The sequence below is a fragment of the Oryctolagus cuniculus genome, chromosome 6, assembly GCF_964237555.1.
Source record: "Oryctolagus cuniculus chromosome 6, mOryCun1.1, whole genome shotgun sequence".
In the NCBI taxonomy this organism is placed as follows: domain Eukaryota; kingdom Metazoa; phylum Chordata; class Mammalia; order Lagomorpha; family Leporidae; genus Oryctolagus; species Oryctolagus cuniculus.
This window is the reverse complement of record NC_091437.1, coordinates 22260950-22382845: the sequence shown is the minus strand read 5'-3', so window position 1 is coordinate 22382845 and position 121896 is coordinate 22260950. Positions and strand designations below refer to the sequence as shown.

General features: G+C 53.7%; 2 protein-coding genes and 1 pseudogene across 9 annotated transcripts; 2 read left to right on the top strand and 1 right to left on the bottom strand.

The window, feature by feature from the left end:
- Nucleotides 1–308: 308 nt before the first annotated feature.
- On the top strand, nt 309–55403 carry VDAC1 (voltage dependent anion channel 1). Of its 8 annotated transcripts, XM_070074968.1 has the most exons (11): nt 312–400; nt 542–639; nt 26244–26289; nt 38482–38554; nt 39333–39382; nt 40222–40374; nt 40469–40521; nt 46934–47161; nt 52341–52491; nt 53658–53715; nt 54516–55403. In XM_070074968.1, the coding sequence occupies exons 4-11, from the start codon at nt 38488–38490 to the stop codon at nt 54605–54607; spliced, it is 852 nt and encodes a 283-aa protein (XP_069931069.1). In that variant the 5' UTR covers nt 312–400; nt 542–639; nt 26244–26289; nt 38482–38487; the 3' UTR covers nt 54608–55403.
- Nucleotides 55404–58433: 3030 nt separating this feature from the next.
- On the top strand, nt 58434–75263 carry C6H5orf15 (chromosome 6 C5orf15 homolog). Its single transcript, XM_008255005.4, has 3 exons — nt 58434–58617; nt 70259–70770; nt 73814–75263. Exons 1-3 carry the CDS (start codon nt 58482–58484, stop codon nt 73943–73945), a joined length of 780 nt encoding a protein of 259 aa, XP_008253227.3. The 5' UTR covers nt 58434–58481; the 3' UTR covers nt 73946–75263.
- A 29799-nt stretch (nt 75264–105062) lies between these two features.
- Nucleotides 105063–105963, bottom strand: LOC100338556 (C->U-editing enzyme APOBEC-1 pseudogene; annotated as a pseudogene).
- Nucleotides 105964–121896: the final 15933 nt, after the last annotated feature.

The following is a 121896-nucleotide window of genomic DNA, read 5'->3' as shown; positions in this document are numbered from 1 at the left end:
TGAGAATTCTTCACATCCCAAGGTTACACAAGGACACAAGAATGTTTGCAGGGCCAGGTGTTCCTGTGGGTGTAACAGTACAAAACGTGGTGACCAGGTTTGTTCACTGTGGCTTGGTGCAAGGCACCAGCCTGAATCTCCAGCCGTTAGGGTTGAGGGCACATAGGCTGGGCTGGGCCGCTGACTCCCACGGTGCAGGCCTGTGTGCTCCAACTGTTGGTGAAGCGGCTCATGGTCAAGTGGGAATGAATGACAGCACCAGGTGTTCGCTCCCACGTCCACACGAGAGCCCTGGGGGTGTGCATGTCCTTGGCCAAGGTCATCAAAGGCTGAGGGTTGAGATAATGGAGGCTTTAACCTTGTGATCTACGTCTTCCTGCCTGGCGTGACCTTTTTGCAGGTTCGTATTGACTTTCTTTCTTTCTTTCTTTGAGACAGAGAGAGCACTCTTGGCTGGCTCAATTCCCACGTGGCTGGAACAGCTGGGATGGGGCCAGACCAATGGCTGGGAGCAGGGAATTCAACCCAGTCTCCCTCCTAGGTGACAGGGACCAGATATCCAAACTACGCCATCACCTGCTGCCTCCCAGCACACACGCTGTCAGGAAGCTGGAGTCAGAAGAGGAGCCGGGCCCTCTGGTATGGGGCACAGACATAGACACCCCAAGTGGCACTGCCGAACACCAGCCTCTGTATTTATTTATTTTGGGGGGAGTTTTTTTTTTTATTTGAAAGGCAGAGTTACAGAAGGGCAGAGGCGGAGAGAGGGAGAGGGAGGGAGAGAGAGAGAGAGAGAGGGAGAGAGAGAGAGAGGGAGGGAGAGAGAGAGAGAGGGAGGGAGAGAGGTCCTCCATCTGCTGGTTCACTCCCCAAGTGGCAGCATCCACTGGAGCTTTGCTTATTTGAAGCCAGGAGGTTCTTCCAGGTCTCCCATAGAGGTGCAGGGGCCCAAGGACTTGGGCCATTTTTCTACCACTTTCCCAGGCAGAGAGCTGGATTGGAAATAGAGGTGCAGGGACTAGAACCGGCCTCCATACTGGATGTTGGCACTGCAGGCAGCGGCTTTACCCACTGTGACGTAGCACTGGCCCCTTATTTTTAGATTTTAATTCCATTTTCAAAGGCCGAGGGACAGAGATCTTCTGCCCACTGGTTTACTCCCCAGAAGCTTACAACAGACAGGACTGGGCCAGGCCAAAGCCCGGAGCTCTGAATTCAGTCTCCCACGCGGGTGGCAGGGTCCCAAGAACTTGAGCCATCACTTACTGCCTCCCAGGGTGTGAGAATCAGGAGCGGACACTGGGGGAAGAGGCCCGGGGTCACCCCCTGGCGCCCAGTGCTCCCTTGCTCCTGACTTCCTGTGGGAAGCGGCCAGCTGCTCTGGGTGTCGGGCAAGCAGCAGAGTCTGGGAGCGGGAGAGTGCGACGTGGGAGCCGGATCCTGGCATCTCTGCCGCCTGAGGGCCCCGCCGCCTGCAGCTCGCTCGTCCCACCTGCCAGCCAGCTCCAGCAGGCCAGCCCCACCCTAACCATTCCTGTTGGTGGAGTAAATTAAGCATTAAAAACAGACTAATTAGTACTTCAGGGAGCTTCATTGAGAAAATCGCTGCACCGAGGCTGTGTCTCATTCAAAACCGACTTAATTAAAAGACACCTGGTGAGTTCCTGCAAGCGATGAGGACAGCACTTTCCAGTAATTGAAGTGTGCTACCGTGTACACGAAATGCTTATTAAAGCCTTAATATCCTAATTCCCTGAGAATGCCATTGTCCGTGGCAAACAGCAGCCCGCACAACAAAGGAGCTAATTGTTCCCTCTGCGGGGCTCCCTAACCCACAGGAAGTCCCGACCAAGCCTGCTCTGTGGCCCAGCTTCGTTCTTGGCATTTTTGTTGCTGTGAGTACAAGCTGGCTCTGGGCGGAGGCCCCAGGGAGACACGGATGGGAAAGATGCCGTGTTAGGGTTTGGCCACAACCATGCGGTCCCAGGTGCTGCCCATCTGCCCTGTGGGCTGTGCTGTGTATCATCCAGTAGCCCTGAGAGGCTGGGAAGCTGCCCAGGCTGGGTGAGAGGGAGGGGTGTGCACACCAGCCACACACACACACACACACACACTCACACACACACGCACCCCAGCTTCCTCCCAAGCCAAGTCCAGCTCCCTTGGGACACTTCCAAGCTTGATTTCGTGTGGCTGTCCCCATGCGCTTCCGCCCACAGGATTTTGTTCCTGGCGGCAGCTGGCAGGCCCCGGCACTGCTCAGGGCGGTCCCCTTGGTAATGGTGCAGGCTGGGCTAAGGGGCCGCCGCCCACCGACCTACAGCAAACTGGCAAGAGGCAGAGTCTGCCCAGGCTTCGGAACAGTGAACCGTGCGCAAGTGTCTTCTTTCGGGCAAGGGGTGTGGCCACTCTGTGCCTTGGTTTCCCCATTTACACAAGAGGTGGAACTGGTAGTGGGGCCTGGCTTTGGAGCCGCAGTGACAGGTGTTGGAGTCCCACTCAGGGGTGGGTTATGGACTGGGCCTCTCTGCTCCTTCACCTTGCCGAGTGGGGAGTGTGGCCACAGCTCCCGGCGGTGTGTGGTCAGGGTTGAGTCAGCGCTGGGAACACTCAGCACAGCGCAGGGAAGTGACTGGGGTGGGGAGAGGATAGCATACCCCCCCCTTTTTCTTTTTTTAGGAGACTTATTTATTTGAAAGGCAGGGTGGCACACACACACACACACACAGATTATCCATCTACTGATTCACTCCCTAAATGGCCACAGCAGCCAAGGCTCAGCCAGAGAGAGGGCAGGAGCCTGGAAATTCTACCCGGGGCTCCCACGTGAGTGGCAGGGACTCAAGTACTAGGGCCATTATCTGCTGCCTCCCAGGGGCATTAGCAGGGAGCTGGGTCTCCATCACAGGTGCTCTGATATGGGCTACAAGTGTCTCAAGTGGCAGCTTAATGCATTGTGCCCCAAGACCTGCCCTGTCTTTTGCCCCCCCCCCTTCTTCTTCTTCTTCTTCTTTTTGACAGGCAGTTAGACAGTGAGAGAGACAGAGAGAAAGGTCTTCCTTCCGTTGGTTCACCCCCCAAATGGCCGCTACGGCCAGCGTGCTGCGCCAATCCGAAGCCAGGAGCCAGCTGCTTCCTCCTGGTCTCCCATGCGGGTTGCATGTACTTGGGCCATCCTCCACTGCACTCCCGGGCCACAGCAGAGAGCTGGACTGGAAGAGGAGCAATCGGGACAGAATCCGGCGCCCCAGCAGGGACTAGAACCTGGGGTGCTGGCACTGCAGGCAGAGGATTAGCCTAGTGAGCCGCAGCACTGGCTATTTTAACTTTTTGAACAGATATTTTAAAATGTCTGTTTATTTTCATCTACTAGAAAGGCATAGGGAGAGAGAAAGAGAGAGGTCTTCCATCTGCCGCTTCACTCCCCAAATGCTCGCAATGGTTGGGGCTAGGCCAGGCTGAAGCCAGGAGCCCAGAGCTCAATGCGGGACTCTGGGTCTCCTACACAGATGGCAGTGACCCACCTACATGAACCACCCAGGGTGTGCAATAGCAGGAAGCTGGAGTTCGAAGTGGAGGCGGGACTCAGGCTCAGGCACTCTGAGATGCGATGGGGGTGTCCTAGGCTACGTTCTCACCACACTGGCCGTGTGGAATGCCAGCCCCAGGTGGTTAATACTGTTCAACCTGGGCTTGCAGGAAGAGGGCCGTGAAGCAGATGGCATCGCATGCAGGCAGCAATGGGGGGGGGGTGCTGATGGACTGAGCATGCGCCTATAAAGAATCAAGCCCCCACAGAGGAGCTGTCGGGGGAGGGCACGTAGCAAGCTCTGACCTGCCCTGAGACCAGCTACTCTGCAAGCATCTTTCTGTGCGCGTTGGGCTGGCTGCCTCCCCTGCCTACCCTAGGCACCTTCTCTGAGCGGACCCCGCCTCAGAGCTGCCATCCCCCACGATGCCACTCCCTCGTCGTGCAGACGGAGAGAGGGAGGTGCACAGGGTGATTCCGGCCTTCACCCTGGCTCTGGGTCCACAGCTACAGTGAGGCAGCTCCTGGCCCCTGGGGTACTATCCTCATGGCCTTGGCTGGACCCCCTGGCATGGGGCCCACCTCCTGCCTCTGTGTGGGTGCTGCTCTCCAATTCCCTCAGTGGCTGGGGCATACACAACTTCAGGGAACACCCAGCACTTCTCCTGGGAACCCTCACCTTGACCTAGTGGCCATGGAGGGTCTTGATCCACCTGGGTGGTGGTCCCCAGCCCCAGCTGACTGTACCACCACACTCGCTCAAAGCCACTTGTAGAAACTGATATGCCCAGGGAACCCTCATCCCCAGTTTGCCGTATTTTGAATTCTCCATTTTAAGCATTGTTTTTAAAAATATTTATTTGAAAGCCAGAGATACAGAGAGGTGGGAGAAAGACAGAGACGGAGGGAAGAGCTTCCGTCCATTGGTTCACTCCCCCCAACAACAGCTGGCCTGAGCCAGGCCAAAGCCAGAAACCGAGAACTCCATCCGGGTCTCCCACATGGGTGCGTGGACCCAGGCACTTGGGCCTCTGCTGCTGCTTTCCCAGTTGCATGACTGGCAGGGAGCTGGATCAGAGGCAGAGCAGCCTGGCCATGAGAAGGCGGCCGCTACATCACAGCACCAGCCCCAGGACGGTCCTTTCTATTCCTGAGGGCATGCCCAGCTAGGCACCTGCGTTAGTGTGCACACACAGTCAAGTGTGAGCACAGTTGTGCCCTGACCCTGTTTTCAAGGAAGAGGCTGTCTCTGTCCATCGAGGGAGTCAACACCAGCTGTTGCAGGGCCTCAGGAGTCTCCTCGAAGCCGTGGCACCTGGGGCTTCCCTGTGGCCCCAGGCAGGAAGCACGGGGCAGATCCCCCCGCTGGGGCGAGGCCCAGACGTTGGCTGTCGTTGGTGTCTGTGTGTACACCTGCTGCAGTGGGAGGGTGAGCTGGGCAGGAGGGGCTGGGGCACTGCACAGATGTGGGAGTGGCCCCCGGCGAGGGGAGAGGAGCCTCTGAAGCTTAGGCCAGGAGTCAGAACCGACCCTGGATCCTGCAGGAGGCCCTGCTTGAGGGCAGCGGTGGAGAAATGTGGCGTGCAAGCCCGACGCTGCCTGGCTGGAGAGCGGGGCGGGAGGCTGCACTCTGGGCACAGCAGAGCCGCTGCCCGGCCCAGGGACAGGCTTGCTGTGAACCCACCTGGCGCTCGACAGCTCTGTGACCTTGGGCTGCCAGATACCAGTTGCTGTGTCAGCTTTGTCATCTGGGAAATGAGCACATAAAGGCACCTAGCTGTCAGGGCTGGAGCGAGGAGTCCGTGAGAGAATGGAAGTGCTCGGCTCATTGCCCAAGAACTCAAGGGAAGGGAGGCGCCCAAAGAATGCCCAGCCCGGCCTGGGCTGGAGACCCAAGGAGGGGCAAGACCTCTGTAGCTGCTTCCCACAGGGCCAGCTCACGATGCTGCTGCAGCCATAGCTCAGCCTCTGGTGTTGGCGTGCTCTGTGACCAAGAGGACATTGCTTGGCTGTTCTGAACCCAGCAGCTTCATTGTCTCCAGCCAGTGCCCAGCTCAGATGCCACTGTGTGCCTATGGCAGAGCCGACAGGCAGGGAGGACCTCACACAGCGGGAGCATCTCTGGCCACCTTTGGTCAGTAGGTGGCGCCGTTGCTCCCCCAGGCCAGTGGGCCCACTGTGCCCCCTTGAGTCTGACTGCTGCTCCTCTGGTACCCTTGGCCTGGCTCCCAGGCGCTCTCTGAGGCTGCTGATGGGATCTGACGGTGCTGGGTGGGGGTAGGGGCTTGGCTCTGCCTCTGTCTGTTCCCACGCCATGATCTGAACTCAGGAAAAGACCAACTAGGGTCTCCCTGGTCAGGGACAGGGGAGCCCCAGACGTCTGGAACACCCTGGCATTTGCCCTACTGTGTGCTCCCTCCTGAAGGGGGGCCCCTCGGGCAGGTGGGCAGTGCCTGGCCACACCACCGTTACAGCACCCAGAGTCGAGGGCGCCCTCGAGGTCTCTGCCACTGGCCAGGAGTCCCACGGACACCAGCATAGGCCTGTGGCTGCGGGACGGAAGCAGGTCAGGGTGTGAGAGCCTCCCCCTTGGTTAGAAAGGAGACCCAGAGAAGAGAAAGCTTGTGCCCCACCAGGGCCCGGGCCCCCCTCCAAGTCCGCGTGGCCCAGGGTGAGCGTGGGGCGGCTGTGGCCTTGTGCTCACCATGGCACAAGGATGGTGGGTGGTGGCCTCGCTGCCGGGCCCCCACGCCCTCCGTCGCCGCATTCCGAGACAGCAGAGCTGTGAGGGCTTCTGCCCTCTGAGTTCACCTTTGGTTTGGTTTCTGCTCGGGTGCTCAGAGCAGTTTTGTTTTAAGTGCAAAGCCACAGGGCTGCTTTCTCCTTTCTCTGATCCCCCAAACAAACAAAGGATGTGGGTCTGCGTTCTGGTTTGTTTTCAAGCTGCAAGTGAGGGAAATGGGTCGCCTCGAGCTTTGAGGGTGGCCTGACCGGGCAGGGGGTAGGAGGGGTGGGTGGTGGCCTGGGTGGCTCCTCACTCTGGAGGGGGTGCTCCCAGCCCACCCTGGGTGGGCCCTGCGGGCTCCTTGTGGGGCCAGGAGTGAGGAAGGTGGGGGGCTGTGTCCCAGGCAGGCAGAGCTGTGAGGCCCTTGCTGTGCAAGACAAGGCCTGCTTGTGTCAGTTTCCTTTGCTGCCCCAATAAAATGCGGCAGCTCCACTTGGCTGTCTCCCCCATCCCTTCTGAACCCCGCGCCACTCACAGCGCTGAGCCCAGGCCCGACCCTGAGCAGTCAGTGCCGGAAGCTTTGGGAGAGCATTCACATCCTTGCCCAGACCCTGGCCGTCAGGGCTGGGTTTCCCTGCCCCCAGGCTGCTCCTCTCTTCCGCCTCGTCCAGGGTGGGGGAGCCAGGAGGGTGCCCCCCCCCCCAAGGCCTGTGCCACCTGCCGTAAGGTGTGCAGGTAGGCACCTGGGGAGGTAAAGACGAGCTCAGGGATTTTCGGTAGCCGTGTCTTTTCTGGCATCTCACGAGAAACGTGTCCAGTGTCTGCGGGAGGCCAGCGGCCTGCAGGAGGCTGGGCCAGCTGAGCCCTTGAACCCCCAACAGCTGGGCCTGGCAGTGTCACTGCTTGATAGGAGAGCAGTGGCAAGGAGTGAGCGTAGTGAATCCCTTTGTTCTAGAAGGATCCAGAACCCGGTATCTGACATTTCCTCATGAGAAGCCAAGGGTGTTGGAGTTCTTACTCTTGTATCGTTGAATCTTCTCGTGGAAGCTGCAGACCCGCTCCTCAGGAACAAACTGCGCACAGGGCTCTGCCGCCCGTACAGGGGTCTTGGCCTCCACGTCTCAGCACAGGGAAGCTAAGGGCCTGCAGGGGCACTGACGTCCTGGGCGAGTCCTCTCCGGTAAGCTGGGCTCAGCCTCAGAGGGCGTTCAGGGGAGATGTGGGCTCCACAGTTGCTACTGCTGCCTTTTTTTCCTTTCTTTTCTTTTAAATATTTATTTATTAAAAACATTTTTTTTGACAGGCAGAGTTAGTGTGAGAGAGAGAGACAAAGGTCTTCCTTTTTCCGTTGGTTCACCCCCCAAGTGGCTGCTACGGTGGGTGCGTTGCGGCTGGCGCGCTGCGCCGATCCGAGGCCAGGAGCCAGGTCTTCCATGCGGGTGCAGGGCCCAAGCACTTGGGCCATCCTCCACTGCCTTCCCGGGTCACAGCAGAAAGCTGGACTGGAAGAGGAGCAACCGGGACAGAATCTGGTGCCCCAACTGGGACTAGAACCCGGTGTGCCAGTGCCACAGGCGGAGGATTAGCCTAGTGAGCCGTGGCGCCGGCCTTAAAGATTTATTTATTTATTTGAAAGGCAGAGTTGGGCGGGGGGAAGAGAGGCAGAGAGAGAGAGAGAGAGGTCCTCCATCCTCTGGTTCACTCCCCAGATGGCTGCAATGGCCAGAGCTGGGCTGGTCTGAAGCCAGGAGCCAGGAGCTTCTTCAGGGTCTTGCCCGTGAGTGCAGGGGCCCAGGCACTTGGGCCGTCTTTGGCATGTTCTGTTGCTTTTCCAGTATGTTAGCAGGCAGCTGGAGATAGAGTAGCTGGGTGCCCACATGGATGCCGGGTTGCAGGTGGCGGCCTTACCTGCCGTGCTGGGACGCTGGCCCCAGTCCATTGCTTCTTTGAAGGTGGAGTGCTTCCCTTATACCTTGGGGGTACCTGCAGATGCCGTGTGCCTGCGCAGTGCTGCTTCTGGAGCGTTGTACAGCCTGCTAAGCCCAACCGGAATTTTGGAAATTTGGAACCGTCTCTTGGCTGTCATTCCACACTCCTCAGGTGGCCAGAGACGGGTGATTGCTCCCCTAACTGCAGGGCCCTGGGCTGTGTGTACCTCCTGGTTTGGAAGCTAGGTCCCCGCTCACTGGGCTTCTTTGGTCAGCTTCCAGCGCCACCTGGAGGCGAATCTTGTAATTGCAACTGTGTCTGCACCAGAAGGTCCTTGGTTCAATCACCTTAAAAAAACGTAGACGTCAGGGCCCATCCCAGAGCAGCTAAAGAATCACCTGTGGCTTTCTTATTATGTTATTAAAATGTAATAGAAAAAAAGGACTCACCTCTTGTGGTGAGAGCGGCGTTGGTTTTTGCTGGAGCTCTCCTGACCGTACGGCGTGAAGCACCAGCAGGTCGGCTGCCGGTCCTCTGGGAGGGTGGCCAGGGTAGGGAGAGTGCCCACGCGCTTCCACTGGCATCACCCGGACCTGCTCGTGTGGAGCAGCGCATCCTGGTGGCCGCACTGCAGAGTGTTGGAAAGCGGGCGCCGGGCGTGTGACCAGCTGGTGCGTCATTGTCGGTGCACGTTCCCCGGGGGGCCAGGGGTCCTCCGATGTTCCCGTGAGGACCTCGGAGTCACTGCTTCCCTCCCCAGCTGTTGCTGTCCCAGGTACCTTGGGAATTGACTACCCTGTTGGTACCAAGCAGCATGCTTTGTCACGGGCTAATTAGCCATGGAGAAAGAATGTAATTGGTGAAGGATGTGCTTGGGCTGGGCAGAGGTTCAGAGAACATTCTACAAGCATTACGGCTGTTTGAACCAAGAAGAGACTTGGGAGAACCAAGTCACGTTTCCAGAATCCTTGCACATTTTCAAAGCAATGCTGAGCTCTCTGCAGAGGTGCGGCTGGGCAGGGGAAGGGGTGCTGGCATCAGGACAGGAAATGAACTCTCACCTCCTGACTGTGGCAGGCAAAATCCTATAGGCTGTGCCCGCCTTCCTGCCACCCTGCCTCTGACAGTCCCACCACGCTGGGCGGTTTGCGCTTAGCCCCCGAACTTGATGCCCCTCAGGGCCTCAGAGCTGCGCTGATTTTAATTAATTGATTATTTCTCGGTGTGTGAAATATTGCTGTGGTCGGAACTGTACAACATGGCACCTCCAAGAGGCAGTGCTTCTCTGTCCTGGCTTCTGCCTACCCCCATTGCATCACCTGTTTCTACCTGGGCTCCACAGGTAATCACCGATTGCCATCACATTTCTTTCTCACCTGTCACTGTAAAAGATTTATTTGGTTATTGATTTGAAAGGCAGTGGCAGGGAGGGAGAAAAGACCGAAAAGCAAGGACAGCTGTGGTTCTGCTGGGCCCTCTGTTGGTTTCCTGGTGCGTCTCTGACACTGGCTGTGGGTTTGGTAGCTGCAAGCAACCCACGGTTACTGTCCTATAGTTGTGTCCTGCAGAACCAGCGGATGGAAGATCGCTCCTTCTCTCGCTTTTCAAAAAAGATTTATTTATTTGAAATGCAGAATTACAGGGAGGCAGAGAGAGAGAGAGAGAGGAGAGGAGAGAGATCTTCCATCCACTGATTCCTTCCCAAATGGCTGCAAGGCCAGAGCTGTGCCGATCCGAAGCCAGGAGCCAGGAGCTTCTTCCAGGTCTCCCATGTGGATGCAGGAGCCCAAGCACTTGGGCCATCTTCTACCACTTTCCCAGGCCACAGCAGAGAGCTGGATTGGAAGTGGAGCAGCTGGGACTTGAACTGGCGCCCAGATGGGATACCGGCACTGCTATGCCACAGCACCGGCCTGTGTGTGTGTGTGTGTGTGTGTGTGTGTGTGTGTCTCCTTCTCTCTCTGTGGAACTATGACTGTCAAACATAAATAAATCTTAAAGTGGAGCTGGGGCCCAAGCCTTGGCCCCTCATTATGAGGTGCAGGCATCGCAGGCAGCATCCTACCTGCTGTGCCAGCTGCCCACACCCCTTGGCCATGTTCCTGATGCCCGATGGCCGCCTTAGCCTAGTGACGATTATACTGGGCAGCACAGATGGACGGCTATGCCCTTGTTGCACAAAATTCTGCAAAGTGCTGCTTTGGGCACTGAGACCCATTCCATGGCTCATGGGCCCGGTTACCAGGAATGTGGCTGCTATAATTTGGGTGGCCCCGGGTGCCGCTGGGGGCTGCTGTCTTTCCTCGGGGGGTGTGAGGCAGTTCTCCGTGACCCTTTGGTTCTCACGAGAGGGCTGTTATACAGGGAGCAAGCCTGGCCCACCTGGGCCCTCTTCCTCCAGGCTCGAGTTACAACACACTTGCTCCCATGCGTGCTCCCGCCGCCATTGCTGCTGTCCCCGTGATACAGGCGGAGGGCCGGCCCTAGAGAGCTCGTGCTGTGCCATGTGGACTTGGGACCCCCAAGGCAGTGAGCTCACCAAGCTTCTTTGCTTCGTAAGTAGCTTGTCTCAGGCATTGCCTTCTGGGGACCACAAGCTGACATGACGCAGATTCCTGTGAACACGACACATCTGTTGCTGCATAATTAATTACCTCAAAATGCAGCGGCTGCAAACCACAACCAAGCTTGATGACCTCCTGCGCTTTCTGAGTCAGGAGTTCACACATGGCCCAGAGCCGGCCGTGAAGCTGCCGTGGGGAGGCTGGTGGGGCGGTCGTCCACAGGTGTGGCTGGAGCGAGAGGGCCACTCCCTGCCGGGGCTGCCCAGTGGTGCTGTCTGTGTGTGTGTGGCAGCTGGCTCTGTCTGCCCAGGACACAGATGTTCCCTGAACCATGGGACTTGTACGTAAATCAAGACTGTCCTGGACAACCTGGCTGTCACCTCCCTGTTGGCAGTGGGCTCAGTTCCTGTCTGCACAGGCCTCTTGCAGGATTTCAGATTGCCCTGGGGACTCGATCAGGAGGCCAGCCGGGTGGGTGCACTGTGGCACGGGGGATTGAGCCACTGCTTGGGTCACCAGCAGGGGTTCGAGTCTCAGCTGTTCCACTTCCTGTGCAGCTCCCTCTCATGTACCTGGGAACGCAGCTGAAGACGGCCCATGTGCCTGGGCCACTGCCACCCACAGACGAGACTGCATGGAGTCCCTGGTCCCTGGTTTTGACCTGGCTCACCTTTGGCTCTTGTGGTCATTTAGGGAGTGAACCAACGGGTGTAAGATGTGTGTCTCCCTCTGTGTGTCAGGTGTATGAATGGATTAATCAGTCAAAAAATAAACAAAGAAAAGCAGCATAGCACCCTCAGGGGTCTGAAATCAGCGCCTGAGGATGAACGCTCCCTCACAGTCCCCCCTCCCCTGCCTCAGCTTCCTCCTCTGTGGGTGCGGGAGACTGACACCTGGGTCACCCCGGGAAAGCTGCCTTGCGGCTCCTGCCTGGCGCTAGCTTCTCCCCAGGGAGCAGCCGGCAGAGGGCCAGGCAGAAGCTCCGGGGTCGTCCCTCACCTGCCTGGGGAGTCCCGTGCCCTTGTTCCTGCTGCACTGTCCCCACGAGGGCCAAGCTGCTCACTGCTGCCTGCGGCCGAGGGAGGGGGATGGGGGGCCACCTTTGGCAGGGAGGGGAGGAGCATCCACGAGGGCGTGGCAGGTTTTACAGACTCCTTGCTGCTCTGCACCGGGACCCAGGGGGCAGGGCACAACAGCCCACACTTGACTAAGGCTCCCCCGCGACCCCTGGGGTGCCCAGGCTGGAAGTCCTCTCCCACTGTGAGCCCCTCAGGAGGAAGAGGGAGAAGGGCAAGTCCAGCCCAGAGACAGCCCTGAGCTAAGCCTGGTCCCGGAGCTCAGCTGGGGCCATGATGCCCTTCCTCAGTCTGTGAGCGGGAATCCGAGTGCCTTCTAGAAGGCCCCATCACAATGAAGCATGTTGAGAAGTTTAGGGATTTCCCTTTGTATTTCCATTTTAGGTATTTTCATTTTTGTCAAGAGATAGACAATGAGACATCTTCTGTCTTCTGCTTCATTCTGCAAAGCCCTGGAATAGCCAGGTGGAAGCCAGGAGCCCGGAACCCAGCCTAGGTCTCCTGTGTGGGTGCCAGGGACCCAGGTACCTGGGCTGGCACTGTGCCTCCCAGGGGCAAGTTAGCTGGGAGCAGATTCAGGACCTGAAACTTGGTGGCGTTCTGACATGGGTTGTGGTGTCCCAAGTGGCAACCTAATCTTTATGCAAAAAGAGAACAGGGTTTCAGTCACGGTTGGTGCAGGGATCTCTGGTGGTTTAGAAGTGCAGGCCAGCGCTGGCTCTCTTGTCTTGGCAGCTGCAGGGGCCCTCAGCCCAGCCACCACCTCACCGCAGGCTTTTCAGACCCTCTTTGCTCCGGCTGCCCCCCTACCCCTGTGTCATCCTATGTCTCAGTCCTTTTTTTGTCCCCGCTGTGACTCCTATCGCGTTTGCAGACACAATGTCTCTCTGCAGCCTGAGCTTTGCGTCTCTTCGATGCCTGCTGTCTCTCCAGGGCCCCGCATGCAGCTGGGACCTGTGGCGGGGGTGTGACTTTGGTGGGTCTGCTGGAAGGAGACGCTGCAGGTGACGGGAAGGTGACGGGGTGGGAGAGGGGCTGTCTGGGGATTGTCTAGTCTGAGCATTGCGCGGGCTGTTGACACTGAGCTGAATCAGTGCTTCCCAGCCTGGCCGCTGTTGGGGTTCCTGGCTGGACATCCTTGTGCAGCGGTGCTGTCCTGGTGGGGTGTTGAGCAGAGCCCCTGGTCTCTCATGGAGATGTCGGCAGTACCACCCCTCTACTGCACCACCACATTGACCTTAGAGCTGGGTCAAAGAGCCAGACCAGGGGCTGGCACTGTGGTACAGCAGCCCCAGTATCCCATTTGGGCACCAGTTCGAGTCCTGGCTGCTCCATTTCTGATCCAGCTCCCTGCTGATGCACCTGGGAGAGTGGCAGAAGATGGCCCAGATGTTTGGGCCCCAGCACCCATATGAGAGACCTGGAGGAGGCTCCCGTCTCCTGGCTTCGGCCTGACCAGCCTCACCCAGTACGGCTGCTTGGGGAGGGAACCAGCAGATGGAAGATATCTCTCTCTCTCTCTCTCTCTCTCTCTCTCTCTCTCTCTCTGTGTGTGTGACTCTGCCTTTCAAGTATATAAAATAAATCTTAAAACAAGCAAACAGGCTAACACCTTATGAGTCTGAAATCTCATAAAGATGAGCTCGTCTTAGTAATGTTTCCTTGTCAGTCTGTTCTCTTTTCTGTAACTGAAGGAGACTCAGGTCCATTTTGCACTGCAGAAATGCTGTCTGGAAAATTTAAGCGTTCAGAGGCCCTGCAGGTTTAGAGTGGCAGACTTGGAGCGTGCTGCCACCTGTTGGTGAATTGGTGGCAGTGCACCCATGGCTCATCCAGGTTGAGCAACACAGGGAAGCAACCTACCCACCAGGTGGACGCCACTGAGCTGTCTGGTGAGGGCCTTTCCCTAGGACTGGGCCCCAGAGGCCCCAGCGAGTTAGCCAGGAGTACAGCAGCCCGGGGAGTCCGCAGACGTGGGATGTTTTCCTACTGTGTGTGTCAAGTTTGAGTTGCCTAGACTTAGTTACTTCCCTCTCCCTTCTGTAGACACTGTGGTTTCTGCTCTGTAGACTCTGATTCAGGGTGCAGCAGGATGGGGACACTGTGGGCAGAATCTGACTTCTTGCCTTGCGACAACTGCCTCTGGGCAGACTGGTGACGATTCCAGAGGTGACCCTCACCCTCGCGCTCAGCTTAGTGGAAAAGGCAGCAGGCTGGCGGTACCAGTGGTCAGACCCACAATCACCATCCCTCCCAAGCCCACCCCTGCCCCAGATCCACACTCACCCTCTCTCCTGAATCCACCCCCGTCCCCGTGCTTTCAAATCAGGAGCTCCTGGGTTACACAGCAGGATGTGTCACCCCACTGTGGAGCCCTGCAAGTCCTACTTCCCAGGTAAGTCTCACTCATCCATGTCTCCCTACACCTGCTGTTGCCCTTGTCCTAAGCCTGGGCTACTGCAGTAGCCCACCTGGACTGCTCTTCTGTTCTGTGTGGTGCTGCCTGGGGCCATGTCTGTTGGCATTCAGCTGCGGCTTGGCCAGGGCTTCTACCACATGTCTGCTGGTTTAGCTGTCTGGGGTAGGGATGGGGATGGGTGGCAGCTGGGGCTTTCTCTGCCGCATGTGGTCGGACCCAGGTGGTGGGCTCAAGACTGCAAGAGCAGAGAGGGGAAGCTGCCTGGCCTCTGTGGTCAGGACCCAGAGCTGGCACAGGGTCCCTTTCACCGTGTTCAAGGACAGCCCCATTTCAATAGGAGAGCAAGTAGACTCCTCTTTCCTTTTTTTTCTTTATAATACCTATTTATCTGAAAGAGTGACAGGGAGGGAGAGACAGAGAAAGAGTTCTTCTATTTACACTTCATTCCCCAAATACCTGCAACATTCATGGTTGGGCCAAGTTGAAGCCAAGAACCTGGAACTCCATCCGGGTCTCCCACATGGGTGGCAAGGACGCTAGTACTTGGACCATCATCTGCTACCTCCCGGGATGCATCAGCAGGAAGCTGGATCAGAAGCAGAGCAGCCGGGACTCACAGTGCACTGGTCTGGGATGCGGGCGTGCCAAGGAGCGGCTTAAGCTGCTGCACCACAGCCCCAGCCCACGCTCCACCTCTTCACAAGGGGGAGGGTGGGAGGAACCGGCCGCCATCTTTCAGAAAACACACCACACTCACTGCCTTTGGGCTGCCTCGGGGCTCCCCATTGGATGCTTGCCCATTTCATTTGTTTGTGCTCAAAAGCAACCTAACAGAGGCCATTCCTGACCATCCTGAGTTGCTGCCCCCCCACCAGTCTCAACCTCCCGTGTGCTGTCACAGCCCTCTATGTCATGTTCCATGTTCATTCACCAGCTGTCAGTCTGGCCCACCAGCCTTTTTAAGAAGATGTATGATTCTTAAAAGACTTATTTGTTTATTTCAAAGGCAGAGCAGCAGAAGGAGAGAGCCAGATTGAATGAGATCTTCCATCTGCTGGTTCACTGCCCAAATGGCCTCAAGGACAGGGGCTGGGCCAGGCTGAAGCCAAGAGCCAGGAGCTCCATCTGGGTATCCTACATGGGTGCAGGGACCCAAGCACTTGGGTCATCTTCTGCTGTGTTCCTAGGTACATTAGCAGGGAGCTAGTTCAGAAGAGGAGCAGACAGGACTTTAACCCTGTTCCAGTATGGGATACCAGTGTGCCAGGTGGCACGGTAACCCACTGTGCCTCAGCACTGGCCCCATAAAATAGGCTTGACTTATTTACTTTTATTTATTTGGAAGGCACAGAGACAGACAGAGATCTTCCAGCTTCTGTTCATTCCTCAAATGCGTGCTAGGGCTGGGCCAGGCTGAAAGCAGGAGCCCGGCACTCAGTATTGGTTGCTGCAGGGGTGGCGTATCCTAAATCTTTTTTTTTTTTTGACAGGCAGAGTGGACAGTGAGAGAGAGAGACAGAGAGAAAGGTCTTCCTTTGCCGTTGGTTCACCCTCCAATGGCCGCCGCTGCAGCCGGCGCACCGCGCTGATCCGATGGCAGGAGCCAGGAGCCAGGTGCTTTTCCTGGTCTCCCATGGGGTGCAGGGCCCAAGCACCTGGGCCATCCTCCACTGCACTCCCTGGCCATAGCAGAGAGCTGGCCTGGAAGAGGGGCAACCGGGACAGAATCTGGCGCCCCGACCGGGACTAGAACCCGGTGTGCCGGCGCCGCAAGGTGGAGGATTAGCCTATTGAGCCACGGCGCCGGCTCCTTTTTTTAATTTTTTAATTTTTTTGACAGGCAGAGTGGACAGTGAGAGAGAGAGAGAGAATGGTCTTCCTTTGCCGTTGGTTCACCCTCCAATGGCCGCCGCTGCCAGTGCTCTGCAGCCGGCGCACCGTGCTGATCTGATGGCAGGAGCCAGGTGCTTCTCCTGGTCTCCCATGGGGTGCAGGGCCCAAGTACTTGGGCCATCCTCCACTGCACTCCCTGGCCACAGCAGAGAGCTGGCCTGGAAGAGGGGCAACCGGGACAGAATCCGGCGCTCCAACCGGGACTAGAACCCGGTGTGCCTGCTCCGCAAAGCAGAGGATTAGCCTATTGAGCCACGGCGCCAGCCCATGAATGTTCTTAAGAACCTTTCTTCCATAGCAGGTATCGGTGTCCACAGTGTACATGAGTGCAGTTTAGGCAAAGTCTATCTTCCTCTGTGACTGTAAGCTCCACATGGACAGGGCTCGGGTCTGTCTGTCCCCACTACTCTGGTTTTTTTTTTTGTTTTTTTTTTTTAAGATTTTATTTATTTATTTGAGAGGTAGAATTACAGACAGTGAGAGGGAGAGACAGAGAGAAAGGTCTTCCTTCTGTTGATTCATTCCCCAGGTGGCCGCAACTGCTGGAGCTGTGCCGATCTGAAGCCAGGAGCCAGGTGCTTCTTCCCGACCTCCCACATGCATGCAGGGGCCCAAGGACTTGGGCCATCTTCTACTGCTTTCCCAGGCCACAGCAGAGAGCTGGATTGGAAGAGGAGTAGCCAGGACAAGAACCGGCGTCCATATGGGATGCTGGTGCCGCAGGCAGAGGATTAACCTACTGCGCCATGGTGCCGCCCCCCCCCCGTTTTGCCCCCATGCTTAGTGCAGGGTTTGGAAAACTCAGCCTGTGGCATATACTGGCAGAATGAATGGCCTTTGAGTGGCAGGGGCAGGATGAGGTCAGAAGTGAAGCCCCGCCCCCTGCAGAGGCACATACAGGTGTTAGATGCTGAAGATGGGTTGCTAAGGCTTCAGTACTCATTCCCCAAAACCCAAGTTGAACTGTGACTGCTGTTTAAGCATAGGGAAGCGGGTCTTCAAAGAGCAGCTTCAGGGCCTGGCATGTGGCAGCGGGGGTCAGGCCACCTCTCGGGAAGCCCATATCCCCTCTGCCTGTTGGAGTGCTGGCTGCTCTGTTTGGATCCAGCTCCCAAGTACTGTCTCTGGGAAGGCAGTGGAATTTGGCATGTGTTCTTGGGTCTCTTCCACCCATGGGGGAGTCCCACATGGGGTTCCTGGCTCCTGGTTTCAGCCTGGCCCAGCCCTGCTGCTGCAGGCATTTGAGGGGAGTGAACCAGTGCCTGGAAAATCTTTTTCTGTGTCTCTCCCTCTCTGTCACTCTGCCTTTCAAATAAATATGTACCATAAGAAGCTGCATGACTCACGAGGGCCCCGCCTTCAGGAATGGACCCATGCCCAGATCTCAGGAGTGGATTCACCCCCTCCTCTCGTCTCCTCCTCTTCTTCCTCTCACCTTCCCTTCATTTCTGTCCGCTGTGGGTGACACAGCAAAGTGGTCCTTGCCAGATGCTGGCACAGGGGTATTGGACTTCTCTCCTCTGAACTGTGAGCCAGTGTTTCTGTTCCTCATATATTGCCCCGTCTGCGGTATTGTGTTTTTAGAAAGTGGCCTAAGAGGCGTCAAGCCCCATTTTCTGAGCTGATTCTTTCAGACCTCCAGGGGGCGGGTGGTTATGGCAGCCCCACCCTGGACTACTGTCCAGGATATTAGACAAGATGGCAGCCTCCGCCCGAGCCTGCTGCTCCAGGCTTACTCATCACATGTGCAAGTGCCAGCCCCAGCCCAGGCTCTGGGTGCTCACCACCACCTGCACATCCTCCATGCACCAGGTGACGCCCACATGCACCCCACTTTCAGAAGCATCCCCTTGCCAGTCCTGTGTCCTCAATTCACGTTTTGGGTGTTGGTGTCCCTGGAGGACACCTTGTGTCTCTTAAGGCCTTCCTAGCTTTGTTGATTTTCCCAGAATGTTTTGTAACCAAGCAGCCTGTCCCATGACCTCCGGTAGGAGGTGCGCTCACCTGGCTGACAGCAAGGCCATAGAGCACAGTCCCCTGTGGCTGGGTGGGTGGGGTCGGATGAGAAAGTCACAGCAGGTGGGGAGGAAGCCACGCCAGCCTCTCTTCTCCTGCAGATGCACTGTGGGGTTCGTGTTGGGGGGCCCCTGGTTTGCAGGGGAGGATGAGGAGGAAGCCAGAGTCTCCCAGGGGTGAGGAGAGGCCTAATCACCTTACATAAGAGTCTGGAAGAACTTGTTTTGTACCCTCAGGGAGCAGAGATGCTAAGTTTGGATTTGAACCTGAAACTCTGGACCTTGCAGAGGCGTCTGAGGCTGCCCCTGCCTCAGCCGTGCTGACTCCGCCGTCTCTGGGTGGGCAGCTGGGGACACAGTGGTGTTTGAGCAAGGAGGGACCTGGCACATTTTGGGAAGGCTTGGGCATCTCCAGAGAAAATCTTGATGGTCCACTCATGCCCTACAGTCTCCAGAGGAGGTCATGGGGGCAGGAGAGGACAGGGGACAAGGTAGGGACACTCAGGGCTCCCATTGCCATGTCTGAAACAAAGCCCTCCTCTGAAGCTGGACAGAAGAGGCGAGCACTCCCCAGCTCCTGGAGGCCACCTTGGTGGGATAAGAACTTGAACTTCTGGGCAAAGTGGCCTCAGCCAGGGCAGGCGCCTGACCTGATGGCAGATTTCAGTCAGCTGGAGAAACTCCACATATCTGTGCACACACATGCATGTGTGTGTTTCTGTGTGTGTGCATGCTTGCACATGGGCCTGCATATGTGTGCATGTATCTATGTGTCCACATGTGTGCAGTGCACGTGTATGCCTGCATGTGCATGGCTGGGTGTGTCCCTGTGTTTGCATATGTGTGTCAGTGAATGTGCAATGTGTATGTGCATTCATGTGTATTTGTGTGCTTGTGCATGTGTGCACAAAAGTATGTGTGTGTGTGAGCCATGGGTGGTGAGCATTACAAACAATGCAGTTTACAAGACCACAGTCAGATGTCAGTACCTGGGGAGGGAGCAGTCAGTAAGGTCCCTTCACTGCCGACACTAACAGCAAGTATGAGAGTCCCCAAGGCCACCCTTACATTTGAGTCTTCACTAGAAAGACACACAGCCTTCCCCCAGGTCTGTGTCATAGCCATGGCTATAGTTTTTCATTTTTTAAAGATTTATTTGAGGAGCCAGCGCTGTGACGTAGTGGATAAAGCTGCCACCTGCAGTGCCGGCATCCCACATGGGCACCAGTTCGAGTCCAGGCTGCTACAGTTCTGATCCAGCTCTCTGCTATGGCCTGGGAAAGCAATAGAAGATGGCCCAAGTAATTAGGCCCATGCACCCACATAGGAGACCCAGAGGAAGTTCCTGGCTCCTGGCTTCAGAATGTGCAGCTCCAGCCATTGCAGCCATCTGGGGAATGAACCAGGGGATGGAAGACCTCTCTCTGTCTCTGTCTCTGTCTCTGTCTCTGTCTCTCCTCTCTGTGTAACTCTGACTTTAAAATAAAGAAATAAATCTTTAAAAAAGAGGTTTATTTGATAGGCAGAGCTATAGAGAGAAATGGAGAGGGACAAACAGAGAGAAGTCTTTTATCTGGGTTCATTCCCCAGATGGCCGTAACCTGGAGCCAGGAGCTTCTTCCAGGACTCCCATGTGGGTGCAGGGGCCCAAACACCTGAGCTTTGGTCTGCTGCTTTCCCCGGTGCAGTAGCAAGGAGCTGGATTGGAAATGGGGCAGCCAGGACTCAAACTGGCAGCCATATGGGTGCCAGTGTCACAGGCGGAGGCCTAACCAGCAGCGCCACATGCCAGCTCCACAGTTATGGATTTTTTTTTAAAGGGGAAAGGAGAGGATTCAGATCAGCCAAGGGATGGTGCCTGCTTGGGCAGAGGCTACGGGGGCCCCTGACACCGAGTGTCTGGTTGTCGCCTTCTGGTGGCACCACGGAAGGTGCATTGCCTCCCGGCCCCCGTGTGTGGCAGCACACATGGAACTTTGCCAACCGGCATTCTTCACTGGGGTGTTGGTGGCCAGAGCGCTCCTTGTTGCTCCCAGGCTGACTGCCAAGGTAGCTGAGCTCCCTCATCCAGGGCCCTCCCAGTCCTGCTTGGCTCAAAGCTCGTGCCTAAGTCACACTGGTGGCTTATCTGGTGCAGCCAGTCCCTACCCTAAATCACACTGTTGGTTTATGTGGCGTGGCTGGCTCCCACCCTGAGTAATGACACTCCCATCCAGCGTGACATTGCAGGGTGAGAGATTGCCTTCCACAGGCTGGGGACAAAGACCAGAATCTATGATACCGCAGAGAGAGCAGTGCCCAGCCCACACAGGCCGTGAGTGTGTCCATCCTGGAGGACTGGTGACCCCCGGGGCACTTGCTTGGGGACCCCAGGCAAGCCTCCTGCGCAGAGGGCTGGTAAGCTGCTCCAAGCCCGTCAGCTGCCTTACAGGTCGTGTCATTCATCCACTAGTCTGTCATTCATTTATTCACCTCGATTGCACACTGAGGATGAGTGGGCACCCTGGAAGGACACAGAACGGGGAAGGCAGGCTGGTTCCAGGGGCAGTCAGACAACACAGAGCAAGAGATACCCCCATACTGACTGTGAGAGCAGAAACATGCCCCCTTCCTTGTGGCTGACACAGTCTTGTTGGGACCCCAACTTCATGAGCTGTGCATGGATGGGATGTCCCCTTAGCTTGTGCTTGTGCAGTGTGTAAGTCACACAACCCTCCATGGAAGGCTTGGACAGTAATTGCCTGAAAGCCAGTCCTGATGAGCAGGTATACCAGGCTGCCACCAAGACTCAGGGTTATTTAAACTCCCTCTGACCGTGTCCACATTTTATATAATAAAAGCAAGGCAGTGCAGACACCACGGCACCAGAGACTGGGACAGTGGTTAAAGGTCAGGGGGGAAGAGGTGGCTTCACCTTGCGCTCAGGGCAAACTGCATGTGTCCACTCACTGCTGGGGCTGTGAGAATGGTCCTGGGCCTTGCAACAAGGTGAGATTCCAGCCAGATTTTCCCCTCTTCACTTCATCCTTTCTGAAGGAGTCTCTAGCAGGAGGCTGTTGGATCTGCTGAGCACACCACGCCCGTCTCTGACCCGCCCGCAGCAACCTTTGCCAGGCTCGAGGGAGGCCTGCGGGTGCAGTACAGTGGCAGGGACACCTGTGCTCACTCCAAGTTGCACTCGGCAAGAGCCTCTGCCTCTTTGCATGATTGGTGGGATTTAATACATTCACCACATTACTTGAAAGTTGGAATGCAGTGGGGTGGCAGTGTGATGCACTTGCTATTTGAAAGTCAGAGTTACACAGAGAGAGGAGAGGCAGAGAGAGAGAGAGGTCCTCCATCTGCTGGTTCACTCCCCAATTGGCTGCAATGGCCGGAGCTGTGCTGATCTGAAGCCAGGAGCCAGGAACTTCCTGTGGGTCTCCCACATGGGTGCAGGAGCCCAAGGACTTGGGTTATCTTCTACTGCTTTCCCACTTTCCCAGGCTATAGCAGAGAGCTGGATCAGAAGAGGAGCAGTCAGGTTTCGAACCGGTGCGCATATGGGATGCCGGCGCTTCAGGCCAGGGTGTTAACCCGCTGTGCCACAGCGCTGGCCCCTGCTCTACTTCTGATCTAGCTTCAGGCTAATGCCACTCATGTTGGAAACCCAGATGGAACTCTTGAGAGAGAGAGAGATAGAGAGAGATAGAGAGAGAGAGAGAGAAATCGAGATCTTCCATGTGCTGGCTCACTCTCAAATGGCCACATTGGTCAGGGAAGCCAGGAGCCAGGAGCTTCTTTCATGTCTCCCACATGGGTGCAGGAGCCCAAGCATGCAGGCCATCTTCTGCTACATTCCCAGGAGCTGGATCAGAAGTGGAGCAGCTGAGACTTGAACTGACACCCATATGAGATGCTACTGTGCCACAACACTGGCCCCAGATTTTTTGTTTAAAAAAAAAAAAAAAAAAAGATCATAGGGGCTGGCGCTGTGGCGTGGTGGGTTAATGCCCTAGCCTGAAGAGTCAGCATCCCATATGGGTGCCAGTTCGAGACCTGGCTGCTCCTCTTTCGATCCAGCTCTCTGCTATGGCCTGGGAAAGCAGTGGAAGATGGCCCAAGTCCTTAGGCCCCTGCACCCACGTGGGAGACCTGGAAGAAGCTCCTGCCTCCTGGCTTCGGATCGGTGCAGCTCCGATCATTGCTGCCAATTGGGGAGTGAACCATCAGATGGAAGACCTCTCTCTCTCTCTCTCTCTCTCTCTCTCTCCTCGCTCTGTGTAACTCTTTCAAATAAATAAATAAACATTTTAAAAAATATAGAAAAGATCACTGGGGTGGGCGTTTGGTGCAGCAGTTACATTGCTGCTTGGAATGTGCACATCCCCTGAGTGCTTGGCTCGAGTCCCAGCTCCTCTGCTTGCAGTCCAGCTTCCTACTAATGCAGACCCTGGAAGGCAGCAGCAGGTGGTTCACATATCTGGGTTCCTGACACCCGTGGGAGACCTGGATTGAATCCTTGGCTCTTGGCTTAGCGCTGGCCTAGCTTTGGCTTTTGCAGGCACTTGGGGAGTGAGTAGATTTCTGTTTCAAATAAAATGGAAAAAAAAAAATCCTTAACATGATCATACCCATTAAGTTCCTCTGACATTTAAAGAAATAAACCCACAGGTTCTGATCAGTTGTTGTGGACTTTTTTTAATGATTTATTTATTTATTTGAAGAACACAGTTACAGAAAAGCAGAGAGAGAGAGAGAGAGAGAGAGAGAGAGAGAGAGAGAGAGGTCTTCCATGTGCTAGTTCAGTCTCCAAATAGTCCCGATGGCCAGATCTGGGAAGACCTGAAGCCAGGAGCCAGGAGCATCTTCTGGGTCTCTCACGCGGGTGCAGGGGCCCAAGGATTTCCCCAGGCCATGGTGGGGAGCTGGATCAGAAGTGGAGCAGCTGGGACTAGAACCGGCGCCCATATGGGATGCTGGCACTGCAGGCAGTGGCTTTACCCACTACACCACAGTGCTGGCCGCGGTGTGGGCTTCTTTATTGGATGGATTATTCTGCCTGCCAAGTTTTTTCTCTCGTGTTGGTTACAGTAACACGGAGTCTATGAACATTGTAACAGAACTCCCTTCCCCAGGGCAAGTGTTTGTAATTATCTTCCCTCAAGGCTGGACCTACTTCCTGGTGCTCCAGCTGGAGGTCAGGCTGGGCTCCACCCCGGGCTGCTCCCGTGTTCCCTGCTTCCAGTTCCCGTCCTGAGGACTGTGTCTTAGCAGAACTTGGCAGCAGTAGGTCAGAGAAAAGTGGAGGTCTGCAGTTCTTACACATTGCCCAATGGCTTTCCAAAGTGTTTCATGTCTACCCAGCCTCCCTCCCTTGATTAACTACATTTGGCTTTCATGAAAAAGTTTTTTTTTTTTTTTTAATAATAAAGGCAGTATATTCTCATTAAAGAATATATGAGAAATGGAAAAAGAGCTGAAGGAGAATAATCACTTGTAGTATCAGAAATTGAAACCATTATTTTTTTAAAAAAGATTTATTTATTTATTTGAAAGGCACAGTTACAGAAAGAAGCAGACAGAGAGGTTGGTCTTCCATCCGCTGGTTCATCCCCCAGCTGACCACAATGGCCGGAGCTGTGCTGACCTGAAACCAAAAGCCAGGATCTTCTAGCTTTCCCACACAGGTGTAGGGGCCCAAGGAGTTGGGCCATCTTCTACTGCTTTCCCAGGCCATAGCAGAAAGTTGGATGGGAAGTGGAGCACCCAGGATTCAAACTGGTGCCCATATGGGATGCTGGCACTGCAGGTGGCAGCTTTACCTGCTATGCTACAACACCGGCCCCGAAACCATTAATTTTCAAAAATAGTTCATTAGTTCATTAGTATGTTTCTTTCCAGTCTTTCTCTGTGTCTGTCTGCATAGAATTCTTGTAAAACCTGGATACTTTGAAAACTTTTGGAACCATTTAAAACATGCTTTGCATGTGCAGGAGAAAATTTTGCTGGGCTTATCTTGGGATTATGTACATCCTGTCTTCCCAAGTGATCACCACTGTCCCTGTCACCCAGAGCCACATCCTTCCCTGGATGACAAGTGTTGGGGCACAAGGTGGGGAGTGTAGCCTGAGACCCTTGGCCATACATCCTCAATTCTCACTCCTACCCAGGCTCCAGTCTGAGGAATTCATTGGGAAATGGTTAGAAAGGCTAGTGCAGTAGGTTAAGCCACTGCTTGTGATACCTGCATTCCATCTGAGTGCTGGTTCACATCCCAGCTGCTCGGCTTCTGATCCAGCTCCCTGCTAAAGAGTCGGGGAATGTGGTGAAGGATAAGCCCAGGCACTTAGGTTCCTGCCACTCAAGTGGGAGACCCAGATTGAGTACTAGGTTCCCAAGTTTGGCTTGGATCATCTGTGGCTGTTGGAGCCATTTGGGGTGTGAACTTTTTTTTTTTTTAATTTTATTTATTTATTTGAGAGGTAGAGTTACAGACAGAGGGAGAGACAGAGAGAAAGGTGTTCCTTCTGTTGGTTCACTCCCCAAATGGCTGCAATGGCCAGAGCTGCACTGATCCAAATCTAGGAGCCAGGTGTTTCTTCCTGGTCTCCCACATGCATGCAGGGGCCCAAGGACTTGGGTCATCTTCTACCACTTTCCCAGGCCACAGCAGAGAGCTGGATTGGAAGTGAAGCAGCCGGGACTAGAACCGGCACCCATATGTAATGCCGGCACTGCAGGTAGAGGATTAACCTGTGCCACGGTGCTGGCCCTGGGGTGTGAACTTTTGAATGGAAGAGCTCTTTCACTTTCCCCTCTTTGCCTGTCACTCTGCCTTTCAAAAAAAAAAAAAAAAAAAGTAAATAAATCTTTAAAAAATTCATTTGAGGGGCTGGTGCCGTGGCGCAATAGGTTAATCCTCTGGCTGCGGCATTGGCATCCCATATGGGCACCGGTTCTAGTCTTCTTCCCATCCAGCTCTCTGCTGTGGCCTGGGAAAGCAGTAGAAGGTGGCCCAAGTGCTTGGGCCCCTGCTCCTGCATGGGAGACTGGAAGAAGCACCTGGCTCCTGGCTTTGGATCGGCACAGCTCCGGCCGTCGCGGCTATTTGGGGAGTGAACCAATGGAAGAAGACCTTTCTCTCTGTCTCTCCCTCTCACTATCTGTAACTCTCTCTCTCAAATAAATAAAATCTTTAAAAAATTAATTTGAGTAAATTGTATTTTGTTTCTGCCATCACAAACCTCATATTCACTTCTGCTAATGACAAGAATCCTGCTGAGGTCAGGGACATCTGGCCCTGGAAACAGAAGGGTGGGAAGTGTCCCAACCTGTGTTCCTAGCAATGGCATTGGGTGCATTCCACCTTGTTAATTATCAACACAGCTTCTCTGAAATGAAACTTTCTCACACTGGTAGCCAATGCCACTATTAAAATTCTCATCTCCTCTTGGAAGAAAGTCTGATGCAAACCAGATTAGATGAGAAGAGAATCTGTTGGCTCAGAGAGCTGTAAATATGGGGTGTTGGCTCCAATCTCCCAGAGGAGGGATTGGGTAGCTCCAGCTTTCTCCCCCTGCCCCACCCAGGCTTGGTCTTAGTTTAGATTTGTGAGAGAGGACATGATTGGCCCAGCTTGGTCAGGTGCTAACCCCACCCCATCAGCTCCCAGTGGAGGTGGACAGGGCAGGTGGAGGTGGTAGAGCTGGTGTGAGCTTGCCTTGGGGCAGAAGTTTATCCTGGGGGTTAGCTGGCCGCAGCTCCTGTCTCCAGCTTCCTAGGAATGCCCACCTTGGGAGGTAGTATGTGCTGGTTCAAGAAGTTGAATCCCTGGAACCCACAGGGGAGAGACCCAGCTTGAGTCTCTGGCTCACTTGTCTGCTGTGGGCAGTTGGGGAGTGAACCAGCGCCCAGGAACTCTGTCCCTCATAAAAACAACCCAACAGGCTGCTTTGCTCACGCTCGCTCAGGGATGTAGCAGGGAGGGGTCTGTGAGTCACCTTTCTAGTGCTTCCAGATTCTAGCCCAAGGCTTGCAGGTCCTCTGTTGATCCCAGCTAATTCTCTGCACCGCTCACTGAGCGCTTATTCTTTGTCTCTTGTTAAACTCAGCACTCTGAACTTGAGGCTCTAGGAGGCCAGACTTCCTGCGCAGCTGGTAAGTGCCTCACAGGGCTGGGGCCGATTCATTCCGAAACAGCCCATGGGGTCCAGCATGAGGTGCGGGGGGAAATCCTCCCTAGGCTGAGGGTCCTGAAAGGGGGCAGGGAGGGAGGACCTGGGACCCTGGCTCCCACCTCACAGCTGGGCTGCACCACCAGGCAGGACACTTGCCATCAGCGCCACCTTCCTAAGGTCCTGTCCTCCCAAACTGCCCCAGGCATGTGGCGGGGTGACTTAGCAGCTCTCCCTGCTGGCCAGTCTCTGGGCCTTTGTGCCTAGGGTGGGGACAGGCAGGTTGGGAGCAACGAGTCCCCTTCGGAAAAGGGCAATTCATGGGCCTGGGCTGGGGGGTGTCTGCCCCTTCTTCACTTGCTCAGAGCCCCTCCCCGTACAGCCTGTCCCCAGGGCCTCCTGACATCCCAACACCCGCCCATTGGAGCACCCCTGAGTCACGTGCCTCAGCCTCCATACTCCACGTGTCCCTCGATTTAGCCTCTGCCACACCGGCTGGATGTGGGTGTCTGGACTTGTCTGGCGCCTTCTCCACGACCCCAGAGCCTTCGAGGACTTGTGTAGGTAGAAGGCAAAAGGTGTGCGCCATCTTCATCCACCCCCCCAGGCCATTAACTCTGGAGGCCTGGATCAGGCGGCCTCGCGCAGGACGCTGGGGACACTCGGTGGTGAGCAAGGTCACTTGCTTAGCCCAGGAAAAAGGCGATCGTTTACCCAACGCAGACCAGGGCTCCGCGTCTTCCCCAGGTCGCCCTCGGCTGGCGGGCAGAACCCCTGGGATATACTCGCGCCCTGAGGTCCAACAGGAGTCTGGAAAACCTCACTTGCTAAAAACGTGGTACCTTCGCCACTGGTGAATCTGGCTGCTGATTCGCAGGGTACGCTCAGGGCACAGGGGCCGAAACCCATAGTCACCGTAGCGCTGCTGCACCAACTCAGGGAGGGTCTCGCCGCTCCAAGGCCGATCCCGGGAGGGGGCCCAAGAGCTGAGCGCGGTGACTCCCAGGCCGCCGCCCAACCAGCCGGAAGAGCCCCTCCCCCTTCCCATTGCTTCCTCCGGGCCGGAGGTGCCCGCAGTGACCCGCGTGTCCCCGCGCACGCACACACCGTGCACACGCCCGCCCGCCCGCGCCCCCGGCCGCCCCGTGCCCGGGCGCACGCAGTCGTCGCGCGCCGTACAGGGTTGCAAGCTCCCGCGTCGGCGCGGGCGTTGGGGACCCCGGGGAGCGCGCCGGCGGGACAGGGGCACCCAGACCAGGGCCCGGCCGCGCGCAGGCCCGGGCGGGGCCCAGGGGCGGAGCTCGCCTGGTCGGGCGCGCAGGGCCTGGGCGGGTCCGCGCCGCCGCCGTCGGCGCCGCCCCGCCCTCGGCCCGCCGCTCGCTGCGCCCCGCTCCTCGGCGCCGCAGCCTCCGCCGCAGCCGCCACCGCTCCCGCCGCCACCGCCGCTGAGGTAGGAGCTGCGGCCTCGGGCCCGGTCTCTGCATGCGTCCTGGGCCGCGCGGGCCGGGCTCCCGGGGGGTGGAAAGCGGGAGAACCGGGCGAGGGCGACCGGCTTAGAGCCGGGCCCGGGAGGGAACGGAGCGGCTGGCGTGGGCCTCGAGGATCAGCGGCGCGCAGAGGAGGCCGCACGGGCGGACTTGGACGGGCCCGGGCTTGGGGCGCGACGCAGGGTGTGCGGAGGCGCCTGCTGCCGGGGACGAGAGGCCGTCGGGGCGGAGGGGCCGCGTGGAGGTCCGGCCTCGCGCGTCTGGGTGACCTTCTCCGGCGCGCCCTCTCTTGCTCGGCCCTAACGCCCCGGCCCAGCAGAGACCCTCGCCACCCACGCTCACCGAGTCGGGACTACGGGCCTGTGCGGGCCGCGCTGCCGCCGCTGGGCGAGCGCCTGGGGCTTCGTGCCCGCGAGCGCCCGGCCCCGCGCAGGCCTGGGGACGCTGGCGGCCGGCACCTCCCGTGCGTGCCAGCGCCGGCCGGGGCGGAACGGGCGGCCAGAGTCGGCTTAGGCCAGGGCAGGCGTTTGGCCCCAGCGAAGGAGACCCCCGCGGGGAGCGCTGTGGCCCCCGGGGCCTTTGGTCGCTCATTCATTCGCCCCCTGCGGCTGTGCGGCCCGGAAGCTGGCTCCTGACCTGGGATGTGAGGCCTGCAGTCCTAGGCGCGTGCCCAAGGTCACACAGCTGGGAGGGCGCCGAGCCTCGGCCTGCTCGCTCGTGGAGTGGGGGCGACGGCGTATCTCACCCCCGTTTGGTTTTGGGGAAGAGTAAGCCGGGGCGGTGAACACGAAGCCTTCGGAGCCGTGCCCTGCCGGGAGAAGGCCTCGCCGGAACCGACTCTCACCCTTGAGGTCAGGAGAGGGCGGGGCCGGCCCCCGCAGGCCGTTTTGCTCCACGTGGGATTCAGCGAACTTAGCTCCTGTTGCTTTGAGTGTTCTGATGGCCGGATTGTTAGCTGGCATCCGTCCAGCGGGTATTGAGGGATTTTCGGGGTAATGGGTGAGGATCCAGCTTGCTCACGCAGGCCTTGAATGCAGGGCGGCTCCACCTTAGCCTGAACCTGTTCAGCCCCAGGCCCCTCTCTCCGGAGGCCCCAGGGGAGGGGGCTCCCGTTGTGGTCCTGGCAGGGCCTGTGTGGACTTCCCCTGGGGCCTGCCTGCTGTAGCCCTGGCCAGTGAGCTGCTCTGTGGTCTGCATGTTCTCCGCGCCTGCGGTGGGGCCTCTGGCACGCAGTAGGTGCTTGAGAAGGATGTGTGGGGCAAGCACTCTTGTATCCACCCCTGGGGACAGAGGGTTGGCTTCCTGTTCCAGCAGCTGGCACGGAGCAGGTGCACATTGGGTGTTGGTGGCATTCTTGAATGGGCGCGTGTGGGAGCTGTAGGCCCTGGACCTGAGCATCCCCCGGAGGGACCCAGATCTCCCAGTCCCTGCCAGAACACAGCCCTGCCTAGCAGAGTCATAAATATTTAGACTGGAATGGGAGGTGCAACCCTGGAGCAGTGAGAAACTGACTGTTTCCTGATGTGAGCTAGCTGCTTTGTGTCCTTCCTTTTCCGTCCCCATAGGAAGCTCTGGGCTTGCAGGCAGGGGGCTGTGGGTGAATCCGGTTCTCCCAAAGGCTCTTTCTTCCACTGGTGGTGAGGGGAAGCGTGTGATGGGCTCTGTCGGAGTGTCCTGAACCAGGCACCTGGCCCCTGCGAGTGGGGACCGCTCCCAGCCATTGCTTGGTTTCACTTGTGCGCTTCCAGGAAGGGGCTGCAGGGGCAAAGCTGGGGCTCAGGGGGCCACACAGCAAGGAGACGCCTGCTGGACTCCAAGCACATGTGGACAAAGGACTTCCAGTGGGTGGTGAGGAGAGACGCTCACCTCTACTTCTAGCCATCAGTGTCCTTGAGGCACTGAAGCCCACTTTGCCCTCGGCAAGACCTCCCACGTGTGCTGTCTTTGGTGCTGGTGACTGGACGAAGCACCAGTGTGGCTGAGAGCCAGCCTAAACCTGCAGGTAGCCCGCAGGGGACTCACTGCTGTGGTAGCAGCTGAGGAAGGTGGACCAGCTGGATCGTCCTCCCTTTAGCTGCTTCTCAGGGGGGACCGGGGTGAGTGGACGGCCGAGCTCTGTTAGCGGCACTGCTGGGAAGAGGCCTGCAGAGCAGGGTTCCCCGGGGCGATTTGGTATGAGCCACCAGTTCTGGTACAGGCCAGGTCACTTTCCTGTGTCTTAGTTTCTCTGCTGTAAAAGCATGGTGGTCATTGTCACAGTCCTTGTGGGCACCCTCCTGGGGGCTGGCGGTATGTTCTGTGACCCCGAGTCCACCGCCCGTGAGCCCTCAGGGAGAGGTTCGGTTGCCATTGTACAGGTCAGGGGGAACAGAGAGGTGAGGGAACTACTCCAAGGTCACACCGGTCAGCTGAATGGAGTTGGATTCCAGGCCTGGTTTGGCCGGGGCCAGCGCCTGTGCTGTCAGCACTGCGTTTGTCACTCCAGTGGGCCATTTCGAGGAGCTGATGGATGTGAACGTGGTTTAATAAGTGGAAGTGGCTGTTCAGATGAGAGCCGTTACCCTTGTACACCGGGCAGATTGGTATAGGCCCATGGGCAGTGGACGGGGGTCTCTGGAGTCCCCGCTGTGGATCTTAAGGATAGCAGTGCTGTGTGTTCTTTAAAAGGGTCAGTTTTCCCTGGGATGAGGTGGGAGTCGCTCAGTTAAACAACACCTTGTTGTGGACAGGGAGGACTCTGGACCCTGGGGTTGATGGTGACCTTTTGGCAACCTGCTCAGGTCTTCATTAGAATAAGAGATGAGCTTGCTGGATGCTGGCTGAACACTCTGTGCTTTGTCTTAACCAACTCCTCAGTCCTCACCATGGTGCCAGGCCAGGTGCGTGTTCTCCGTGTTGGAGTTGTAGAAAAATGACAGGTGGAGAGGCTCTGACTTGCCCAAGGTCACACACCTAGAAAGTGGTCTAGGGTCCATTCCAGCCCTGAGGCTGCCTGCTCAAGTGCTGTCTGTGTTAGCCCCTCTGGGTCAAGTCAGGCAGTGGGGCTGTAGGAACGTGAGGTGCCAGAGGTCAGGCAGGACCCAGACCACGGGGCGTTGGCCACAGCCTGGGCTTTCTCCCCTCCATGGGCAGGTGGGCAGATGGGCACATGGGCTGCCCCCAGTCAGCTGCATTCTCCTGAGTCTCGCCGAAGGCCGTGCCGGTGCTGGCCCAGCTGCCAGGGCAGTTTAAAATAGAAGCAACGCTGGAAAGCTGGGCTGCCCCTGTGAGACTGTTGCGGGAGGGAGGAGGGGAGGAGAGCTGTTTTGCAAGCGCAAACCTGCTGCCAGAGCACAGGGCCGTGGTCTTTACCAGCATCCTGGAGATGGACCAGAGACTGTTCCCCTGGAGGGCCCCTTCCCTGCAAGAAGGTGTGGCTGTGTGTCTGTGAGGGTGAGCTGGCCGCGCCTCCTGCTGGGGAAGTTGCTTTTCCTTTGGCTCTAATCCCTGGCTGGTCTGATGTCCCTCCTGCAGACTGGCCAACCCACTAGCATGATGTTGGAGAAACAGCAGTGCCAAAGGCTTTTCCGTAACTCTGTCTCCCCCAGGGGAATCCTGGGATAGTGTGATGATGGAGACCGTGAGGACTGATAGCTGTGGTTTGGGCGCTTAGTGCTCAGAGCCCTTGAAGGAATCAGGATTATACTTCCATGGGGTCATCCAACAGAGTTCAAGCATTTTTGTAAAGATGTAGGTGGGGTGTGTGGTACCCAGCTAGGAGTGTGGCCTTGGGAGAGGGGGCACAGCAGTTATAGAAGCTGGGAGGAGATGGAACAGGGGCAGGGGGCTCTCTGACAGGAGCTGTGGCCATAGGTAGAGGGAAATAGTCACTGTCCACCTGAGGCCCTGCTGGAAGGGAGCCTGGCAGTGGATCCTCAGACCTTATTCTCCAAACTTCCGTCTTCTGCAAGTGCCTCCTGTTGGTTGCACCCAAGCATAAGCCCATTGCCCGCAGCCTGTAAGGCTTAGCTCCAGGGCGTGGAAGAGGCTGTTGATCTGGAGGTGCAAGCAAAGAGCTTCCAATGTAATGGGTTGTGGTCCCCACTACCCATGTTCGAGCACTTGCCCTGTGCCAGGCCTCCTAAGTGTTCCAGCAGTTGCCCTAACTGCTTGTATCACCTCCCTCGGGAAAGCACTGTTAGCCACATTTTGTAGATGAGAAGATGAGCATACAAGTACCTTGTGCAAGGCCACACAGGCGGGAAAGGACAGAAGCGCTGCCTGGAGTCGCTGCCCTGCTGCCTGGTCCCTGGATGGACTGGGAAGTGCCGTGGCAGGGAGGCTCCCGGTCTTGGGTTCCCAGTCCTGCCACACCCTTGCCCTTGGAGGGGTTTTCTTGTTAGGAGCCCTCCTAGCTGTTAGTGGCTGAGCGTGGAGGACCCACACCACTGTATTCTCCATGTCAGCCATTGCAGTGATGGCTTGCCCTTGTGGGGGGGTGCCAAGACTGGTGCCTGCCTGGGTCCTTCTGAGGGGGTCTCTGCAGGGAAAAGGGTGTATATCAGGGTGGGTCTCTGTGGGTGCTCAGTGCCTGCTTTCCCTGGGGGCTGCCCTAGCTGTTGGGCAGCTTCAGAGTGAGATGGGACAGCAGGCTTGCTGTGTCCTCCTGACCCAGGCCCTGGGCTGTTTCATGTGTGCTGGAGTCTGGGAGCTCTGCCTGGTCCTGCCTCCTGGGCAGGGTTTGCCACCTGCTAGGGGGTCACCTGTAGGTGAACCTGCTTCCGTAGGCCTTGCCAGATAACCTTGCCATCCCAGTGTGGTTGGAATCTGTTCTTGGAACCAGTGTAGACTCTGGGTAACTTTTCCTTGTGGTGTCTCTGCTGTGACTGCCTGTTGGAACCAACATGGCACAGCATGGCTGAATTTCAGAACCTGACTGACTTTTCCAGTTTTCTGTCTGAAACTTAAAAATATAAATAGATGTGGCTTAAATAGTGAAGTAAAATAAGTGGGCATCATATTTGCTTTATTTTTATTTGAGGGATACTGAGGGCTGTCTTCAGTGTGCTGCTTCAGTCTCCAAATGCCTGCAGTAGCTGGGCTGGGTCAGATTGAAGCCAGGAGCCTGGAGCCTGGAGCCTCATCTGCTGTCTTCTAAGGTCTGCAAGAGCAGGAAACTGGAGTTAGGAGTTGGAATGAGGCATCAGACCCAGGCACCCTGGTGCTGGTATCTCAGCTGGTGTCCTAACCTCTGTGCCAAATGCTTAACCCCACATTTTTTTTTTTCTGATTTATTTATTTATTTGACAAAATTACAGACAGTGTGAGAGAGAAACAGAGAGAAAGCTTCTGTTGGTTCACTCCCCAAATGGCCACTACGGCCAGTGCTGTGCCAATCCGAAGCCAGGAACTAGGTGCTTCTTCCTGGTCTCCCATGCGGGTGCAGGGGCCAAAGCACTTGGGTCATCCTCCACTGCCTTCCCGGGCCACAGCAGAGAGCTGGACTGGAAGAGGAGCAACCGGGACTAGACCCCGGTGCCCAATATGGGATGCCGGTGCCACAGGCAGAGGATTAACCAAGTGAGCCACGGCGCGGCCCCCCCCCCCCCCCCCCCCACTTTTTGATTATCGTGTGGTTTCTTTACTTTGCAGGTACTTCAAATTGTGGTCACCCACCACCCTGCTGATGGCATTTAGGTTACTCCTGAGCATTGTGTTACAAGTGCTGGGGCTGGAAGTGTGCACATCACACCTCCTTGGGTGCCTTGTTTACTACTGTGGGGTGGATTCCTGGGAGTGGAATTGCCACTAGGGTTACTGCTGGGCGATTGTCCTTTGAGAAGTGCACCTGTTGTGTTCTCACTTGGCATGAAGGAGAGTCACTGGTTTCTATAGGCTCACTGACACTGGATATTGACCTTTGTATTTTTGCCAATCTGCTCATTAAGTGAGCTTCCCAAACAGATGTGGCAGGCACCCCGCAGTGGCTCCCAGGGGCTCTGGGAGTAAAGTCCAGCCTTGGTTTTGAGGTCAGACATAGAGCCCTCTTCCAGAGTTGGTCAGACTCCAGCCTGAGCTCAGCTCCCTACCCCAAGGTGGGGACTGGAGTGGGCAGTGGGAGTCTCCCTCCTCTCCCTTTCTATAGCAGTGCTGGTACTGCAGGTACCTCCTTCCTGGTTACATTGTAATGTGTTTAGACGCTGTTATCAGATACAAAGTTTCTACCCACCCCTTACAGTGATACTTTGATGCTCATTAACTCATCAAATAGCAGTTTGTATCAAATGCCTGTTATTTCTGGGGCCTTGGCATCCTTTATTTGTTATGGAGAGGCAGAGGTGGTCTGCTGGTTCACTCCCGAAATGGCCGCAATAGTGGGTCTGAGCCAATCCGAAGCCAGGAGCCAGGAGCTTCCTCTGGGTCTCCCATGTGGGTTCAGGGACCCAAGCATTGGACCATCTTCTGCTTTCCTAGGCCATAGAGAGATCTGGATCGGAAGTGGAGTAGCCAGGACTTGAACCAGCCCATATAAGATGCCAGCAGTGCAGGCTGTGGATTTACTGGCTACGCCACAGTACCAACCACTATTTATTTATTTGAAAGGCAGAGTTACAGAGAGAGGTGAGACAGGGATACAGAGACAGGGAGAGATCTTCCATCTGCTGGTTCACTCTCCAAATGGCTCCAACAACCAGGCCTGGGACAGGCTGAAGCCAGGAGCTTTAGAACTCCATCCAGGCCTCACCTATGGGTGGCAGGGACCCAAGTACTTAAGCTATCATCTGCTGTCTTCCCACCTGCATTAGCAGGGAACTGGATCAGAAGTGTAGCAGCTGGGACTTGAACTGGCGCTCATGCTTGCTTGTACAGGATACCTGCACTGCAGGCGGCAGCATAACCTGTGCCACAATGCTTACTCATGCTTTGGCATCTTAACACATGTAGCTTTTGAGTTTTTGAAAATTATGTATTATGTGAGAGGCAGAGGAGTAGTTGGAGATCTTCCATCTGCTGGTTCACTCCCCAAATACATATCACAGCTGGAGCTGAGCCAAACTGAAGCCAGTAGCCCAGCACTCCACCCAGGTCCCCTGTGGAGACCTTCCTAGTGACAGGGCTTGAGCTGCCCTCTGCTGCCTCCTAGGTGTCCGTTTGTAGGAAGCTGGATTGGAAGTAGAGTAGCTGGGATTCAAACCAAACATCCCGCTATGGGGTACAGCTGAAGCCACTGTGCCAAACACCCACTGTGTTTGCCATATTTGGGATAAATTTATGCATGACAGGTTCTGGAGTGCTTTGAGTTCAAGGATGTGACTTGGGGGTAGGTGTGTGCGAGGGGTGGGGACACTAAGCAGGGCAGCTGTGACTGTCAAGCAGCTGGTGCGTCAGGGAGGGTGTGTGCCCCCAGATGGAGGTTACGTAAGTGTGTTATGCAGACCGTGCTGGCTGATACACTATCCCTGGCCTCCGAGTGTACACTGTGGGCTGGATTTTCATTCCTTAGCTGGAGTGGAGGTTGAATAACTTCTCAAGGTCAGCCAGAGGAAGGTTTGGTAGGTGAGCAGGCAGCCTGTAGAGGATCCTGGGACTCGTGTCTCTTGGTGTAGCTGGCTTGTCCTTCTCAAAGCCATCAGTGATTGCCTGCAGGCTGGCTCATCCTGGTCCTGCTCCTCCCTTTTCCCCCACTCATCCTTGGGAACTGAGTCCTTGGGCTCTGCTTGGAGCCTTCAGCAGGCAGAGAGACCTGGTCCTGTCTTCCCCAGGCCGCCTTCTGGTTTGTGTCTGCATGTCAGACTGCCCCACTTCATGGTTGGTCTCCAGAGGCTGGATTTGGAAGACCTGTGGGCAGAGACAGATAGGCTCTGGGACCTGCACAGACCTGAGTGATTGGAGCAGATCAGATGGAAGGAGGGACTGGGAGGGGCCAGGGCTAGGGTTCCACTTCCGAGTCAGCACCGGCAGGGTTCAGTGAGGAAGCGCGGTGCCTAGTTTTCTTTCCCGCAGTCCTGGATGATCATTATTCCTGCCTGAAGATTACTTCTGCAGTGGGTTCTGAGAACCATGAAAATGGGTGTTTTCTGGGTGCTGTTGAGTTGTCAGGAAACTGAGGCTTTTAGGGAGAGGCTGTGCTGTGTCAGGCTTTTCCTGAGTCTGGTCAGATAAATGCAGCAAGGGTCTGGCCTGTGTGGGGTAGGGGAGAGGGAAGGGGGTGGTGCATGCAGTTGGGCCCCTTGTGAAGAGGTCGGGCATCTTTCTGTGCTCCAAGGGCAATTGACTCCATGCCCCGTGCTTGCTCCTGTGCGAGATTCCTCTGCAAGGTGCTGTACTGGGGCGGGGGTGGGGTGGGGTGGGGTGGGGTGGGGATGCTACTTGGGCATGCACACGCCTCCCTGAGGGTCTCTGGCTAAGCAGGTGAAGAAGCGATGTGACACAGATGTGAGAAAACAGCATCTGGAATTGCTAACATGAAGGGCACATAAGAAAGTGTTCTGGCTCATGAGCAGTTCACCTGCCAGCAGCTCATACCAGTGAATGGGCAGTTGTGGCACCTGAAGGAGGGAAGTCCCCAGCCCCAGGAGAGCCTGGCTGTATCTGAGCTCTGCCCTCCCTACTCCCTTGACCTTGGCAGTAATCTCCTTAGTGGCTGATGTTTGCTGCAGCTGGAGTGTATTTTGACAGGTGGCTTTGCTTGCTGGGTTTTGAGGATTAGTGATAAGAGAGGGCATTTGGGGTATATTAAATGATGGGTGTGCTGCCTTTTCCCTGGGCAGTGAACCAGTGCATGTGTGAAGGCTACTGTATGGGTGCAGTTTCTGGGGTGGATCTTCTATGGGGCCAGGGCCAGGAGCAAGTCTTTGGTGACCCAGCCCATGGCCCAGGATTGCTCCTCCTCTGCCCCCAGGGCATAGCACCAAAGAGGGCTTCCTGGTGGTTTTGTGCTGGTTTCTTCCCAAAGAGGGCCAGGTGTGGTGGCTGAGGCATTGCCACCATGAGGCAGGGGGTATCTGTCAAGGACTTGGAGCCCGCAGGTTTGGGAGGAAGGAGCAAGCTGGGATAGTTCAGACTTCAGAAAGACCAGCGAGGCAGCCCATCTTCCCTGCTCTGATCCTAATGTGGGCTGAGCCGCCTATGGTTCCAGCCTGGTCATGTGCAAGAAATAACAACAACAGCAGCAACAAAAATAGGACGGAGTAAACAGCTCACTGCACTTCTCTGCTCTCACACTAAAATGAGCTGGGAACAAATGAGCAAAGCTCTGAAAGAACGAGATGGGACCCAGAGTGTGGTTTTGTGATCTGAAATTGTGGTGCTCTGTGGTTTGTTGTACAGCAGACCCGGTGCCCTGTGGGCTCCCTGCAATGTCTCTGAAGTGAAGGCCTGGGTCACAGCTTCCGGTTGTGATAGTGACGCCTGGGTCATCTGAGCTCTTTACAGTGGGATCCTGGTCACCAGTGACTGCAGTGTGTTTATGCATGCATACTTGGGCGTATGACATCCACTGTGGTCATTTCAGCATACTGTATTTTAAAAATGAATGGAACTGTCCTTTGGGTTCATTGAGAGGAATGATTCTGGAGATGGAAAAGGGTGACAAGTGGCACTGTTCTCATGAATAACTCTCTCCCTCTGGACAGAGCACACAGGTCGTTCTTCAGGATTGGGATTTTAATTCTGTGTGCACAGTCTCAGAATATTGCCTTCTAGGGGTTCTGTGTGGACAAGGACTATTTGAATCATTGCTTTTTATTTTTTTTTTTTTTAAACTTATTTATTTGAAAGGCAGAGTGACGGGGGAGGGAAAGACAGGGACAGAAACAGAGAGAGAAAGATCTTCCATCTGCTGTTTGAATTCCCAGTCACAGCTGGGCTATGCTAGAGCCAGGAGCTTGGAACTCCATCCAGGTCTCCCATGTGAGTGACAGGAACCTGAGTACTTGAGCCATCATCTGCTGCCTCCCAGGCTCATTAACGGGAATTAGATTAGAAGTGGAGGTGGGACTGGCTCTCGGACACTCCTTCATGGGATGTGGGCATCCACAGGGGCACGTAGCCACTGCCGCACAGTGGGTCAAGTGCCCATCTTGCTATCCCTCAGCACCAATTGAAGTTACATTTCCTGGAGGGTGCGGCTGGATTTCTGTCCACGAGGCATGGCCTGCTTGGTGAGGAATGCGGCTCCCTTCCTGTGGGCTCCCCTCAAGGGCAGAAGCTGTGTGAGAAGTTGGGTTTGTCTGGCACCTGTGTCTGTTGAGCTGTAGAATCAGAACCATGCAGAAGACTTGCAGCCATGAAAGGCTCTATTTCTCCTCCACACCTTTAATGTCCTAGCGGCCCCCATCCTTAATGATCGGTTTTATTGGCAAGAGCTCTGCAGTTCAGCCGAGAAGCTGACTCATGGGAGTGCGTCTGTGGCAGGTAATTCATTCAGCAAATATTTACGGGCTCCTACTGTGCCCTGGGCCTGCCTCAGTCCTGGAGAAGCCCAGCAGAGGTGGCCGAACCTCCGTCAGCAGGGGCTTACTGGGGCCTCAAGCCCTAGCTGCAAACAGAGGTACAAGACAGTGCATACTGCTGCTTGTACCTGGGAGCGTGAGGCACCCGGAATGTCTTTTTTAATTGGCTGTTAATTGTAGCTAATAATTTTTATTGATTGTAAACTAATTTCCATAATTACCAGCATATTTATTCTGGCGGTTCTTTTATTGCAGTAGAAGATGGCTGTACCTCCCACGTATGCCGATCTTGGCAAATCTGCCAGGGATGTCTTCACCAAGGGCTACGGTGAGTGGAGCTGGGAGAGGGCCGTCTTCAGCTCACAGGCTGGGTAGGCATGTTTGCAGTTTTACCCATAACAGTTTGGGAGACCCCTGTCGGTCAGCTGTTGGGCGCTTTTTTTTTTTTTTTTTAAGAAGATTTATTTATTTGAAAGTCAGAGTTACACAGAGAAGGAGAGGCAGAGAGAGAGAGAGAGAGAGAGAGAGACAGAAGTCTTCCAACCACTGGTTCACTCCCTAGTTGGCTACAACAGCTGGAGCTGCACCAGCGGAAGCCATGAGCTTCCTCCATGTCTCCCATGGAGGTGCAGGACCCCAAGGATTTGGGTCACCTTCTGCTGTTTTCCCAGGCCATAGCAGAGAGCTGGATTGGAAGTGGAGCAGCCAGGACTTGAACCAGTGCCCATATGGGATGCTGGCATTGCAGGTGCCGGCCTCTTGGGCACTTCTGTGCCAGGGAGGGAGATGAGCTCTGCTGGTTGTGCCCCTGTCGGGGCAGGCCTATGGTTTGCTGCTGATGAGTGGACCCTAGTGTCTTCCCTTCCACAGGTGCAGCAGCTCTGTGGGTACAGATTCTAAATTTAGCCCACTGTGTGCGTGAAGCCGATGGGTGTGTCTCTGCTGGCTGTGGGACACCTTCCTCTCAGCCCCACGGGGAGTGCAGGTGACGCCCACGTGGGGCCCAGGTGGGGTCAGCACCCAGAGTGTTTCGAAAGGGCAGAAGGGCGGAGATGCTGTTTTTGGTTTCATTGTTTCACCTGTTAACTGCAGTCTTCTTTCTGTAGGATTTGGCTTAATAAAGCTTGATTTGAAAACAAAGTCCGAGAATGGATTGGTAAGTTGTCTCACTCCCACAGAACATGTGTGCTTATTGTTAACCACTTAACTGCCCAGGTGTGCCTGGCAAGGCCAGAACAATGTGCTGTCTGAGATTGGGGAGGTTTGTGGTCATCACAGTCATGGGGTCCACACTGGGGGTCCCCAACTCAGCAGCTGGTAGCACTCAGAACATCACAGCAGACCTCATGTAGTTCCAGTTTTCCTTGGATTTCTTGTTATAAAATTGACTTGTGCCTAACTACATAATTATTAAGAAAACTCACTGGTCCCCTTTATTTATTTGATTATTTATTGTTTAAAGATTTATTTGAAAGGCAGAGTGACAGTGAGAGATCTTCCATCTGCTGGTTCACTCCCCAGATGGCTACAGCAGCTAGGCTGAAGCCAGGAGCCAGGACTCCATCTGGATCTCACTTGAGTGACTGGGGCACGAACACTTGGGCCATCTTCTGCTGCTTTCTCAGACACGTTAACAGGGAGCTGAATCAGAAGCAGAGCATTGTATAGGTGTCCGTATTGGCTGCTGGCTTTGCAGGGGACAGTCAACCTGCTGTGCCACAGCGCCAGCCCATGGTTCCCCTTAGGTTGTGCATGGAGTCACTGTTGGAAGGAAGGAGTTTTGGGCTTGAATTACTGCTCTGTCAGCCTTAGCCCGGTGCTGCTTCTCTGTCCTCGGCTGGAGGCGGGATGGAATGGGAGTGCCGAGTTACAGGGGAGGGAGGCAGCTGTTGCCCCCCACTGCCGGTATCTCGTTGTCGCGTGAAGGCAGTTCCAGTGGTTAGGGATGGAGTGGGTCCTGGGGTGCAGGCTGTGACTCATATCTCTTGTTTGTAGGAATTTACAAGCTCAGGCTCAGCCAACACTGAGACCACCAAAGTGACGGGCAGTCTGGAAACCAAGTACAGGTGGACTGAGTACGGGCTGACGTTTACGGAGAAATGGAACACCGACAACACGCTGGGCACCGAGATCACCGTGGAAGACCAGGTACTGCAGCCTGTGCCGAGATGTGGGTTCGTGAACGCACACCTGCTGGCCTGCCTTGTCACTAAACTCGCTGCTGGTTTTCTTTTCTGTTCAGCTTGCACGTGGACTGAAGCTGACCTTCGATTCCTCCTTCTCGCCTAACACTGGGTAAGAGTCTCTTATCTCCACAAGGACCTTCTGTGATGTTGCAGGCACTGGAAGCTGTTTGTGACAAAGGGTTTTGGGGATGGGCCTAACATCCTCTGTGACCTGTGAGTTTGAGTTCTGTGGTTTCGATATAGTCCCGGGACATACTCATGGCCATTCATGAATGGACTGTGCTCTGATGAGCACTGCTTGGTTCGGGAATGATGTTTCCTGGACAGACATGTTTTCCAGTTCCTCCTGCACTTGTTCCAGGCCCCTCTAGGGATCTGAGGGTATCCAGGCCTTGGGTGTTAAGCCACACCCCACCTTCCTGACCCACAGGGTCTTCCTTTCTTTGGCTCATCAGCCAGCAATATTTCGTAATCAAGATTCTGCCCTGTTTGTGTTTTCCTGGCCTCGGCCGTGGGGGCTGTAGGATTTCTGCTTGAGTAATGCTGTATTTTATGTGCTGAGGCTGCTGCTAATGTGAGTGGTTGAAGCTGAGGGATAACAGGTGATGTTTGGAAGCCAGGCTAACTGGTTCCTGTTCCCAGCCCCCTCTGTCAGGCTGGCTTCTTGCTCAGGGACCCTGAGACGGGGAAGGTCTGACCTGCACTTTTCTGCCCCAGGCCCTTGGCCACCAGCAGAGCAGGCTTGTTTGTTGTTACTGGGGCCTCAGTTCCTAGGTGCTTGTCTACGTGGCAGAAGGAGCCGTTCTTGTCCCCTGTACAAGCTTGCTTTTTCCTGCTCCAAGTGGTCGTCTACTGACCCTGGGGAAAATTATCCACTGATGAGGGATCAGGGCATGGACTGAATTTTAATCTTTAATTTTTTTAGTTAGTAAAAATTAAAATGAACATATAAAATCTACCATCTCAGCCATCTCTGAGTGTGCAGTTCAGTGGCATGATGAGGTTCATTGCTTGCCATCCTGTGTTGTTTTCTTCCCTTCCTCTTGCCTTTTTTTTTCACCTTCCAAAAGTTTGCTCGCAGGAGGATCTACCAAGTCCAGGCTCTTCTGTGTTCTCTCTGCTGCAGCTGCTCCTGCCAGGACTATGCCTTCTTGCTTGTCCCTTTGCCCCCAGCACTGTGTGGTGATCATGGTCATGGTCGTTACCCATGGGGTTTCCAGTAGGCTCAGGGGCTGCAGGACACACCCAGAGGCTGTGCCAGCTGATCTGAGTTGGTGCACTTTGGGATTTGTAAAGGATTTCCCATTAGTTTTGAGAGGTTTGTGGAGAAGGCTCCAGACCCTGCAGTAAGAAACACAGCAAAGTTTTTTTTTATTTTGAGATAATTTCATACTTATAAAATGCAGTAAAAATAATATGTCAAATTCTGTTACATCCTTCTCTCAGCCTTACATTAACATAGAACAAATTAATGCGGCTATGCTACGGTGGCCAAACCTGCTGTCTCCTGATGCCTTGCTGATCGCGATCCGGCTCTGGATCCCGCATGGCACTTAGGGGTCTGGTCTCCTCATCTCCTCTAATCTGGGGCATATTTGTGATTTTTCTTTGGTTTTCATGACCTTGACGCTTTTGAAGAAGAGTGGCCAGTTTTGCAGAATGTCCTTCAGTTTGGATTTGTGTGACATTTCCTCGTGTGTAGGTTTAGGTTGTGCGTCTTCGGGAGCTGCAGACGCAATGCATCCCTGGGTCCTCGGTGCACGTCTCAGGAAGAGTGTGGTGACATGCCCCAGTGCTGGCCCTGCCCGCCTCAGTTTTGCTCTTTTTCTTTATTTTTTAAAGTTTTATTTATTGAAAAGGCATAGTAGCAGAGAGAGGCAGAGACAGAGATCTTTCATCTGCTGGTTTATTTTCCAAATAAAAATGCAGCCAGGATCCAGGACCAACATCCAGGTCTCCCAGTGGGTAGCAGGGGCCCTGGTACTTGGGGCATCATCTGCTGCTGTCCAGAGGTGTTAGCGGAAATCTGGATTGGAAGTGGAATAGCCAGGGCTTGAATCGGCACTTTGATATAGGCTGTTGGTGGTGCGAGGGCTGGCTTAACCCACTGTGTCACAGCACTGGCCCCTGGTAATACAACTTCTATCACTTCGGTGTAGTGATGCCTGCCCGCTCTTTCCACTGTAAAGCTGCTGTTTCTTCTTTGTGATGAACAAGTGTCTTGTGTGTTCTATTTGTCTGTTTTGTCTCACAAGATAGTAGCATCCACTGGTGAAGTCTTGCAAGCAACGATTAGGTTTGGCATTTGATGAATTTATATTCCTGTCGCGTTTCACTTACTAATTAATTGGAATTCTGATTTAGGGAAGCACTGTCCCTTCTGCCCCTGTGAATGTCTGTATTCGCGTGGATTCATGGATGTGGATTTTATCCTCAGGGCTAAATCCTGTTATTATTTATGTTGTTGCTCAAGTTGCCCTGCCTGTGCCATTGGGTGCTCCTTCAGGTTGACATCCTGCGTACTTGTGCTTGTTCTTTTTTTTTTTTTTTTTTTTGACAGGCAGAGTGGACAGTGAGAGAGAGAGACAGAAAGAAAGGTCTCTCTTTGCCGTTGGTTCACCCTCCAGTGGCCGCTGCGGCCGGTGCACCGCACTGATCCAATGGCAGGAGCCAGGTGCTTCTCCTGGTCTCCCATGGGGTGCAGGGCCCAAGCACTTGGGCCATCCTCCACTGCACTCCCGGGCCACAGCAGAGGGCTGGCCTGGAAGAGGAGCAACCGGGACAGAATCCGGTGCCCCGACTGGGACTAGAACCTGGTGTGCTGGCGCCGCAAGGCGGAGGATTAGCCTAGTGAGCCGCGGTGCTGGCCGCCTCCTTGTTCTTCTGGTTAGTTCTGTATTTCTGGGTTCAGAAGATGTCCTGGTCTTATGTTAGATGTGTTCCTCCTGCTGTTGCTGTCAGCTCTTTCTCCAAGAAGCCCTGGAGAATGATCCGTTGGAGAATGATGTGGGGATGCTCAGCCTGAGGGTGCCTGCTGTGTGTCTTGCTGGCCCTGGGTGTTCAGGGCTGATTTTGCTGACTGCTGTTGGAGCTTGGAAAGGAATGGTGGCTTGCACAGTGACTGAGGGTGCAGCTCAAGAAACATCTGGTGCTTGGAAGTTGCGGAGTGTGGACCACTCCTGGGTGACGCTGCGACCTCATTAGCAACTGGCACCTACCCTGCATGTCTGCCCAGCTGAAGCCGGCTTGGTAGTCACAGAGCAGATTCATACATCTCAGGTGCTTGTCAGATTAGCACCACTGTTTAAATAGCTTAAACAAAATCCCCTTAATGTGGACAGAGGAAAGACTCCACAGCCATGATACGCAGCGATAGAAAGAGTAGAGCCCTGTGGATAGGCCTGAGCCCTGGCCCCAGCACTGCCCCTTTCTTTGAGGATCTTGAGCTGCTGGCTGGAATCCAGTGAGACAGTGGGTGGTGCAGTTGGTGAGCAGAGACCTTGCCATAGGCCTCACAGCTTGTGAGTGCAGCGACTTTTTATCTGGCGCTTGGAGGATGCCTGATGGGTATGTTTCTTGCCCCCCCTCCAAAAAAAAAATTCAATTTCTTTTCCTTTTTTAAAGATTTTTTTTTTTTTTTGAAAGGCAGAGTTGAGGGGTGGGAAAGAGAGAGAGAGAGAGATTGAGATTGAGATTGTATTTGCAGGTTCACTCTGCAGCGGTCGGTGCTGGTCCAGGCTGAAGTCGGGAGTCTGGAGCTCCTTTCAGGTCTCCCACGTGGGTGCCAGGGGCCAAGGCACCTGGGCCATCTTCATGGTGGTGGTCCAACCTAACGCACCACAAGGCCAGCCCTTTCCCTCTCTTTTTAAATGTCAGCACCTCAACAGCTGTCTCACCAGTCACACTGCCCAGCTGGGTGCCAAGTGGACACTTAACCAAAACCCAAGCTCTTTCCCCCCAAGAACAGGGAGACCAAGGTAGGTTTATTTACAATGTTTCTTACCGAGAGAAACTCTGGTTGGCTGTTCCTTCTTCCCTTTGAAGCTTTCCAAACTTGAAACTGAGGTCCTGAGGCACAAATTTCACTGTTGCTTGGGAAGTGTGTTAGCTTCTTTTTCAATTGTGACTACTAAAAGTCTTGTCTGATTGAGAACTTAGAATATTTAACCTTTAATATTATTTTACTATGGAAAGTCTCAAACATACAGAGTATACAGAGTATGAAACATACAGAGTATACAGAGTATGCTAAGTCCTTGTCTTGTTCCTGTCTGCTGGTTTTGTGATTGCCAGCCCCAGGCTGATCATATTGTATTTAGACGGCCAGAAAGACGAATCCCCTCCACCCTTACGTTATTTTAAGTGAAAACAGCTCATAATTTCATCTGGAATTACTTCAGTGTGCATTTCTAAATGCTAAGGATCCTTTATAAAGAAGCGTAACCATCACCCCAGTATTGCGTGGGAAAACACTAGTCTTAGTTCCTCGATGCTGTCAGATCTGTAGTCTGCTCGGATTTTCGTGACTTCCACAGATCAGAGTCATCGTGGGAAGCTGCAGGTGCCCCCGCTTCCGGCTCTCCTCTTCTACCTTGTCCTTGACTTGTTGACACGAGGTCCTGGTTCCTGTGGAGTTGCAGATCCACTGGGTTTCCTGTGTGTGACTGTGTGGTGTCATTTAACTTGTTTCGCTGCCCCCTGTGTTTTCTGGTAATCTGCAGGTCCAGGGGCCTCATCTCATTGAGACTCCTGTAGGGACGGGCTAAAACCTGGGGGCGTCGTGTGCTTCCCGTGGGGTGCTGGTGCCGATCGACATTCAGTAACTCTTTGGAGAGTGTGTGAGGGGGACACTTCCACTTTCAGAATTCCCTCTTCACTTTCAGCTTGAGTCTTTAAATAAGGAGAACCTACTGCTTAACTGGTTACTTTGAAGTATAGTTATTACTGTAAGAAAGGTATAATGAATGTTTAATCCTTTTTTTTAAAGATTTATTTATTTATTTGAAAGTTACAGAGAGGCAGAGGCAGAGAGAGAGAGAGAGAGAGAGAGAGAGAGAGAGAGAGGTCTTCCATCCGCTGGTTTACTCCCCAGTTGGCCGCAATGGGGGATTCTACCAAGATGAGCTAGGAGCTTCTTCCGGGTCTCCCATGTGGGTGCAGGGGCCCAAGGACTTAGGCCATCTTCTGCTGCTTTTCTAGGCCATAGCAGAGAGTTGGATTGGAAGTGGAGCAGCCAGGTCTCGAACCAGCACCCATATGGGATGCCAGCACTGCAGGCGGCGGCTTTACCCGCTATGCCACAGCACTGGCACCTAATCCTTTTTTTTTTTTTTTTTTTTTTTTGACAGGGTTAGGCAGTGAGGGAGAGAGACAGAGAGAAAGCTCTTCCTTCCATTGGTTCACCCCCAAAATGGCCGCAACGGCCGGAGCTACTCCAATCCGAAGCCAGGAGCCAGGCATTTCTTCCTGGTCTCCCATGTGGGTGCAGGTGTCCAAATACTTAGGCCGTCCTCCACTGCCTTCCTGGGCCACAGCAGAGAGCTGGACTGGAAGAGGAACAACCAGAACTAGAACCCAGTGCCCATATGGGATGCTGGTGCCGCAGGTGGAGGATTAACCAAGTGAGCCACTGTGCTGGCCCCACCTAATCCTTTTTTAATTTACATTTTTGGGAGTAACCAATTGGTTCTCTAAAGGTGATGAGTATATGTGTTGTGAATTCCCAGATAAGCCTAATTGACATGTTCCAGTCCACTGCTAATATTGTTCTTATTTAAATAATCTTTTTTTTAAAGGTTTATTTATTTATTTGAAAGGCAGAGTCACAGAGGCTGAGTCAGAAAGAGAGAGAGAGAGACATCTTCCCTCTCCTGGTTCATTTCCCAAATGGCTGCAACAGCCAGAACGGGGCCAATCCAAAGCCAGGAGCCTAAGGCTTCTTCCTGGTCTTCCACATGGGTGCAGGGCGCAAGGACTTTACTGCTTTCCCAGGCCATCCATAGCAGAGAGCTGGATCAGAAGTGGAGCAGCCAGGACTCAAACCAGCACCCATATGGGATGCTGACACTGCAGGCTGATGCTTGACATACTACACCACAGTGCCAGCCCCACGATCTTTTTCTTTGAAGATTTATTTATTTATTTGAAAGTCAGAGTTAGTGAGAGGAGAGACAGAGAGACAGAGGCCTTCCATCTGTGGTTCACTCACCAAATGGCTGCAACGACTGAAGCTGGGACAGTCTGGAGCTTCTTCTGGGTCTCCCACGTGGGTGCGGTGGCCCAAGGATTTGGGCCATCTTCTACTGTTTTCCCAGGCTGTTAATAGGGAGTTGGATCAGAAGTGGAGCAGCTGGGGCTCAAACTAGTGCCCATATGGGATGCCGGCACTGCAGATGGAGGTTTTACCCAGTCTGTCACAGTACTGGCCCCCTAAACTGGGATTAAAAAAAACTTTGGATTTCTTGGAATGATTCCCCCAAGATGAGTTTGTTTTGATTTTAATACAGTTTCTTTTCTTTCAGGAAAAAAAATGCTAAAATCAAGACAGGCTACAAGCGGGAGCACATCAACCTGGGCTGCGACGTGGATTTCGACATCGCTGGGCCCTCCATCCGGGGTGCTCTGGTGCTGGGTTATGAGGGCTGGCTGGCTGGCTACCAGATGAACTTTGAGACTGCCAAGTCCCGAGTCACCCAGAGCAACTTTGCCGTCGGCTACAAGACCGATGAATTCCAGCTCCACACTAATGTGTAAGTGTATATGTGTGGGGTTCGAGTGAGTGTGGTGGGGAAGTGCTTTGTATTGTTAGCTTTTTAAAGATTTATTTATTGGAAAGGCGGAGTGACACAGAGAGGGATAGACAGAGGGAGAGATCTTCCTTCCACTGGGTCACTCCCCAAACACCTGTAACAAGGCAGGGCTGGGCCAGGCCAACACCAGGGGCCAGGAACTCCATCCTGGTCTCCCATGCGGGTGGCAGGGACTCAGTGTTTGAGCCGTCATCTGCTGCCTCCCAGGCTTGTTAGCTGGAAGCAGGGTGGCTGTGAGTTGATCCTGGGCACTCTGGTATGAAAATCGGGTGTCCCAAGCAGTGGCTTACCCTGCTGTGCCACAGTGCCAGTTTCCATTGTTTTTAAGTCTGTTTTTAAAATGAATTCTTTTTTTTAGAAGATAGAAATATTTTCCAGACGCTGGTTCACTCCTCAAATGGCTGCATTGATCTGGCTGGACCAGGAGATTCTTCTGGGTCTCCCACTTGGGTGCAGGGGCCCTGGCACTTGAGTCATTTTCCTTTGCTTTCCCAGACACATTAGCAGGGAACTGGATTGGAAGTGGAGCAGCTGGGTGTCAAACCAGTGCCCTTGTGGGATGCCAGCACTGTAGGCCATGGCTTTAACCTGCTGTGCCAAAGTACTGCCCCCCCCCCCTTTTTTTTTTGCAGATTTATTTGTTTATTTGAAAGGCAGAGTGACACAGAGGAAGAGAGAACTCTTTGATCTGCTGCTTCACTCCCCAAATGTCCACAGCTACCAGGGCTGGGCCAGGCCGAAGTTAGGACCCAGGAGCTCCACCAGGGTCTCCCCTGTTAGTGTCAGGGCCCAAGCCCTGCTTTCCTAGGTGCATTAGCAGAGAGCTGGATCATAGCACAACAGTTGGGACTCAAGCCAGCACTCTGATATGGGACCTCGTGTCACAAGCAGTAGCTTAAACTTCTGTGCAACAGTGCCAGCCCTCTGAGTCCACCTTTTAATCACTGCAAAATTAGTTTGTTGGCATTCCATGAGCCAGATGGCTTGCTAGTATTTGTGTGTTTCCCACCTATCCATTTCCTGAAGTGTCTTGGGTTTTCGTCCTTAAAAAAGTTTGTTATTTATTTGGAAGGCATGATAATAGAGACAAAGAGATCTTCCATCTGCTGGTTCATTCCCCAAATGCCTGCAGTCGCTAGGGCTGGACCAGGCTGAGGCCAGGAGCCAGGAACTCTATCCTGGTCTCCCGGGAGGGTGGCAAGAAACCAAGCACTTGGGCTGTCATCTGCTGACTCCCAGGTGCATTAGCAGGAAGCTGGATTGGAAGCAGAGTAGCTGTGACTTGAAATTATGCAATCTGATATGGGAAGCGGGTGCCTCAGATGGCGTCTTGTCTTGGTGCACCAAACCTGTACCTGCTTAGGTGCTTCCTATTCTGCGAACACTAGTGTCGCTGCTGATACGCACAGCATGACTGACTATCACAGCACGAGCACAGTGTCCATCAGGAGGGTCCCTTCCCTGGTGTTTGCGGGGCCCTGGGGTCCTTTCCGTTTCAGTTTCCTGTGGAGTGTAGACGTGGCTTCTGTCTCCATCATAACGCAGCATCTTCTCTGCAGGCTGCAGCGTTTGGAAGTCGAACTTCTGGCAGCACGGTGAAGGGAAGGGAAGATTGCGGATGAGTGCGACGTTTGTAGTTGAGCTTGAGAGTTGGATTGGCTTTTGGTTAAGGGAAGCAGCGTTTTCACCCATAAAAGTCCTGTTTTAGTTCTAGAGGAGAAACCTACAGCACCAGTTACCAAGTTTCTTTCTTTCCACTAGAGGTCACTGGTGGTGCAGCCGGAACTTAAATTGGCATCAGAATGGGATGCTGACACCTGGCACTGCAGGTGGCGGCCTTACCTTCTGTGCCACATCACAGGCCCCAGAATTCTTTTTTTTAATTTTGTTTATTTATTTGAAAGGGGGAAGAAAGAGAGTCAGACAGAGAGAATGAACTGCCTGTAGTGGCCAGGGCTGGGTCAGGTGAAAGCTGGAAGTCAGGAACTTAATGCAAGTCTCCGGTGTGTGTGGCAGGGACCCAACTACCTCCGAGGGTACACAGCAGCAGGAGGCTAGAATAGGGTGCAGAGTCAGGACTTGACCCTAGGCACTTCCACATGGGATGCAGGCGTCTTAGCCACAAGGCCAGGTGCCCGCCCCAGAAGCATTTTTTAAACTTAGATTTTGGTCTGGAATGGGAAGCACTAGCTTGGGTTGGAATTAGGAACTGGCATTGATTCTAGGAGGAACGGGGGCTATTAGCCGTCTCCCGCAGATGCCTGAGCGCCACCGTTTAACAGAAACAGGTGGGCGTGGTTTGTTTCTGGAGCTGGTTTGGGGGCGGCTGACAGCTCACTAGGGCTGCTCTGCAGTAGTTCAGAGTTGTGCACCTGGTCTTTCTGCCATAGAGATGAACTTGAATGAGAGATTCATTGTGTTTGCAGTTTTTAAAAAGATTTATTTATATATTTGAAAGGTGAAAGAGAGAGAGATTGATCGATCGATCTGTCTTCCATCTGCTGGTTCATTCTCCAAATGGCTGCAATGGTGAGGCTGGGCCAGGCTGAAGCCAGGAGCCCAGAACTCCAACCAGGCTTTTTATGGGGGTGGCAGGGGCCTGAGTACTTGCCACCAGTACTCAGGTGTATTGAAAGGGAGCTGGATCAGAAGTGGAGCAGCCAGGACTTGAACTGGAGCTCTGATATGGGTTGCTTTTGTCACCAGCACTGGCTTAACTGACAGACAGCACCACAGTGCTGGCCCCTGTTTATGGTTGCGCATACCCAGCATGGGGAGGCAGCATTGCGTTCTTGGTTTTATAATATTCTGTAAAAGCTGACCTTTTAAAAAAGGTACATATATAAGCTCAAGAAAATTTCCCCTCTCAAATGTTACACTAAAGTCACTCAAAAATCATTTTCAAAAGCTGCCATTTGGCAGTGTGCTTGCTGTCTGAGGAAGACGGCGTTCCCTGAGAAGCAGGTGATGCCCCGTGGACGCACGGTGGCTGTCTGGCAGAATGTCAGGTGGAAACCGAGGATTCAGAATGTATTCATGCGTCTACTTCAGGGAGAATATGTGTGAAGAGCAGCGAGTTTGTACTGAAACAGCAATAATTTGTTCTGGTATCCTTAAGCCCTGTGTTGTATTCCAAAGCACATACATTCTGACTTCATGGTTACCAGTGCCATTCCCACTGGAAATACTCCACAAACGATGAGGCAGAACTGTACGCTGGTTTTGTGGTAAAGGTGTTGGAGAGGGGCTGGCACTGTGGTGCAGCGGGTTAAGCCACTGCTGCATCGACAGCCTTCCATGACAGAGCATGAGTTTGAGTCTGGCTGCTCCACTTCCTATCCAGCTCTCCGCTAATGTGCCTGAGAAAGCAGTGGATGGAGGCGCAAGTCCTTGGGCTCCTGCCACCGATGTGGGAGACACAGATGGAGTTCCAGCCCTGGCCATTGCAGCTTAAGATTTATTTATTTATTTGAAAAGCAGAGTAACAGAGAGAGGGGGAGAGACAGAGAGATCTTCCGTTCTCTGAGTCACTCCTCAAATGGCCGTAGTGGCCGGTACTGGGTCAGATCTGCCAAGAACTGGGAACTTTTGGGTCTCCCAGGTGGGATGGATGCACGGGTCCAAATACTTGGTTCATCTTCCACAGCTTTTCCTGGGTTGTTAGCAGAGAGCTGAATCAGAAGGGGAGCAGTTAGGACATGAACCAGCACCAATACGGGATGCCGGTGTCGCAGGTGGTAGCCTTATCCACAGTGCCACAAAGGCAGCCCTTGGTAAATAAATCTTAAAAAAAAAAATGTTGGAGAGAATCCAGGCAAGCTTGAAGGCCAGCTGGTGCCAGGAGCATGGTTATTCCTTTTTTGAAATTAAATCTTGAAATTTTGAAATTAAAATCTTCCTTGTATTTTTATCAAAGGAGCCCGAGCCTGTGGTTAGAAACTCGGTACTAAAGGAGCAGTCAGTCTGACCCGCCTCAGCCTGCTCATCCCAGCTCCCCGGTGGCAGGCATGTTGTCTGTATTGGTGTCCCTGGTTCCCTGTGGAGATAGGTGCTTCTGGCCAGCATCCGTGTGCACTGTGCCTGTGAACAGCACAAGCAGTAGTAATAGGTGATGTGTGTGCAGCCCCCGACCCACAGGCAAGGACAGACCTCTTGGAGCTTGTCATGTACTCCTCTGGGGTGGAGGTGGCGATGGCACACCAGTGTGTACCAAGGCTGTTCTGCAGCTCCGCTGATCCGGGCAGGCTTCTCAGTTCTGAGAGCTTGGTCAGGGTCTCCAAAGAGGAGGAGTGGAGCAGGGATGGGAAGGGGATAATCCCAGTAGTGGAGGCAGTGTCCTGTGTGTGGGAGAGGGGAGAGGGTGTGGCCCATGGGGTCTCCTTCCCCATAGCAAGAGGCTCCTTCTGAAGTGTCCTGGGATGTAGGATGCAGCGGGGGTCAGCGGAGTGCCCGGGTGTGTGGTGGGTGGTCTGAACTGTAGGGTACGCTCTTGCTCCACGGGGCTGTGCTTCCAGCTGTGTCCCCGGCCGTGGCTGTGCCATTTCCAGCTGTGTCTCCAGCTGTGGCTGTGCCGTTTCCAGCTGTGTCCCCGGCCATGGCTGCAGCAGATGGCACTGAGCGCTTTTGCCTGCCTTGTGAGGGACTCGAGTGGCCCGGCCTTTCCTGCCTTCCCTGGTGGGGGTCTCTTCCCGTTCCTGCTTCTCCCCTAGCATTTTTATGATGGAGTCATTGATAAAAGTAATAGCCTATAGCAGTAGAAAAGAGAAACCATCCCAAACCCTGGTGCCCCAGCTGCTGCTTCTATTTTAGCGAGTGTTTGGAAGCAGATTTGAAGTTCGCTGCAGCTTGGATAGTTGGCTGGGTACCTTTGGGTGCTCCCAGCAGAGGGCTGAAATAGCTTTTCCATCCTTCTGAACCTTCCAGACGCCATTCTTCCTCAGTAGGCCTTATGTAACGTGCTACCTGTTCTGTGAAACTCGGTGAACTTCTGCCTCGCTCAGGACCAGCGATTGGTTCCGTCCGTCTCCAGCGTCCCTGTGTCCTGGGTGACTCAGGCGTCTCTGCCAGGGCCAGCCCACCGGCCTGGGCAGATGGGCATCGGTGCTGTGTGTGTTTGCAGGAACGACGGAACGGAGTTTGGCGGCTCCATTTACCAGAAGGTGAACAAGAAGCTGGAGACGGCCGTCAATCTTGCCTGGACAGCAGGAAACAGTAACACTCGCTTCGGAATAGCAGCCAAGTATCAGATCGACCCTGACGCCTGCTTCTCGGTGGGTACCTGTGTGATCATGCCTCTCAGGCCTGCCTGTTCTGGAGGCTGGAACCCTCAGGATTGCCGGAGTTCTGTGCTTTGGCTTGGAGATTTTCCTGCTGTGCAGTGGGGATAATGATTCCCGTGGGTGCCAGGCACCATGGGCAGCCTTTACACCTAATCCCATCTGGATAGATGCGTAAGAATCATCCTTGTTTTTATAACTGAAAGCCAGACGCTTTGGGAGATGAGTGGCTTCCCCTGGGCGTGCAGCAGCAAGGGCGGGCCCGAGGTTTGAGGCAGATGGGCAGGCCGTTGGGCCCTTTCCTGTCACCTGGCCCATTCCGCCTGACCCGCCGGGTTTTAAGCTGTCTTGCATTGCATATTGAGACATCAGCGGTCAGTTGCTGTCTTACCTTGTAAGCCCCCTGGAGTTGCTCACAGGCCTTTGGCACGGTTCTGCCGTAAGTCGTGTTGGCTCACGGCACTGCAGGCCACATCTGTCCAGGGGAGAATGAGGAAGTCTCGTGTTGCAGAGAGGTTTCTCTTCTTGGTGGCATCATTTATGGACAGCCCTGTTGAGCTGGGAGCTGGATTTGGCTCCCTTCATGCTCGGTGCATGGACACAAGGGAAAGGGGGCCTCACTGCTAATGAGCACAGAGGGTCGGCCAAGAGGCTTTGTTCTGGGGAGGCGTGTCAGGCTGCAGAGCACCATTTGAGCAGGAGAGCGCACACCTTGGTTTGATGTATCTTTTATTGAATTTAATGAATATTTGATTGAAGGGGTCATTGGAAAGATGATTTGATTCTGAAATCCACAGGTTTTTTTTTTTTCTTTTCTTTTTTTTTAAGATTTGTTTATTTATTTTAAAGGGAGAGGAAGAGACAGTGAGAGATCTTCTGTCTGCTGGTTCACTCCCCAAATGGCCAGTGTCTAAGGCTGTGCCAGGCTGAAGCCAGAAGCCAGGAGCTTCTTCCTGGTCTCCCATGTGGGTGGCAGGGGCCCAAGCACTTGGGCAGCATTCTGCTGTTTTTCTCAGGTTATTAGCAGGGTGCTCATACAGGATGCCTGTGTCTCAGGCAGCGGCTTTACCTACTGTGCCGTAGGGCCAGCCCCTGGGGTTGCTTTTGGAGATGGAAATGTGAAGAACTTACTGTTTTAACTGTCTGATCTTTCTGTCTAGGCAAAAGTGAACAACTCCAGCCTGATAGGATTAGGATACACTCAGACCCTAAAGCCAGGTATGTCTTGGTTGTGTGAAAGCACTTACTGTGGTGCTAGCTTGCTGCTTGATCTTTTCGCTTCTCCAGTGCCTGTGTAGTATATTGTAAATGAGTATATGTGAGGTTTTATAATTGAACGTTTGCAAAACGGTGCAGGGCCACCATAAAGCATTGAGAGAATATGAGAAATAGGAACCTGGAGAAAAAGATGGCCCGGCAAACATCTGTTACATTTTTGGATATTTTCTTCCATCCCTTTTCCATTGTGTATCCAGTGCGAGTTGTCAGGACCGGCCTGGAAAGCATCCCCATTTAAGACAAAGGAATAGGGAAAGGGGTTTGCAGGTTTCCTCTGTATGGCTGGGTACACCAGTTTATGTTGTATTGGAGCTTCAGGAGATAATACCACCTTTGAACCCCAGTATCTGAAATTCAGAATCAAGCTGCAAAAAGCAGTTTGTTGAATCTTAAGACTCCAGGGGGCTCCCTGGATTCAGGCTACTGCAGGGAGAGGCAGTTGATTGCCTGTGCATGTGTGCGCTGTGAGTGTGATGCATGCCCGCAGGTCTGACGGTGTGGTACCAGCAGTGGAAAAGACTCACTGTAGTGGGGGAGGATGGGAGGGGAAAGGAGAGTGTGATTCCAGAACTGAATTCAGGCAGGTGTTCTGTGGAATAATTGGGGTTGTTTCATGAGGACCCAAGGCCCACGTAGTTTGGCCTGGTGGTGACAGCTGGAACGAGTTCTGAGTCTGGGGTTCACCGCCTCTCTTCTTTCCTCCACTCTTCCCCTCTCCCGTTCCCTGGGCCCCTCTGCAGGTATCAAACTGACGCTCTCAGCTCTGCTGGATGGCAAGAACGTCAACGCTGGCGGCCACAAGCTTGGTCTAGGACTGGAGTTTCAGGCATAAATGAATCCTGTGCAAGCGTTTAATTTTAAACTATTTTGCAGCATAGCTACCTTCAGAATTTAGTGTACCTTTTGATGTTGTCTGTCTGGGACGCAAGTGTTGCTCAGTATCACGGTAGAGCTTCAGGTTACAGGTGTTACCCTGCGGAGGTACAGAAGAAACCCCAGTCCAAGGAGAGGTCCTTGCAGCTGCAGACTTGGGGGACTTAGTGACTCCCAGAGATGCCAGGTTTCTTTTTTATCTACAAATGGATGCAATGGAAGCTGATACTGTGTAGACACTTTGTAAATCCACATTGAGTGAATGGAACCGTGGCCTCCTAACCTGCGGATGAGAGGCTTGTAGCTTGATAGGGTGTACAGACTCATCCGAAAGGGACTTTTTAGACAGATCTTCATGACCTTGCCCCACCCCAGTCCATCATCTCCTCTTTTACACCAAAAGTAGTTTGCTGGGTGTGGTAGCTGTGTCCTTCGTGCCATTCAGGGGTGGAGAGGGTGGATGTGACGAAGCCAACGATTCAGACTCAGTTCCTTCTTGTGTTGCTCAGAGCATGAAATCACTTCTGCAGCTCAGGCGAAGCGTGGGGCAGAGCCGGTGTGATTGTGATCCTGGGGTGACAACACCCGGAATCTAAATTGGACTTCTGTTGTATTCTCACCACTCAGTTTATTTTTTAGCAGTTTAATGGGTACATTTTAGAGTCTTTCATTTTGTGTGGAATTAGATTCCTCCCCTTCAAATGCTGTAATTAACATCACTTAAAATAAAACTTGAATAAAATATTGAAACCTCATCTTCCTTCTGTTGTCTTTATTAAGAAAACAAGAACAGGGCATTTGTTTAGATGGGTTCTTTGTCCCTTTACACTGTGTGTGTGTGTGTGTGTGTGTGTGCACACGCGCGCGCTCTTGCTGCCTAACAAGTTGCCATAAACTTGCTTCTTCAACCAGTGCCCTATACAAGCATGTCTGGGCTCTCCGTTCTCACTGCGCCGACATCAGGGTGTCAGGCTTGTCTGGGGTCTCATCGAGAGGAATGGGGTCCTCTTCAAGGTTCACGTGATTGTGGCAGAATTCATTTGTTTCAGTTGCGGGATGGAGGTCCCTGCTTCCCTGCTGGTTGTCAGCTAGGAGCCGCCCCTGGCACCTCGAAGCCACTGGCACTCCTTGCCGTGTGGCCCCCTCCACCTCCAAAGCCAGCGACAGAAAGGTTTCCTGGTGTTGGTGCCTTACAGTTTGAAGCTCCTCCAAGGAGAGCCCCGCCCCCTTCAGGTCTTCCCACTGAATGAAATCTCCCTTTCTCAGAGTTAACTGGAAAAAAAACCCCTAGTTGCAGGCATGCGATTCCATTGTCTTCACAGGTCCCTCACTGGGTCATTGAAGGGGTCATTTTGGAATTCTGCCATTTATCCACATATATATATGTGTATATATATATATATATATATATATTTAAAGATTTATTTATTTATTTGAAAGGTGGTGTTACAGAGAGGGAGAGGCAGAGAGAAGTCTTAGTCTGATGGTTCACTCCCTAAACAGCCATAAAGTGGCCAGGAGCCAGGAGCTCCATCCAGGTCTCCCACGTGGGTGCTGGGGTCCGAGCACTTGGGCCATCTTTTGCTGCTCTCCCAAGCACATTAGCAGCGAGCTGGATCAGAAGTGGATCAGTCAGGACTTGAACAGGTACCCATATGGTATCATGTCACTGCAGGCAGTTTATTAACCTGCTACACCTTAGTGCCAGCACCTCCATATAGTTTTAATGATTGTTGAAATTTCTAATACAGGGACTAGTAATGAACTCCATACTTTATCCAGCTTCAGCAAATAGGAATTTTTTTCTACTCATAATTTATGTTGGATGTGACATTCAAAACAGATATCAGATTTGTTTTTGCATTTGGTATAACTAATCTCCCCACACTGTGGACCTCAGGATCCCTCCTACTGTTTCAGTTTTATGGGACTTGCAGCTATTTCTGAGTGGATGTTAGAGTTTGTGCAGAGGTTTTGGCATGTAGTGGTGGCTGAGCATATAGTCAGTCAGGTGCCAGGCCCAGCATTGTATGAGTCCATCTTTTTGTTATATTGGGGGAGAAAAGGTTTAGCTCAGGCTACAGTTGGAGTTCACAGTTCGGGATGGGGCAGCCCCAGGAGTCTGGCCTCTGTTGGAGGCTGGCCGTGGTTGAGTGTGTGCACAGGAGTGATCACATGGTGAGATGGTGAGCTAGGAAGCAGAGACGTTAGGCCAAACTGAGCTTCCACACTGAGCCCTCTGTGGGGAGCTCCCTTCTGAAGGCCAGCCCCCAGCAACCTGAAGCCCTCCTGCCAGGCCCAGCCCTTCAATGCTGTAATTACATCGAGTTTCCACTCTTACTCCCAGAGCTGTTAACATAGGACTTCAGTTTGACATCTGCGTGAGTGTGGGGAGCCCAGTCCTGGTCAATGTATTCTATATCAAGGGCCCTCTGAACACGGAGTGTTTCCCTCGCCAGCCACTGTTGGGCAGCATGTTGGAATCCTATCTTGCCAAATGCCTTGGGTTCCTAACATCTCATCAGTTAAGAGAATGAGGCAATCTGGCAGGAGTTCAAGTGGCTGAAGTTCAAGTGCACAAAGACTCAGGAAAGAGGACTGAAGTGTGTTATTGGGGGGGAAAAAAAGCCCTGTGGAATTCTGAAGCAAAGTCCAGTGTCCAGTCGACCAGAAGCCTTATTCGTGAAGCCGGCTGGTGGTTTCTGTGCTCACAGAAGGGAAAACTGCCCGGGGGCACTCAGACTTTGTACCTTGGCTAACCTGGAAGGTTTGCAATAAGGGCACCATTCAGTCTGGGCTTGGGGTGGACCGTGAGAAGTGAGCAGATGAATGAATGCTTAGTTTTTTAAAACACAGAGTCTGTGTTTCTGAGCTGTCACTGGGGCCAGATCCATGCTTCAGGAACCCAGAATGAGGAGTGAACACAGAGCCTTGGCTGTGAACGGAAAGAGGCCACCCTGGCAAAGGTGTGGACCCAACAGAGGTCTTGCTTTGTGCCACACTGGTTCTCCTGCACACTGCCAGAATGCGCACACAGACCGAAGCATTGTGCCTGGCCCCTGAGGGACTTCTGCAAGGTTCTAAGTTTGCATTTACAACATGAAAAAGTCACAGAAGCTTGTTTTTGAAATGTGGGACTATTTATCAGGGCAACCCCGTGCCCCACCTCAACACCGCTTTGCCGTCACGTAGGAGTGTCGCCCGACAGAACTTCAAAAAAACTGGTGGCAAACGGAGTTACAAGCTAGGTTTCTGTTGGTGCCAGTTTTGAGATCTATAAATAGTCCCCCCCCCCCCCCCCCCCCGTAATACACATTTCCCCGAGCTTCTGACGACGCCCTCGTGTATCTTAGGCTAGAGTTCCCTCACGGACACGCAGCGCTGGGGAGGGGGCTCTGCTCACTGCTGCATCCTGCACTATGCAAGGAACTAAGGCTTTGTTGGAAATAACACGTGATGGTGGCCGAGGACCCGCAAAGGCGTTCTGACCCCGCCACCCTGGCAGGCTCACTGTTAGCCTCTGGGGACCGGGCAGTTCGCTGAGTCCACATGCAGTCGGAGCTTCTTTTTAAAAAAGCTCAACTCAGTTTCTATTGGCTGTACAATACCCCAAGATGCGGGGGCTCTGAAAGGGGGTCGCTCCCCACCCCGGACCCGCGCCAGCGGCGAGTGGCTCCCTCTTATTCCCCTTCCTTGTTCCCCTTTCCAGCGCCCCGCCCCCGGCTGCGACGTCATCGCTCCGGGACGTCTATTTCTAGGGTCGCGGCGCATGACGCATTTTGACGTCATGACGCAGCGCCTAGCAACAGCGCAGGCTCCCAGCCGGATCCGTTATGGCAGCTGCCGCCGTGGGAAGGATGAGGGGGACCGCGCTAACGAAGCTGCTCCCCAGACCCTGCATCCAGGCCCCCGGGGGGCTGGTGCCGCCGCTCGTCCTGGCGCTCCTGCTTGCATCCGCCGAGTCCAGTGGTAAAGGGGGCGCGGCGGTACGGCGGGCCCGGGGAGGCGGGGAGGGCCCAGGCGCGGGCCGGGCCGCGGGAAAGGGCGTTTCCGAGCGCTCCGAGCCGGAGCGTGGTCGTCGTGGGTCCGAGGAGGGAGCGTGGGGTCTGAAGGAGGCCAAGGTGGCGGGGTGTCCCCGAGCCCGGGCAGCGCGGCTTGGAGACGCGGGGCGCACAGCGTGTGGATGGGCGGGGTGGGAGGAGTGCCTGTCCTGGGGGTCCAGGGGGGCTGCACGAGGGGCTGCCCCGCGGAATAGCGGCGTGGGGCCCCGAGGGTCTTTGAAGTGGCAGGTTAGGACGGTCCAGGGGAAGGGGCGCAGGAGACAGGGCTGAGGGGATGGCCCGGGGTAGGGGGTGTGGCGCCTCCTGAGCGCGAGGCAGGGTGAAGGTGTCCGGAGCGAGCTGGGCGGGGGCCGGCCCCCGTGGCTGGTCTCAGCGGCTCTGAGGTCCGCGAGGTTCTCGTGGTTGGCGCTGGGCTTCTGGGCCCCGGGAGGGCTTAGGAGAAGGGAGGCGTTTGGCAGCCCTTTCGCCGTGCCTTGCGTTAACCAGGACGCCCCTGCCTCGTTTGACCTGACCTGCAGGATTTAACTCAGGAGATTTCTTTTCGTGCCGGTGTTACGGTGTAGATCACGGTAACTGCAAGATTTATGGAGACATTTGGAGATATAGAAACGAAGGCCTGAGGCTTCGTGGGAGACAGTCACTCAGAAGAACTTAGAATGATTAAGCAGTATCGTGTTTCGTAGTTCTGTTTTTCCTTCCAGCCAAGACACAACCCTGCTTTTCTTCCTCAGCATTTTTTTTTTTTTTTTTTTTTTTTTTTTATATTTAGATGAAAAACAGTGCGAGCCGAGGTAGTGTTTTCCTGCTCGCCGGCCGTGGGAGCCTGCCCGGTGTGTGGTCAGGGACGCCCAGGGCAGGGCAGGGCAGGGCAGTCGGATTGCCCTCCCCAAGGTGCCTGCGCGTCTCAGGGAATTAACTAGTTCCCCTCCCCAGAGGGAAACCCCAGCTCTTCTGGCTGCTGAAGTTGCTCAGTAGCATCAGACGCGTGTCCTGGTCGTTCAGACTTCTAGGAAAGAAATGGCAAGCACATCGCCTGCTGGAATGCTGAAAAGCCCATTCAGCGGGATGTATGTCTGCTAGCTAACTTCAGAGACAACTTTTCCCCCTAAGAGATGATTGAACATTTTGTGATACTAAGGTGCCCTTTGTCTCCTTTTTTTAGAGCCCCTAAATAATACCTGTCTATTTTGGGGAATCTTTATCTTTTTAATCAAGTCTCTCTGTATTCCAATTTTAAATGTGTTGCATTCACGTTGTTCTCTACAGCAAGTAAATGAAAGTGAACATACAAGCTTTTCCTTCTTTTTTGTTTTAAAGATTTTATGTATATATTTGAGAGAGAGAGAGAGAGAGAGAGAGAGAGAGGTTTTCCATCCTTTGGTTCACTCCCCACGTGGCTGCAATAGCTGAAACTGAGCTGATCCGAAGCCAGGAGCCAGGAGCTTCTTCCGGGTCTCCTGTGCAGGTGCAGGGGCCTAAGGTCTTGGGTCATCTTCTGCTGCTTTCTCAGGCCACAGCAAAGAGCTGGGTCAGAAGAGGAGCAGCCATATGAATCAGCACCCATATGGGATGCTGGCACTGCAGGCAGATGCGTAACCTACAACACCACTTTTAAAATGTTTTATACAGTGAATGCTCTTTCCAGGAAAGGGAAGTGGCATTAACAGTGCATCCTACTGCTATGCCACAGCGCCGCCCCGTACATGCTTTTCACAGGGGCAGCTTGGTGGCAGTGTAGGGTTTGCAAAGCTGGGGGTAATACAAGTATATTCTGTAAGCCTGCCTGCTGGTGGACTGATTCCTGGATTATCAGCCTTGTAAATTTGAAACAAGTGTAGAAAGTGACCACACTAGGTTTATTTGAGTTTGTTCCATAACAGGTTTCTTAAGATTTCAGTACTGGACTGTGTGTTCTTGTTTGTAAGAATGTTTAAGTTTTATGTTTTTATTTTGATGGAGTCTAAAAAGATGAGCTTAAATGTTTTGGAGCACTAGGTGGCTACCTCCTAACCAGGTTTTGCCGTACCGTTTAAGAAGTGCCTGCTTCTCAGCACTGGCCGTCGTAGGGTTCCCATGTGATGGCCTGCATTTAATGTGCAACACGTTTAACCTGAAGGCACGCTTTCTCATACCCGTGTCTGAGTGAATGCTCAGGCTCCTCTGCATTCTCAGGTTTGAGAAGTGCCAATGTAATTTTATGTTAAGGCAATTTTGAAAATGAGACCAGTAGGAGTGGAGACTTACATTCAGTTTTGGATTGCTAACTTTTAATTAGGGAGATAGTATCGATTAGTGAGGTGTACAACCCAAAGCTTTAGAGTCGAATGTAGCCTATGTGGTTTTTGAAAAAGATTTATCTCTTTATTTACTTGGAAGGCAGAATTACAAGGGAGAGACAGAGACAGGGAGAACTTCTGTCCTCAGGCTTACGCCTCAGATGGCTGCAGTAAGCCGGCGCTTAGCCAGGCTGGGGCCAGGAGTTGTGAGCTTCGTCTGGGTCTCCCATGTGGGTGGCAGGGGCCCAAACACATGGGGCATCTTCTGCTGCTTTTCACAGGCCATTAGCAGAGAGCTGGATCATCAGTGATGCAGCTGGGACATGAACCGATGCCCATATGGGAAGCTTAATGGGAAGCTGGCATTGCAGGCAGTGGGTTTACCCAGCTATGCTGGAATGCCCGTCCCTGAAGTAGTGTGTGTGTGTGTGTGTGTGTGTGTATACATACAACATATATATACACACACACACACATATATATTTTATAGAAGCCCAGCAGTCAATTTTTATAGTGTTTTTTTTTTAAGTGTTGCTTTCAGATTTCTCTTATTTATTTGAAAGTCAGAGTTACAGGGAGAAGTAGACAGAGAGAGAGGTCTTCCATCCGCTGGTTCACTCCCCAAATGGCTGCAACAGCCGGAGCTGAGCTGATCCGAAGCCAGGAACCTGGAACTTCTGGGTCTCCCATGTGGGTGCAGGGGCCCAAGGACTTGAGCCATCCTCTGCTGCTTTCCTAGGCACATTAGCAGGGAGTTGGATCGGAAGTGGAGCAGCCGGGACTTGAACCGGCACCAATAAGGGATGCCGGCACTGCAGGTCAGGGCCTTAACCAACCATGCTACAGCACCGGCCCCAACAGTCAGTTTCATAAAGGCGGACTTGTCACTTCAGTTGTTGGAAATACTCTTCATATTTGGGTCAGTTTCTTTGATTTGAAGGAGAGGAAATCTGGGAGGTTGACCTGCTTTGTGCCAAATGTTTCAGATGAATTTTATTTTCTTGTGTTGTATTTGTGGATTACTTTCAAGTTTGTGCTCCTTGAATGATACTTATTTTGCTCCTACTTGATACTAGATAGAGCAGTTGAAGAATGAATGTGGTGGAGGGATTCCCTAGAAGAATGAGTTGGGGGCTGGTGCTGTGGCACAGTGGATTAAGCCGCTGTCTGCAGCACCAGTGTCCCCTAAAGGTGTCAGTTCGAGTGCCAGCTGCTCCACTTCCTCTCCAGTTCTCTGCTGATGCCCTGGGAAAGCAGCAGAAGGTGGCCCAGTTTCCTGGGCCCTTGATGGAGTCAGCCTGGCTCAGCCCCAGTTGTGGTGGCCGTTTAGGGACTGAACCAACAGAAGATCTCTCTGTCTCTCCCTTTCTCTCTAAATCTGACTTTCAAATAAGTAAACAAATAAATATTTTCTTTTTAATTAATTATTTGAGGGTCATAGTTACAGAGAGAGGAGAAAGAGAGGGAGGGAGAGAGAGAGAGAGATCTTCCATCTGCTGGTTCACTCCCCAGATGGCCATTATGACTGGGCTAGGTCTCCACGGCTTCCTCCAGGTCTCCCATGTGGGTGCAGGGGCCAAAGGACTTGGGCCATCCTCCTCTGCTTTCCCAGGAGCACTAGCAGGGAGCTGGATTGGAAGTGGAGCATCCAGGACTTGAACTGGTGCCTGTATGGGATGCGGACACTGCAGACAGGAGATTAACCCACTGTGCCGCAGCACCAGCCCCCAATAAATAAATCGTAAAAAAAAAAAAAAAAAAGTGGGGTCTTGCCTGTCTGCGATCGCAGGGAAGGGCTTTTCAGGGGCTGCATTTTGGGCAAAGACGCTGCTTGGGGTGGACTGTGAGAATTTGTGGAGAGAGCTGGGTAGAGAGCACACCGAGTGACTACTTACTGCATAGCTGCTTCCTCTGAAGTAGGCAGTGGGTAGAGCAGGTAGGGAGATGAGTAAGAGATCACGGGAGTGAGGTAATGGGGGCCAGAGCACGTAGGATCCTGTAGACTCTTACAAAGGCTTTGAATTCTGAGAGAAGTGGAGAGCCCCTGGAGGGCTTTGAGTGGAATGACATCGTGTGGTTTCAGTTTTTACAGGCCGGCCTGGCTGCTGTGTGGAGTGCAGACAGTAGGGGTTAAGGTGAAGCAGGCAGGTCAGGCGATGGTGGCCTGGACGGGACGGCAGCAGCAGAGGAGTGACAAGCCTTCAAATTCTGCATCGGTTTTGAAGGTAGAGTAACAACAGATGGATGCAGAGTGTTCAGGAAAGAACAAAGCTTTTTTTTTTTTTTTTTTAAAGTGGGATGTAGAAATTAATTATTTTTATTATTATTTTTTTGACAGGCAGAGTGGACAGTGAGAGAGAGAGAGAGACAGAGAGAAAGGTCTTCCTTTGCCGTTGGTTCACCCTCCAATGGCCGCCACGGCTGGCGCGCTGCGGCCGGCGCACCGCGCTGATCCGAAGGCAGGAGCCAGGTGCTTCTCCTGGTCTGCCATGGCGTGCAGGGCCCAAGCACTTGGGCCATCCTCCACTGCACTCCCTGGCCACAGCAGAGAGCTGGCCTGGAAGAGGGGCAACCAGGACAGAATTCGGCACCCCGACCGGGACTAGAACCTGGGGTGCTGGCGCCGCAGGTGGAGGATTAGCCTATTGAGCCGCAGCGCTGGCCTAGAAATCAATTTTTAAGCTTTTTGTTTTGGGATAATTATAGATTTGTTTGCAGTGTTAGGAAATAATGTGGAGCTCCTCTGTGTCCTTTTCCCAGTTTCCCTCAGTCAGAACCAGCAGTAGCATCTTGTAAAACTCTAATGTGAGGGAACTTCAGAACCTTTGGGGAAAATGCGTGTGATGAAGAAACTATGCGTAGATTTCAAAATTTGTTTTTGTACCAAAATAAACTTTTAATTCAGGTTTTCCAGGATTTTTTTGAAGCCCCTGCATACAGTATCACAGCCAGCACATTGCCGTTGATACAGTCACATTCCAGGTGTTTCCGTCACCACAGGGATGTCTGTGTTCCCTTCTGAGGACACCCCCACTTCCTGCCCAACTTCCTCCTGCACTCCTGGCGAGCACTGATTGGTTTTCCAATTAGAATCTCCTGTGGGCCGGCGCCGCGGCTCAATAGGCTAATCCTCCACCTAGCGGTGCTGGCACACCGGGTTCTAGTCCCGGTCGGGGCGCCGGATTCTGTCCTGGTTGCCCCTCTTCCAGGCCAGCTCTCTGCTGTGGCCAGGGAGTGCAGTGGAGGATGGCCCAAGTGCTTGGGCCCTGCACGCCATGGCAGACCAGGAGAAGTACCTGGCTCCTGCCATCGGATCAGTGCGGTGTGCCGGCTGCAGCGCGGCGGCCATTGGAGGGTGAACCAACGGCAAAGGAAGACCTTTCTCTCTGTCTCTCTCTCTCACTGTCCACTCTGCCTGTCAAAAAAAAAAAAATCTCCTGTACATGGAATCATGCAATGTGTGACTTTTGGGGTTGACTTTTCCGCTCAGCACAGTTCTCGGAGATTTGTCCAGGGTATTGTGTGCCAGGGCTTGGTTCCATTCTGTTGCTGAGTAGGATTCTGTGGTGTGGGTGCACCACACCTTATTCATCTGGGAAGGCAGTCTGGTTGTTTCCACCTTTTGGCTATTGTAAATAAAGCTGCTGTAGACATTTGTATGCAGATTTCTGTGTGAGCATAGGTGTCCGTTTTCTCTGGGATAGATGCCCAGGAGTGCAGTTTTGGGTTCTACGGTAGTTGCATATTTAGTTTTTTAAAGGCATTGCCAGCCTGTTTTCTGGAGTGGCTGTCTTGTTTTACATTCTTATCAGCAATATGCATGTGATCCAGTTTTTCTGCATCTTTGCCAACATTTAATGCCTTTTTTATATTTTATTTTAGTCATTCTGATTGGTGTGTAGAAGTCTGAATTGTGGTTTTAAGTTGCATTCCACTCTGGCCAATGACCTTACCACGTGCTCGTTTGCCATCTGTTTGTCATCTTGGGTGGAATGTCACTTCATGTCTTTTGCCCATTTTCTCATTAGATTATTTGTTTTTTTACTTTTGAGTTTTGAGAATTCTTTATATTTCTAGAACTAGTCTTTGTTGGGAGTGATATTTTCCACCATAGAGCAAAAAGTTTCATTTTGAAGATGTCCAGTTTTTTTTCTGTTATATATATTGCTTTTTTTTTCTAAGATTTTATTCAATTATTTGAGAGGCAGAGTTATAGACAGGGAGGGAGAGACAGAGAGAAAGGTCTTCCATCTGCTTGCTCACCCCCCAATGGCTGCAACGGCTGGTGCGGAGCCAATCTGAAGTTAGGAGCCAGGAGCTTCTTCTGCGTCTTCCACATGGGTGCAGGGGCCCAAGCACTTGGGCCATCTTCTACCGTGTTCCCAGGCCATAACATAGAGCTGGATCAAAAGAGGAGCAGCTGGGACTAGAACTGGTGCCTCCATGGGATGCCGGTGCTGCAAGCAGAGGCTTAGCCCACCCCACTGCAGCACCGGCCCCATGCAGATTGCTTTTACTGTCAAGTATAAGAACTTTTTTTGCCTAGCCTTAGGTCAAAGATTTTTTCAGTCTTTTTTTTTTCTGATAGCTTTGTTTTACATTTATATATGCAATCCAGTTTTGGTTAACTTTTGTATAGAATGTAAGACTTCAGTTGGTGTTCATTTGGTTTGTTAATAGGAGGAGTCTTCAGAAATCTCATGGAATGTATACTATGAAAAAATGTGCATAGATATCCAAAATTTTTTGCACCCAAATAAACTTGCCTTTTAATCCCTTTTCCATGAACTTTTGGAAGTACCTGTATATGGTATTTTTTTTTTTTTTAACAAATTGAGATCAAAGTGCACGTAATTTTAAGACAAGATTCATTTATTTAAAATACACACACACACACACAAACAGAAAGTGAGAGAGAGAACAATCTTCTCTCTGCTGGTTCATTCCCCAAATAGCTGCAACAGCTAGGGCTGGGTTAGGCCAAATCCAGGAGCCAGGAACTTGTCTGGGAGTCTCACGTGGGTGGCAGAAACTTGAGCCATCATCCGGCGCTTCCCATGTGCATCAGCAGGGGCCAGGTCAGAACCAGGCTGGGACTCTGCTGTGCTCTCCTCTGGGGTGTGCACATTCCAAACAGTGGCTTAGCCTGTTGTTCCCAGCACCTGCCCCGAATACACCTCACTGTTCATGGTATGTAACTTTTTATGTATTGCTGATTCCTGTTTGCTCGTTTATTAAGAATTTTAGCATCTATATGCATGGGAAATACTGATAGATAGTTTTTCTGTGTGGTCTTTGGTTTGGGTACATGGGTCATACTAGCTTCATAAAATGAATTGGGAAGTGTCTCCTTTTTTATTCTCTTGGACAGACTGTATAATTGGTATTCTTGTTTAAGCATTTGGTAAAATTCTCCCGTGAAACCGTATGAGCTTGGAGATTTATTTCTTCGGAATTTTAAAACCTAAGAGTTCAATTCCCTCAATAGTTAGGTGGCTATTCAGATGATTTATTTCATATCGTGTGAGTTGTGGTAGTTTGTGTTTTCCGAGAAATTTGTGCATTTCATCTGAGTTGTCACATTGAATTTGTAGACTCATTTATGGTATTCCATCATTCTGCAAGGAGGCAGTTGGATTCATGAGTCTAGAGTTTTGATAGTTTGTGGACATTCTAATTCCTTCCTTTTTCTGAGACAAGTTAGGAAGTGATGTCTTCAGTTGAAATTGAGGATATTAGAGACTGTAATGGAATTTTGAGGTCAGGAGAATGTGAATTGAGAAGGGTAAGTGGACTAGGAAAATACATTATCAATGCTAGCATTAAACGTATGATTGAATCTTTGTCATTAATTAAAAAAACATTTATTTGAAAGGCAGAGTTTTAGAGAGAAAGGGAGAGACAGAGAATGATCTTTGATCTGCTGGTTCACTCCCCAAATGGCTGCAGTGGCCAAGGCTGGGCCAGGCTGAAACCAGTAGCCAGGAGTTTTAGCCATATCTCTCACACTTGCTGGCAGGGGCCTATACACTTGACCCATCTTCTGTTTTACCCAGGCCATTAGCAGGGGGCTGGGTTGGAAGTGGGGTAGCCAGAACTCTAACTGGCACCCATATGTGATACAAGTATCTCGGCATCACAGGCAACTGCTTAACCTGCTACCCAACAGTGGTGGCCCCAGAATTAAATTTAAAATGGAATGGAAGCAGTGACATGGTTGTATATTTCTTTCCAGCTGTGTTCAGCTGCTTGGTGCAGAGGAGGAGTATTGAGTTTGATTAAACCAGCATTGACTGTAGCTGAACCAATTGAATGGGCAGAATGAGGGGAAGAGAATTGATGGTGAATGTGAGGGATTATATTGGTGGGCCACAGAACTGAGTCTAGGTAAAGACAGTGTATTAGTCAGGATTTGGTTTTGGTGGTGAGGGTGAAAAGGTGGTAGGCCCAAAAGGTTGAGGGTCTTGATGGATTGAGAATACCAGGGAATGAAGTGGAAGACTAGGTCACATTGGCCAGCAGGATGCATGAAGTGGGATTATGGAAGTGTGATGATAGTCAGTGACTGTGGGAGTCAGTGACTGTGGAAGGAGCGGGCTAATTCATCAGAAGACATGGGTAAGGATTTTCAAGTCAGGGTGGGGGTCCTTGTCTTGGACTCAGGGAGCTCTAAAAAGGGGAGCTGTAACTGTTAAGAACTAGGGACATGACGTTGGAGTTGGTGGATGAAAGTGGATGATGGCTAAAGATAAGAGAATGGAAGTGGGCGGCATCTGGGCAGAGGCATGGGAGCACAGTGTGAAGGCAGCGAGGACGATGGCTCTCTCCCAGACTCGTGTGGCAAATGAGAGGAGAAATGCTCTTCATTCTAGGGACTGCGGGGAAAGTGTGTCCTGCAGGGAGAGCCAGCCTCCATCAGAACAGGGAAGTGAAAGGAGACAGAGAGACACTAGTTGACTGTCCATTCTAGGTTTCATTTCCACCTCTGTTTTACATTCACATGACATTTTATCCCAACACTCAGATGCAGAGAAACAATTCTTTTTATTTCTTTTTAAAGATTTATTTATTTGAAAGGCAGAGCTACAGAGAGGCAGAGGCAAAGAGAGAGAGAGAGGTCTTCCATTCGCTAGTTCACTCCCCAGAAGGCTGCAGCGTTCAGAGCTGAATGTATCCAGAGCCAGGAGCCAGGAGCTTCTTCCGGGTCTTCCACACAGGTGCAGGGGCCCAAGCACTTGGGTCATCTTTTACTGCTTTCCCAGGCCATAGCAGAGAGCTGGATCAGAAGTGCAGCATATGTGGGCACATATGGGATGCTGCCAGCACTGCAGGCAGTGGCTTTACCCACTATGCCAACAGTTCTTTTAAAAGTCAAGATTGGTTAATTGATTCCCAGTTATTTTAACTTTTATTTTAAATGTGTTTTCCTCCACCTTGGCAGAAAATTAAATTTATCAGAGAAATAGTAATTTTTAAATTCCTGAATCATAATGAAGTTGAAGTGATAAATATAAATTTTTTAAAAGATTTATTTTATTTATATGAAAGAGAGTTACAGAGTGAAGGAGGGAGGGAGGGAGGGAGGGAGCAATCGAGCGAGCGAGAGATCTTCCATCCACTGGTTTACTCCCCAAATGGCCACACCCATTGGAGCTGAGCCCATCTGATGCCAGGAGCCAGGAGCTTCTTCCAGGTCTCCCATGTGGGTGCAGGGACCCAAGCACTTGGGCCATCCTCCACCACTTTCCCAGGCACATTAGCAGGGAGCTGGATAGGAAGTGGAACAGCCAGGATACTGGCGCTGCAGGCTGAGGCTTTAATCTGCTGTGCCACAGCACTGGCCTTGTAAAAATTCTTTTCAGAAGTTCCTGTTAAGAGTTTTCTGAAGGATGTACTTTTCTCTGAAGGGAGGAGAGGACTTCCTCTTTGCTTACGGCCCTGACTAAATACAGACAGAGCTTGTGGACTCAAAAGGCTTCCATAGCCTTGGCAGCTCATGACAAGAGCCTCAGGTGATCACTGACTTCATAAATAAGAGTGTCAGTTGTTAAATCAACAACAGGAATCACTGTGCTCTCCATGTAGGACCTCTGTCCTTAATGAGTCCTACTATGAGAATTAACGGTAAAACTTGTCTTCAAACAGTACTTTGTACTTTGTGTGAGTGCAAACTGTTAAAATCTTTACTTAGTATAGAGTTGAATAAATCTTAAAAAAAAGTTTTCTGAGTAATATACTCCATGAAAGTTGTATTTATTTCTCTTCTAGTTTAAAATTTCAGTGAATGCAACTATTGAACCTGTTTCAGGAGTTTTACTAATTTATTAAATTACTCAGTTGAAGTCAGCTATTTGTTTTTTATATATAGGTAGTCAGCTGTGATCCACAAACTAGAGTATTAACATCAACAGAGAGCTGTCTGTTAGGCTGGCACCTTGTGTGCCAGCACCATGCTGTGAGAGCCCTGCAGGGAGTTGATGCAATCTCATACTTAGAAAATCCTTTCGTGTAATTTGATAGATTCAGAAGATCTCAGTGGAGGTGTTTGGACCTCCCAGGACAGTGTTTTCTTGGCTTTAAGGCATGATAGATGTCCTTGAGGTTCTTCAACAGCTCCTCTTTTAGTTTATAGCTGAGAAGGATCATTAAATTCAACAGGTGTTCCCCTGTGGGATCTTCCTCTGTTCATTCTTCTTGGTTTATAGAGTTTCTTATGGAAAAAAGAAACTTTTACTTAAGTAAGTGTTACAGGGTAGGTGATAGCATAGGGAAATAAGAACTTCTCTTTGTGTTACCTACTTTCCAATACCTAGATTGGCTTCCTTGATCCTTAAAATAGTCTAGTTGGCATTGAGCTTCCAAGTTCCAGTTCTGATTCCTATTCTTTGGGATGTTCCCTTTCTTCTTCCTAAGGGTTTGGGGTGGAGTCTGAATGACGATGCCTGCTGTGAAAGTGCAGCCGCAGGGATGGGGCAGGGCTGTGCGTGGAATTGGCCACTGTGACCTACAGTCAGCTACCTCCCTGTGTTCTGGGTTTCAGGCTGTGTAGCACAGTCGGTCCTTTATGCTGCTGAAGTTGTCACTGTCTGGCAAACATTGCTATTTGATGAATAATTGGCTGAGAACTGGAACTGATGGCTAGCTGTGGAGACTTAGTAACTAGTTCTCAAGAGAGAGTTACAGAAATTTAGCAGAGAGAAAAGTACATGGTGAAAATGTAGGTAAGAAGGCATTTAGCTAGGTCTGGAGTGTATTGTTATTCATTTATTTCAGCTGCGTCACAGAACCAACCTGGATCCCTCTCAGATGCTTCTGTTCCGGACCTCCGTGACTCAGCGCCTGGAAACCAAAGCAAGCCTGTTGCCCATGTCAGTACCACGCTGCCCCCCACAACCAGTGCCGAGCAGAGCAGAGGAGCCTCTGCAGCCCCCCGTGCCTCCCCTACCACTTCTCTGTCCCGAGAGGATCCTGAGAGCAATGAGGACCCTCGCATAGAGGACGAGGATCTTCTCACGCTCGACAGTTCACCGCCCACTGCCAGAGGCTCTCCGGACAATGGAGACTACGGGGAGCCAGACTACGACTGGACCACTGGCCCCAGGGACGACGAGGCTGACGAGAGCTTGGAAGAAAACAGGGGTTACATGGAAATTGAACAGTCAGTGAAGTCTTTTAAGACCCCGTCCTCAAATATGGAAGAGGAAGATAGCCATTTCTTTTTCCATCTTATTATCTTCGCTTTTTGTGTCGCTGTTGTTTACGTTACATATCACAATAAGAGGAAGGTAAGTTTGGGGTCTTTCAGTGCCTCCACCTGCTCTTTATTATCTTATAAAAAATATTTATTTGAGAGGCAGGGGGACTTGTACACCTACAGAGAAAGAGGGAGAGAGGGAGAAGGGGAGAGGGGAGGAGAGAGAGAGAGACAGAGAGAGAGAGAGTGAGTGAGTGCCTATTCCCATTTGCTGGTTTATTCTCAAATGCCCGCAGTGGCCAGGGCTGATCCAGGCTGAGACCAAGAGCAGGAACTTAATCCAGGTCTCTCAAGTGGGAGGCAGAGACACAAGCACTTGAACCATCACCTCTGCCTCCTAGGTGTGCATTAGCAGGAAGTTGGAATGGAGAGTGGACCCAGGAATCCCAACAGAGATGCAGGCATCTTAACTGCCAGGCCAAATGCTTGCCCCTCAGTCATGTTTCTTTTTAAAAAGATTTTATTTATTTCTTTGAGAGGCAAAGTTACAGACAGAGAGAAAGGTCTTCCACCTACTGCTTCATTCCCCAAATGGCCCCATTAGCTGGAGCTGGGCCAATCTGAAGCCAGGAACCAGGAGCTTCTTCCTAGTCTCTCATGCGGGCACAGGGGCCCAGCACTTGCGCCATCTTCCACTACTTTCTCAGGCCATAGCAGAGAGCTGGTTTAGAAGAGGAGCAGCCAGGACACAAACTGGCACCATATGGGATGCCAGTGCTACAGTGCCAGCCCCAGTCAGTCATGTTTCTTATCAATGCTTTTGATTCAGGATTTTTCCATTTTTAGCTAGGTTTAAATTAATGGTAAAATATTGAGATGTTTAATAACTTTATAAACCTGTGGTATATTTTAACAACTTTTACAGACAGAAAGTTTGACTATATATACTTCTAAAATATAGTTAATTCAGTGATTTCTTAGTGGGCAAAACCAAAGTCCATTGTTTTTTTTTTTTTTTTGAAAAGCTTATTTTAATTTATTGGAAAGGCAGAATGACAGAAGAAGAGAGAAGAGAGAGATTCAGAGAAAGAGATTGACATCTTCCATCCTCTGGTTTGGACCCCAGATGTCTGCAATAGCTGTTGCTGGGCCAGACTGAAGTCAGGAGCTAGGAATTCCAGCCAGGTCTCCTCTAGGGAAGGCAGGAACTCAAGTACTTGAGCCGTCATCTGCTACCTGCCAGGGCGTTCATTAGCAGGAAGCTGGGACAGAAGCCGAGTAGCTGGGACTTGAACTTGCAGTTGGATACGAGATGTGGGCAGCCAGTCCCAAACCTTAACCCACTGAGCCACAATGCTGACCCCCAAAGCCCGGTGATGTTTTTTTTTCATTAAGGTTTTATTTTTTTTTTTTTTCTTTCTCTTTTTAAAAGATTTATTTATTTATTTGAAAGAGTTACACAGAGAGAGGAGAGGCAGAGAGAAAGAGAGGTCTTTCATCTGCTGGTTCACTCCCCAACTGGCTGCAGTGGCCAGAACTGTGCCGATCCAAAGCCAGGAGCCAGGAGCTTCTTCTGGGTCTTCCACGTGGGTGCAGGGTTCTAAGGACTTGGGCCATCTTCTACTGCTTTCCCAGGCCATAGCAGAGAGCTGGATTGGAAGTGGAGCAGCCGGGACACCAACCGGCTCCCATATGGGATGCCGGTGCTTCAGGCCAGGGCATTAACCCACTGTGCCACAGCGCCGGCCCCGAGGTTTTGTGTTTTAATTTAGTGTTGCTGCTTCAGTGGGAGCACTCATGGAGAAAATGTTCATTTAATCAGTTTGGATTTTAATTAAGCATGAACTTAGAAGATTTTCTAGTAAGTTTTTCTCTGGTTATAAAAGTATTACACTTTTATTTTAGGAAATTCAGAAAACAGGAGAGTTTAGAAGATTGAAAACTACTCCTCAGAACATTATGAACACTTTGGTGTAGCTTTGATCTATAAATAAGAATATATTCATCCAGGGGCCAATGCTGGAGCCCAGTGGGGACCCACGTGGGAGACCCAGAAGAAGCTCCTGGCTCCTGGGTTTGGACCGGCGCAGCTCTGACTGTTGTGGCTGTCTGGGGAGTGAACCAGAGGGTGAAGACCCATCTCTCTTTTTGCCTCTGCTTCTGCCTCTGTAACTCTGCCTTTCAAATAAATATGTAAATCTTTAAAAAAAAATCTTTAAGTGGATTCTATTTCATAGAATTTTGAATCATGCTTTTCTACCTAACAAATCACGAGCGATTTCCATATCATTAATTTTAAAAATTAATATTATTAATATTCTTTAAAACGTGATTGGATAGCTGCATAGTTGATTCAGTTATTTTCCTATTGGATATTGAAATGGTTTCTAATTTTTGGTTCAGAAATGGTATTGTGATGACCATTTCTATGCTGGAATTAGTTTGCTGGATTCTGTGAGGCCAAGGAGTTGTGAATGGGTTATGTAGTGTGCCTGGAGTGTGTAGTCCCAGACTGAGTAGGTTCGTCTTTCACAGTGCGGAAAGGTAGACAGCACAGTCTGTTTTTTAATACTTAGTGGTTGGGAAATCTCAATTCTTGATTTTATTGTAACTTCCTTTGGGATTCCCTGCAAGGTACTCTTATTTGGGGCCTTGCTTTTCTTACCTGAGAAGTGGCAAAACTGGACCCCATCATTTCAAAATGTCTTCCTTCTTTGAGAATCAGTGAATCTAATAATAGAGAATGGTAAACAAACTCTTCTGGTTATTTGTAGTGACTGATCTGGCACTGGCTTTGTGCGTATTTGTAGGTGAGAGGGTTTGGGATGTGTGTGATTTCTCTCCCAGTTCGGCCTTGTCATGAACAACTGACAGATGAGAGCACGCAGGGTCCTGGGCTCTGCCTCACGCTGCTGAGTAACTTAGTCTCTGCAGAGGGAGCTCCGGAACCTCAGTCTTTAATAATTAAAGCACTGCCTAACCTGTGTGCAAGAGGGGAAGCAAAATAGCCTTTTTGTTTTTGATAATCACTTTTTGTTTTTGGGAGCCTGAAAGAGATTTCATTTGTCATAAAAACTTCTGCCATGTCTTCTGTTTTCTTTTTTGTATGTCTCATTAATTTTGCTTTATTCCAGATTTTCCTTCTAGTTCAAAGCAGGAAATGGCGTGACGGCCTTTGTTCCAAAACAGTGGAATACCATCGTCTAGACCAGAATGTTAACGAGGCAATGCCCTCTCTGAAGATTACCAATGATTATATTTTTTAAAGCACTGTGACTTGAGTTTGCTTATTATGTAATTTTATTTGCTCGACTTTTTTATATGATATTGTGTAGATGTTTGCCATAGGAATTGGTACTGAAATGAGAAATGGATCTCTCTTTTCCCTTGGTGCTTTGGAAATTAAATGTCACAAGCGAGGGGTGTATAATTTTTTCCTCACCTGTAGAGCTGAGTTCAGTCAGGTGTTCACAATGTGAGTTAAGCATTCCCTTATATTTATGCTGTTTTTGTTGTTTTAGATTTATTATACTTTTTCTAGAAGTAATGCTACTTGTAAAAGATCCCAGACTTGTAATGGAATTCTAGCGTATCCGGTACTGCTGACTCAGTCACTCTCTGCCATCCAAGTACTAAGTTTTAAGTGCACATATCTTTGTGGCCCCAAACTATAATGGATTAGGACATATGTGATAATGCTTTGCATTTAAGTAACCTTTTTTTCTTTCAAGAAAACTGCTTTGGATATTTTTAGGTAGTTTAACATGATTTAAGATAATGTTGTTCAATCTGACCACATTTTGAGAGAGACCATTAAGTGTGTCTAGAAATTCTGGCATTAGTGACTCTGCAGTTTGCAGTGGATGTAGATGAAGTGTTCCATAGATACCAGCTTTTGGTTTGAATTACTGAATTAAATTCAGAGACAGAAGCTGAGGTAAAAAAGGCAGAACGTGGACTTTGCTTGGCAACTGGTGATAGCATGGGTTCCTTCAAGGTTTCAAGCAGTGGGCAGATACTGAAATTCTATCACATGTGTTCCTGTGTTACTATATGGAAATTGGAATAAACCGTAGGGCTGCTAGCACTTAATATTGTCTCTAACTCTTTGAAATTAAAATTATACTTGAATGAAGTGTTTGTGTACATCAAGGATAAACATGTACCATGACTTTACCCCAATGCTTGTTTTATTTTCTTTCTCCTTTTTTTGGTAACAGCAACTGGGAAATAGTTACTATATTGTAGCCTATCTTTTCATTTAAAAATGATCAATATGTAAATATGTGATTTGAACCACGGTTGACTGACAGGTGTCACCACAACTTTTCAGAAAACGCATCCCCCAGTGTCCATTAAACAAAGCCCAGGTGAGCCGGTGGGCGTGTGTGCTCGGTGTAGCAGTGGTGGCAGCAGGGCCGACGTCCTCCTCCGGGGTGGACGACCTGCTGTCCCGACGAGGAGGAAAGCACAATGGAAACACCGCAACTGTTCTGTTGCAGGAGGGTTTTTCATATCGGAAATTGTATTATTTAATATTTTGAATAAGATTTTAAAAAAATAAATGGCAAAGATATAAATCCATGATTTTCTAAGTGTGCTTCATTCCAGTGGGGACATCTGGATGGTGCCAGGGGCGGGGTGCTGGGTCTGTGAGGGAGCCCACCTGGCCGGCCACGGCTGTCCCCCTCAGCGGTGGGGCTCGCCTCCAGGGTCTCCTAGTCCCAGTCCTCCTCTAGGTCCAGTCTTTAGGTCCAGTTGACTGCTGGGTGTTGAAGGTCCCTGAAAGCTGGGCGGAGGGAGGGGCTCCCTGTGCTCTGGGACGGGGGCTTCTCCAACCTGGAGGAGGGTCCTCCGAAGTGAGCCCAGGTGGCCTGGTTTTCCCAGTGGTGCGTTGTTTGCCCTCCTACTTCCAGGGCTGTAGCGAAGCAGCTTCCGACGTCTGGGGCTTCCGCTCTTAAGTTGGTTAAAAACACTGCCAGGGGCCTGGCAAGGTGCCGGCCCTGCTTCACGCGGTCTCATGGAGTGTCCTGGCCTCTTGTGGTGTCTGCCCTTTGCCACGCTTCCCTTCCGCGTGACTGGGCACCACACGCCGCGTCGGCACTGCAGGCATGGTAGCCTGCCCTTCTCCCACTTCACTGTCTCAGCTGCAGAGGAGCCTGGGTAGAATCTTAGGAGGGGGCCGAAGCAGCCCGGCAGGCGTGTCCTGACAGGGGTTTCTTCATGTGAGGTGTGAACTGATGAGGGTGGGCTCGAGCCCTGTGTAGAAGGTGTGGAGTGTGCTGGCTGCACAGACTGAGCGCTGCTCTTCCGCCTTGGCCGCCCACTCAGCACTCGGCCGGCCGCCCGGACCCTTTAAGTTGTTATTGAATGATGAATTTGCGAGGTGAGGCGAGGAGAAACAGTGACAGCCCAAGGTCTGCACAACGGCAGCGCCCTGGACACAAGCGCACACGGGGGGCTGGGCCAGCGTGTCGTGTCCTCACCAGCACATCCACACTGATGTGGAGCTCACACTGGCTACAGGTGTCACCCTTTCCTCCAAACACCGGCTTCTCAGAGCAGTGGCTGCTTGTGTCGAGGTGCAGAAGGTCACAGCGGGCACCTGCCTGTCTTCCAGTTCCGTCCCGCTGTGTGTGTGTGTGTGTGTGTGTGTGTGTGGCGGGGGCGAGGGGGAGCGGCTTTGCCCTTTTGCCCTCAGCCTGGCTTGGTGTACAAGTTCACCTCCCTCTGGGTTCAGCACTACACAGGCTGCACAGGCTGAAGAGGTTCGAGGTCTTCCGAGCGCCACAGGTCTTTGAAAGCAACAGAGCAGAGGGCTGTTCTGCAGGTCAGGGCGGTCTGACCCGACCCAGCTGTGTCTCAGCCAGAATATATGTTTCTCTCCAATCAGCTGGATTCTGTCCAGCGGCTTTTTCCCTGGACTTTGGGCGGGAAGTAGCTGGGACAGACAGTTCCAGCAGTGGTGCTGACCTGCTGACAGGCACTTCAGTGACTCGCCCAAGCCTGATTTTGGCTGAGTCAGCAGCAGTTCCTGCTGGGTGCGCTGAGTCACCTCTCCCAGCTCCTCCACGGAGTCCCAGACCCAGCTGTTGCTGTTAACGAGGCCCTGGATTGCACAGCCCCTGCTTCCTACTTTGGAAGCCTCTGCTACTTTCTCTTCCAGCCCGCAGACCTCATTTCTGTGCTGGGAGACCAGGAGATGCCGTGTTCTGGGTGCCCTCGCCGGGCTCTTGAGCTTGTCTCCCAGGCCTCCGCCTGGTGCGCTGGCCTCACCCGAAGCCTCTCCGAGGAGGCTGAACCTTGCAGGCGGGAGAGCTGTGGTGGGCCCTGGAGTCACACGCATCTCCTCTGGATTCCTGCTCTGGGCCTGAGCTCAGGGTCCTCCCTGGGCTGTTGTGCAGCCCCGAGGAGCCAAACGCATTTCCCGACTGTTCCTTGGGCACGAGGACGGGTCCCAGGCCTTGCTGGGGCCGAGGTCCTTCTGGTCTGTGCTGCCCTTTTCTGTCGCCGGGGAGGACAGATGAGGGCGTGGGACGGGGGGAGATGGAGGCACTGGAGGAGGGTGAGACGGGGGGCGGGTCTGAGCTCTTGGTGTTTGTCTTCCCCTCCTACAAGTTACAAAGAGGAAGTGGATCGGTGCTTGTGAAAGCCGTGTGCCGGGTGTCGCTCCCAGCGTGTCACCAGGAGGGCGGGCTGCGAAGCTGCTTGGGGTGCCTTCCCCGCTTCCCCTGGGGCTCCCTTGTATGCAGCAGGTCAGAGCTGGGGCCACCCTGAGCCATCCAGGTGTACACGGCCCCGCCAGGTGACAGAGGGGCTTCTTTGGAGCTTCCCAACTCCATTCTGTTCTCCATCCTCATCCTTTTCCTGAAACAAGGCCAAGAAGGTCCTTCCCATCATGCCCTGGGCTGTGCCCAAGAACCGAGAAGGCAAGAGGCACTGGGACCGGGACTGAGAAAGAGACAGGGCCCCTCTGAGGCTGTGGGGCAGGCCTGGGGCTCCCCTTGGAGGGAGGGAGGATGGAGGCGGGGCTGAGCCATGGGCCTCACTCCCAGGTGCACACATTCTGCTATTGTGGAACAGCGTTAAAGCCCAACGCCTGGAGGTCTCGCACCCAGCCACCGCACAGCCTGCTCATCAGAGCTGGGCGAGGCGGACGCTGGCTTTGCACTGAGGTGCCTGCTGCCTTTGCCACAGTCACCAAAGTTCACTGAGAGAGACAGAGCTGAAAACAGCACTTCATCTTTGTTTTTTTAAAGGGTTGTTTCATTTGCAAGGCGGGGTGGGGGGGGGCGGGGAGAGAGAGAGAGGGAGGGAGAGGGAGAGAGAGGGATATAATGACATCTGCATCTGCTGGTTAACTCCCCCAGATGGCTGCAACATGCAGGTTCAGGCCAGGCTGCAGCAGGAGCCAGGAACCCCATTCTGGTCTCCCACATGGATGGCAGCGGCCCAAGGGTTTGAGCCTCCTCTGCTGGCTTCCGAGGCCCATTGGCAGGGAGCTGGATCAGAGGCAGAGTTGCTGGGACTTGGAGCAGCACTGCAGTTTGGCATGCTGGTGTGGCAGCCGAACCTGTGGCGCTACAGCGCCGGCCCTGTCCCGCCGTTGTCTGCCTGCATGGGAAAGGCGATTTGGATTCACCCCAGTAGGGCTTCCTTCAGATCCAGCATGGACAGCAACCACTATGGCAACGCTCACGTCACAGAGCAGGACAGAGAGTGGAGAGAGCTGAAGCAGCTGCCCAAGGTCATGTGGCTGGTGAGAGAATGGGATTTGAATGAAGACCCCATGTGACGCCAGGCTTCCTGCTGCGGTAGCAACCAGACCGCTACAAAAAGGTGAGAAGAAAAATAATTACCCAGCATTCCTCTGCCCCATTGGTCCTCAGCATTTGAAAGCAATCTGTTTCTTCCCTTTAAAATTTTCTTTATTATGAATATAACATAGCGCTCTCGAGAAAATACAGGAAACCAATGTACAGCCTAACACATGAGTACAAAACCAGTCCTTGTGTAGCTGCTGCCCTGGGAGAGAAATAGAACCTTGTCAGTACTCCAGCCCTCTCCCCAGTTCTCCCCTCCCCCTCCCCCACAGGGGTGGCACTTTGACCTTTATGGCAATCACTCTCTTGTTTTATTTTCTTTAAAGTGTATTTTATATTTTTAAGATTTATTTATGAGGCCGGTGCTGTGGCATAGTGGGTAAAGCTGCCATCTGCTGTGCCGGCATCCCATATGGGTGCTGGTTTGAGTCCCGGATACTCCACTTCTGATCCAGCTCTCTGCTGTGCCCTGGAAGCAGTGGAGGATGGCCCAAGCTCTTGGGCCCCTGCCCCCACATGGGAGACCTGGATGAAGCTCCTGGCTTCAGATTGGCCCAGCTCCTGCTGTTGTGGCTATTTGGGGAGTGAACCAGTGGATGGAAGACTTCCCTCCCTCCTTCTCTTTCTCGCTCTCTTTCAGTCTCTCTCTGCCTCTGCCCCTCTGTAGCTCCACCTTTCAAATAAATAAATAGATTTTAAAAATATTAACTTATTTGAAAGTATGAGAGAGAGAGAGAGAGAGATATCTGTCAATGTCTTCCTTGTGGGTGGCAGGGGCCCAAATATTTGAGCCAGCACCTGTTGTCTCCCAGGTGCAGTAGGAGGAGGCTGGATTGGAAGCAGAGCTGGGGCTGAATCTTGGGCACTCGGAAGTGGGGTCCGGACATCCAAGGGGGCAGTTTAACCTGCTCTTGTTTTTCTCGTAATGTTTTATCGTATTTCCCTCACACTGGATCATTTCCTGAGTTCTGGAACTGTAGATGAAGTTGGCTCCTGTAGTATGCATTGTACAGTTTCGTGGCTGGCTTCTTTGCATGCAGTGTCTTGGCTGGTGAGACTCAGCACGTGAGGTCAGGGTGTGGCTGGGTTCTGTTACAGCGCTGCTGTAGACTCAGGTAGGTTGCTGGTGGTGGGCGTTTGAGTTGTGTCAAGTTCCCAGTATATTCTCACAGGTGTCTTTTCTTGCTTGCATTTCTGGCTCGTGTCTACTTAGCGTGTATCCCACTTGAGTAGCTAACGGCGGTTTTCTAGAGTGAGTGAGCCAGCTTCTCGCTGTGAGCTTCCTGCTGCTGCTCGTCCCTGCTGAAGCTCGCGTGGTCCGTGTTCTCCGGGTGGCTGTGGCTGTGGCTGTGGAGTGGCCTCTCACTGTGGCTGGACTTCCTGCCGCGCGATTAACCGTGCTCATGGTTCTTCATTTGTCTCTTGGACTTCTCTTTGTGAATGCTGGCTCTGATCTTTGGTTTTGTTTTCTGTCTGTCTGCCTTCTTGCTGGTTTGTGGGAGTTCTCTGCTTGGATATGGGCCCTTGGTTGGTGATAATATTATCGTTGTTAGGTTTGGAATATCTTGAGGTTCTGGCCTTCCGTAGCCCCCAGAAAGGAGACGGAAGGAGATGGAGACCGACCTCAGTGGATGCAGGTTGCTTTACCGAAGCAGGGAGTTCGCAGTCTGAACAGGGTGCACAGGGCGTGCGTGGGGCTGGGCTTGCTGTGGGGGGAGTGGGGGCTTTTCAGAAGCTGCTGGGAACTTGGCTCTTCTCTGTTTCACAAGCTGCCCCCATGCCGCTTATCTGTTTTGCAAGGAGCCTGGGGGAGGTCAAACTTCCTGAACCAGGGATCTCAACAAAGAGGCAGGAAGCCGGGAACAGTGACGCTTTGTGAGCTTTATTGCCCTTTAATCATTAAATTTTATTTTGATAGGCAGAGGGTAACTTTATATATTTATGGGGAACAGTGTGCTGTTTCAACACTTGCATACATTATGGAATGATGAAAGGAAGGTAATTAGCATATCTGTCGCCTCAAATATTTATCATTCTTTGTGGTGAGAACAACTGAAGTCCGATGAGGGATGTAAAGTAGACAACAACTATCGTCCCACGCGGCGAGTGGGACATGGGGAGTGGGACATGGGGATGTGTTCTTCCAGCCTGGGGGAGCTTTGCACCCTCCGATCGGGGTCTCTCTTTCCCTGCACACCCTCCGGGGCCTCTGGTAAGGTTGCGCGTAGCCCTGCTGTTACATAGTGTTCATCTCCCAGTGCCTGGCTTATTTGACTTTGCACCATGGCCTCCAGCTTCATTCTCCTCTCCTCAAGTGACAGCATTTCTTTTGCCTTTTTTTTTTTTTTTTAAGGCCGTGTATAAAACTGCACCACGTGTTACAAATCCATTCATCCGCTGGTGGCCGCGGAGGATCTTTGTGAACCTCGGCCTTTGTGCATACCGTGCGACGTGTCGGCCCGCGGTTCCGCTGCCTCTGGGCACACAGCCAGGAGTGGGGCTGCCGGGCCGTGTGCTGACAGCCTTTGTAGTTTTTGGTGGAAACTTCGTGCTGTTTTCCGAAACAGCAGGTCTGACTTACAACACCACCAGCCGCGTGGAGGGGTTCCCCTTTCTCCACAGCAGCACTAACTCTTGTTAGCTTTTCTCTTTTTGGAATTAGCCTAACAGGTGTGAGGCGATGGCCCGCTGTGCTGAGTCTGCCTTCTGCTTGTCCGCTCTGGGCTCCTTTGTGGAAGATGAACTGACTGCAGACGGGAGGCTTCGCTTCTGAGCTCTGCGTCCCAGTGCATTCGTTGGTTGATGTGTTTTCACACCAGGACTATGCCGGTTTTTTTTTGTTGTTGTTGTTGCTAAGATTTATTTATTTATTTGAAAGTCAGAGTTACACAGAGAGAGAAGGAGAGGCACAGAGAGAGAGAGAGAGAGAGAAGGAGGGAGGGAGGGAGGTCTTCAATCAGCTAGTTCACTCCCCAATTAGCTGCAATGGCTGGAGCCGCACTGATCAGGAGCTTCTTCCGGGTTTCCCACGTGGGTGCAGGGGTCCAAGGACTTGGGCCATCTTCCACTGCTTTCCCAGGCCGTAGCAGGGAGCTGGATCGGAAGTGGAGCAGCTGGGACTTAAACTGGTGCCCATATGGGATGCTGGCGGCTTAACCTGCTTCACCACAGCACCGGCCCCATATTTTTTTTTTTAATTCACTTTTATTTATTTGAAATGCAGAGCGAGAGAGAGAGAGAAAGAGAGCGAGTGAGTGCGCACTTCCATCCACTAGTTTACTCCACAGACGGTCACAATAGCTTTGGCTCGGCCAGGCTGAAGGCATGAGCCCAGAAATCCATCTGGGACTCTGATTGAGTGACAGGGACTCAGTCCTTGAACCATCATCTGATGCCTCTCAGGTGCATTAGCAGGCAGCTGGGTCAGGAGCAGAGGCCAGTCAGTTCCAGACACTCCCCTATGGGATGGGGGTAACCCAAGAGGTGACTTAAACTGCTGTGCCACAGTGCACACCCCGTGTGTCTTTTTTTCTTTTTTAAAGATTGCATTTATTTATTTGAGAGGTAGAGTTACAGACAGATAGAAGGAGAGATGGAGAGAAAGGTCTTCTATCCACTGGTTCACTCCCCAAATGGCTGCAATGGCTGGAGCTGAGCTGATTCGAAGCCAGGAGCTTCTTCTGGGTTTCCCACATGGGTGCAGGGACCCAAGCACTTGGGCCATCTTCCACTGCTTTCCCAGGCCATAAGCATAGAACTGGATCAGAAGAGGAGCAGCCAGGACATGGACTGGTGCCCATATGAGATGCTAGTGCCTCAGGTGGAGGCTTAGGCTGCACCACAGTGTGGGGCCCCTGTGGCTTGGCTTGGCTTTTCTTTTCTTTTTTCTTTCCCTCTTTCCTTCCCTCCTTCCTTCCCTCTTTCCTTCCTTCTTGCCTTCCTTCTTTCCTTCCTTCTTTCTTTCTTTTCTTTCTATTTGTGTTTCACTTACTTGAAAGGCAGAAAGAAAGCGGCAGCGATAACTCTCTCCTCGACTGGTTCACTCCCCAGGTGCCCCACAGTACCCTGGGTTGAAGCCTGGAATCTGGAACTCATTCTGGGTCTCCCATTGGGTGGCAGGGACCTACTGCATGGCCCGGTATCTGCTGCCTCCCAGAGTGTGGGTGCACAGGACTGGAATGGACGGTGGCACCGTAACTGAGACCCAGGTCCTCCACTATGGGGTGTGGGCGTTCCAGGTGCCATGTGAAGCACGGTGCCAAACACCCACCCATGCTGCTCTGATTGCTCTAACTTTGCATCATAGTTTGAAGTCAGCTTTGTTCTTTTTGTTCAAAATTATTTTCATCATTTAGCATTATTTTGTGGTTCCATATAAATTTAATTTTTGTTTGTTTAAAAATGCTATTGGAGTTTTGATAGGTATTACATTGAATCTGCAGACCACTTTGGGTCATATGGACATCTAAACAATATTCATTTTTTCAGCCTATGAACATGAAGTATCTTTCCATTTATTTGTGTATTCTTCAATTTATTTTATCAGTGTTTTATTGTTTTCAATGCATAGGTCTTTTTTTATTTTTTATTTTTTGGCAGGCAGAGTGGACAGTGAGAGAGAGAGACAGAGAGAAAGGTCTTCCTTTGCCGTTGGTTCACCCTCTAATGGCCGCCGTGGCCGGCGCGCTGCGGCTGGCGTACCACGCTGATCCGACGGCAGGAGCTAGGTACTTCTCCTGGTCTCCCATGGGGTGCAGGGCCCAAGCACCTGGGCCATCCTCCACTGCACTCCCGGGCCACAGCAGAGGGCTGGCCTGGAAGAGGGGCAACCGGGACAGAATCCGGCGCCCCGACCAGGACTAGACCCTGGTAGACCCTGGTGTGCCAGCGCTGCAAGGCGGAGGATTAGCCTAGTGAGCCGCGGCGCTGGCCAATGCATAGGTCTTTACTCTCCTTGGTTGAATGTATTCCTAAGTATTGTTTTTTTTTTTTTTTTTTTGTAGTTATTGTAATGGAATTGTTTTCCTGGTTTCGTTTTTGGACAGTTCACTGCTAGTTTATAAAAATGCTATTGGTGGGGCTGGCGCCATGGCTCACTTGGTTAATCCTCCGCCTGCGGCTCCAGCATCCCATATGGGCACCAGATTCTGTCCTGGTTGTTCCTCTTCCGGTCCAGCTCTCTGCTGTGGCCTGGGAGGGCAGTGGAGGATGGCCCAGGTGCTTGGGCCCTACACCCTCATGGGAGACCAGGAGGAAGCACCTGGCTCCTGGCTTTGGATTGGCGCAGCGCCAGCTGTAGCGGCTATTTGGGGGGGTGAACTAATGGAAAGAAGACTTTTCTCTTTGTCTTTCTCTCTCACTGTCTATAACTCTACCTGTCAACTAAATTAAAAAAAAAAGATATAAAAAATGCTATTGGTTTTTGTATGTTGATTTTACCTCCCAAAACTTTGTTAGATTTATTTTTTTAGTTCTAACCATTTGCTATGGTAGAACCTTTAGGTTTTCTGTGCATAAGATCATGTCTGCAGGCAGGAGCCGTCTACTTTCTTCCTTTCCTGTAGATGCCTTTTGTTTCTCTGTCCTGACGGTCGCCTGGCTAGGCCTCAGTCATGCGCGGAGAAGTGGTGACAGGTGGCGCTCTTGATGTTCACTTTCTAATCTTTTCAACGATCCAAACTTTTGGTTTTACTGACTATGTTATTTTTCTGTTTTATTTCTCGTTTCTCCAATCTGTATGATTTTCTTCTTTCTGGTGGCTTTAGTTTGCTCTTTGTTATTCTGGTTCCTCAAAGCGTAAAGTTGGGGTATTGATTTAAGATTTTTTTTTAAAGATTTTTTTTTTTTTAAGATTTATTTATTTATTTGAAAGAGCAGAGTTACAGAGAGGCAGAGAGAGAGAAAGTCTTTCATCCACTGATATACTCACCAAACAGCTGTGGGCTGATCTGAAGCTAGGAGCCAGCAGCTTCCTCTGGGTCTCCCATGCAGGTGCAGGGGCCCAAGCACTTGGGCCATCTTCTACTGCTTTTCCAAGCCATAGCAGAGAGCTGGATCAGAAGAGGAACACCCGGGACTTGACCCTGCAGTCATAGGGGATACTGGTGCCGCAGGTGTGGCTTTACCCACTATGCCACAGCTCTGGCCCCAAGATATTTCTTTTTAATACAGGCACTTACGGTCATAAATTTCTACTTGAGTATGGCCTTCTCTTCATGCCGTAACTTTCGTATATTACGTTGTGTTTACTCCTCCTTTGGTATTCTCTTATTTCCCCTGTGATATTTTTTCTTTGACCCCACTGGTTAGAGTGTTTGCTTAATTTCCATAATTTTGTGAAATTTCTGATTTCTCTTTATCACTAGTTGAATTCAGTTGTGGTTGGAGGAGATATTTTGTAAGATTTAAATGTTTAAAAATATATTGAGCCTTGTTTGTGATCTGACATGTGGTCTCATCTGGAAAATTTCGCATGTGTATTTGAGGTTGTGTGTATGCAGTCTTGTGGTCGTGTCTGTGGATCCAGCTGGTTAGTAGCCTTGGTCAAGTCCTCAGTTTCCTGTTAATCCTCTGGTTCTTCCATCTGTCTCTGCAGTTACGTTGAAGTCTACAGCTACGTTTTACAGCTGTCTGGTACTTACAATTCTGTTCATGTTGCTTCGTCCACTTTGGATTCTGCTGTTGGGTTTGAATATTCTGTATTTATTCAGAGTCTCTGTATCTTCATGTGCCGTCCCTTTTCCAAAGTCTAGTGTCCTTCTTCGTCTCTTTAAACAGTTTCTGACTTGATGTCTGTTTGCTCCTCTATTAGGATAGTCATTTGGCTCTCTTTTGGTAACTATTTGCAAAGAACTTTGTCTCTCCTCTTGCTTGCAACATAGTTGTATTTTTGAATCTGAACAGAGTTTCTTGTGGACAGCATGTGGTTGTAGCATGCCTTTTAAATCCATTCAGCTACTTTCTGCTTCTTGATTTTGAGAATTTGAATCATTTGCATTTAAATCAGTTACTGATCAGGAAGGACTACTGCCGCCTTGCTGTTGGTGTCTTGTGTCTTAGAACTTTTTTCTCCTTCACTTCGTCTGTTACTGCCTTCTTTGGTGTTTAGCTGATTTTTGTAATGAACCATTTTGATTTATTTCTCATTTCCTTTTGTGTATGGTCTACAGATAATTCCTTTATGATTACTGTGGAGATTACAGTTGACATAATAAATTATAACAATCTATTTTGGATTGATACTAGAGGAATTTCAGTAGCATTCAAAACTCGACTCCTACACAAGTGTTTTCTTCCTGCATGGTGTCAAACATTACATTTTTATAAACTGTTTACCCAACCGTGTGGTCTTACAGTTTCTTAAAAAGTATTTGTCCTGGGGCCGGCACTGTGGCTCAGTGGGTTAACGCCCTGGCCTAAAGTGCCAGCATCCCATGTGGGCACCGGTTCTGGCTTCGGATCGGTGCAGCTCCGTTAGTTGTGGCCAACTGGGGAGTGAACCAATGGTTGGAAGACCTCTCTCTCTCTCTCTCTCTCTCTCTCTCTAACTCTCTAACTCTCCTCTCTCTGTGTAACTCTTTCAAATAGATAAATAAATCTTTTTTTTTTTTTTTTTTTTAACAGGCAGAGTGGACAGTTGGACAGTGAGAGAGAGAGAGAGACAGAGAGAAAGGTCTTTCTTTTGCCGTTGGTTCACCCTCTAATGGCTGCTGCGGCTGGCGCACCGCACTGATCCGAAGGCAGGAGCCAGGTGCTTCTCCTGGTCTCCCATGGGGTGCAGGGCCCAAGGACTTGGGCCATCCTCCACTGCACTCCCGGGCCACAGCAGAGAGCTGGCCTGGAAGAGGAGCAACCGGGACAGAATCTGGCACCCCAACTGGAACTAGAACCTGGTGTGCCGGTGCCGCTAGGTGGAGGATTAGCCTATTGAGCCGCGCCGCCAGCCGATAAATAAATCTTTAAAAAATGTATTTGTCCCTTAAATTTGATAGGAAATAAAAAGCATAGGGAAAAATGAGAAGTACAGTAATAGTTATTTTTATACTTCCTTGTTTATCTTTACCAGATGTATTTCATTTTGTGGTTTTGAATTACTGTCATGTCCTTTCTTTTCAATCAGAAGAGCTCTGTTAGCCATTTTTACAAAAGATTTCTTTATCTGAAAGAGTTACAGAGACAGACAGATGGAGAGATAGATCTTCCATCTGCTGACTCTCTTCCCAGATGGCCGCAACAGCCAGGGCTGTGCCAGGCCAAATGCAGGAGCTTCATCCAGGTCTCCCATGTGGATGCCCTTTACTGTGTTTTTTTTTTTTTTAATAGAGAAAGTATTTTTGTTTTAATATTTATTTATTTGAAAGTCAGAGTTATACAGAGAGAGAAGAAGGAGAGAGAGAGAGAGAGAGAGAGAGAGAGAGAGAGAGAGAGAGAAAGAGAGGCCTTCAATCCACCGGTTCACTCCCCAACTGGTTGCAACAGCCAGAGCTGCACCCATCTGAAGCCAGGAGCCAGGAGCTTCTTCCAGGTCTTCCACGTGAGTGCAGGGGCCCAAAAACTTGGGCCATCTTCTACTGGCCTCCCAGACCATAGCAGAGAGCTGGATCTGAAGTGGAGCAGCTGGGTCTTGAACCGGTAGCCATATGGGATGCCAGGGCCCCAGACCAGGACGTCAACCCGCTGTGCCACAGCACTGGCCCGATAGGGAAAGTCTTGTGGTAACAAACTCCCTCAGCTTTTGTTTATCCGTGAATGGCTTTTGCTTTACTCTCCAAATGGGTGTAACAGCCAGGGCTGGGCCAGGTGGAAGCCAGGAGCCAGGAGCTCCAACTAGGTCTATTGCGTGGGTGCAAGGGCCCAGATACTTGGGCCATCCTCCACTGCTTTCCCAGGTGCATTAGCAGGGAGCTGGATGGGTAGTGGAGCAGCTGGCACTTGAACCCACACTCCGGTATTGGATGCCTAACCCACTGTGCCACAATGCTGGCTCCTGCAATGGCCGCTCATAACAGCCCAAGCACTTGGGTACCTGACAGCTGTGTGCGAGACTCCAATGGAGTTCTGGACTGCTGGCTTCATTCTGGTCCAGCCCTGGCTGTGTGGGCATTTGGGGAGTGAATCAGCCGATGGACAGTCTCCCTCTCCCTCCCCTTCTCCCTCTCCCTCCCCTGCCCCCTCTGCCTCTGCCTTTCAAATAAATAACCAAGAACTTAAAAAAACCCCATGGCTACCATGTTGCTTGGCCTGCCCTGTTGCAGGGAGGAGGCTGATGTCCTGCAGCCCGTCTGCGGGTGGTCAGGGGCCTGACCCTCTCAGAGGTCCACTGAGCTTCTTGGCTTCTGGCCCTGGGCCTGCAGGCAAACAGCCTTCCAGCAGAGGGCGATGACAAGGCCACCTTTCAGTCCTGAGCAGGAAGGCACAGCCACGAGGCCTCTGCTGCAGGAGCCACACTCCGCGCATTGTCCCAGAAGATCCCCAGGGATTGCCCTGTGAGCCGGAGTCTCATCACAGACGTGGAGCTTGAGCCGGCTCCGGGGAGCCGGGCCCAGTCCTGGCTGCTAACAGAACTGAGAAAAGCATGCTGCTGACTCATCTCTCCCACGTGTGGAGGACAGAGCAGGCAGACCAAGCTGACCTCGGGGAAAGGGACGCGGAAGTTTCCTGCTGGGCCCAGGCGTCCCACTTTGAGGGGACCCTTGACCTGGCCTAACCCATCTTGCACACTCTGAGAATGGGCCCTCCCAGGAGCCCGTTCCCAGCTGTGTTTGTGCAGTGCAAGACGTGCACGAGCCGTGGCCTTTTTGGAGGGCTGGGGACACCTTTCGTTGCCTCTGTTCCCCCCCACCCTCCTCTTCCTCTGCTGCAGTCTGAGCTCGCGCCTTGCAGGATTCCGCCCGGTGCTTGGGACTCCGTCCCTGCCTTCCTCCTGGGCTGGCCCCTCCCCTGTGGCCCTCCTGCCACCGCCAGGCTGTGGGGAGGGCACCAGGCTGGGAGAAAGGTTCCATTCTCCGGGCCCTGGGCCTCCCTGGGTGCAGGGAGACTGTTGGCCAGGGGAGCAGTTTGGGGGAGAGGGTCTGTGTGTTCTTTGGCTAACTGACTCCACCCCCTCAAACAGACTCCCTTTCTGGTGCCGTGCAGGGAGGCCCTAAGGTTCCAGATGCTTTCCAGCTTTCCCGGGGCGACTCCTGCTTCCTGGCACTGCTTTGACTCATCCGCCTCTGAGCTCCTTGCTGGGTCACGTTTCGCGGGGCCCTGACTCTGGAGCGAGGGTCCTAGGTTGGGGAAGGTGGGCAGGGCTCTTGTTTGCTGGGTGTGTTTTGGGGGTTCTCTTGGTGGATTACACCTGAATTGTGGGGTCTGGGCACTGCCCTTGGCAGGTCCTCGCCCTGGTTTCCCCACCCTCTCCCCCCGCCCCCCTTCCTGCCAGCCACACACCCCTCCTCTACCACCGGACAATGGTGATGTTCTGGTGGTAGTGCCCTTCGCAGATTTTTTTTTCAGGAAGAAGTCTCTGATATGATGGCCCAAGTTAATTCTGATAGAAGTTGTTTATGGATTTTAAAATAAAACATTTAGGGGCTGGCATTTCGGTACAGGGGGTTAAGCCCCCAGCTGCAACACCCACATCCCATATGGGCCCTGGTTTGAGTGCCAGCTGCTTTACTTCTGATCCAGCTCCCTGCTAAGGCACCTGGGAAAGCAGCAGAAGATGGACCAACTCCTTGAGCCCTTGTACCCATTTGGGAGACCCAGAAGGAGTTCCTGGCTCCTGCCTTTGGCCTGGCTTAGCCTTGCCATTTGGGGAGTGAACCAGCAGATGGAAAACCTCACTGTCTATCTGCCTCTCCTCTCTGTGTGTAGCTCTGACTTTCTCTCTCTCTCTCTCTCTCTTTTTTTTTTTGACAGGCAGAGTTAGAGAGAGACAGAGAGAAAGGTCTTCCTTCCGTTGGTTCACTCCCCAAATGGCCTCTATGGCCGGCGTGCTGAGCCGATCCGAAGCCAAGAGCCAGGTGCTTATCCTGGTCTCCCATGGAGTGCAGGGCCCAAGCACTTGGGCCATCCTCCACTTCCTTCCCGGGCCACAGCAGAGAGCTGGACTGGAAGTCCCCAACCAGGACTAGAACCTGGGGTGCTGGCGCCGCAGGTGGAGGATTAGCTTAGTGAGTTGTGGCGCCGACCATCTCTGACTTTCAAATTAATAAATCATTATCAAAAAAATGCTCCAGATGGGGAGTGGTGGTGCAAGAGGGAGGTCACAGTCATTTCTTATTGAAGCCAGAAATAATAAATCCATAGGGAAACACATGAAGCTGACAGCCAGTGCTGGGCTGGGCCAGGCTTCACCTGCTGAGGTCTCCTATCTGGCTCTCCCGGCAAGGGGGGAGGGGTATGGGTGTAATTGGCTCTGGAAAACAGAAGAGCAGTCACTTTGTGGCCTCCTTCAGCTTATTTTTAAATTACAAGGTCTACTGCATTGTTAAATTATTAACTCTGACAATTACTTATCTTGGGCATTTTCTTGATGAAGATGCAAGTAGCAAGGTTGTGTGGGCGCACTTGGTGGTTTTGGTCCAGCACGGTGTAGATGAAGCCGCAGCAGCTCAATGGGGCGGGGTTGGTCAGGGCTGCACGGGGGCCGCTCTCTGCAGGGGTGTGGAGAGGGAGCCATTACGGGGCAGCAGGCCCAGAGCAGCAGCTGCAGCGGCCCGGGAACCTCAGGGAGCCAGCGTGTCCCCCCCGCCTGTCTTCTCCCGTCCCACCTCTGGGGAGGCTCAGTTCCCGCTCCTATTCTCTCGCCTCCCCAAGCCGGTTCCAGGTCCCCTATTCCCTGGCCCCTCTCAGCACCCCCCTGGTCCGCACTGCCAGATACGGTGCCCGCAGCAGGTTCTTGGCAGGTAGCCGCCCGTCCAGCAGGGGGCAGTGTGGCCACACCGAACAGGGTCCCGCCGCCTCCGCAGCCTGTGTCCTCGCGAAGACCGATGCTTCGGGCTCCGACGGACCGCTGGGGCCTCGGGAAGCGCACCGCCAGCCCTCCCCGCCGTCCGCGTCAGGCGCGACCTCGCGGCTCTGTGCCTTCAGCCCCGACCTGCTGGCCGTGCGCCTGGAGAAGTAGCCGCGGCCTCAGCCTCTCACAGCGGCTCGCCGGCGGGAACGCGGCTGCTGTTGGCCGGAGAGCCCCTGGGCAGGGCGTTGGGGGGCATCCCCGCCCCCCGTGGTCACGTGGTGGCTTCTGCTTTGGGACAGCCAGCCCCATGGGCCCAGTCCTCCGCCGCTGGAGCTTCTCGGTCCCGAGCCTGTGAGAAAGTCTGGCTTCCCCGTGGCCGGGCCGGCCCAAGCCTGTGGCTTCCGAGGGGCCGGGGGTCGTGGTCGTGTCCTGTTCTGACCACCCCTGCCTGTGGGGAGGGGTCGGCTGAGGCGGACGGGGTGTGGTCTCAAGGTTTGGGAAACAGAGGAAGTTTCCAGAAGCGCTTCTATATGGCTCTTAGTGTCCCCGGCCGGCTCCGGGGTCTGAGTCCAGGTCTAGTCTGCAGTGGGTGCAGGCCGAGAAGTCCCCGCAGGTCCTGGGTCCCGCAGCGCAGTGCGTGTCAGGACCCCAGCTCTGATGAGCACAAGGCCTCTCGCCGCGGCCCGCGCCCTGGGCTACACTGGAGCTTCCCGTGCACCTTACGGGGCAGCCCAGGCGGACCCTGCAGCTCCACCGGCCCCGCTGTTGCCTGGAAATGCTGGCGTGTGCCAGGCCCCAACCACCTCTAACCCACCCTCGGGAAGCTGCGCAGTTCTGGGCTCAAAGAAGCTGCCTGTGTGGGGCTGGCGGCCGTGCCGGGGCGGGGGGGCGACTGTGGGCCTCACGGGCTGCTGGGGTACCCCGCTTTGCTGCAGAGACCCTGCTCCGGGTGCCTGAGATGTTCTTCAGGCACCTGGGTCTTGACTCCCGGCTGCGTCTCGGTGATAACGCTAATATACTTTTATTTATTTATTTATTTATTTATTTATTTATTTATGACAGGCAGAGTGGATAGTGAGAGAGAGAGACAGAGAGTCCCTTTGCTGTTGGTTCACCCTCCAATGGCCACCACGGCTGGTGCGCTGCGGCTGGTGCACCGCGCTGATCTGAAGGCACGAGCCAGGTGCTTCTCCCGGTCTCCCATGGGGTGCAGGGCCCAAACACTTGGGCCATCCTCCACTGCACTCCCTGGCCACAGCAGAGAGCTGGCCTGGAAGAGGGGCAACCGGGACAGAATCCGGCGCCCTGACCGGGACTAGAACCCGGTGTGCCGGTGCCGCAAGGCAGAGGATTAGCCTAGTGAGCCGCGGCGCCGGCCAGCTAATATACTTCTAATAATAGTAATATGAGTAATGGTAGTAGTAATACTATACTGATAGTACTATCATACTAATGCAGTACCAATAATGCTAATAGCAGTATAATAGTAGTAATACTGATAATTACACCATCCGGCATTTTCTGAGCACTTGAACTCTAGTCAGGTTTTTTTAAAAATTATTTATTTTATTTGAAAGGCAGATATCCACAAATGCCCATAACAGCTGGGGCTGAGGCAGGCTGAAGCCAGGTGCTAGACCTCAGTGCAGGTCCCCCATGTGGATGGCAGGGACCCAAGACCTTGCGGCGGCACCTGCTGCCTCCCAGCGTGGACACCGCAGGGCGGAGGGGAGGTGGCCCTGGGGAGTGCGCCAGGCGCCGAGATGCGGGGTGTGGGCGTCCACAGCGATGTCTGGGCAGCTGTCTGCTCAGCGGTGGCTGCTCCGGACTGGGAGGTTCTTGGCAGGCTTCATCCAGTGTGGCTCTGACAAGGCCCCTGTGCTGCAGGTGCTATGAATAATACAGTGCCCATCAAGTAACTGACAGGTGTCTCTTGCATTAAGTAAGGTGGGACCTGCAGCATGGGGAGGGGACATTGGTCTCCCAGGGAGTGAGTCCCAGAGCCAGAGCTGCAGGAAGGGGCTCAGAGGAGGCTGCTGGGTGAGCGGGAGAGGAGTTTCAGGCCCTCCTCACCCTAGCTGCTGACGCCTACCTGTTTTGGGGGGATGTGGGGCTTCAAAATCCCAGCACTGGGGCTGGTGTTGTGGCCCAGTGGACTAGGCCACCTTCTGCAATGCCGGCATCCCATATGAGTGCCAGTTCGATTCCTGGCTGCTTCCTGCTAATGTCCCGGGAAAGCAGTGGAAGATGGCCCAACTGCTTGGACCCCTGCTACCCACGTGGGAGACCTGGATGTTTTTGGCTTCTGGGTTCTGCCTGGCCCAGCCCAGGCTGGTGCAGCCATGTAGGGAGTGAAGCAGCTCTCTCTCTATCTGGAACTCTGCCTTTTAAATAAATAAGTCACCACCCCCCACCTGGTAATGTTAGGAACAGAGAGGAGGGGCTTCATCGCTGAGTTTGGGAACGCTGCTCTGCCAGGATCGACTCCGTGGTATCACAGGAAGCAGGCAAGGCAGGTGTTGGGCAAGTGGGGAAACTGAGACCAGGAAGTGGAGGGGCGTGATCAGGGTCTCAGTGCCACTTAGCAGTGCATTTCCTAGCTTGCCAGCCCTGAGCTGGGCCCCCAAATATCACTTCCTGAAAAAGTAGTCCATTGAGGTCAGAAGCAAGCAGGTTACTCAAAAATCGGATTTTTTTTTTTTTGACAGGCAGAGTGGAAAGTGAGAGAGAGAGAGAGACAGAGAGAAAGGTCTTCCTTTGCCGTTGGTTCACCCTCCAATGGCCACCGCGGCTGGCGCGCTGCGGCCGGCGCACTGCGCTCATCCGATGGCAGGAGCCAGGTGCTTCTCCTGGTCTCCCACGGGGTGCAGGGCCCAAACACTTGGGCCATCCTCCACTGCACTCCCTGGCCACAGCAGAGAGCTGGCCTGGAAGAGGGGCAACCGGGACAGAATCCGGCGCCCCGACTGGGACTAGAACCCGGTGTGCCGGCGCCACTAGGCGGAGGATTAGCCTAGTGAGCCATGGTGCCGGCCAAAAAATCGGATTTTTATATGTGACAATTTTTGTTTTTTTGAGTTGGTTACACGTACGCAACAAGAAATTAACCCAAGCAGTCCCGGGTGGCACTGTCCCACTCCTGCCCCCAGTGCAGCCACTGCTGCTCGTTCCCCATGTGTCCTCTCAGAGGCAATCCGTGCACTATGATCATGTGACAGGATGTTCAGACCCCTCTACTCGAGTGCCACTTGTGGTCACTAAAGCTGCCAGTCCAGCGTGGGGCGGGGCCTTCAGGAAGACCCCTGATACCTTGGGTGTGGCCTCTGGAGTTGGGGCTTGGGGAGACACATGAAGAGTCCAAAAAGTGAGAGCAGGTAAGTAGACCGGAAGAGATGAGGAGGAGGGGAGGGGAGGGGAGGGGAGGGCAGTGCAGGGGAGGGGACAAGGGAGTGGGTGGTAAAGACAGCAGGGAACCCCTGTGGGGAGGCCGAGAGGAGGAGGTTGTGATGAGTGGCTGGCCCCATGGGCAGAGGGTTGGTCTGAAAGGACTGCCCCAAAGAGGGAGGTGATCCTGAACACAGACGCCCCCCCCCGCCCCTGCCTGATTCCTAGAGGCTGAGGAGAAATCAGGTCACCAGATTGCCCCAGAATCTGCAATTGCACTCGTGAGAGGAAGGTTAAGTCCAGGGAAAACCAGCATTAAGCATCCATTGTGAGCTGAGAGGTAGTGCCAAGTGGCACAGGTGACAGCCAGACAGTGCCCTTCCTGCTGTCCTCCTCTGCTTGCCACACTTACTCAGGGTGGTTGTCAGAATATTTTGACCAGTGGGCGCTTTGGGTGGCTGCAACTTTATCACCAGGCCCTGGGACTGAAGCCACAGGCAGCATGCTAGCTAGTACTTGGTCTGTACACAGGACAAAGTATATCGGGCCGAAAGGAGCACCTTGGCCCGTCATTCAGTCCCCAGACCTGGAGCCATGTGAATGGAGAAGGTTCTTGGCTGCCTTGGGGAAGACATGCACAGCAGTGCCACGTGTGTACCCTGAAACAGCCCCCGTGCCTTCCTCACGGGGCCCACAGCCAGGGCGTCTGAGAACTGAGCAAGTATGTGGTTTTAATTGGGGGGAGCTCAGAACACCACCAAGGTCTACCAGTGACAGGAAAGGCTACGATGCTTAGGTGAGAAATGGAGCTTCAGCCGAACTCTGTCTCACAGCAGGTCCGTGGCCCTAGGCTGTGGTATTCCCTGGTCCCTAACGAAAGTTGGGATAGTCTAGTCTGCACCTGTTGGAGCCATCACGCTGGCCCCCAGCCATGGACTGAGACCTTTAGAGACAGGAGTGGTAAGCTCCACAAGACCACATCTTAGGCAGGGGTTAGGGCAGGATTTCCAAGCTTGGCACCGGGCGTCTTGAAAGATGCAGAGGTACTGTTGCCCATCCTATCCCTTTTCTGGACCTACTTGGATCATGCAGAAAGTGGGTGATTCTTAGAAAGGTACAGTGGATTGTCATAATCCTAAATTACATTGGTGGCTGTTACCCATTGTGGTATCTTTTAAAGTTCAAAGAGAAGCATTCCATTTGATTTGAAAGGATGAGGGGAGAGAGAGGCACATGCTCCATTGTTTCAGCCACTGTTTCACTAAGCAGATGCCTGCAGAAGCCGGTGCCGGGCTAGGATGAAGCCAGGAGCCGGGAACTCTGTCCAGGTCTCCTGAGTGGGTGGCAGGGGCCCAAGCACTTGAGGCATCATCTGTGGATCCCCAGGATGCTGGGTCAGAAACAGAGGAGCGGGGACTTGAGCTTGGCACTCTGATAGGAGGTACGGACGTCCCGAGTAGTGACCACTGATCCCAGTGCCCTTCCCCACCATGGTATCTCTATTGGAACAAACTGACAAGCCTTGGCACTTGATCAGGAGGTTCAAACATTTTTAAACATTGGTTGATTTGCACTTTTTTAATTTATTATTTATTTTTTTGACAGGCAGAGTGGACAGTGAGAGAGGAGACAGAGAGAAAGGTCTTCCTTTGCTGTTGGTTCACCCTCCAATGGCCAGCACACCGCGCTGATCCGATGGCAGGAGCCAGGTACTTCTCCTGGTCTCCCATGGGGTGCAGGGTCCAAGGACTTGGGCCATCCTCCACTGCACTCCCTGGCCACAGCAGAGATCTGGCCTGGAAGAGGGGCAACCGGGACAGAATCCGGTGCCCTGACTGGGACTAGAACCCGGTGTGCTGGCGCCGTGAGGCGGAGGATTAGCCTAGCGGCGCCGGCCTGATTTGCACTTTATTTGAAAGGTAGAGAGAAGGAGAAAGAGAGAGAGGGAGAGAGGGAGGGGCAGGGAGATCCACTGGCAGAGATCCATCAGTCTTCCATCTTCCAGTTCATTGCCCAAATGCCTGCAACAGCTGGGGCTGGACCCAGTCAATGCCAGGAGCCTGGAACTCCATTGGGATGCCTCACGTGGGCCTTCATCTGCCATCTCCCAGGGTGCACATTAGCAGAAGATGGAGTTGGATGTGGAGCTGGGACTCCCACCGAGGTACTCGGATGTGTGGATCTGCAGGTTTTGGCATGAGCAGCACTGTAGCCTTGACCCGTCAGGTCACTGCCGGTGCTGTCTCAGGGTTCGTCATCTTTGCTGCTGCTGATCTCGCTGTCGACTTCGAGATCTCGATCATCTGAAGGCTGCACCATGGCAGGGTGCTGGTTGGATCTGATAGGCCAGAGGTCTTTAGTATCTTAGTAGCTGTAGTAGATCTATTGGAGCCACCCTGAGAGAGGGGGACTAAACCCCGTGAATATTTTTTGCAGTGTTCTTGGGAGTCCAGTTTGGAGAATGTGGGGATGTTCCCTCCAAAGTAGGGGAAAAATGGCTGCAGTGTGCACTGCTGACCTTAAAGAGGCCCCAGGCTTGGGCCTGTTTGGGCTTTTGGAGGGAGATGTGTCCCATCTGGGTGTGCTGCTCTGACCTGGGGGTCAACTCACAGGCTTACAGCTTTGCACACAGCTCGGAGCAGAAGACTCTGCAGGCGTCCTGGCCGCTGCCCTGGGTGCTCAGTGCTGGGCCCTGCGATCCAGACTTGGTTGGCTGTGGGAAGTGGGGGTTAATCAGCAACTTCCTGCAGCATAGTCATGGCTGGACCCTCAGGAGTCCCTGGCCTCTGACTGGGCCTGGTCTGCTTAAATGCATGACATTCAGTGTCTGGGTGTCCTCAGATACCCACCATCCACTGGGTTTTGTGACACTCCTCAACCCCCCAGCCAGTGGTAGGCCTGTCTGTCAAGTGGAAATGGTACCCCCAAGAACAGGAGAGCACAGGGACCTGCCTAAGTGGTTCAGAGCCCTTTGAATCCATTCGTCCTGCATTGCCTCCTTCCCATCAGTGTGCGGTCAGAGGGAGTCTGACTAAGGAGAAATAAGGTGACCGCGGGTGACCAATGGGAGCTGGCTTAGAGACGGCTTGTCAGGGCTGGCTGGCACCTCTGGAGGAGGAGAGCTACTGTAGCCTTTCACCTCCACAAGGGACGGTGGGGAGCAGAAACCCAGGAGCTACCCGTGGGAGGATTCAGAGGTGGCCAGAAACACCAGTTTGCTCTGCTCTGTGGGCAACGGCTGGTGGTTTGGCTGGGTGGGCAGGAGCTTGGAAGGAATAGATGGGTCGAGGCCCAGGGGAGCTGTGCGTGTGCGGAGCTCCTGGGGAGGGCACAGAGTGTGTGGACGGACGCTGTGTCCCATGGGAATGCTCTCTGGGTTGCATCCACTGCGAAGATGCTCACTGGTCGGGTGGATGTGACGACGAATCGACAGTGAACCTCGTTTCCCAGCGACCCCAGTGCTTGCTCGCTGGACCCAAGACCAGGAGCCCCTGGTGCAAGGAATGGAGACTGCACAGGGGCTCCAAACCAGGAGTGTCTTCTCCAGACCTGGTCTGGTTATCGCCGCCAGTGCTGGCAGCTGGCGTGGCACCGTTCCTTGGGGCAGTTGACCCCGTACTTCGGGGAGGGCAGCCATCTGCTCTCGCTGCACAGGCAGGGATCGTGGGTGTGGTCGGACCTCCCCCGCCTTCGGTGCTCCGCCAGGACCCCTGTTCCAGGGCTTGCAGGAGCCTCTACCCCCGTCGTGGTGCTCGTACAACGTTGCCTCTGACCAAGGAACCCATCTGATTGTAGAAGAATCAAAAGCATGGGTGCGCTTCCAGGGAACTCACTGATGTCACCATGTACCTCTCTCCTCAGAAGCAGGTGAACCATGGGAAACTGCCAGTTCAACTGTCTGTGATAAAACTAGCATTTTATTTTAATAACCTTTTTTTTTTTTTAAAAAGAATTATTCATTTAAAAGTCAGAGCTACACAGAGAGAAGAGAGGCAGAGAGAGAGAGAGGTCTTCCATCTGATGGATCACTCCCCAAATGGTCACAATGGCTGGAGCTGCACCGATCCAAAGCCAGGAGTCAGGAGCTTCTTCCGGGTCTCCCACATGGGTGCAGGGGCCCAAGGACTTGGGCCATCTTCTACTGCTTTCCCAGGCCATAGCAGAGAGCTGGATCAGAAGAGGAGCATAGCCGGGTCTTGAACCGGCGCCCATATGGCGCTTCAGACCAGGGCGTCAACCCAGTGTGCCACAGTGCTAGCTCCAAAACTAGCATTTTTAAAATTCATCCCAATGTGATAGTGGGAAGTCCTACTTCCTACTGAACATTAACATATGGCACCAGTTGGGTGACAGTCTTGTTACAGAGTGGGGTTCTGTCTTACGGGATGCATTGCATGCATTGACTCAAGGGCCAGTTATGGTGCTGTTTCTCCTATAGGGCCCTAGAGGGAGGGTAGAAGTGGGACTAGTTCCTTTTACTACTATCCCTAGTAACCCACTCAGATCACTTTTGCTCCCTGGCCTTGCCACACTGAGCTCAGCTGGTTTGGAGTCTTGGTTTCCAAGGGAGAATTCAGACACAGTGACACTGCAGGATCAGGGGTTGAGACTGCCCCCAGCCTCAGTGGCCTCCTTGGGACCCTGAGTGAACAGCGAAGAGTTTAGCACACGTCCCGAATTGCAAGTTTCTCTTCTGTGTCTCTAGGTTGTTCCGTGGCAGGGCCACAGAATACACGAAGGATTCGCGGCTTTTCCTATGGGTGGGAGCTTCCCGTGTGACCTCTGCCTGGAGACGTGGTCCCCTCTCTAGGAGGGTGGGCGTGCACCTCAGAGCAGCAGGGAGCAGAGTGGAACTTTGGGTTGTCTCTTAAAGCCTGAAAAACTAAATACTAGCAGTATTAGCAGCTTTACTTTAATATCACTTTTTAAAAAAGGATGTGTTTATTTAAGAGGTAGAATAACACACACACACACACACACACACAGAGAAAGTGAGCGAGCGAGCTTGCATCTGCTGGTTGGTTCACTCCTATCATGCCTGCTGCAGCTGGGTTGGAGCAGGCTGAAGCCAGGACTCAGGAACCCCATCTGGGTCTTTGTGGGTGGCAGGAACTCAGGCCGTTGGGCCACCATCCTCTGCTTCACGGGTGCTTCAGCAGGGAGCTGGACTCGAAGTAGCGTTGTTGGGATGTTGCTTTTTTGTTTCACAACTCAGGCATAGCTGGAGCCATGAGTCAGAGCTCTAAGAGGAATCGCCTGTTCTTGTTACGCTGGCTGGGGACACCTGCTTAGATGTCGGGGCCTGAGGGCCCAGCAGCTATGTCGGGACTTCGAGACTCTTGTCTGGTGGCACAACCTTTTCCTTCCCTGCCCTGTCCTGCCCTTCTTTTCTTACTCTCTGCCTCTCTCTCTCTTTGTCCCCCTCCCCCCCCCCCCCCCCCATTTATTTGAAAGCCAGAGCTACAGAGAGATGGAGAGAGAGATCCTCCATTTGCTGGGTCACTCCCCAAATGGCCATAAAGACCAGGGGTTGGGCCAGGCCGAAGCCAGCAGCTCCATCTGGTCTTTCATGTGCCGTGATCCACTGCCTTCCCAGGCCATCAGCAGGGAGCTGGATTGGAAGTGGAGCAGCTGGCTGGTGTTGCAGGCGGCAGCTTTACCCGCTATGCCACAGCGCCTGCTGCGTGGTAGCCTGACTTTCACTGGAAACGGATGCACTGCCTGGGGAGGAGGAAGGGCTCCTCACTGGGGGAGCTAACCCACGTCCTCGTCGGTGCCTCGCAGCGTATGCCGTGTGGGCTCCCGGAGCAGCAGGTCCAGCGTCGTCGCCCCCGGAAAGGGGAGGCGGGCTTCTCTTGGACGGCTGTCGTGTTTCGCAGAGGACTTTCCCTGAGGTGTGAGTGCTGCTGCTGAGGCCGTGGGCACTCCCTGGCGTCATCCTCACAGAATGGCTACCGAGGCCCGGAAGTCTGCTCCGGAAAGCACTCCTGGAAGCTGATTGGCGACAGTCCCGCTCCCAGCGGCAGCCCAGCTGCTGCGGGAACCCTGACAGGGCCCTCGCCACCTCGGGGTGGCTCAGTCCACACTGCTCAGTCGACGCCTGCGTGGTGTTTGACTGTGTTCAGAAGAGTTTGTGGACCTTGCTTGGGTGACGAGATGTGGAACCTGAGGCCCCCAACATGGGTTGCCTGAAGGAACTTCACCGAGTTCGTAGAGGGTGGACACGTGGCCTAGTGTGGTCAGGACGCCCACATCCCGTGTCAGAGAGCCCGGCTTGGAGACGCCAGCTTCCTGCTGATTCACACCCTGGGAGGCGAAAGGCGATGGCTCAAGTTGTTGGGTCCCTGCTACCTGTGGAGAAACCCAGATGGAGTCCTTGGCCCCTGGCCTCAGCCTGGCCCCGCCCCAGCTGTTACAGGCATCTGGGGAGTGAACCAGTGGACGGAAGTTCTCTCTCTGTCTCTGCCTACAAACAGTAGTTCATAGAAAATGGAATGAAAACGTAAGTTCATTTGGGTGCAAAAAATTAAGTCCATGCATAGCCTTTTCATAGTATACATTTTTTAAATCTTTTATTTTTTATTTTTTTATTTTTTGACAGGCAGAGTGGACAGTGAGAGAGAGAGAGAAAGGTCTTCCTTTGCCGTTGGTTCACCCTCCAATGGCCACTGCGGCTGGCGCGCTGCGGCCAGCACACCACACTGATGCGATGGCAGAATCTGGCGCCCCAACCAGGACTAGAACCCGGTGTGCCGGCGCCGCAAGGCGGAGGATTAGCCTAGTGAGCTGCGGCGCCGGCCCATAGTATACATTTTTCATGAAGTGTTTGAAGAGCCGTAATGTGCATGGATTTCAGAATTTCCTCGCATCCAAATAAGCTTTTCTTTAGAATCCACTTCCTGTGAGCTTTTGCAGGTACCCTTGGAGGGGGGCCTGGAAGCAGAGTGGAGCCTGGGCTAGCACCGGACAGCTGCCGTCGCCGTTCTCCCACGGGGGTGGTGGATTTTGCGAGTTGACTGAGCCACAGGCCGCCTGGATTATTTGGTCAAACGTTACTCTCAGTGCAGGTGTTTCTGGATGAGATGAGCACTCGGATTGGTTAGCTGAGTAAGGCGGGTTAGCTTCCCTGACAGAGGTGTCCTGCGGCTGGTAAAGGCCTGCGTTGAACAAGGGGCTGAGCATCCCCGACCCCAGGCCCTTCCTGGTTCTAAGCAGCTTCTGGCTTTTGGCCTTGACCTGGCTCGGCCTCCGTAGCGCGTCAGGCAGCTCCGCTCTCAGCTGTGCTGGTGAGTCCTGTCTGGCCGTCCCTCTTTCCCGTGGCTCTGCTTCTCTGCAGAGCTCCGACGGACCCCCCACCCCCCCCGCCTCGACCCACTCCCCGACCCACTGCCTGTGCCTGAGCAGGGCGTATGCCAAGGCCGAAGTGGGTCGTGAGACTGATGTGTTTTAATTTTCAAAAGGGTTTTGAAATTTTTCTCACTGTGGTAAAGCCCACACAACACGACCTCTTACCGTGACTGTTTCTAAGCATGTGGAGAGCGGTGTTCAGACCAGAGTGTCCCCGACGTACGCCGGCTCCACTCACAGTCGTTTTTAAGATGGCGCAGAAGTGCAAGGCTTTCGGTGGATCCGTACTTTGAATTTCTGATGCGATATTTTCCTGGGCAAGTGGTACGTGGCACTGGCACTGGCAGGTTCCACGCTGGGCAGCAGCAGCCGCAGCTCCCAGGCAGCCCCAGGGCGGAAAGAAGAGAAGCAGTGCCCCTGTGCTCTGCACTCTGCTGTGTGCGCCGTGGGTTAGGCGTGTTATATGCAAGTTCTGCGTAGGGTACTTGCAACTTAAAGTGGGTTTTTCAGGAAGTAAGCCCATCGTAAGTGAAGGGAAGTCTTTATATTCATAATATTGGGTATAGTTTGGATGTAAACTACACTAGATGGGACTTATGTATCTGAGAGAGAGAGAGAGAGAGAGAGAGAGAGTATCGATCTTCCAGCCCCAGCCCAGCCTGGGGGGAGCGCTGTGCCCACTGTGCGCCCACCCAGTTCCCCTCGAGCCTCCACCCATGCTGTCAGGAAGTGTTTTATAAATAGCCGTTTCGACAGTACCTTCCATCCAGCACCCCTGGGAGCTCAGTTAGTCGGGGGCAGGGTGGGGAGTGAGTCCGAACCATCCGGGCCGCGACAAGGCAGGGCTGGTGGGTCCAGGGAAGGGTAATGGTGCCCCACCTGCGCCCGAGCCCTGCGCATTGCCAGGGCTGGCAGGAGGAGCAGCCTTTGGCCACAGAGAGAAGCACTCCTCAGGCCCGCTGTGGTCCGCCAGCCCCTGCCTGCTGTGTGTTGGAGACGCCCCTGGTCCTCCGTCCTGCCAGGTGCAGCCGTGAGGCTGTGGAGGGCGTGGCTACTGTGCTTTGGGATGAGGCCTGGGACTCAGCCCTAGAAGGGGCTCCAGCTGTTCTCAGCCCCCACCCCCGTGTGTTGCCTCCACTGTGGCCCAGGAGCCTCTTCTGACCCCACAACACCCCCCACCCCGCCCCGGCTCCAGACTGGGTCTGTGGCCCAGCCCTCCCTACTCACTCCAGTGGGCAGCCCCCCTTCCACTCCCAACCCCAGTTCTGCAGAGGGGCAGAAGTCCTGGGCCAGCCCCGTTGCACTGTTTCTCCCGGGCACCTCCCATTCCACCCACAGTCACAGACTCCACAGTGGTGTGATGGCTGCTGAATGGCCGCCACCTCTGCAGGCCCTGGGGGGAAGGGCAGAGCCTGGCTTGCAGCTCCCCGCATCCCTAGCACCTCACAGGGGCCGTGGCAGCATGGCTGTGCAGGGAGGAAGGCGGGGCTCTCACCTCTCTCAGAGCAGAAACACCCAAATCCCAGCCGCTGAGGCCTCCCCTGCCTCCCACAAACAGCTGGCAGCCTCCACAGCTGAGCCCAGCTGAGACTTGCTCCAGGCTGTGCCAAGGACAGACAGCTGTGGGAGCTGGGCTGAGATCCAGGTGGGAGTGCCATGGCAGCAGAGATGGGAGATGTGCCTTGGGTTCATGGTTGCTACCATGCCCAGCCAGAGGGGTCCAGGGGCCCTGGCAGACCACCTGCCTGACAAGGGCAGCTGGGCGGTGTGTTCTGAACAGCCTGCTGGGGGAGGGTGCTCGGGTGCTGGGGTAGGAGAGCAGAGGCCACAGCGAGGTGCGGGGCTGGCCTTAGCCTCGCGTCCTGGAGCCTGTCTTCCCCCGCAGCACAGGCCTTGCTGCCTGGCAGCAACACATGGGGACGGCACAGCCATTTAGGGGGTAGCCTGGCTCCTCTGCTGGCAGCCCCAGGAGCAGCCAAGCCCAGCAAGCCCAGGTGGGCGGAGAGGAAGCAGGGAGCAGCTGGGGCCACGAGCATCCGGGCACCAGTGTTGAGGAGAGGGGGCAGCCAAAGGGGCAACAGCCAGGGTGTTGGGGTGGGGAAGATGGGTGGGGGCGGGGGATGACAGAGATGGTGAAGGAGGAGAGGAAGGAAGTGGCCGGGCAGATGGCCTGGGGACACGGGGCTCCTGCGCCGCGTTCACAGTCGCTTCCTCACATGTTGACCCGGGGAGTTATTCCAGGTGAGGCTTCAGCGTTAAAAGCAGTCGTTGAATGGAGGCGTTTCAAGCACATACATGCTGTAGGACTTGGAGCTCTGTGTGCCCTTGGCCTCAGAGAGTGGACGTGGTGCAGACCTCCTGGCCTCGAGCAGCCCCTCCAAGAGGGCTCTGTTGGGCACAGAGCTCTGGGCTGTGCAGCCCCCGGCCCGGGCCCTACTTACCCACACTTGCTGGGTGTCTTACCCCGCTGCCTCCATCAGCTGCGCCTGGTCCACCAGGACTGTCGCGGTGAGAGAACCTGACAGCATTGTAGTCGCCTCCTCCTCACCCCGGGGCTGTGGGGGGCAGGCATCGTCCTATCAGAGGGTGGGCATCCCCTGGTTCCCACGGGAGGATGTAGTTGAGTTGGGTGGGTGGCTCCAGAGGCTGGCAGGGAACTGAAACTCATGTCTCAGGGCGAAGCAGGCGCCAGTGTGGGGCCCTCGAGGAGGGAGGATTGTTGGGGTCTTACCCAGTGGTCCTCCCCAGTGTGTTGGGGAGCGCAGGTGTGGTCAGACCATTTGTGGCCCTCCTGGCTTCTCTGGATGCTGATGGAGCATATAATAATTTTTAAAAAAGATTTATTTATTTGTTTTTTTCCCTTAAATATATATGTTTATTATTGTTTTAGTTTTTTTTTTTTTAATTTTTTTTTTTGACAGAGGGGACAGTGTCGCTCCCCCTCTTCGTGGAGGAACGACACAGGACCCTGCGCTGTTCTTTCGTCTGCTCGGCCCTCCCCGGGTTTGCTGCTGGTTCTTCCCGGGTTGGCTACTATCCCTTCCACCTCCGTGGAAGGGCAGTTCCCCCTGGCCACATTCCCCACTTCCGCAGGGGAGCGGCACACCGCCGGCCGGCTCTTCTCGGGGGCTGCACAGGTGTTCCTTCAGCTGGATGTTCCCCTTAGATGTTCCCGGTGCATGCCGTCTCTCTCCTCCTTTATAGTCCTCCTCCGCCAATCCTAACTCGGCTGCCCACACGCCGAGTACGCTGCTCTCCTCCAGTCAGGAGCAAGTCCTACAGTTTATTAGCTGAACTGGAGGCAGCTGTGCGGAAGCTGTTTACTTCTCTCCCAGCACCATATTGTGGGAGAGCAGATGCATAGAATAAGTCTTAATTCCAGTAACTCAGTCCAGTCCGGTTTGCTCCCCACAGGACAGTGAGAGAGAGAGACAGAGAGAAAGGTCTTCCTTTTGCCGTTGGTTCACCCTCCCATGGCTGCCGCGGCCGGCGTGCTGCGGCCGGCGCACCGCACTGATCCGATGGCAGGAGCCAGGTACTTATCCTGGTCTCCCATGGGGTGCAGGGCCCAAGTACTTGGGCCATCCTCCACTGCACTCCCTGGCCACAGCAGAGAGCTGGCCTGGAAGAGGGGCAACTGGGACAGAATCCGGTGCCCTGACCGGGACTAGAACCTGGTGTGCCGGTGCCGCTAGGCGGAGGATTAGCCTATTGAGCCGCGGCGCCAGCCTTATTATTGTTTTAAGTTTTAAGGTGACCTGAAATATGGTCAAAGGTAACACAATTCATGATATTGCTATTTGTGGAAATTTCTAGATTCTTGAGAGCATTTACTCTTTGTTGGGTAGTTTGTTCTTGAAACAATATAAACAGAAGGAGTCATTCTATTTATCTCCAAGTCTCAGAAGGTTGTAACAATCCTGTAGCTAAAAGGATGTATGGTGGAATCATCTGATAATGGCCATGTTGAGGAGTAAGGCGGAAAAATGTAAGCTGATTTTGAGGTCTTCGTGAAATCTTTAGCAGGGTGGGAGACTGAGAACGGCGCAGTGGAGTTCCAGTGCGTACATCATCATCCACTGAAGTGGGCACCTTGGCCACTGAGCTGCTTTCCCTGGTGGGTAGTTGACAAAATTCTTCCTGCAGTAACAATGCTCTGAGACGCTCATAATCCGGACAGTTACGCCGCTGGTAACAAGGTCCTTGAGCCCTTGCCGGTTCCGGTGATCCATGTGCTGAAATAGCCGAGCTACAAAAATAGCCAGAGTCACATCCGGGTGTTGGCTCAAAAATTCTCTGATCTCCCTGGAGCATTCCCAGCAGGGGCTCCAAGGCAAGAGCCAGGGGAGGGAGCAGCAGGTGGATGGGCAAAGCCGCCTCTCTGAAGTCCGCTTTTCTATGAAGTTGACTTCCACGTGATTGGTGGTGTTCTTGCCTGAGCTGCGCCAGGTCGTGGAGCTTGCCCCCCACTTTATTTCATGGAGCAGGCAGGCCCCTTTACGCAGTTCTGGGGGTCAAAGAAGACTTCAAATTCCCAGGGTAATTCTCCCCCTCAACGTGGAATCCTTGTTTGAAGGCCCTTTCGCAGAAGCCATGGTGTGATTCTGGACTCCTTCCTCTGGAGCTGTGGTGTTCATGGCACCTCCCAGCAAGGTGCCTGGACTTTGTATCTCTGGGTGTGCCCATCACCACCTGCTTCGTGAGGGTGTGGAATGAGGAAGACTGACACCTGAGTTTCGGGCAATAACTGGGTACCTAGCGGTTACGGATGCAAAAGCAGAGGCTTATTCATTCCAGCCAGCTGGGACCTCCTATCCACACACTACAGAGTGAGGACAAAAGGCCTAAAAGATTTATTTGTTTATTTGAAAGGTAGAGAAAGAGAGAGAGGTCTTCCATCCGCTGGTTCACTCCCCAATTAGCTGCAATGGCTGGAGCTACATTGATCTGAAGCCAGGAGCCAGGAGCTTCCTCTAGGTCTCCCATGTGGGAGCAGGGGCCCAAGGACTTGGGCCACCTTCTACTGCTTTTCTAGGCCATAGCAGAGCGCTGGGTAGGAAGTGGAGCAGCTGGGACTTGAACCAGCGCCCATATGGGATGCCAGCACTGTAGGTGGTGGTTTAACTCGCTGTGCTACAGTGCCTGCCCCAATAATAGGTCTTAATTTTAGGCCTCATAGCACGAAAGGGATGATGGGTTTCAAGCTCCTGTGGTGGAAGGGCACAGGCTGAGGGCACAGGGCTCAGGAGGGGCCGGGGAGGAGGCAGATTGCACCTGTCTGGCCGGCCTGTGCCTGGAGGTCCTTCCTGAGGCTGCCGCTGTGGTGTTGGAAACAAATCAAGCCTATTCCAGGTACAGGGTGGTCCGATGAGTATGCAGGGTGTCCTCGGGGCAGGAGTCCACCTGTTGAGAGGGCGGGCAAACCCTGGCAGGTGCGGGAGCAGAGGCCCGGGTGTTCAGGATCCTGGAGTGTCCTTTGTCCCCCATCTCCCCAGGAAGTCTGCATTTGAGTTCACAGCACTGGCACGGTGGAGAGAAACGGCTCAGGGCCACACATTCCGGATCTTGGCGGTTTTGCCCTTTGACTGTGACCTTGGTCTCGGCTCAGTCCTCCCAGTGCCCTGGGCTCCCAGGCTCTGAGCCCTCCCAGCCCAGGCGTCCCTGCCCCTCAGGCCTTGTGCAGACCCAGGGGCTGTGGAGGCCTTGCCCTGACACTCATGGAACTCACACTGTGGGCCGTCCACAGGCCTTGTGCACTTCCCCCACTGAGGCCCACAGTCCCTGCTCCGCCGTGTGCAAACTCGCTGTGCAGGGACAGTGGCGGTGCCTGTGAGTCTGCTTTGCTGTCTCTGCTGGGTTTGAGACACTTTGCCTAAACCTGGGCAGATGCTTGCTGGTGTGGTTGGCAGATGTCACAGGCCGTGGAGCCCAGTGCCCTTGGCGCTGCCGAGAACTGGCAGGACCTCAGGGAACACCTGGCAGTGGCCACTCTTGATGCTACATCGGGAGTGACTTGAGGCTCCTTCCTGAATATTCTGCTGCAGACAGGACCCCAGGCACATCGTGTGGCTCTAGGGAAAGAGGAGGCCTCCCCCAAACCCGACAGCTGTTGAATTTCTCACCCTTGGTGACTGACAGTTGAGTGAAGCACTGAACACTCATTTTTTCCCCTCCTAACCATAAAAGGAATTTGTCTTAGCAAATTTGTGGAATGTGGCAGAAGAGTACAAAGAGAGTGAGACCCAGGGCCAGCGCTGGGGCACAGTGGGCTAAGCCTCCACTTGTGATGCTGGCATCCCACATGGGTGCTGGTTCAAGACCCTGCTCGCTGCTCCACTTGGACCCAGCTCCCTGCTAACGTGCCTGGGAAGGCAGTGGGAGGTGGCCCAAGTGCTTGGGCTCCTCTAACTCGGATGCACTTCTGTGCTCCTAGCTTCAACCTGGGCCAGCCTCTGCTGTGAACCAGTGGATGGAAGCGGCCCCTCCTCTTTCTAACTCTGCTTTTCAGATAAGTCATTTCTTTAAAAAAATAACCAGACCCACCCAACCCACCCCCAGAGCCATGCACAGTGCCGGTTTGGCCTCCGGCCCTGCAGTCACACTTGATGCCTGTTTACCTCGAGGTGCTGCTGCGCCCATTTTCATGGAGAGCTGCTTCCAGGACCCCCGAGGACGCCACAGCCTGTGGATGCTCGAGCCCCTGGTATTTGTGTATAATCTACACTCATGCGTCTGTATACTTTTGTTTTTAGAAGTTTAATTTTTGATTATTTTATTTTTCTGTTAGTGAGCTATAGAAATGATCTCTGAAAGTATAGTCTTTATTTTATTTATCTGAATGGCAAATACATGCACACACACACACACACATACAGAGATGTCTCATTCACTGAATCATTTTCCTAGTGCCCATTACAGCCCGGGCTGGGCCAGGCCGAAGCCAGGAAACTGCAGTTCGGTCTGTGTCTCCCGTGTAGGTGGCGAGAGCCCCAGTTCCTTAGGTACATGTCTGCTTCCAGGGTGTGCATTACCAGGATTCTGGAATCAGGTGCAGAGTCGAGATTTAAACCCAGGCACTCGAATATGGGATGCAGGCATCTCAAATTCTGTCTTTTTTTTTTTTTTAATTTATTTATTTATCTGAGAGGCAGAGTTACAGACAGAAGGTGGGAACAGAGATAGAAATGGGGGGGGGTAGCGAGAAAGTGCCCCTGTGTGCTGGTTCACTCCCCAAATGCCTCCAACAGCTGAGGCTGGACTGGGTCAAAGCCGGGTCCCACGGGTTCAGTCTAGGTTTGCCACAGGAGTGGCGGGGACTCAGCTGCTTGAGCCGTCCCTGCTGCCAGCCTGGGACGGCATTAGCGGGAGGCTGGAGTCAGGGGCTGGGGCGAGGCATGAAAGCCAGGCACTCTGACACGGGGTGCAGGTGCCTTAACCGCCGTCTCACCTACCCGTCAGGCTCACTGCCTGCCCCCTGCTTGTACTTGAAGTCATCTACAGATTACTTTTAAAGCCTAATCCAGTGTGAACGCGATGCAAATGGTTGTTTTGTGGGGTTGCTTGAGGAACCATGATAGGAGAGTCTGGGCACTTTCAGCCCTGTCGCACCCCCACCCTCCCCGCTGTGTGTGGTGTTCCTGGTTGGTTGCGTTCCTGGTTGAAAACGCCCTGGGTGCGCAGAGTCAGGTGCCTGTGTGAGCTGCATGGTGAGCAGTGCCTGGCACCTCTATCACCAGGCCCTGTGATGACCGCAGAGCAGAGGGCTCTGTGCAGTGTGGGTGCTACCTGCCTGGACCGCCCTCAGCCACGAGCAGCTGCAGGAGGCACCTGCGGCAGTCTCCCCTGGAGCCTCTGGCAGGAGCATAGCCCACTGGCACCTTGGTTTTGGACTTGACCTCCAGAACTGAGATGGAATACATTTCCGATGTCAAAGCCTCCCAGTTGGGGAACATGAATAGAGGAGGTGAATTGGGGTGCTTGGCCCCTGCCCCGAGGCACCAGACTGCCATCCCTGGAGGCTGGGGGGGGGGCGGTTTCCACACAAAGTCCAAGCGGAAGAAGTCGCATTCATGTTAGGGCCCCACTCTTGGAGGTCTTTTCAGAAAATTTTTATGTTTTTGGAAACAGAAGGGGAGGGGGAGGGAGAGAGAGAGGGAAGAGGCAGAGAGACAGAAAGAGAATCTGTTCCCATCTCCTGGTTCCCTCTGCAAATGCCCACAGTAAGCCGGGGCCAGGCCAGGTGGAAGCCAAGAGCTAGGAACTCAGTGTGGGACGCCCACATGGGTGACAGGGATGCCCACATGGGTGACAGGGACCCAAGCACGTGGACCTCGCCTGCTGCCTCGCAGGGTGTGCGCTATCAGGAAGTGAATCGTCAGGCCCTGTGATGGGGCTTATGGATGTCCCGACAGATGCTTTAAGCACTACACCAGAGGTCTGCCGCCCTTGGTGGTCCCCTTGGTCTGTCCCGGGGCCTCCCCTGTTTCTTCAGAAATGCAGCCCTTGAGGGTGTGCAGATGCCTGGCTGAGGTCTATGTGGGCTGTTTTCGCCTATGATAGGATCAGTACTGAGAGTGTACTTCATATGTCCATATGAGAGAGTACTAAGCAATTTTTAAATTTATTTGAAAGGTAGAGTTAGAGAGAGAGGAGAGGGAGAGAGAGAATCGTCCATCTGCTGGTTCACTACCCGAATGGCTGGGAGTTGGCCAGACTTAAGCCAGGAGCCAGGAGCTTCATCAGGGTCTTGCACGTGGGTGCAGGGGCCCAGGTGCTTGGGCTGTCTTCTGCAGCTTTAACAGGAGCATTAGCAGGGAGCTGAATCAGAAGTGGAGCAGTCAGGACTCGAACCTGTACCCATATGGGATGCTGGTGTTGCAGGCAATGGCTTAACTCGCTTCTCCATAATGCTGGGCCCCAAAGTGATTTTTAAAAGTCATCTTAAGGAGCTTTTTTCTGAGTTTTAAGTCCATTGATCAGCCCACAGGACTCCACGCCATTCACTACCACTCCCTGTTTTCCATCTAACCAGAAAATAAAAATGGCCAATCCGAGACTCGTGGTTCCGTGGGGGAAGTTTCCCAATTGTCCTGTTCTGAGTGATGTTAGAGACTGGGAGCATGGTGACGTGGGGTTAGGGGCGGGACTGGGCCAGGCACCAGCTCTGCTTGGCGACCATGCCTTGCATCCTGGATTAGTGTGGACTATGGACATTGTTCTTACTAACCAAGAAGGAAAGCAGCTGGCTCACTCGGCAGTCTCTGACATCTGTTCCAAGGACGCAAGGCCCTCAAGCTGCAGTGTGAAGTCTGCGGGCTCTCCCCGGTCCGCGGGGCCCCAGGGAAACACTCATGCATTATACGCCCTGGGTATAATGCTCTGGGTATAACGGCCCCGGGCTGTGTGTGCTGAAGCTGAAGCATGCCTGCAAGGTGTCGGGAGGGTGGACGCTTCCCTGACTCCGGGGCCTCCAGGGGGCCTTTGGAAGTGATCAGGTGAGACAAGATCATGGGGTGGAGCCTGTGCGACTGAACCCTGGCGGCTTTATGAGAAGACAGACACGCATGCACGTAGACACGCACACATACACAATACGCACACAGGCACACACACATGCACACACACACTCGCTCCATCTCGCCACGAGGCACCCTGTACCACCTCCGGCCTCTGCCACCAGGGCCATCACCAGACACAGCCCCTCGGCCTGGGCCCTCGAGGACTGTGAGCCAGAATGAACCTCTGCTCTCTGTCGGGTTACCAGCCCCACGGTTTCACAGTGGTGTGAGAGATTGGTGTGTACACCCGCGTGGCAGAGCCTGGCAGCCCAGTGCTTCCCTCGGCTCTTGGACCTTAGCATCTCCCTCCTTCCCTCCCTCCCTCCCACTTTCCTTGCTGGTGATCTACACTCGCAGTAGACACACTGGGTGCCACCCGGGTCTTGGTTTCTTCCTTCACTCTCTGAGACGATGGCACGGAGGGACCTGGGCAGGGACCCCAGGCTGAAGCCTCAGAGCTGGCCTGGAATCCTCCCTGCCTCTCATCCTTGCAGTCCTTCTGGGAAGTGAGGCTGGGCCCCCTGGGCGGGGTGGCTGGGCCCCCTGGGCGGGGTGGCTGGGCCGGCCGGCAGCCTGGGCACTGCCGGGGCAGGGGTGACTCCTGTGGCTGGCAGCTGCCCTTGGAGCCGAGTGGCGCAGCCTGTGCTTAATGATTGTGTCTCCTGCCTGTGCAGCCCGCAGCTCCCGGGCCTGATCACATTCCCCGTCTCCACGCAGATGCGTCTCACACTTGTTTGATGCTTCTCCAAAGAGCTCCATCTGGTGCCCCCACCGTGGCTGGCAGGTGGCTGCACAGCTCTCGGCAACCCCCCAACACCAGGAAGCGTCTTCCGCAGAACTGGCTGGGCTTTGGTGTCCTCTTTCTGTCTCCCCGCTGTGTATTTGCTGCAGCTACAGACACATGTATGGAGTGTGTGTGTGTGTGTGTGTGTGTGGGCTCCTCTGCTGCGGCGGCCTGATGAGCCAGCACTGGGGGACGATCGGCCGGACCCTGGCACCTACCCCCACCGCTTGGGTCCCACGCACCAGTTCTCCAGCCTGCGAGAGGGAGGGGCGCCACCTGGCCGTAGGGTATGGCCGGCAGGAGCCTCCCTGGGCAGCTGCCACGCTGAAACTCCATCCCCAGGAAGATGTCCAGGCCTGGGCCTGCCCCCACCCACCCCTCCCCGGCTGCTGGGTTGTGCCAGCTGAGGGCGGGGCCCTGCTGGGTCAGGCAAGGCTGAAGGGCATCCTGGGGCCTATGACTGTAAGCAGGTGGACAAGGGCACAGACAAGCAGTGGGAAGGACATCAGGATGTCAGGGACAGGGCCTGAGCGAGGCCCGAGTGCAACTCTGCTCTCCTGTTCCTAGGCAGGCAGTAGGGAAGGGGCTGTGTCCCCACGTTCATCTGCCAAGTGTAACCCAGACTCTGATGGTCTTGGGAGGTGGGGCTTTGGGAGGTGATTAGGGTTAGACAGGGTCACGAGGGAGGTGACCTCGGAGGAGCCCTCTGATGCTGAGGGAGACACGGGGAGTTGGCAGCGGATTGCTCCCAGGAGGAGGGGTTGCCACAGCCTGCCCTGTATGCACCCTGACTGTGGACTTCTGCCCCTGGTTTGTGAGGGATAGTGGCTCTTGTGGACTACCCAGGCTGTGCCGTGGGTCCCAGCAGCCAGTGCTGACTGCGAGAAGCCAGAATTCTCTTGCTTCTGGCTACACAGTGCTGGTGTTGCAGCCCCCAATTCCACACACTTTGCATCCATGGTCAGGCTGGGGAGGGGCCCCTGGGGTGAGGGGGACAGGAATGGCCCAGTCTGAAGGCGGGGGTACACTCTCCCTGCAGGGCAGGCCCAAGGCTCTGGGTCTGTGTGGTTCAGGGCGGGGCCTGGCCAAGTCAACCATGACTACTGAGCACCATCGTGGTCAGCCTGTGTTGGTGCCAGGGCACAGCAGTGAACCGGGCAGCTGGCCTGCCCCACCCCTGCCCTGCAGGTTACTTTCCAGTGGAGGCAGAAAGATGGCAGAATTGGCATTGGGTGTCCCCTGCACCAGAAGACCATGAACTGTTGGGGGAGAAGCAAGCTGGGAAGGGGCTGGGCATGGAAGTCCGGAGCACTGGAGAGGAGGTGACCAGGTCAGGGAAGAACTCAGGAGAGGGGCGGGGGCTGAGTCCCCGGGGCAGGAGCATGGGCGCGTGGGGCTGAAGGCCAGTGCTGGGTCCGGGGCAGGGACTTGGGGCGGGACTCCGGGGATGGGGATTCCTTGGAGGGTTTTCAGCAGAGAAGTGGGGACGTCTCCCCGTGTTAGGCAGGGCAGGTGGGAGTGGGCGTGGGAGCAGGGGGCTGGCGGGGGCCGGTGGGGGCAGCCTGGGTGGGGAAGAGGCAGTGCAGGGTTAAGGAGCAGGTTCGCATGCGCGTTGAAATGCTTGCTGGCCGTGTGGGCATGAGTGAGACACAGAGGGAAGGCAGCAGCAAACAGAAGGGTGCATTTCCACAAACTGGGAGGCAGACCGGGGTGGGGGTAACGGGCCAGCTGCTGAAAGCCGGGATGGACGTCCCAGAGACGCTGGGTTGCTCCCTGGAAAGCGGAGGGAGGATGCCAGTGGGCCTGGGCCGGTCTGGGCTGAGCAGCGGCGGGCAGTGAAAGTCAGGGGCCCAGGCCACAGCCAAGGGGATGACTGCTGGTGGGAAAAGGAGATCCCCAGGCCACGTGGTGGGAGGAGGAGAGGAGGAGGAAGGGGCAAAGGTTCTGAAAAGAAGCCGCTAGGGAGGGGAAGGAAGACGGGGAGGGTGGCACTCCGCAGGTGCTTCACGGAGGAGGCCTGCGGCATTCTTCAGGCTGGCCATGGCGCTTCCCGAGGCTCAGGCACGTGACCCTGAACACAGCCGGGCTCCAGCTGGAGCCACAGAGCATGAGAAGCCGACTTTCTTCCTCCTGTGTCGTGGTGACGAGGCTGGGGCCGTTTGTAGCCATGTCACCGCCCGAAGAGCCAGCACAGGGACCAAAGTGCAGAACTGCAAAGTGTGAGAGTCCGAGGCGTGGGGAGCTCACTGCCCGCAACCATGGGCTTTTCCTGACACCCGCCGGCAACTTCCCAGCTTTGCTTCAGTCTCCTGGAGCTGGGTTGCTGTCGTTGGTAAGCACAGGAGTTCCAGCCGAGGCAGAAGGCAGCCCCGCTCTGACATCACCCACCTGGGGAGAACGCTCCCCCGCCCCTCAGCAACACACCTGCTCCGTGGGGCACTGAGATCTCTTTCCACAGGGTCGTCTTCAAATGGCCACCTTCAGCTGAGGCTGAGCAGAGAGGGGCAGAGGCAGCAGTGGAGAGCTCACTGTTTGGTGGCTGCGATTTTGCTATTTGGGTATTTGTTGAAAAGCGGTGGAATGGTGGCACTGTGCCTGTCCCTTCCACCTCCAGGACTGAGCTGGAGCTGCTGAGGCTCTGGGTAGGGTTGAGGTGGATTTGAGGGGGTGGTGCTTAGCCTTGAAGTTAAAATGCTGGTCATGGTCCCCTCATCTCACATCCAAGTACCTGGCTTTGCTTCCTGGCTCCAGTGTCCTGCCTTGGGAGGCCATGGTGACAGCTCTGGTCACTGGGTCCCCACCACCCACGCAGGAAACCTGGCTTGAGTTCTGAATCCCAGCTTTGGCCAGGGCTGTTGCAGGCGTTCGGAGAATAAACCAGAGGACGGCAGTGCTCTCTCTCTACTCCTAAGTAAGTAGATGAATAAACAAACGCAAAGAAAAATGATCTTCTGAGCTCAGGAAGGCAGAAAGATGAATTCAAGAGAAATAGAAATCTTCCAGGTTGAGACGCTGATCTGGGGGGCTGGGGGAGGGGTGGGGAACATGCGGTCCACAGGCTGTGGAAGTCCCAGGAAATCATGTGGTCTGGGCCTGCTGAGGCAACAGCAGGTGGGACTTGAAATTCAACAAATTGATAGCAACTAATGTTTAAGTTGAAAATTTTGTATGGCCCACGAATGATGTAGATATGCAAATGACCCTTAGCAGAAAAAGGTTCCCCATCCCTAGTAGGGCCAAGATGGAGTGCTGGCATGTGTGCCTGTGTATTTCTATACATGTGCGTGCACATGGGTGCATGTGTGTTTGCATGCATGATTGTTTGCATGTGTGTATGGTTGTGAGCATGTGTGCAACATGTGCAGGTGCACACGTACATGCATGTATCACACACATGTGCACTTGGATGTAGCCGTGCATGTGTGTTTGGATAAATAACTGGGGGAGTGGTGGCGCCAGCTGCTGCGGGGGCAGCTCCTGAGTCTCCCTCTGCCATGTTTGCTTTTGCGGGACATTTCCCCTCCATGCTTGGAAGCCACTTAATTCGTTAGTTCTTCATCACTTACGTCCTTTTTCATTATGTTACAGCCTTTACAGTTGTTAATTTGCATTCTGTTCCTGCAGTGACAAAATAAAGAAAAATGTCCGCATGAAACAGTTACTGTAAACCTGAATGCAAGTCCCTCGCCTTCTCCAGATCCATTTCTCAGAGCACTGTTCCCTGAGGGTGGGAGGGCATGGCAATCGCCGAGGGCAGGGAGGTGAAGGGGGCACCGCTGGTCTGGAGCCCCCAGGCGATGTTAGCAGAGCAGGGACCCCAGAGCTGACAACCTGCCGCTTCTGCCTGCACCCCATCTTCCCAGAGGCTCAGGGACAGACAGCCACTTCCACGCTTGGTGGGGCGTGTCTGTGACCAGGAGGACAGCAGGAGAGATGCTGGGGGGAGGTCTTCCCTGGAGGATGGCCAGCGAGAAGGCACGGGCCAGCCCTGGCAGGGAAGGGAAGTGTCGCTCCCCGTCTTCGTGGAGGAACGACACAGGACCCTGCGCTGTTCTTTCGTCTGCTCGGCCCTCCCCGGGTTTGCTGCTAGTTCTTCCCGGGTTGGCTACCGACCCTTCCACCTCCGTGGAAGGGCGGTTCCCCCTGCCACATTCCCCACTTCCGCGGGGGAGCGGCACACCGCCGGCCGGCTCTCTCAGGGGGCTGCACAGGTGTTCCCTCAGATGTTCCCCTTAGATGTTCCTGGTGCATGTTGTCTTTCTCCTCCTTTATAGTCCTCTTCCACCAATCCCAACTCTGCTACCCACACGCCGAGCACGCTGCTCTCCTCCAATCAGGAGCAGGTCCCACAGTTTATTGGTTGAACTGGAGGCAGCTGTGTAGAAGCTGTTTCCCTTCTCAGCGCCATATTGTGGGAAAGCAGATGCATAGAATAAGTCTTAATTCCAGTACCTTAGTCTAGTCCGAGTTGCTCCCAGTTGCTCCCCACAGGAAGGGCTGGTGCGAGGGCTGCTGCCCGAGCCCCTCCGCTGATGCTCTCCTGGTCCACAGCAGGATGCCCCATGCCTGAAATAAAAGTCATTTCTTTATTTATGCACGTATTTGAAAGGCAGAGGGACACAGAGAATGGTGGGGACAGATCAATCTTCCATCAGTGGGTTCACTCTACAAATGTCCACAGCAGCTAGGTCTGGGCCAGATGGAAGCCAGGAGCCGAGAGCACCTTCTGGGTCCCCCATGTGGGTGGTGGGAGCTCAGGTACTGGGCCATCATCTGCTTCCTTCCCAGGAGCATTAACAGGGAGCTGGAGGGGAGCAGAGAAGCCTCTAACCAGCACTCGGATATGGGATGCTGGCGTCTCGGGCAGTGCCTTAACCTGCCTCGCCACAAGGCCTCGACCCTGTGCTTTGAAAGGAAAACCTGACCATGAAGAGCCGCTTCTCTGGCCTGGAGACAGAGCTCCTGGGCCAGCCCTGGCAGCACCGGGGGAGGAAGTGCTCATCAAGGGATCCGGGCACTGCAAGGAGCTCGGAGCGCACCACGTGGGTGCAGCCGTGCGGGCCGGGCCGGGGGAGGCGGAGTCTGCAGCCCCGGCTTGGCCCCAGCACGTATCTGGGTCCCGACCCTGACCCAGGGTGAGCCTCAACTCTCATCGGACACCTACCTGCACTGCACCTGAGACCGAGCCCCAACTCCGCGCCCACGCCGGGCTCTGGCCCTGAGGTGGTGACAGCCAGCTCTCTGCACCCTCACACCACGCCTTCCCCCTCACAAATCCCAAGTCTTCCGTGGGGTGGTGCCGTGGGATCTGTCACCATCCTGTCCCTAAAGTCTTCCTCCTCACCGTTCAGTGTCCAGCCGTGGTTCTTAGCGGGCATTGTCTGGGAGGGGCGGGGTTCGTCTTCTCTCCTTGCTGTCCTCAGTGGAGTGTCACCACGTGTTCGAGTCCGGGACCGTCATTCTTCTCAGTGCTACATTAGTCTGAGTCGGCCCATGGAGCTTGTCTCGTGGGTCTTCCAGTCTCAACTCCTTAGTCCTGGTCCTTTGCCTCCTGCCCAGACAGTCCAGGTGCACCTCATGCTCACCTGGCTCTAGACCTGGGCCCCCTGATCTTCCTGGAAGCCCCCGCTCTGGGTGTGTGTTTGCTCACAGGCTGAGCTTTGAGAGTACAGCGACCTGCTTCCCGTGGAGTGGGTGCCTTAGCGAGATCATGTGTACTGTCCTGGTTGTTATCTATGTGATGTCCTGGCTGTTATCTAGAGGTGGCACAGTCCTGCAGAGATGAGCTTGCCCACCCGAATGTTAGCGTGGGCCAGGCCCCAGCGGAGCAGGGTCCCCCACCCTTGGGGAAGATAGGTCTGCATCCTGGACCTGGGACTGGGCCCTTACTGGGGCAGAATGATCCCTCTCTGCAGGTTCCTTCAGTCAAGGGTCTCGGGAGGAAGCCTCCTGGGCCAGCAGGTGCGCCCTGTACTCAGGGCCAAGTGTCTTCATTGGAACCAGCGGAGAGGAGGCTGACGGGAGCAGAGGGCGTGTGAAGCCGGAAGCAGAGAGGAGCACTGTGCAGCCACGGTCCCGGCCCGGCAGCCATCGGGGGAGGAGGGAGTGCGGAGCTTCAGCACCACGAGAGGTAAATTTCTGCTGCTTGCAGCCCCTGCTTTGGGCTCCCTCATTACGGCGGCCTAGCAAAGTCAGGCACCAGGAAGAGAATTGTCTAGAAGGCGCCAGAGCCGCTTCCAGGGGGATTGGCGGGTGTTCGGCCATCTTGGGCTCACCATGCAGCTGGCTCTTGCTTCTCTTGGCAATCACTGCTTCCACCTCTGACCTCCTGACAGCTGGTGCCGTGGTGTCTGCCGTGGGCCTCTGAGAGTCATGCCTGGGGCCCTGCACACAGCAGTCTGCGGTGTGGGCCCCCCAGAGGTTGCCCCCCACCCCCCCAGCAGAAGGGCGCCCTGTTGTTCCCTGCGCTCTGCCCGGGGTGCATGACTGGACAGGCCGCTGAGAAGGACTGGGGCCTGGAGGAGGCCGACGCGCGGGTCTGGAGCCACGGCCATCTCGGCTGCTCCTTCCTGCCTCACCCGGATGCTGCTGGGCTCGGGTGGGCGGCTCCCAGGGACAGGCTTTTGGTTGCAACCACTAGGCTGGGAGCCTAGTGCCAGTGCCAGTGCCAGCCCCAGCCCAGGGCGTGAGGTGGGACTTGGCCAGGGTGTTGGGGGGAAGGCTGGAGATGCAGCCATGGGGCCGGCCCTTTCTGGTCTGTCGGGTGAGACCTGAGCAGGCAGCTCCCAGGGGCTCAACCTTCCTCCCAGGGCAGCCAAATGAGGTTTGCTGCCGAAGCCCCGCCCTCCACCCCCACTCACCTGGGGCCTGCACCTGCAGGTGGGAGCAGGGCAGGGGCAAGCCCTCCAGCTCTGGAGAAGCCGAGCTGCTCTGACCCCGCTCATCTCCCCTGGCTGCTGACAGCCATGCATTCCGATTAGGGGTGGACGTGGGGTGCGGTGACATACAGCACGGTTTGTGATTAGTGAACCGTGGGAGCTGACACGACTGCTCATAACCGGGCTGTATTTGCTGCACCTGAGGCCGCCACAGCACCATGCGGGCAAAGTGACTTTGAGGGAACTTTGCAAAGGAGACAGACGTGGCCGTCCTCTGTCGCTCACCAAACAGCAGTAACCGTTATTGATGGGGTTGCGGTTTCTTGTCGGAACTGCTTGGTGGCGCAGTATTTTCTGGGTGTTTAAGGAGCTCTGTTCATTTGCAGCATTATCCCCGGTGATTTATGAACCCTCACAGAGCTCGCTTCATTCCCATGGTTTAGGCATTTCGCTTTTCCCCAACAAACCTTATTCCAATATAATCGATGGAGGCGTCTCCCTCTGGCCTGCAGGGGGAGTGGCGTGTGGGTTTATAGCAAAATCGATAGGAGGGTAAATGGACAGCAAGGAAGTCTGGTGTTGGCGGGGGGGGGGGGGGGGGGGGGGAGCCCGCGAGTCCCTGGCCAGGCTCCAAGGCCGCCAGGACGGGTCCAAGGCCAGGCTGGCTGCACGCGGGCTTGAGGGCTCACTGGAATGAAAAGTGACTCCCAGCCCCCAAGGGTCCTGCATTTGTTTCCCCAGGGTTGGGGGGGATGCAGGGGGCATCTCTCGGGGGCCTGGCGTGTCCTACGGGGGACCTCACAGCTGTGGAGGCTCCTGACGGTATCTGGGTCCTCTTGCTCTCCACCCTGCATCCTCCAGCCGCTGCGGGGTGTCCCTGTGTTTCGTGGGGACATGGAGGGTGTTCTGGGAGTTATGGGGAGGGTGTGGGGCACCAGGTCAGGGTGCAGCAGGAGGCCGAGGGAGCCACTGAAGGCAGGTGCCAATTGACGTATACAGAAGGAAGCCAGCCTCTGGGGCGCTCGGCTAGGACACAGCGAGGGGGAAGTGAGTGAGGCATTGAGGAAATTTCAGGCTGGAAACAAGCGCACCCCAGCTACAGGGGACACCTGCCACTCTGCACACTGCCCGCCCGCCTGCCTCGGGCCGTGTTTCTGCACTGACCACCTGGGCAGGGTGGGGGTGGGGTGCAGGGCCTGCCCCCCTGGGAGTCCAGAGACTGGAGCAGGCAGCATGGGAATGAGGACAAACTCGCCAGGGATGAGCATCACGAAGGCAAGGAACGGGCCGGCTCCCCGGTCCCCGGGAGCCCCTTGCTGCCCTCTGACCCAGAGGCCATTTGTGTCCCTCTCAGCCCAGGCCTCTGCTGTCATCCATTCTACTGCAGTCCAGGGACACTCCACCACCACAGTTGTTTTAAGGAGGGCCTGGGACCCTCAGGGCCACCCACCCCTCTCTGCACCCCATCAGCCTGCACAGCGTATCCCAGTGATGGAGACCTTCGGAGCTCTGGCTCTGTGCCAGGCCCTGCTGAGCGCTGAGGACCCTGGGTAGCGCACACAGCCAGCTCCCTTGTCTGGTGTATTCCCTCTGCTTTGCTTTAGGCCCTGTTCAGCATTTAGCCATCCTGCCCGTGCTGCTTCCTGTGGGCTTTGTGTGTTAGAGTCCTAGCCAGTCTGGGTTCCTGGAGGCTCCTGGGGGCATAGGGCACCCCCTCCCAGAGCTGGGCTCCCACTGGACTTGACCCCCCCCCCCCCGCCCCACCAGGGCACGCGTTGCCTTGTTCTATACAGCAGGGACTCTGTCACTAGCCTGTGAGCACCTTGGGGGCCTGCACCTCGTGTGGCAGAGTTGGCTGACTGCCCCCCCATCCTCCTCTGCTCCAAGCCTGGGGGCGGGGCACTCATTTGCAGCCCCAGAAGGAACAGGTGTGATGGGTGCTGCTTCCTGGCCGAGATGCCTCCCGCTTTCAGCAGCCCGAGGAAGAGGACCAGCAGGTCCTGGGGTAATGGTGGAACAACAGCGGGAAAGACCCTGAGCTGCTGGGAGGGGCCAAGCTGCCCGCTCCACACCTGGCCCTCTGGATTTACGCTGTGATGGAAGCAAGCAAACAACAGCAGTTGAGTCTCCGCAGGTGTTCAGGTCTAACTGATACAGGAGTAGCAATAGTCTCATCCATTATTTAGCTCAGAGTTTGGGAAACACCCAACCACCCAACTAACTGAACCGTGACCAGTGATAAATGAAGGCATGGGTGGCAGTCGATCGGTAGCTTAGGTTATTGGCCCTAGGAAGGGCGGAGTCACTGCCTTCTGTTACCAAGAATGGGAAAGTGTGCAGAAGTCACACTGCCAGTCTTGGGGGAGATTTTGAATGGGAGGGCCGGGTGGGCCACGGGGGCCATCTCTGACACAGAGTCCAGGTGCCTGCTCCCCACCTGGGGCCGGGATGGGCTCTCTGCTCTGGCGCCTGCCAGGATACACCGGTTCAGCGAGGTCCTTGTCTCCCACCTGTGCCTGGGATGAACTCGTGTACTGGGCGGAGCAGGTGTCAGCAATCACCATGCTTTGCCTGTTAATGTTGTTTCAAACCTTAATGGTATATGTATGTAAATAAGTATATATAGAAAAGTAGAGCGAATGATGTCCCAGACAACGACACGCCTGTCACCGGGATGGAACCTCTGTTCTTTTTTCCATGGTTGCTTTGTCTTTTTTCTGAACTATTTCAGATGAAATAGCCCATTCAGTATGCACCTCTAACACATTACCCATTCATCACTGGGGTGCTGTTACTGTGTGTGACTGCTCGTCACTGCTCAGAGCCCCGCAGACTTGCCTAGCAGGTGCACGGCTTTGCACCAGCACCCAGATGGGCAGACATTGCCTTTAGCACTGGTTGACCTTGACCTTTGGAGAAGCAGCCCAGCACCTGGGGCAGTGACTCTGCCAGCCCTGGGGCGGGAGTGGCTGTTTGGCTGTGAAATTTGGCTGATGTTCTGGGAAGGTAACTTCTCATCACTGAGAACAAACATGGGTGGCCTCTCGTGACACACAGGGCTCCGTCATAGAACTTCATGCTGTGAGCACTTTATGTGGCTGATCAGACACACTGTGGAGGCCCAGGAAGGGATGAGCTGCCAGTCAAGGTCGCTGGAGGCCTCCCAGGTGGAAGTCTGGGTCTGAGGGTGCACCAGGGCCTTGCACTTAACTCCTGGCCCCCTGCCTGAGGCTAGATGCCCCTGGATATCCCACCAGAGAGGGGCACAGCCCCCATGGCACTGCCAGGCGCTGCCAGGCCCAGGGTTGATTGCCTGGGGCCAACAGTTCCCATTAGGACAAGGGGATCTACTCTTAAATCTCATCCCATTTTAAATGTGTTAAGGAGTTGTGCCCAAAGCCCAGGTGAGTCCTTTCTGGGTGAACGAGCCTTGTGTTATGCAGATGCCTGATGCCTGAAGGAGCAGTGTTGAGGACTGGTTGTTAAAAGCTCAAACACAGAAG

What these genes read in the sequence shown, in the direction of transcription:
- VDAC1 (XM_070074967.1), top strand. Translation starts at nt 38,488, where the DNA reads ATGGCTGTACCTCCCACGTATGCCGATCTTGGCAAATCTGCCAGGGAT. An exon ending in CAAAGTCCGAGAATGGATTG is followed by an intron (nt 39,383 to 40,221) that starts GTAAGTTGTCTC and finishes TCTTGTTTGTAG; the next exon opens with GAATTTACAAGCTCAGGCTC. An exon ending in TCCTTCTCGCCTAACACTGG is followed by an intron (nt 40,522 to 46,933) that starts GTAAGAGTCTCT and finishes CTTTTCTTTCAG; the next exon opens with GAAAAAAAATGCTAAAATCA.
- C6H5orf15 (XM_008255005.4), top strand. Translation starts at nt 58,482, where the DNA reads ATGGCAGCTGCCGCCGTGGGAAGGATGAGGGGGACCGCGCTAACGAAG. An exon ending in TGCATCCGCCGAGTCCAGTG is followed by an intron (nt 58,618 to 70,258) that starts GTAAAGGGGGCG and finishes CATTTATTTCAG; the next exon opens with CTGCGTCACAGAACCAACCT. An exon ending in CATATCACAATAAGAGGAAG is followed by an intron (nt 70,771 to 73,813) that starts GTAAGTTTGGGG and finishes GCTTTATTCCAG; the next exon opens with ATTTTCCTTCTAGTTCAAAG.